The 136,800-nt window shown below is 45.5% G+C and overlaps 5 protein-coding genes across 25 annotated transcripts in view; 3 read left to right on the top strand and 2 right to left on the bottom strand.

The window, feature by feature from the left end:
* The first annotated feature begins 26,871 nt into the window (after positions 1-26,871).
* On the top strand, positions 26,872-89,324 carry LOC310692635 (uncharacterized protein). Its single transcript, XM_083473581.1, has 57 exons — positions 26,872-26,907; positions 29,055-29,149; positions 30,396-30,463; positions 32,243-32,270; positions 33,412-33,487; positions 33,902-34,054; positions 35,730-35,938; positions 36,996-37,087; positions 38,277-38,383; positions 38,931-39,295; positions 40,281-40,384; positions 40,610-40,728; positions 42,115-42,291; positions 43,132-43,340; positions 44,182-44,273; positions 45,342-45,442; positions 46,779-46,949; positions 47,772-47,834; positions 49,185-49,399; positions 51,407-51,510; positions 52,885-53,003; positions 53,384-53,551; positions 54,554-54,759; positions 56,057-56,151; positions 56,280-56,386; positions 57,637-57,816; positions 58,037-58,245; positions 58,892-58,995; positions 59,189-59,307; positions 59,613-59,780; positions 61,017-61,219; positions 61,811-61,914; positions 62,662-62,777; positions 63,213-63,371; positions 64,375-64,574; positions 65,255-65,355; positions 67,651-67,769; positions 69,355-69,522; positions 69,843-70,054; positions 71,448-71,551; positions 72,436-72,554; positions 73,151-73,318; positions 73,619-73,827; positions 74,422-74,525; positions 74,814-74,932; positions 75,356-75,514; positions 76,555-76,763; positions 78,058-78,161; positions 78,313-78,431; positions 78,820-78,993; positions 80,162-80,364; positions 81,374-81,477; positions 82,071-82,189; positions 86,144-86,314; positions 87,097-87,344; positions 87,834-87,940; positions 88,109-89,324. The coding sequence occupies exons 6-57, from the start codon at positions 33,992-33,994 to the stop codon at positions 89,062-89,064; spliced, it is 8,544 nt and encodes a 2,847-aa protein (XP_083329707.1). The 5' UTR covers positions 26,872-26,907; positions 29,055-29,149; positions 30,396-30,463; positions 32,243-32,270; positions 33,412-33,487; positions 33,902-33,991; the 3' UTR covers positions 89,065-89,324.
* A 7,555-nt stretch (positions 89,325-96,879) lies between these two features.
* On the top strand, positions 96,880-105,840 carry CIAO3 (cytosolic iron-sulfur assembly component 3). Its single transcript, XM_083476119.1, has 11 exons — positions 96,880-97,061; positions 98,059-98,154; positions 98,760-98,903; positions 99,487-99,619; positions 100,339-100,473; positions 101,020-101,138; positions 101,797-101,926; positions 102,380-102,452; positions 102,619-102,759; positions 103,153-103,310; positions 104,511-105,840. Exons 1-11 carry the CDS (start codon positions 96,987-96,989, stop codon positions 104,747-104,749), a joined length of 1,443 nt encoding a protein of 480 aa, XP_083332245.1. The 5' UTR covers positions 96,880-96,986; the 3' UTR covers positions 104,750-105,840.
* A 433-nt stretch (positions 105,841-106,273) lies between these two features.
* On the bottom strand, positions 106,274-131,264 carry LOC310692695 (hydroxyacylglutathione hydrolase, mitochondrial). Of its 7 annotated transcripts, none has more exons than XR_014518842.1 (10): positions 126,982-127,138; positions 119,838-120,019; positions 117,884-117,948; positions 116,278-116,395; positions 114,152-114,260; positions 112,574-112,677; positions 110,983-111,084; positions 109,893-109,972; positions 106,609-108,712; positions 106,274-106,548 (listed from the first exon to the last, which is right to left on the bottom strand). XR_014518842.1 is itself a non-coding variant. In XM_083473856.1 (9 exons), exons 2-9 carry the CDS (start codon positions 119,940-119,942, stop codon positions 108,613-108,615), a joined length of 783 nt encoding a protein of 260 aa, XP_083329982.1. In that variant the 5' UTR covers positions 119,943-120,019; positions 131,179-131,264; the 3' UTR covers positions 106,274-108,612. The 7 variants fall into 7 exon arrangements, 5 of the variants coding, with proteins under 5 accessions (XP_083329982.1, XP_083329979.1, XP_083329980.1 ...); XR_014518843.1 differs by lacking the exon at positions 126,982-127,138 and adding an exon at positions 122,755-122,898; XM_083473856.1 differs by lacking the exon at positions 126,982-127,138 and adding an exon at positions 131,179-131,264 and having other exon boundaries at positions 106,274-108,712.
* On the top strand, positions 127,201-133,486 carry FAHD1 (fumarylacetoacetate hydrolase domain containing 1). 2 transcript variants are annotated; one of them, XR_014518846.1, is made up of 3 exons: positions 127,201-127,308; positions 128,418-132,009; positions 132,339-133,486. XR_014518846.1 is itself a non-coding variant. In XM_083473894.1 (2 exons), exon 2 carries the CDS (start codon positions 128,532-128,534, stop codon positions 129,201-129,203), a length of 672 nt encoding a protein of 223 aa, XP_083330020.1. In that variant the 5' UTR covers positions 127,206-127,308; positions 128,418-128,531; the 3' UTR covers positions 129,204-130,083. The 2 variants fall into 2 exon arrangements, 1 of the variants encoding a protein (XP_083330020.1); XM_083473894.1 differs by lacking the exon at positions 132,339-133,486 and having other exon boundaries at positions 127,206-127,308; positions 128,418-130,083.
* MEIOB (meiosis specific with OB-fold) overlaps positions 130,184-136,800 on the bottom strand; it is a 235,691-nt gene continuing 229,074 nt past the window's right edge. For 13 of the 14 annotated variants that reach the window (XM_083473774.1, XM_083473769.1, XM_083473776.1 and 10 more), the window contains 7 exons: positions 135,214-135,266; positions 135,014-135,109; positions 133,327-133,428; positions 132,476-132,629; positions 131,573-131,762; positions 131,179-131,265; positions 130,184-130,659 (listed from right to left, as the gene is read on the bottom strand). In XM_083473774.1, coding sequence (XP_083329900.1) covers positions 130,519-130,659; positions 131,179-131,265; positions 131,573-131,762; positions 132,476-132,629; positions 133,327-133,428; positions 135,014-135,109; positions 135,214-135,266 — 823 coding nt within the window. In that variant the 3' untranslated portion in view covers positions 130,184-130,518. The remainder of the gene's footprint in view (positions 130,660-131,178; positions 131,266-131,572; positions 131,763-132,475; positions 132,630-133,326; positions 133,429-135,013; positions 135,110-135,213; positions 135,267-136,800) is intronic. The other variant, XM_083473775.1, reaches the window with a different exon arrangement.

Raw genomic sequence — 136,800 nt, 5'->3', positions numbered from 1 at the left:
TCATATCACCACCGATAAAGCAACTCAAGGTAGCTTAAAGCAAATGACGGTAAGCAGCAATTCTAAAATGGGAACTAACAAAGAAAAATATCAAAATGGAGGAAACATCAAGGCATCACAGAAAACAGCCAGTGGAGCTTCTGGAAAACCATCACCCATGAAAAGCTTTGAGCAGAAGGAAAACAGGGGCATCCCAAATAATAGGAGGAAAGGAGCTGAACTAACTCCTCATCTGGGCTTTCCCTCTGAAACCACATCTGCTCTCCCAGCAAGTACTTAAATGAGCACCTTCCCAAATGCCAAGCATACCAGACCCTACAATCAGCAGGTGAGACCTTGCTGGTGGTGCCACCACCAGGAGCAGCCTGTTTGGCTCTGACCCATGACAGGGCCTTTTCAGTGGTGGCTCCCCATTTGTGGAATGCCCTCCCTAGTGCAGCGTGTCTGTTGCCATCAGCGTTAAAATTCAGGAAAAATTTGAAAACATACCTGTTTACCCAAGCATTTGGTAGCTGAATAACACTGCTCCTGGTAACCTCATAACCACTGGATGGAAAAAATGTTTTTAATTGCAATTGTTTTTAGAACATTTGAACTGTTTCCAGAAAGTATTTGCTTTGTTTTGTTTTGAATTATGTATCTACTTGCCACCCTGGGAGCTTTGGGTAGAAAGGACAGGATATAAATGTTTACAGTATCTCTAGGTTTTGTCTTGCACATGGCACTTTAGTATGTTTGTTGTTTGAATGGTTACAAGTCTATCTCTATTCTAGCTATTATTCTAGTAAATTTGGTTTTATACTTATAAGCCAGTTTGTGGTGTTGTTGTTTTGTTGTATTATTATTACTGTCACCACATTTGATACTTTGTGTATATACTTTACAGATAAAAATAACAACAAAAAACCTCTAGAAACAGCAATTATTAAGAAACAATTTATAGACGGTTTGGAAGGTACCTCATGGATCATCTAGTCCAACCCCTTACCATGAAATATTATAAATAAATAAATAAAAAGTTTTCCTCCAGTAGTTATACTGCTACGGATGGCTTAGAACACAGGTGGGGGACCTTTGGTCCATGGGCCAAATATCCAGTTCTCCCAGTTTGGCTTGCCAGCTGAAATATACTCAGAGTCGCAAAGTGATTTCATGCTCTTTATTCAGCTCATAGTGGTGAGGAGGAATGAATGAAAGTCCCCTCACAGTATCTGCTTTATATACATTATTTACACAATGGGCTGCACATGATTGGCTAATTCCGGAATTCTACTGTAAGCCAATCAGGTTGTGGATTCACTTCTATCTGGAGCAGGATTGGGTGGTTCCTGCCAACCAATCATACTGCTGCATTGTTCTAGGACCAATCAGACTGCTGCATTCTGAATCCTATTGTTCTAGGACCAATCAGACTGCTGTATTTTGGATCCTATTGTTCTAGGACCAATCAGACTGCTGTATTTTGGATCCTATTGTTCTAGGACCAATCAGACTGCTGCAGTTTGAATCCTATTCAACTCAGTACATAACACCAGCCATTTTCCGCCAGCTATGCCCACCTGTCACTCACCTGATGTCATATGATGTGAGATGTGGATCAAGTAAAGTTGTGGCTGCGAAGGAGCAATGAAGAGTGCACTGCATAATAATTTTTTTAAGTGCACCATACGCCTTCAATTCAAGGAGGAGCCTTTAATGGGAGCAGGAATGGGTGACTTGTGGCTGTCCAGATGTTGCTGGACTACAAATCCCATCATCCACTGACCTTTGGCCATGCTGACTGGGGCTGATGGGAGCTGGAGTCTGATGGGATGTCTGGAGGGCTACTATTTCCCCCCATTATTGCCTTTGTGGGTGTGGATCCAGGAACAAGTCAATCAGTAGCTTTATTGTCTCTCTCAAAGGAGAACAAAACAGGAACAGGAAGCTCCCGACTCCCACCATGATATAGTGTGGGCTCACCGCCACCTAGTGACTAAACTATGTAACAACACAAGCCACCCAGCCACCAGGAAAAAACAGCTGGGCATTTTCAAAGGGATGTGTATGCCCAGGCACTGTGGCTGCTGGTATTAACTTCAGTTCGCTCACAGTGCATGTTTAATGGTAAAGGTAAAGGACCCCTGACAGTTAAGTCCAGTCACAGACGCCTCTGGGGTTGTGGCGCTCATATCGCTTTACAGGCCGAGGGAGCCGGTGTTTGTCTACAGACAGTTTTTCTGGGTCATGTGGCCAGCATGACTAAGCCGCTTCTGGCGCAATGGAACACTGAAACCAGAGCAGCGCATGGAAACGCCTTTTACCTTCCCTTACCTATTTATCTACTTGCACTTTTTGGCATACTTTTGAACAGCTAGGTTGGCAGGAGCTGGGACAGAGCAACGGGAGCATCACAGGGATTTGAACCGCCAACCTTCTGATCTGCAAGCCCAAGAGGCTCAGTGGTTTAGGCCACAGCGCCACCTGGGGACCTAGCCCTAAACTGAGGCACAGGAAGACGTGTGCTTCAGGTGGCATTTCACAAACAGCTGTGGATTTGTCCAGCACCTGCCTGCCTGCTTGCCATTGAACGCCATCACCGCTGCTGCAACCCCATCCCAGTGTGGAGCCAGTGTGGTGTAGTGGTTAAGAGCGGTAGTCTCGTAATCTGGGTAACCGGGTTCGCGTCTCCGCTCCTCCACATGCAGCTGCTGGGTGACCTTGGGCCAGTCACACTTCTTTGAAGTCTCTCAGCCCCACTCACCTCACAGAGTGTTTGTTGTGGGGGAGGAAGGGAAAGGAGATTGTTAGCCGCTTTGAGACTCCTGAAGGGGAGTGAAAGGTGGGATATCAAATCCAAACTCTTCTTCTTCTTCTTCTTCATCCCTCCTCACTCAGATGAAAGGGCCCTTCCGCAGAGTGAGGCACTGTGATAGAGAAGGCCACAGAGAGTGCCAGGATGCTGCTGCAGCTTTTCTGTAATAGCAACATACACGTTTGAAGGTTGAACATATTTTTCTAAACTTTATTGACATGTGTATGCAGTGTTTCCCCCCCAGGGGATATCCAAGGGTATGCAATACCGGCACTTCTTTTTTGTTGTTGTTGTTAAAAAGTGTGGCACTTACTGTAACAACTTCATGGTGAGTACTGCTCAGGACTGCCATACCTCAAGGGTGCTTTTCCCATATGAACCTACTCGGACCCTGAGATCATATTCCGAGGCCCTCCATCATGTGCCCCCTCCTTGAGAGGTCTGAAGGGTGGCAACATGAGAACTGGCCTTTTCTGCAGTGGCTCCCTGTCTGTGGAATGCTCTCTCCAGGGAAGTTTGTCTGTTGCCTTCATTGCATACCTTTAGGCGTCAGGCAAAAAACGTTCCTTTTTAACCAGGCCTTTGGTTGACCTGATGGACATCCTATACCCTTTTAAAATGTGGGCCTTTTTTGGGGTTGGTGGGTGTTATTGGGTTATTGTTCTTATTTTGGTTTTATATATTGTGATCTCTTCTGTGAACCGCCCTGAGACCTCTGGATATAGGGTGGTACATAAATTCTACACACACACACACACACACACACACACACACACACACACTGGCACCTATTTTCCCGGGAGGAAAGCACTGCGTGTATGCATGTATCTATACATATAATAAAAATATAAGCATGTCATTGCACTACTTGGCCACAGACAGGTGGCACTGCAAACCACAATCTGATGAGAGAAGAAATGTTGCTGTGTGTGTGTGTGTGTGTGTGTGTGTGTGTGTGTTTAGCTTTGAGAAAAGGTGAGTAAGAGTCATCATGATGGAAATTTATAAAATTATGCATGGCCTGGAGAAAGGGGATAGAGAAAAGTTTTTCTTCCTTGAAGGATTTGGGAGGGATAAAAGGAAGCCCTTCTTCACACAGCAGATTGCGAAACGATGGAAGTGGCTCCCAGAGGAGGCAGGGATGGCCACTGTCAGGGAACTGCCATCAGAACAGGGAAGGGAGGTAGAGGGGCCCTTGGGATACAGGGATCCTCCGAAAGTCTTGCGAAGCAGTTCCTCTTCCTGCGGTGGGGAAAGCCACGCCTCCAGTGGGGAAGAGGGAAAGGGATCAGGGGATGCTGCTGTGAGCCCCAGCACTGCTCCTGGTCAAGCTGGCCAGGAGGGAAGCACGCCTCTTCCGTTTACCCCTTGTGCAGAGGGGTAAAGCGCAAAGAAGGAAGGAAAAGGCTGGGGGTGACGAAGTTCTTATGTTGGGGACAAAACCGGAAAAAGCCACTCTCGGATTCTGCCAGCGATTGAGGCAGACATGAACTTTGGGGTTCTGCACTATAAATAGTTTTGCACCTAATAAAACCTGTAAAAGACAGGTCGGAGTCCTGCCTGGTTACTCGTGAGCAACCACCCTTGCCATCTGACAGCCACCAACTGGGATGGCTTTAAGAGATGATTGGACAAATTCATGGAGGAGAGGCTGTCACAGTGGCTCTGCCCTCCCTCTACACCTGGAAGCAGAAATACTTCCAAATGCCAGAAGCCACAGGAGGGGAGAGTGTTCTTATGCTCAAATCCTGCTTACTGGTTTTCCACAGATATCTGGTTGGCCACTGTCAGAGCAGGATACTGGACTAGATGGGTTCTTATGTTAGGGGGTAGATGGGTAGCAGCATGAGGTGGGGAAAAGTGGGATATAAATGCAATAAATAAATGTCATTGAAATGCTACTCAGTATTGATCCAGAGCAGATTCCATCATATAATTAGTAGAGTAAAAACTTAAACGTGTTGCAGGATTCCCAAAATTTGGACCAGAGGCAATTGTTTTTCATCCAGCAGAGCTTTACTGCTGCTACTGGAGGCAAATGAGCATAATGGTCACCAATCCAATACATTTGGGATTGGCCATAAGAAATGCAGTGCAGCAGACTTAAACTTACAATAACTTTTAGTACAGTGGTGCCCCGCAAGACGAATGCCTCGCAAGATGGAAAACTCGCTAGATGAAAGAGTTTTCCGTTTTGGAGGTGCTTCGCAAAACGAATTTCCTATGGGCTTGCTTCGCAAGACGACAATGTCTTGCGAGTTCCTGCTGGTTTTTTCCCCTCCCCCCCCTTTTCTAAGCCGCTAAGCCGCTTATCAGCTGATCCGATCAGCAGATAAGCCGCTAAAAGCCGCTAATAGTGCTAATCTGCTAATCCGTCAATGGGCTTGCTTCGCAAGACGAAAAAACCGCTAGACGAAGAGAATCACAGAACGGATTCTTTTCGTCTTGCGAGGCACCACTGTAAATCTAAACCTTAACACTATATACAGAACACCACATCAGAAGGAAGAGAGAGGGAAAGAGAAAGTGAACCCCAGGCTCCTTCTGGCCTTCCTTTTATAGCCAGCATGACCTTGACAGAAAGAGATAAGAGAGCCAGTTTAAGCCAACTGTACTCAGTTTCTCTGAAGGAAAAACCCAAACATCATGAACCTTCTGCTTGTTTCTTTCACACAGAGAAGCTTCCAGAACCCTCTTGAATTAAGTGGAATAGGAAAAATCTCTACACATCAGAGCAATACTTTCTGTACTAAGAAATGCAAACTGAAATAAATACAGTGGTATCTCCATTTACTAACTTAATTCGTTCCGGAGGTCCGTTCTTAACCTGAAACCGTTCTTAACCTGAGGCGCGCTTTTGCTACTGGGGCCTTCTGCGGCTGCCAGGCCACCGGTGCGTGACTGCCGCTCACATCCTGGGGCAAAATTCACTACACCTACTTCCAGGTTAGCGGAGCTCATAACCCGAAGCATTTGTAAGGACGACGGTACGTAACCCGAGGTTCCACAGTACATAACTGTGGTCTAAACCACTGAGCCTCCTGAGCCTGCCGATCAGAGATCCCGTTGCTCTGTCCCAGCTCCTGCCAACCTAGCAGTTCGAAAGCATGCCAATGCAAGTAGATAAATAGGTACTGCTTTGTCGGGAAGGTAAACAGTGTTCCCATGCACTCTTGTTTCTGTCATGGTGTCCCATTGTGCCAGAAGTGGTTTAGTCATGCTGGCCACATGACTTGGAAAGCTGTCTGTGGACAAACGCCTGCTCCCTGGGCCTAAAGCGAGATGAGTGCCACAACCCCATAGTCTTTGACTGGACTTAACCCCATAGCCTTTGACTGGACTTAACAGTTCAGGGATCCTTTACCTTTTCCACATAATTAATTTCTCAATAATTTAAATCTACAATTTATTTAGAGCATTTCTATGCCACTCTTCAGCCAGAAAGTCTCCCAGTGTGGCTTACATTCAATCAGTCCTTTGTTGATATTGTAGATCTTCAAAATAAAGAACTGACCATCCATTTACTTACAGCAACTAGAGCTAGGAAAGCCCAGTTCTAACCTCATATTGTTTCTGGTTTGATCGATTTCAAATCTGGATTTTTTTCTTTTCTAGCCCCTCCATGGTGAGAGGCTTTGCTTGATTTTCTGCACTGCACTGTGCCATACCAGTGTAATCATTTTCTTTTTGTCTTTTTGTTAAGATCAATACATTATTTTTTAAACAAAACAAAAACAAATGCAGTCCCTTCTTGCAAACTTCCAATCGAACACAACACGCGAGGGAAAAGGGAAAGGGAGGGAAGAGGAAAACATCAAATTCAGGTACAGTGGTACCTCGGGTTACAGATGCTTCAGGTTACATACGCTTCAGGTTACAGACTCCGCTAACCCAGAAAGTGGCTACTAACAAAGAAAACAGGAAATTTCTAATAATTTTGCTATAAGAAGCTTTCTTCTGATTCAACAAGGAAGATGTACCCTGTGCAGGAAATGGACTGATATTGGTATCAGGAAGACATTATAGAAGTGCTCAGCTACTGCAGACACGCCTTTTGACGAGCCCTGTCAGCTACACCCTGCTACCATTTCCCCACATTGGAGATTAAGCCTAAGAATTCACACCCAGCAATACCATCTCTGGTATGACGAAGTAACTTAGCTGCCACTGAGATATGTCCCCAGGTCACGCAAGAGGTGCAATCATTCATGGCTCAGTTGCAGAGCATCTGCCCGGCATGAAAATAGTCCCAGGTTCTATCTGCTGCCAGTCAGTGTATGCAGTATCAAGCTAGATGGACCAATGGCCTGACTCAGTGAAAGGCACCTTCCTTTAGGCAAAGGTCATGGCCCAGTGGTTAGAGCATCTGCTTCACATGCAGAAGGTCCCAAGTTCCCAAGATCTCCAACGTAGGGCTGAGATAGGCCTCAGTCTGAAACCCTCAGAGCCACTGCCAGTCAATTAGACAATACTGAACTATTGGGCATATCCTCCAACTGTCCCAATCTGAGCAGGACTTCCCAGAATTACAGAAACCATCCTGGCTTCTGATTGGACCCTGGAATGTCCTCTTTTTTCTTTTTGGTTCTGCGCTGTGGCACATCAGCTGGCTCCTGCAAGAGTTTGGGGACTCCCCCCCCAAAAAACCTGAATCTACAATTGGAAAAATGTATTGTTATAAAACCATACAGTGGTACCTCGGGTTAAGTACTTGATTCGTTCCGGAGGTCCATTCTTAACCTGAAACTGTTCTTAACCTGAAGCACCACTTTAGCTAATGGGGCCTCCTGCTGCCATCGCACTGCCGGAGCACGATTTCTGTTCTTATCCTGAAGCAAAGTTCTTAACCTGAAGCACTATTTCTGGGTTAGTGGAGTCTGTAACCTGAAGCATATGTAACCTGAAGCGTACGTAAACTGAAGTGTATGTAACCTGAAGCATATGTAACCCAAGGTACCAGGTTAAGAACAGTTTCAGGTTAACAATGGACCTCCGGAACGAATTAAGTACTTAACCTGAGGTACCACTGTATATGCAGAAAAATGCACACATTTAATAAAAACTACACAAAGCAACTCCCATAATTATAAACAAATGCTACTTAACGCTATTTAATAATACAAGCTTTACATTTTTACACTCCCATTGGAATTGGGTTGTCTTGTCACTTTGATTTCAGGCAGAGCTTCTGTGCCTAAAGCCATGTCATTAGGAGAGACAGAAGTTCAACAAGGAAAGCTTTTGCCTTCATGTACTGCTTTTCCTTTCTTGCCTGTGCTGTTAGAGGCATTAGAGCATTGGGGGAGGGGGTGAACTGGCCACGCTTTGCTGCAAGTAATATTACACAGCACAGATTAGGGAGAAACACATTTGTTGAATGCCAAGAAAATCTAATAACATTATGAAAGCTGCATTCAAAAGAGTGGAGAGGAGAATCAGCCTGAAGTAATGAAATTGCATGATTTCTGCAATGGGTGACCTTTGGGTTAGGTAAGAACGAGAGTCGACAAAAAGATTCTCAGAACACTTCTAGATCTGTAAGTGTGCAGAAAAGGGTGTGGTTCAAAGGGAGAAATTTTGCTCCAGGCCATCTAACCGTCCTGAAGAGAGCGAGAGAAATAAAGAGAGAAGGAGAGAGAAGAGTATGTACTTTGACAACAAGTGCCTTTGGCATGCTTCCAAATTCAGACAGTTGGAAAAATATTACATCCTAGAAAAAACAACAACTATGAAATTTGAGAAGTGGAGTTTGGAGATGGATTTAGATGGCAGTATGAGTGTTTTCAATGAGAGAGCTCCAGTTTCCTTCCCCCACTGCTGATTTTCTTAGCCACTCCCTCTTGCAACCTCCCTTGCTTTACCTTCCCCCATCCTCACACCCATGCTCTCAATATTTCCCTATTCACTGCCCAGTTTCCTTCCTCAGTAGCTAAAACATGTCAGTTGTTTTTCCCAGAGGAAAGCCTATCTGGGAGGAGGATTTGGACTGAGAAGTGGCACCTGGGAGGCAGGGGACGTTGTGTTTGGCCCTGTCCCTGCCTCCAAATCCTTTCCTGAAGGAGTTGTTCTTCAAGGAGGGGCAAGGCGTAGAACATACACCTTGCAGGTGGGACATCCTAGTTTCAGTTCTTAGCATCCTCAGTTCCAGTGGATGTGGTGACAGACTTCTTTACCTGAGACCCTGCAGGGTCTTTGCTTCTAAACAGAGGAGTCAACATTGACCAAGGTGGATAAAGAATTTGACATGGTATAAAGATGGTTTTGATGTTCTAAGCATACCCATTTTTTGTTACTTGCCCATCAGTGGACATTGTGGTTGGGCACCGGCTCTCACTTGACATCCAACCAGCAGAGATGTAGCAGTCCAGGGACACATGGGGGTGAAGACCCATTACAGTGGTACCCCGCAAGACGAATGCCTCGCAAGACGGAAAACCCGCAAGACGAAAGGGTTTTCTGTTTTGGAGGCTCTTCGCAAGACGAATTTCCCTATGGGCTTGCATCGCAAGACGAAAGTGTTAGGATATTTCCGTTCCACCTTAAAAGGGAGCAGGCTTTTGTAAGCAACAGAGTCTGCGCATGTCCTATTCACAGGATGTTTATGCTTGCTGTTTTTTCCTTTCGTTTTTGCAGTCGGCTCAGACACGCTGTTCTGTTAAACGCTAAATAAAGTCTGTAAATTATGCTCTTCTGCTCTTCTGTGATGCAAGCTTTCGGCTGCGTTTCTGCTGATAAAGAGGGTGCACCAGCCTAGGAATGATGCCAGGAATTTCCAAAGGCTTTGTGCCCCTAACTGTTGGATCTGCGTGAGTACGGGAGGCCAATGGACGTCCAGAACTCCGGCTTGGGGGCTCATGATGGACACTATCTCCCTGGCAGTTTCCCAACAACAAGGTTATGGGCCCAGATTCACGGCACCTACAGGAGAGTAAAGCTGCAACAGACTGCGTTTGAGGTATGAAGTGGGGAAAGCGAAAGGAAGGGACGCTTTTCTGTTTTTACCTCAGCAAGGAGTCTTTCATCTCCGGCATATTAATTGGCCTGGGAGCCGAGCCAGAAAGGCTTCGTGATTAATGAGCTGCCAAGATAAGGAGTCTTTCAAGTTAAAATAGACTCACGGCTACTGCCAAAAGCTGAAATGGAGTTTTTCCAAGCTTCTGGAGATGCTCAGTCCCTTAAGTTGGATGGGCAGAATTATGAACCCTGGGCAAAATGGTGTGAGAGTTTACTGCGTCAGTTTGGGGTGTGGCATGTTGTTTCTGAAACCCCCCCAGTTCCTCTGACAGAGAAATGGAGATCAGCTGATTCGAGAGCGATTGACATAATAGTCCTATCCGTATCTCTTGAGGAAATTAAGACGCTGGCTGGCAACACCACTGCACGTGCAATGTGGTATGCTTTGTTGAAAGCTCACAAACCAATAATCCCAGCCCAGAGTTTGACTGCATCGGAGGTCCTAGCTGTTTCCCAGAATGCGATTGAGTGCAGGGATGCTGAGGGCACCGGTTGCAAGCTGCAGGGGGAGCTGACCGTCACGTCATCCCAGGCAGCATTCCAGCCTCCAGGGGGAGCCAAGGAGTCGGCAGCTGAGAGCTCTGGTTCTCATGGGAACCAAGGCCATCGCCTTTGCAGAGGCCGGAAAGGCAAAGGTAAACAGAGCCACAGGCAGACACCTGCAGATGGCCAGGAGCAGAGGGAGGGTGAAGAGCCCGCGCAAGGGAAAAACAAAGCGTTGTTTACTGGCACAGCTTCACCAAAGGCTAAAGGCACGTCTGCAGATGGCCAGAAGCAGGGGGGCGAGCTGCAAAAGCCCACGTCAGTGGAAAGCAAGGTTTTGCTTGCTGGCACAGCTTCACCAAAGGCTAAAGGCAAGTCTGCTGGCCAGGAGCAGCAGGGGGGCAAGCTGCAAAAGCCCAAACCGCTGGAAAACAAGGGTTTGCTTGCTGTTAAGACTGCTCCAACAGCCAAAGGCAGGTTTATTGTGGACTCAGGTGCCAGCCGCCACGTTTCCAAGGACAGGCATCTCTTTATCTCCTTCAAGCCTCAGGAAGGTGAGATCCACCTGGCTGATGGAAGGACGTTGCAAATTGCAGGAGAAGGGACTGTGAAACTTGCAAGTTTGCACACAACCATCAGTGGTGTACTATATGTTCCAGGCGCTGCAAGCAACTTGTTGAGTGTCCCACAGCTTACTGGGCGTGGTTTTCAGATTTCCTTCAAGAGGAGCGTCTGTGTCATCAGTAAAGGCAAAGAGGACTATTTGCATGCAAAGTTTATGGATGGTTTGTTCCATATAACTTATGATGACACTGCTGTTGTATCTAATGCTGATTCTTGTTGTGTTGCACAAACTAACAAAGTTCTTCATGCAGGTTGCATTCATGATGCGCATCGCCGGTTTGGTCACCTCTCTTGGAAGGCACTGGCCAAGATGCCAGAAGTGGTTGAGGGTTTGAACATCAAACCCTGTAAATTTCACATGAAATGTGTATCTTGTGCAGAGAACAAGGTGAAGGTTGCTCCAAAGGGCAAGGAGTCTAGCAGGCAGGCTTCCAAGCCCTACCAGCTAGTGCATGCGGACCTGGTTGGTCCACTAGCGCCCTCTTTAGGAGGAGCAAGGTACTTCATGATTCTGATTGATTCTTTTTCCAGGTACATTCATGTGTATTTGCTCGAACAGAAATCGCAAGCGTTTCCGAAGTTTAAGGAATTCTGTGCTTGGTTGGAGAATGTGCACAGTAAACGTATTTCTTGTTTGTTTACTGATCGGGGCGGGGAGTTTACTTCTCAGCAGTTTGAAGCTTTCCTGACTGAGAAGGGAATTCAGCATGACATGTCAACGCCCAGATCGCCATGGATGAATGGGCTTGCGGAGAGAGCAAATCAAACATTGCTGCAAGGAATCAAAACCTTGTTGCATGATGCCAATCTCCCTGATAAGTTTTGGGGGGAAGCTTTGGGGAATTTGGTTTACAGTTATAATCGCAGATTGTCATCACCCATTGGTTGTACCCCCTATGAGAAGATGTTTGGCAAGAAACCCAACACCAAACACATGAGAATATTTGGTTCTGACATGTGGGTACGCACACAACAAACCAACAAGCTTGGGAAGCGTGGGGCACATGGTTTGTTCATGGGGTACGAAAAAGGTGCATACAGGGTATGGATGACTGACTCTAAGTCCATTAAGTTCACAAGGAGTGTTGAGTACAATCCTAAGTGGGGGGAAAATGTGGGAATTTTCCAGAGTTACCCAGAGGAGGAAGAAGGTGATGTCAGGCAAGCAGCTAAAGATGAGAAAGCTGCTGCTGATGAGGATGATGATGATGATGATCAGAGTTCCGATTCCAGTTCAGTGGGCGGCGCTGCTGCTGATGTCAGTGAAAGTGATGACACAGCAGACTACCAGAGCGCAAAGGCCTCAGTCAGACCATCTGATGCGTCTGACAATGAACTGGAGGAACCACTGTTCACCATTGGTCACTTTTCTCCTAAGAAAGAGGAGATGAGTCCAGAAGACTTGCGTCTAGTACGCAGATCTGAAAGGGCGACCAAAGGCAGACCTCCAAAGAGGTATGCTGATGAGTTTGCTAAGACAGCAACTGCTGTTCTTGGTAGCTCAGAGAAGGTATGGGAACCTTCAAGCTTCAAAGAGGTTCAGGAGTTGACCTCTAAAGATGCTGAGCCTTGGCTTAATGCCATGAAGGCTGAAGTTGATTCCTTGAACAGGAACCAAACTTGGGAGCTGGTACCGGTAGTCCCAGGAATGAGACTGGTTGGCAGCAAATGGGTCTTCAAGGCCAAGACAGACCAGAATGGCAAGGTAGTCAGACACAAAGCCAGATTGGTTGCCAGAGGTTTTTCACAGGTACCAGGACAGGATTACCACGAGACCTACTCTCCCACAGTCAAATATGAGAGCATTCGGCTGATGCTCAAGATCGCTGCGGAGGAGAAACTGCATGTTTCCCACCACGACATTAATACAGCTTTTTTGTACGGGATTTTGAATGAACAGCTGTTCATGCTTCCACCTGATGGGATGGAGATACAGAAGGGTATGGTCTGTAAACTGCGGAAATCCTTATATGGTCTCAAGCAGAGTGCCAGGTGTTGGAACACAAAACTCACTGAGACATTGCTTTCTCTAGGTTTTCACCAGGGCAAAGCTGATCCATGTGTGTTTGTCAAGGAGGAGGGGCAAAACAAACTGTATTGTTTATGTTTTGTTGATGATCTTCTGATGTTTTGGAAGAATCAGGCTTTTTACCAAAGCACCCTAGCTCAACTGAAGGAGCACTTTGACATGAAGGATCTTGGTGAGGTATCCAACTATCTTTCTCTGCAGGTGGAGAGGGACCAAGCAGGTAATTTTCTGGTACACCAAACACAGAAAATTGCTGATGTATTAACCAGGTTGAATTTGGTTGATGCAAACCCAGCAGACACACCGATGGTGACAGGTTACCAGGTAGACAGTACTGCTGAAGCGTTTTCTGACACAACGCTATACAGATGCATTCTAGGCAAGCTGAATTTCATTGCCAGATGTTCAAGACCTGACATAGCTGTAAGCTGTAATCTGCTTAGCAGACATGCCAACAATCCTACGGTTCAGGATTGGAAAGCTCTGAAGCGCATAGCCCGCTATTTGAAAGGGACTATGCACTACAGGCTGAGGTTCACCAGTCAGAAGACTGGAGGTCTTGAAATCTTTGCTGATGCAAGTTTTGGAAGTGACACCACGGATGGTACAAGCACTTCTGGAGTATGCTACATGTACAACCACTGCCTGTTTGACTGGTTGTGCAAGAAGCAGACAACAGTGAGCCTAAGTTCCTGTGAAGCAGAACTCAATGCTCTGTCATTTTCACTCATGGATTGTGAATGGTTGATGCAGCTGTTTAAGGACATCAGAGTGTCTGTGAAATGTCCTATACAAGTGTATCAAGACAATAGATCGTGTTTGGCCTTGCTGAACTCCGAGAGTTGCAAGCAGAGAACCAAGTACTTGCAGATTAAGTTACATCGTGCAAGAGAGTGTATCCAGAAAGGACTGATTCAGGTGTCCTACATGGCAGGAAATGAAATTCCTGCTGATCTGTTGTCTAAGGTTGTTAACAAAGAACAACTAAAGGTTTATGTACAAAAGTTGCAATTGGGTGAACCACAGGTACAACAGGTTACACGGAAAGGGGGAGGATGTTAGGATATTTCCGTTCCACCTTAAAAGGGAGCAGGCTTTTGTAAGCAACAGAGTCTGCGCATGTCCTATTCACAGGATGTTTATGCTTGCTGTTTTTTCCTTTCGTTTTTGCAGTCGGCTCAGACACGCTGACAGAATGGACGTGTTTTCTTTTGTTCTGTTAAACGCTAAATAAAGTCTGTAAATTATGCTCTTCTGCTCTTCTGTGATGCAAGCTTTCGGCTGCGTTTCTGCTGATAAAGAGGGTGCACCAGCCTAGGAATGATGCCAGGAATTTCCAAAGGCTTTGTGCCCCTAACTGTTGGATCTGCGTGAGTACGGGAGGCCAATGGACGTCCAGAACTCCGGCTTGGGGGCTCATGATGGACACTATCTCCCTGGCAGTTTCCCAACAGAAAGCCCATAGGGAAATGCTGGCGGTCGGGAGCAAAGACTTTCGCCCACAGCCGGCCTTCAGAAGAGGACCTCTTCTGAAGGCCGGCGGGGGGCAAAAGTCTTTGCTCCCCCCCCGCCGGCCTTCCCCCCCCCGCCTGCCCCGGGCGATCTTAAAATGCTGGCGGGCGGGAGCGAAGCGTTCGCTGCCGACCCCCAGCATTTTAAAATCTCCCCGGGACAGCAGGGGCTTTTAAAATGCTGGCGGTCGGCAGCAAAGCCCTCCTGTCCCCGGTGCTTGCGGGGCGGGAGGTGGGGAGAAGGGCTTTTCTTCCCACCGCCAGCCTTCAGAACAGCCTTCTGAAGGCTGGGGGTGGGAAGAAAAGCCCTTGTCCCCCCCCAGCCTTCAGAAGAGGTCGGGGGACAGACTGTCCCCGGACCTGGTCTGAAGGCGGTTTCCCTAGGAACGCATTAATTGATTTTCAATGCATTCCTATGGGAAACCGTGCTTCGCAAGACGAAAAACTCGCAAGAAGAAAAAACTTGCGGAACAAATTAATTTCATCTTGCGAGGCACCACTGTACTATTTTTTCAGCAGGTTTCCAATAGGATTGCTGACTCCAGCATCTTAGAGCTATGCTATGAAAAGAGAGTGTTTTAGCCATTGAGAAGAAGTCCTCTCTGTCAGTTTGCACTTCTTAGTACAGAAAGTATTGATCTGATGTGTAGAGATCTTTCCTATTCTACTTAAATCAAGAGGGTTCTGGAAGCGTCTCTGTGTGAAAGAAACAAGCAGAAGGTTCATGATGTTTGGGTTATTCCTTCAGAGAAGCTGAATACAGCTAGTTTAAACTGGTTTTGTTATCTCTTCCTGTCAAGATCATGCTGATTATAATGGTGAGGTCAGAAGGAGCCTGAGTTTCACTCTTTCTCTCTCTTTTTCCTTTTGGTCTTATTATAAGTTATTGTAAGTTTAAGTTAAGTCTGCTGCAACTGGATTTCTTATGGACAGTGATAATCCTGAATGTAAAAATGTGATGACAATGATGTATAGATGGTGTTATGTAGTGTAGTTTCACCCTGGGCCAACAGGGGGATACTGTATATAGTTTTCACTCAGGTCTGTAGATAGTTTTCACTCAGGTCCGCGGCAGTTATTTTAGGCGGGAACTCTGGGCTGTTGTGGTTACAATGTTGACAGCCGGCTGCCTATAAATACAGGCCGGCTGAGCTGTTCGCAGTTAAGTTCTATTCCAGCTTAATAAAGAGCTACTTGAAGAAATCGCTGTGCCGGCTGCTATGTCAACCCACGACTTAACACTGGCGACGAGGATGGGATAGATGGACAACAGAGCACAGCCAGATGCGGCCAGCCTCTGAACTGAGCTGAATCACTGAGCTGAATCACAGAGCGAAATCACTGAGCGAAATCACTGGGCAGAACCAATTCAGAGCTGACTGTTCTGGCTAGAGCACTGTGTTCCATCCATCGCCCTTCACGCCGGCATCGGAATCATGGCTTCACTTGTGCCTCTACCGCCGTTTGCGCCAGCCTCTGAATCATGGGACTCCTACCTCGCTCGGTTCGACTGCTACCTCCAAGCCAACGAACTGACAGCAGTATCAAAGGATCGGAAGCGGGGCCTATTCCTCAGCCTCTGTGGGCCTGAGGTGTTTGAGACGGCCCGAGCGTTGGTTGCGCCTGAAGCAGTCCAGGCAACACCATGGGACACGATCCAAGAGAAGCTCCGCAACCACTACGCACCAAAGCCGTCCAAGATTGCTGCCCGCCATGCGTTCTACCACCGGAACCAGGCAGAGGGGGAGTCAATCAACAACTACACCACCGCCCTGCGACAGGCTGCAATGCACTGTGAGTTCCGAGACTTAGACGATGCCCTGATGGATCGAATCGTCTGCGGGGTCCGGGACATCCATCTGCAACGGCGCCTCCTAGCCAAGCCAGACCTCACGCTACAGAAAGCCATTGAGGAGGCTGTGGCCTCAGAAGCTGCTGAACGCTCCGCCCAGGAGATCCGCAAGTCCAGCAGCCCGCGTCTTGCTAGGGAGCCAGTTCCGGTGCATCATGAAGAGGCCAGCAGTGAGGAGGCATCCTCCAGTGAAGACGATGACGTGCACCAGACAAAGCGGGAGCGCAGGAAGTTCCAACAGAAGTCCAAGGGCCAACCGGAATGTGCTGGCTGCGGAAGCAACCATTCCCGTGCCAAGTGTCGATTCAGAGACGCCATCTGTAGGAAGTGTTCCAGAAGGGGCCACATCGCTAAGGTCTGCCGATCGGCTCCGTCTGACACCCCCCCTTCATCGACTCACAAGTCCAAGTCTTCACTCCAGTCTGCCAAGGAAAGTTGTTTCGCTCTCACCAACTGCCGCTGCCCGTCTGGAACCACGATTGGCCAAACCGACTCGCCTACGCGACGCAAGCTGAACGTCACGGTGCTCATTGAAGGAGCTCCATGTGACATGGAGATCGACACCGGGTCTGCCCTGTCCATCGTGTCATGGAGCACCATCAAAAGACTGGTACCCAGAGTGTCCAAAAGGCAACTCGACTCTCACCGCGTACACCTGAGAGACTACCAGGGAAACGACATTCCCGTGGTAGGCGTTGGCCGGTTCCGGATCGCCTTCAAGGATTTTTCGGGCCTGCTCCGGTTGGTGGTGGTCGAAGGTCAGCGGCCAAGCCTCCTAGGGCTAGACTGGTTTGATGCCCTCGGCCTGGAAGTCACCGGCATCAACTGCATCTCTAACGCAGAGACTGAGGGTCTGGTCAAAGACTTTGCCGAGGTTTTTGACGGCACCTTGGGCCAATATACAGGTACGCCCATCTCCTTTAGCCTTGATCCACAAGTCACCCCCATCAAGCTAAAACCACGCCGGGTTCCCTTTGCTCTCAAGGCTAAGGTGGACGAACAACTGGACAAACTGATCGCCCAAGGAGTTTTGGAGCCGGTTGACCACGCAAAGTGGGAAACCCCCATCGTCAGGCCTGTCAAGCCAGATGGATCGGTGAGAATCTGCGCTGACTACAAGTGTACGATCAACAAGGCACTTCAGCAGCACGCTTATCCGGTTCCTGTTGTCCAACACCTGCTGCATTCCCTGGGTGAGGGTAAGGTCTTCGCTAAGCTGGACCTTGCCCAAGCCTATCAACAACTGCCAGTCGATGATGCCACTGCTGAAGCCCAGACGATCGTCACCCACCGGGGGGCATTCCGTTGCCGCCGGTTGCAGTTCGGGGTGAGTGTGGCTCCTGGCATCTTCCAAAGCCTTATGGAGCGTCTCCTGCAAGGGCTTCCGGGCGTGGTACCATATTTTGATGACGTCTTGGTGTCTGCAGACTCACACCAGCAGCTGTTCGAGCGCCTCCGTGCCGTGCTGACCAGGTTCCAGGAGGCCGGGCTCAAGATAAAGAGGGAGAAGTGCCAGATCGCTGTTCCACAGGTAGAGTTCCTGGGCTATCTTATCGATGCCTCCGGTCTTCATCCAACCACATCCAAGATCCGCGCTATCCAGCAGGCTCCCACCCCAAAGAACAAAACGGAGTTGCAGGCATTCCTGGGGCTGCTGAACTTTTATAACATGTTCCTGCCCCACAAAGCCACAGTGGCTGAGCCTCTTCACCGACTCCTTAGCACTAAGACGCCTTGGGCCTGGGGTCATCGGGAGACGGCGGCCTTCAACGCGGTCAAGGCTCTCCTTTCTTCAGACAGTGTGCTGGTACAGTACAGTGAATCCAGGCCGCTGGTCCTTGCCTGCGACGCCTCACCTTTTGGCATCGGTGCTGTCCTTAGTCACCGTTTTCCAGATGGAAGAGAAGCACCGCTCGCCTACTTTTCCAGGACACTATCTCCGACGGAACGGAATTACAGCCAGCTCGACAAGGAGGCATTGGCACTTGTGGCTGGAGTGAAGAGGTTCCATGAATACCTCTATGGCAGGACTTTTGACCTCATCACTGACCACAAGCCACTCCTGGGCCTCCTCGCCGGTGATCGTCCAACTCCACCGGTCCTCTCACCACGCATGCTGCGATGGACTGTTTTCCTGGCTGTCTACCACTACCGGCTCATCCATCGCCCGGGGAAATCGATGGGCCATGCCGACGCCCTCAGCCGTTGCCCTCTTCCAGCATTTGTGGAAGACCCGGCTCCAGCTTCATCGCTCCTTCTGATTGAGGATCTTCCGGCAGCGCCTGTATCGGCTGCCACTGTGGCCTCCGCATCTGCCCAGGATCGCACCATCAGCCGGGTGCTCAACTGGGTGTGGAGGGGGTGGCCACAAGGGCCTTTTGCATCGGAGTTCCAGCCCTTCGCAACCAGACAACATGAACTCTCAGCTCATCGCGGCTGCCTGCTGTGGGGAGACCGCGTCGTGATTCCCCAGGGACTCCGTCAGCGCGTCCTGGAGGCTCTGCACGTTGGCCACCCGGGAATTGTCAAAATGAAGGCGTTGGCTCGGTGTTACGTCTGGTGGCCTAATATGGACGATGCCATCACTGCCTGGGTGTCCGCCTGTCAAGCGTGCCAGGAGTCGAGGCCTGCACCACCGGCAGCTAAGGGACACACCTGGGAGACGCCAAAGACACCCTGGTCGAGGGTGCACATCGATCTGGCTGGCCCCTTTCACGGCCGGACCTTTATGGTAGTGGTGGACGCCTATTCCAAATGGCTGGAGGTCGCCCTGATGCCCTCCACCACTACCGAAGCTGTCATCCGGGTGCTGCGAGGCCTGTTTGCAACGCATGGGTGTCCTGATGTCCTTGTCTCTGACAACGGACCGCAGTTCACGTCAGGCACGTTTGAGCGGTATCTTTTGGGACTGGGCATCCGCCATGCCCTAACGGCACCCTTTCATCCATCCAGCAACGGGCAAGCGGAAAGAATGGTGCGCTCGACAAAAGAGGCACTGGCGCGCCTGGACCGGGGAGACTGGCATGAGCGGGTCGCCGAATACTTGTTCGTGCAACACATCACCCCTCATGCGGCCACAGGGAGGAGTCCTGCTGAACTGCTTATGGGCCGCCGCCTCAGGTCACCGCTCGACCGGCTACACCCAGACTTTGCCGTGGCTGAACCCCCAGGCTGTGCCAACGCACCACGGTCATTTGTCCCAGGAAACCAGGTCTTTGCCCGGAACTATGTGGGGGACATCCCTTGGGTGCCAGCCACAGTAGTGGGAGTCACTGGACCTCGCTCGTACCAGGTGGCACTCGAAGACGGACGCTTGTGGCGACGGCACATAGACCAGCTTAGGCGCAGGGTTGGGGACTTGGACACTACCGAGGTGCCCCCAACTGCGCTTGCGGCTCCAGAAGAGACACGTACAGATGGCGAGGCCCCACCTACACCTCCCTCGCAAACTGCCAGCGTGGAGCCGAACCAAGCCGTTTCAGAACAGACTCAGACCACTCCACTTGCAGAGGCTCCACCCACAGCAGCGGATCCAGGGGAGTTGGTTCCAACGCCACCTAGGGTCGCACCACAGCCTCAGCGAGAACTGTGTGGCCCTCCGGACTTGGCTACCAGTCCCCGGCGGTCTGGCAGAGTTTCCAAGCGCCCAACTCATTTAAAGGACTATGTTGTTGGACAGGTATCACTGTTGGTCTAAGTATGGGAAATGTAACCGATATGCTTTTGTGTCTAATTGAACCATTACGCGTAGTGCTGTATATAAGGAAACCATTACGATTGTAACTAACGCCTTATCTCGGTGGGGAGGGGTGTTATGTAGTGTAGTTTCACCCTGGGCCAACAGGGGGATACTGTATATAGTTTTCACTCAGGTCTGTAGATAGTTTTCACTCAGGTCCGCGGCAGTTATTTTAGGCGGGAACTCTGGGCTGTTGTGGTTACAATGTTGACAGCCGGCTGCCTATAAATACAGGCCGGCTGAGCTGTTCGCAGTTAAGTTCTATTCCAGCTTAATAAAGAGCTACTTGAAGAAATCGCTGTGCCGGCTGCTATGTCAACCCACGACTTAACAGATGGTATATAACACCAACTAAGTTATCTAAAATGTAAAAATGTAAAAATAAGGAATGCTGGAAATGAAAAGTCAAGGAAGGCAACTTTTTCCATATGTGGTGGACTTGTAATAAAGTCAAAATTTTGGGGTATATGATATATAATGAACTGAAGAAAATGTTAAAGGTTACATTTTTTAGGGAACCAAAAGCATTTTTATTAGGAATAATAGGTGAGGAAATACCCAAGAAAGACCAAAAACTGTTTAGGTATGCAACTGTTGCAGCAAGAGTTTTACTAGTACAGAGATGGAAACAACAAGACTTACCAACAATTCAGGACTGGCAGACAAAGATGGTGGAATATGCTGCGTTGGCGAAATTGACTGGGAAAATCTGAACCCTGTGGGACCAAACTTTTCATAAAGACTAGAATAAGTTTATAGAATATTTGAAAGATAATTGTAAACATTTAACAACACTGACGGGACTGATTTAAAGCTTGATAGTTTATAGAAAGCACCGATTTACAATAAACATAATTTTGTGATTATTAGAATTGAATAGAGTAAAGAGGAGAAAGATGAAATGCAATTTAAAAAGATATAATTTAAGGTAATCATGGGCTGGGAGGGAGGGGAGTCGAGTGCTTGCGAGAGTGGAATATAATGTGAAAAATTTGAATATGTTATATTTATATAAAATGGAAACTTAATAAAAATGATTTAAAAAATAAATAAATCCTGAATGTATTGGATTTGTGACCATTGTGCTCATTTGCCTTCAGTAGCAGTAAAGCTCTGCTGGATGAAATATTAATTGCCTCTGGTCTATTTTGGGGGGGAATCCTGCAATGTGTTTAAGTTGTTATTCTGCTAACTATACATTGGAATCTACTCTGGATCAATATTGAGTAGAATTTCAATGACACTCTCACCTTTTGGACTGATTGATTATATTTCTATATCACTTTTCATTCAAATGACTCCCAAAGCGGCTTACAAACAATAAATAACAATAACAAAGGAACATCACAAATACAGCATAAATCATATAGGATAATTAGCAAATCATTGGCGAAAGAGTTACAATCTATAAAACAAAGCAATAACAAAAACCCCCACAAAACTAAATATAACAATTAAAGCAAAAGTCATGTTATATGATTAACAAATTGGAGCCAACTAGAGTGGAAGGAAGTGCGTCAACCAATGGGGATTGGCTCCTAGGATCACTCTGGAGAAGGCACACAGGAAAAGTACCAAGGAGGAGCCACTCTGTATGCTCCAAAGTTGAGTATTTAGGAAGACTGACAACACAAGGGGTTCCGGTTTCAAGAGAACAGTGTACACTGGAACATTAAGGAACCTAAGTCACTCCAAAAGATGATTTTGAAGCACTCCAAATCATCTGCTTTCTTGTTCTTGTGTCATGAACTGTAGCCTGGTGTTGGGGAGCTTTGCCCAATCCAAGCAGCTGATATGCCCCCATCCTTGGCAGAAATCAATCTGAACAACACCAGGCTTGGAATGAGCAGTCTTAGGCTATAAAAAGCTCTTTCCTGGTTTGAAGTGACTGCTTAGTTCTTCAGTACACAGTGCCAGTTTGATGAATGACTGTCAAGAAAAGATGCACCATTTGGCCCTGGAGATGATCCAGCGATCCTCCCTGCGCTTCCCCTCACATCACCTCCAGAGCAGTCCCCCTTGATATCTTGTGAATGGCTCAGGAGGACAGATTAGGGCTTGCATGGTACGCTGGCACTGTCCAAACAGGAAGGGTGGTTGTTTGTGTAAAAAGCTGTTTACTCTACTCAGTGGGGCCTTGCTCTAAGCATGTATGGGATTTACTTGCGCCCATTGTTGAATGACAGCTCTTGTGTTTGAAATCAGAAGGAAATGCAAGGCAATGTGGGGCAGCTGGTTTCGGAAAACAGTAAACACAATGCAGCTGAGAACATGAGAAGAGCCCTGCTGGTCTTGAAACTGCTAATGATGGCACCAGGCATGTTTCACTGGACAAATTCATGAAGGAGAAGGCTAGCACTGACTATAAGTCATGATGGCTGAAAACCACAGGCAGTGGCAGACCTTGGAGTCTCAAATTTCAGAGGTGCCCCGTTGTCAGGCTTCAAGGAATCCTATCCCTCCCATGGTGGCAGCCAAGAAGCAGAGAAACAAAGGAGCTCTTACCAAGTAATTTATTCAATATTCACAGAGAGAGACAAAGGACAGCGGTCTCCCGAAGACAATGGCGTTGCTCCAAGTAAAGTCCCACCCCCTATGTCTCTCCTATTCTACGTCATCCCTGTGTTGGCTGATCTGTGCTTTCTGTCTTTGGGCTTTCTGTTCAACTACCCTCAAGGCATGCCTGGTTCTGGGAGGGGGGGACAGGAATGCTGTCAAGAGACACTGAGTCTGTCAGTTGTCTCTTCTCTGGTGCTTCCTCTTTCTGCTGCTTCCCCGGTATTTCCCAGCTTCTCCGCTCTGCAGCCTCTGAACTATGACCTTCTGCAGACCACTGTTCTAAATCTATACTGTCTTCCTGTTCTTGGGAAGGTTCAGGAGAAGGTGGGGTGACCCCCACCATTCCTCCTCAGTCCAGCCCCTGACACCCATGCAACACCAAAATCTGGCAACTCCTGCTTCTCGTCTTCCATTCTCCATCACAGTTGTGTTGCCTTCTCCATTGCCTCCCATGCCCAGTGCAACCAAACCTGTCACGCTCCCCAAAATCTGCCTAAGGAGGGGAGAGTGTTCTTGTGTTCTGATCCTGTATGTGGGTTTCCCATCAGGGCACCTGGTTGGCCACTGTGAGAAGAGGATGCCGGACTCGATGGGCCATTGGCCTGATCCAGCAGGCTCTTCTGATGTCCTTATGCTCTCAACTCATAAGGAAAACCAGCCACTTCAGAATGTCGAACAGTCAGAGACATAGAACCACTTCTTGACATGTTGCCAGGTTCTAAAACTCTCTGACCTGAGCACGCACATAGAGATTCAACAGAAGATTACCAGCTCAATAGTATCTTCTGAGTTTCTGATTGCCTCCCTAGGTCAACTGATCTCTCTCTCTCTCCCCCACTTTAAATCTTGATTGTCTACAATTTGAGCAGCACATCAAGAATGCTGATCTGGTTACACAGCCTTAAAATATGCAATGATTTCTGCCCTTCACTTGACGAAGGACAGGTTGTATAAGAATGAAGGGGGAGGATTAATCAAAGCTCAAGGGAACGTGAGATGTGTAAAGGCCAACAGGGAAGCAGCACCAATTTTTTTCCTTTCTTTTTTTTTTAAAAAAAACTACTGGCTGTTAGCAGGTTGGATTCTGAAAGTGTTAGGCAGATTTGAGAAAACTCTCAAGGTTTTGATGATTAAGAGGCATAGAAACTGTATTAAATAAGTAACACAAGGGCAACAGATTATTGGCTGTTGTTTCTGGCATGATGTGTGTTAATGGTCCTAATTAACCCTGGGTTATGGAATCATAGGATTATATAGTTGGAAGCAACCTCAGAGGTCATCTAGTTTGACCCCTACCCCGCTCAAAGCAGGATTATTATTTATTGAATTTATATACAGGAGCTAAAGTGCAGGATGCAGAGGCAGCAACCAGGACAGATGAATGCCCAGCCTCCGTTGAAATATCTCCATCGTACCTACGGGACCGCCTCTCCTGGTATGTCCCACGGAGGACCTTACGGTTTTCGAAAAAAACACCTTAGAGGTCCTGGGCCACAGAGAGGTTAGGCTGGCCTCAACCAGAGCCAGGGCTTTTTTGGCTGTGGCTCCGATCTGGTGGAACTCTCTGTCACAAGAGACTAGGGCCCTGCGGGACTTGACATCTTTCCGCAGAGCCAGCCAGCCAGAGCTGTTCCACCAGGCCTTTGGCCAAGGCACAGCCTGACCCCCTCCTTTGGTAATTCTTCACAGAACTCTATCCCAATGGTTGCCATTAATTTGATTTGAACTGATTTTATAATGAATTGATTTTAGAATGCTGTATTATTTTACTGTTGTTGGCTGCTCTGAACCCAGCTTTGGCTGGGGAGGGTGGGATATAAATTATTATTATTATTATTATTATTATTATTATTATTATTATTATTATCATTATTATTATTATCGAAGCAGATCCCACTGCATCTCAAGGAAATCTGTCCAACAGCTTCTATCATTAGGAAAGTTAGGTTCAGTGGCTTGTTAGGAGCTGTACTTACACATGCAACAGGGATATGGAGAACAGTTTTGTAGCTTAATGGGGGGAAATACTGCAGATGACAATTCCTGAATATATTTGGCATACCGTATTTACTTTACAAATGGGTTTGTGCTATCTCCCTGGGTAAGCATTTTAAAGCAATATTTTTTTAAAAATGGTACCCAACCCCTGATCTATTTAATCCAATTTTTAAGAACAGATTGATATATGTTGAAGATGTTCACATCCTATTGCTCGTTTTCTCCATGTTTGGTGGAATCGTCATGGGTAAAGTTTAATAGTTGGGTATGCAATAGATAATAATTGCTATAGGCTATTTTGCTATGCCTGTTGACTTTGCTGACAAACGTCCGTATAGTTAAAGCTATGGTTTTCCCAGTAGTGATGTATGGAAGTGAGAGCTGGACCATAAAGAAGGCTGATTGCTGAAGAATTGATGCTTTTGAATTATGGTGCTGGAGGATACTCTTGAGAGACCCATGGACTGCAAGAAGATCAAACCTCTCCATTCTTAAGGAAATCAGCCCTGAGTGCTCACTAGAAGGACAGATCGTGAAGCTGAGGCTCCAATACTTTGGCCACTTCATGAGAAGAGAAGACTCCCTGGAAAAGACCCTGATGTTGGGAAAGATGGAGGGCACAAGGAGAAGGGGACGACAGAGGACGAGATGGTTGGACAGTGTTCTTGAAGCTACGAACATGAGTTTGACCAAGCTGCGGGAGGCAGTGGAAGACAGGAGTGCCTAGCGTGCTCTGGTCCATGGGGTCACAAAGAGTCGGACACGACTAAACGACTAAACAACAACAACAACAACATTTTGCTATAATTTAGGTTGTTATTTAGATGCGTGTTTGCATCCATCTTTGATATATTTGGTTACCGTATTTTTCGCTCTGTAACACGCACCCAACCATAACACGCACGTAGTTTTTAGAGGAGGAAAATCTGTAGGCATGCCACCCGTAGGCATTTCCTCCATAACACGCACAGACATTTCCCCTTACTTTCTAGGAGGAAAAAAGTGAGTGTTATGGTGCAAAAAATACGGTATATCCTATGACAGTAGAACTAGCATGGGATTGATTCATGAATTGTTCCACTGATTGTCATGTAAACACCTTTTGTGAACATCCACAGTGAAAAGCAGTCTCTAAATAGTGGAAGTGCATTTATTTATTTAGCAAAATTGATACCACTTGTCTGTCCATTTGTTCTCTTTATGTTCAGATGCCTTTTGGGATTTCATTGCCAAACTTGTCATGAAGGTTCCTGAGGTGGGGTGGCAGACTCCATTACCATTTGGACACTAGACGCCATTTTGAATCAAGATGATGGACCGAAATGTCATTTTGGCACGTCTGTGCCCATTTTTTGACATTGCTTTGGCCACCTCTTGAGATATCATCACCAAACTCAGCATGAGGGTTCCTTGGAGGGGATTAGGGGCTCTACATTGATGCTTGAGTGCCAGGCACCATTTTGAATCAAGATGGTGGACACCAAAACATGACTTTGGATTGAGTCTACCCAATTCTTAGTGTGAGTGGTTCACAAATTGCAGTATCCATTTTAAAAACCACAATAATAAAAATACCCAGGCAGCCCCGGGAACTCCCAGCTAGTTAGCAATAAAACAAAGCAGATACTTGAAAACGTTCTAAAACGAATTACAATCAATACCAAGCTAGAGACAGATGAAAACATGTGTAACTTCTACACATCTGGATAGGTTTGTCTAAACAGAAATGTTTTAAACAGAAGCTGGAAACAGTACAGTGAAGACACCCGCCTGATGTCAATAGCCAGGGAGTTCCGAAGATCAGTTCCTTACAACTGCGGAACAAACATTATGCAGCACCTGTAAGAGTGCCAATTCTGCAGCTTGAAGCGGTCGAGTGAACATGCACAGTGTAAGGTGAGCCCAGAAGTAGACTAAACCAAGCAAACAAACAAGTAAAGAATGTTGGCTGCTTCTGAAAGAAAAACCTAGGCACCCAAGGGCGAACCACGTGATGAGCGGCACATGGCAACTGGTCCCCAGCCACTCCACTGGCTCCCACCGAGGTGAATTTCCTCTGCTATGGCGAGCCCAGCCTTCTGCAGGGGAGTGCAATGTGCCCCAAAGGCCAGGGTGCCCCAGGAGGAAGGGTGGGGCCCTTTTCTTTTGTTCTTTGCAGCTGCATCAAAGCAGCCACCTGTACGGCTTGACTGCATTCCATCCCAGTGGCTTGAGACCTGGGTATAAAAGGAGATGTCACGGGAGACTGTGACACTTACACTGGTCCACCTGCCAGCCTCCGGAACACATGACGGCGTTTTGACGGTAAGGTGGGTTTTGGAGGGGCAGGGGAAGAGAAGGTGGATGGGGATAACTTGTACACACTAGCTGTGATTCCTGCATTGCAGGTGATTGGACTAGAAGACCCTTGGGTCCTTTCTAACTTTACAGTTCTACGCTTCTGTGCCTTAATTTTTGGGGCAGTAGGAACAGCTGGATCCTGTCCTAAAACAGTAGAAATTAGAAATTCATTGGGAGGACCATTTGCCCACTCAGTATTGAGCTATAGGCCGCTTTGCTGCTACCAACACTTGGAATATTAATTCTGGTTTTTGATATTTAAAATATCCCCAAAATTATTAATCTAGATCAGCAGTCCTTAACCTGGTGCCCTCCATATGTTTTAGACTACAACTCCCAGCACAATGTCAGCCAGTGTAGCCATACAATTCTGGGGCTGATGGGAGATGTAGTACAAACCTGTGACCTTCAGATATAGGGCGGTATATAAATAATAATAATAATAATAATAATAATAATAATAATAATAATACCTGCCATGCCAGCTGTTTCTGATTTTTTAAATTATTATTATTTACAACCAAGCCCATTCTGTATTATAGATGGTTAGGTTAAAATTTCTTAAGCCTCATTCCCTTTTCCTCTTATATGACGGGTTGATGATCTGTGGTTTGGACATGTCAAGTGATGTGTTGAGCAGCTGAGCCAATCACCAGCCCTCTATACCTCCATGAACTTTCCCGGCAGTGAAATTTTAGCTGCAGATTTTATTCAGTTTTTTAAAATGGTGCTTTGTGGCCTAATTTTTTAATTCTAAAAAACTACACACAATTAAATGGATAAAAACAAACAAACAAACAAATAAATAAATACCCAGCTGTTTTCAATACGTATCCCTTCTATCCCTGTGTTTATATTTCTCTCTGTTCCCCCCCTCCACTTTTAAATATTGAAATCATTGTGAAACCGGTGTTAAAATTGGGGGCAGGGGAGTGTTTTAGCACTCCCTTAAAAAAATGATTAAAAATGGATCGAATTGGTTTGAAAATGGTGTGCTCAGGTGAGCTGCCCCTTCCTCATCTGCACTATGAGACGGTGAGGTGGTGAGAGTGTCATATTAGGACTTGGGAGACCAGGGTTCAAATCCTCATTCAGCCATGAAGCCAGCTGCCTCTCACCCTAACCTACCTCACAGGGCTATTGTGAGGATAAAACAGGGAGGGGGAGAACCATGTATACCACCTTGAGCTCCTTGGAGGAAAAGGTGGAATATAAATGCCATCAATCAATACTAAATTGCTATGTCATGCAATTTTCTCTGGAGGTTTCTAAGCAGAGGTTGGGTGGCCACCTGTCATGAATGATCTAGTTGAGATTCCTGCATTGTAGGAGGTTGAACTATATGACCCCTTGGGTCCCTTACGAGTCTACAGTTCTACGATTCTATGTCTTCTAGTGTTATTGGAACATAACCAGAGGAATGCACACAAAAAGGGTGATACTTCTCAAACTGTTGAAAGTTGTTTGCGATTCTGACTGTAGCTTAGAGCAGAAGAGCAACTATGAGGCCCAAAAGACGCCCCTCTGGAAGATCTAATGACTTGTTCCTTCATAACCCTCGTGACAAATCACTTCTGGAATTATGTGGAGTCTCAAAAGGATGCACATGGGTGCTTCAGGAAAGCAAGGAAGGTTGTCTTTGGAAGGAGGGCCTGAACTGGGTGATCCATGGGATTTGCTCCCACAAGATGTAGTGATGGCCACCAAGTCGGTTTGCATTAAAAAAGGATTAGATAAGACCAGTGCTTTTTTGGGGGGGTACGCACACCCCTAAACATTTTGTGAATCTTTGTACTTTTGTCCATTTACTGTATTTATTTCCCCCGATTTGAACTATAAAATGGTGATTTTCTTGAGTCAAAATGAGACAACTCCTAAACATTTTTAAAGGAAAAAAGCATTGGATAAGGCTATCAATGGTTACTAGCCACAATGACTGTGTTCTGTTTCCACTGTCGGAAGCACAACTCAGGAGAGTCTGTTGCGTTCAGGCCCTGTCTTTCAGGCTTCCCAGAGGCATCTCGTTGGCCACTGGGAGAACAGGAGACTGGACTGATCCACAAGCCAGGCCCTTCCTATGTTCTTATGAGCTCATATTTTATGCTTTATAGCACTGCAAGGAAGGCCTGTTTGGAAAACTGAGTTGCCATGAAGGAAAAAGAAGGCCTGCCCATTTACACGATCTTCACTTTGCTACTCATTTCAGGTAGGTTTTCCAGTTCTTTCCCCAATAATTAACATAATCAAATGCATCCAAGTAAATATTTACACAGTGAGCAAAACAGACATTTTTCTGGCAAGCTTTTGTGGGGCTAGAAGGTGAATCAGCTTCACAGTCATCACATTCTTTGAGAGCTAAAGCAGTGACTCATGGCTTTTCTATGCAACTGATTAATTGCCCAGCTTGTAATGTCCAGCTGATTAATCAGTTCAATCAAACGTTTTTAGCTGTTTAGAAAGTCCCTCCTAACAGAGGCAGCTGGTTCTGAAAAAGTGCCTCAAATTACTTTTAATGGAAGTAGCTAACAAAAAATGACTTTTGTGGCAAGCACCATATTGGAAGGAGCCTTCTATAAATTGGGAAATAGGGAACATCTTCTGAAAGAGAGTTCTGCTGTAACACTTACTTGAATAAGCTAAAATCAAAGCAGCTGTGCTTCTACTTCAGAGTGTTTTTTGTTTGTTTTCGCTTCTGTGCAAATTTATGCAGAATAGATTAATTGACTAAAATCAGTCTTCCCCGACCTTCTGGAGGTTTGGCCATGCCATGACTATCTCAGCTCCATTCATTTCAGTGGGTCTACTCTAAGTTAAACTTAGTTAGATACAACTCCATGTGATTAATCCACTAATATTTAATGAGGTGACAGCCTTAGATTGTAATTCTGTACACATGTATTTGAGAGGAAGCACCAACAAACACAATAGGAGCTATGTCTGTGTAAAGAGACCTAGGATTGCACTGTTCAGCTGCAATCCGATACTCACTCACTTGGGAACAAGGCCCAGTGAATGTATTTCTCAGTAGACATGAGCAGACTTGTGCTGTTAGCTAAATTCGTTGCAGTAACAGCAGACCATCCTGGAGATTCTCTTAACTTGTGAGTAAGAAACATTTCTCTCTCTTTCTCATAGCATTAAAATTCAGAGGGGCTGGTGGTTCTGGACTAACAAAAGAAAAGACTGCTATGTCACACCACTAATTAATCTGTGGGGCTCCCTGCCACAAGATGTGATGATGGCCTCTAACTCAGACTGCTTTGATTCAGTGGCAGCCAATGTGATGTCCTATAGATGTTGTGAACTAAAACCACCGTGATCCTTGACCGCTAGTCACAATGGGAATTGTAGTCATAACATCTGGAGGGCACCATGTTGGCTTTAATCCTTAAGCAAACTCTTGGAAGACTAGTCCTTTCACATGTTCTAACTATTTCAAATTGCATTTCAAGGGGGCTGGACAGAAGGCAGCTGGCATGGTTATCGCTCTCGCCGATCCTATCCTATCGCTTTGAATCCAGTAAGTATGGGGAGGGGGGATGAACAATGGCAACATGATCCATTTGCTGTTGGGGTTAATTTGCCAGTTTAGTGTCTGTCCTGAAAGTAGCACCATTTATTCAGAAGAAGATCTTGCCAGTTGCATCACAGGTGAACAATGACTGAACAATTCAAGAGCAATGTTTATTTGAACACTCTGATGCAACATTCTGCCCCCCCCGTGTGGGAGATTTTCTTTCCATCATTGTCATTTTGACCCCTCCACAGCACTAGCTTTTTAGAATAGATCCAGCTCTATATATGAGCAATATGCAATCCTGATTTTCTGACCACTTGTCTTTTTCTTCTATTTAATCAGTGTCCGGCCTTCCCAATCTGTAAGTAAGATCAGTTTTACTTTTATCTTATTGGCACAAAAATGAGGGTCAGGGGATTATAGCAGACTGGTAGTGGGTGGGAAGAAGATGATTATCCAGACCCATGACCAATATCACACACAAGTTAAGCTGAACTCAGAGCGCTGTTTCAGACTAAGGCATGAATGTAATGATCTATTTATGTGAAAGGCAGTTCCAGCATCCTGGTACTTTGTCACAGGGCTCGTCCACCCTTCCGCTTGTCTCATGCCTAGAAAGCATGGGTTTGAGTGATTTTCTCCTTGCCCCACTTCTTTCCAGTGGAAATGATCTACAGATGTAGGACAATGAGGTGGTAAAATCATAGACGTGGAAGGAACCCAAGGGGTCATCTCGCCCAACTCCTGCAATGTAGGAATCATAGCTAACCCTGAAGTGGTAGTGTGGATTGCACCACTTCAGGTTACAAAATGCACCTTTGAATGCTTTTAAAGAAAAACTTTCCTCCAAATAGAAACCTAACACATTGGGAAGAAATTCCTAGCATTGCTCCTTGCAAGTGCAAACTTTCTATCTGGAGGGTTCTCTCCCCCCCCTAAAATGCAAGAGAACATTCAAAAATGTCATCTCCCACCTGCATTCTAAAACAGTACAGTCCATTCTGCTAGCTGAGAACTCCACCAGCTCATCTGTCTAACAGGCATTGAAATTTGATGCCTGAAAGTTAATGGAACATTTCCCAAATTTCAACTATGCTTGTTCAGAGTATGCTAAATTGTACCCCACAAGAAGACAGTAAAGCTGAACTTTTGCTTGTCCTGCCACTTTCCCCCAGGGAAAACCTCTTCTTTACTACTGAATGGGAGCAAATGTCAATTGAGGTTACCACAAATTCAGTGGTGAAGAGTGGGTTTTCCTGGGGAAAGTGGTTGGGTAAATGGAAAACCACTTGGACACATGCCTAGAAAGTTTGGGAGAAGCAGAAGACCTCTCGGACCTGTACTTTCTAGGCATGGGACGAGCAAAATGTAGAGGAGCCCTAAGTGAGGCTTCACTACTGCCCTGGGAATAGGGCTGCTGTCCAGGGTGCTGAAACTGCTGTGGCTTGAGATGCCTCCTAACTGAAGCAAGGAGGGTTGATTCACCAGAGCCGTAATTCAACCCAGACTCGTTTGTGTTGCATCGATTGACTGAAGCACGTATAGCTGTGCACTGGGTTCTGACTCCTCTGTTGCATTGGATCCAGCAGCCCCATAAGATTTATTTATGTTTATAGATATACCACTTACTCAATAAATACTATGTTTTATTGCTCTGGTTACAAGCCAGGCTTCAAAGGTGGCAGGCAATGAAATGACCAGAATATAGATAAAAGCAACTGTTTTTAAAAACAAATATAAGAACACTGTGATTATTTACTTTTTGTCTGTTTGTTTTCACAGCATCAACCTACTGCTCCTCCATCAACAGGTACAGGCGAATGGGGTAGAATTCTAAGTGCTGGTGGTATAAGGTGGACCTTGGGCCAAAGTTTAGGGCCCCATAACTCAGGGGCCTCCCAGATGAGGGCCCAGAGAGCAGCAGTTGAGGAGGGTAGCAGCAAAGTGACTCCATGTTGAAGAGCCTACTGGAACAGGCCAGGGGCCCATCTAGTCAAGCACTGTTCTCACAGTGACCAACCAGATGCCTGTGGGAAATTCACATGAGGGACCCCAGCACAAAAGCCCTCCTCTCCCCTCCTGTTCTTTCCAGCAACTGCTATTCAGAAGCATGGCTGAGCCCTCTTCCTTCATGAATCTGTTCAGTCCCCTTTTAAAGCCACCCAAGTTGGGAGCACATTCCATAGTTTAACTGTGTGAAGAAATAGTTTCTAAATCTGTCCTGAATCTCTCAACATTCAGCTACAGAGGGCCCCTATAAGGCCATTCATTCTAGGGTCTAATTTTTCCCTAACCTATTTGTTACCAGGCCAAAGTCAAGGTTATTGTGTTAATTCACAAAACCCAAAGGACTTGGGCCCTAAGGATCATCTGATTACTACCTCAATCACTGAGCTCTTCTGATGGGACACTTTTGGTGGTTCCCCGTGTTCCTGAGTTTTGGTTAGCCTTTACTAGGGACCGAGCCTACCCTGTGGAACTCCCTGCCAATAGAAACTAGACAGGAATAATCCCTGCCTACTTTCAGGCATCTGTTGAAAACTGTATTATCCAGGCAAGCCTTTACAATATGATTTCCAACACCCCCCCCCAGCTTTAATGATGCTTTTATCAGAGTGATTGTCAATTTGTATGTGGTATACATGTCTTGCTGTATTTACATGATGGGCGCAATTGATAACTATTGATAACTATTTAAATAAACAAGAAAGTCTGTCTGAAATGAATAAGGAGCCCCACTCCATATGTTGTGCAGCTTTTAAAAAACAAAAAGCAGTAAGTTGGCAATACAATCGAATGTGAGTTTACTTGGAAGGAAGTGTCACTTTGTTCAATGGGGCTTACACCTATGTGAGAATTGTAGGCTGAATCATTTAATCATTTCAGTAGTCAAAAGTGAGATGAAATGCATTTGACTAATAATCTATAATCTTGTGTGTTTCTTTATACAGGGCAGAGCTAAACTCCACACTTGAAGAACCATGCCAATTTACACTGCCACAGTATGCTTGTGGCTCAGCAGACCAGGTATCTTTGCCAGCTTTAAATATCCAAAATAATGCAGATAAGGTCTTCCAAGTTTGCTTATTCAACAGCTCAGATTCTGCAAAGTTTATCTTAATCGATTTGCCATGGAGCCAATGTCATGCCAGTGCTTTGCTTCAGCTTAGGAAGCTCAATTCTTGGGAAACTTCCATTGAGTTATCAAATAATGTTATTTAGGAAACAAAATAAACCTGGAAATGAAAATGCCAAGCATAGAAAAAGAGGTGGGAGCAATTATTGTCAAGGGCAGAGAAGAGTTTAAGGGAAGGATTGGACCTATTAAAAGACATGTAGCTGTGAAGATGAGTGTTTGGGGCTTGAAAGAGTACCTTGTTTTGCTACTGCTAGTGCAAATAATTCACAGAAAATGACGCAAATACATCTTTTGCTCTACAGATCTCCAACCTGACGTCAAGTGAGCTGGCCTCCATCCTCAAGTGCTCCATCACAGACTCTGAGGCCCGGCTGGACCAAGGGGCTTTCTTGATGCTCTTTGAAAATGTTGACAAAGACACACTCCAGGCAGCTCTGAATGAGATAAATCTGCAGGTAAGTAGTACTCTCACAAATACCTTCTTTGGTTATGCAAAATGGTCCTAGTTTTTGTGTGCTGTTAGGACCTCTCTGGTGGACACTAGGATCTGTTGAAGACCAGTGTTGCATCTGGGCTTTGGTAGGTAGATAAGGTGTGTAGGATAAGGGCTGCTCCTTTGGAACTAGAATTTCTGACCCGTTGTGCTTGCTTCCCTTCTGCTCAACCTGTATGTTTGCGAATGGATAGCTCTGTTTAGAAAGTGACACCCCAGAGACGTTTTGCAGGGAAGATTTTGCAGTGAGACCTGGAGACCTGTACAGAATCATAGGGCTGCAAAGGAACAGAGGGTCACAAAGCCAAATTGCCCTGCAGCTCAGACCAGGATCTCCTGTGCATTTGCAACTCTCCCATCCCCAGGATTTTAACTTGTGTAACCCTACTGCAAGCAGAGAGCTTAAAGCTGAGCAACTGAGAATTATAAAACTAATGTTGTGTGCGTGTGTGCATGTGCATGCAGTACGCATCGTATATCAAGATCTGCATTGATTGATGCTGCTGCCTGTGCTATTTTGAATGGTGAATAAGCTGGGTGGTCCCAAGACGTTTTGTTGCCTGAGCTAAGGACTGGAGTGTGCCATCGCCCTGTTTCACAAACAGAAGCTGGTTGGAGTGGCAGGGGAATCTTACTTTAGGACTGTCAGTGTGATAGCATCCTCCCCCTGGCTTGAGGGCAGTGAGCTAGCTTAGGGGGCATTGAAGAGGCACAGCTCAGTTGACCAGGACAGAGAAAAGAAGAGCCTTCTTCATGCAGCACATAGTTAAACTATGGAACTCACTCCCACAGGAGGCAAAGATGTCCACCAACTTGGATGGTTTTAAACGAGAACAGGACAAATTCATGGAGGCAGTGTCTATCAATGGCTATTAGCCACAATGGCTATGCTCTGACTCCATGGTTGGATGATGATGATGATGATGATGATGATGATAATAATAATAATAATAATAATAATAATAATAATAATAATAATATATTCCCCGCCCATCTGGCTGGGTTTCCCCAGCCACACTGGGCAGCTTCCAACAGAACACTAAAATACAATAACCTATTAAACATTGAAAGCTTCCCTAAACAGGGCTGCCTTCAGATGTCTTCTAAAAGTTTGGTAGTTATTTTTCTCTTTGACATCTGGTGGGAGGGCGTTCCACAGGGCGGGTGCCACTACCGAGAAGGCCCTCTGCCTGGTTTCATGTAACTTGGCTTCTTGCAGCGAGGGAACTGCCAGAAGGCCCTCAGCGCTGGACCTCAGTGTCCAGGCAGAACGATGGGGGTGGAGACGCTCCTTCAGGTATACTGGACCGAGGCCGTTTAGGGCTTTAAAGGTCAGCACCAACAGTAATGTTTCTGAATAGCAGTTGCTGGAAAGCACAGGAGAGGAGAGTGCTGCTGTTCCACTCAGGCTCTGCTTGTAGGTTTCTCATGGGGATCTGGTTGAACCCTATGAGAACAGGATGCTGGACCAGATGGACCTCTGGTCTGATCCAGCAAGCTAGCCTTCTGTTTTTAAATAACAGCCATGTGATGTGTAGCAATAATTTGGATACGTGTTGCAAAAATAAAGTGCCAGGTTAATCCCACTTATCTCTCCTCCTTGAGCACCAAGTGTTCCACATTTCTGTTCTATTTAGGTCTCTGGGGACCAAATCTCACTGACAGCCAAAACCTTCTTGCTGAATGCAGCATGGGAAAAGATCAAGGCAGACCCCCGGGTCCAGAGCACAGGCTTCCTTGCCTCTTGGTTTCAAGACACGATGCACTCCTACCTGGCAGCGATAAACTCCAATGTCCTAGAGTGCATGACTCAGCTTCCCATCACTTGTGATGGCTTCGCTACCGTGTAAGTGACAACTATTAGTAAGAAATCAATCTTTGGAACTCCCTGCCTACTGACACCAGGCAACCCCATTCCCTGTTTGGGAAAACACATTTATGTTTAGGCAAGCCTGTCCAGATATGTACAATGTTGATCTGTGTTTTAAACTGGGTTTTAACTTCTTGATTTTAATATTTTTTTGAAGATTTTAAGTAGTTTTTCATTATTTTTCACTGATAATTTCATTGTTTTTTCTCCCTTGTTTGTAAACCACTCTGAGGTTTTTTGTTTTTTACAATCAAGAGGACAACATTTAGAGTTACCAGCTAAGTTAGCAGCTGGTTCCCTCTCAGTGAGATGAGAATTTAAAGACAGCTGTAGTTGCAGGATTCAAACAGATGTTTGGATCCTGAATACTGCAGTCTGAAAGGTCCTTTGCACAAGAGATATGTATGGGTCAAAATTCACAGGGATGACATGAGTTATACCCAGGGCTTCCCTTGAAGGCTGTTTGGAAATGCCAGCTGCTGCAGAATGCTGATGGGGATGAGACCTGTAGATTTCTCAGTCCAATTCAAGGTGCTGGCTTTAACCTGCAAAGCCTTAGTACCAGGATACCTGACTGGCCCCCTCTCCCAAAAAGAACATCATCTTAGGCCCTTCTCCTTGCACCCCACAAGAAACACCTGAGGGTGGCAACAGGGAGAGGACCTTTTTGGTTGTAACCCCCTTCCCAACACTTGTGGAATGCTCTCCCAGCTGAGGCCTGCCTAGCACCATCACTGACAACCTTTTGGTGTCATAGTAAGACTTTCCTCTGTCTGGGCATTTGATTGCATTTGAAAGGTTTTGAAGCCTGGCTGCACGAGTTGTCTCCAGCTAAGCTCTACTGAGAGTAGACTCAATGAAATAAATAAACAGGAGTTGGTTATCATGGCCCTTGTTTTTGGTGGGTCTTCTCTGAGTAGGACTAGCATCGGATGCAAGTCCTTGTCCCTCAGAGGCTGCCCTGTGTAAGGTATCAAACAGATAAAACCAACAATAAGATGCTTATTTCCCTTCTTGTGTCTCCCATCATTAGCGTCCAGGCTCTGGACAGTGCATATTCTGGGATGGACAGCAGCACAAAGCAACAGGTTGCCAACTGGATCGGGAGATTCCTTACAATACAAAGTAAGTTGGGAATGTGCCCCTTCTGGTGCTCCTTTCACAAGCGGTCAAGAGTCATAACTCCAGTAAAGCTCAATCCAATCTGAGCCAGCAGAACAGCTCAGAGTCACATGGCTCGTGGACCTGCAGCCGTTGAACAGCCCTGTATTGGACAGGACTCCCTCTCTTATTTAGGGATGGGCAAATGTTGGTTTCTCCTGTTTTCTTATTTTTCCAGCTTTATGTTGGAAAAGCTCACCTTATTCCTGCATCTAGTTGATAATTTTTCTCTTTTAAAGAAAGGTCCACATGGAACTTCATCTGCATTTTGTGCAAATTATTTTCTCCCAATATTTCTTGAGTGCAAATTTATACACGTTTTTGCAAGCAATTATTCTCCCCCTTATACGATTCAGTTGTTTCCACTCATATATTATTATATCCATTGTTGTGCAAACCTTTCAGTTGGAGGGGTGCAAAATTACAAAGGGTGACTGTGTTTTGGTTTTCTTTTGGTTCAGAAACTGCAGATTAGGAATTGGGGCTTGTGTAGGTGGAATCTTAAAGAGGAGGACCTCACACTCCTGCCAACCTCCTGTTGGATGCATTATTATTAATTTCATTTATGAATCACTTATAATGAGGCATCTCAAAGCAATTTACAATAAAAAACATATACAATATAAACAACCAGATGAAATACAATTGACAACAACATGATTTACATATGTAAAGTCAATTTCAACTCCAGTACAGATACTGAGTGGGATAATAGTCCTAGTTGCTTCATTAGAAATTGTTCCATTTGACCCTTTGAAAAATAAAGCGTCTTAAAAAAAATTAAATACATTTTTTCGTCTTCTTCATTTTATTATTATTCATTAAACTACCACAAGGGAGAAAAACGGCATTATAATACATTGATAAACAGAAAAGAGAGTGAGGGGGGAAATACATACATAATCTAGGTAAACAAATATTATTTCTAGTCTTTCATTTTGATACAATGCATTCCAGTATTCACAAAATAGTTCCATCTCTCCCCATACGCTCCATTTCATCTCATGCTTTCTCTTTTCTGGAATGTATCAGTCAGTTTCTCCATTGCTGCCAGCTCCACACATTTCATTAGCCTTCACCAAACAGGTGGCAGATTTTGGTCCTTCCATTTCCTTGCCCACACCACAAAGCTCCTTTTGATGTTGCTTTTCAGGCTGCCCACAGAGTTCACCCAAAGAATGGATTCAGAGCTACTGGAAGAGTTTCCTGAACAACGCCTCATACAATGACCTCCTGAAGACCTGGAGTGGATTCGATGGGGTAAGAAAATCAATTGCACTTGTGGCTCTGGAGAGTAACTCACTCCAACCACAAGCTGTGGGATGCAACTTGAAGGCTTCCTGTCGGGCTGGGGGTGAGGGAAGGCACTCTGCATGTGCTCTGAAGTACTCTGGCCTTTTTTAAAAAAGCATACAAATGCTGCTTCATAAAGAAAAGGCAGGTGCTCATTTTTATGCCCTCCTGACAAGTACATAGGCTCCCTGTGACAGGCTAGATTTTTATTGGGGGGGCGTTAGAACCATTATATATGGGGAGGGGGATAACCTTTAGGGACATAGGAATTGGCAGTGACTCTCCAGGGTTTCAGGTGAGGACATTCCCAGCCCTACCTGGAAATGCTCCTGGGGATTGAATTTGGGACGTTCTGCATGCCAAGCAGATGTTCTACCACTGAGCCCTTCCCCATATACTCCATGCATGCTCAGAGGGACATGGAGAAATGGTCAACACTAGTCCTTAGAAGAGCTATTGTTTTGTCCATTTAGGACTGCCTGCACCAAACTCATGATTTTCACCCATTTTCTAGTTTGCAGCTTTGGATGTCCTGACGGCCTCCCAGCTTGCCCAACTGACCGTTGCTCGTGGTGTCCTGGCCAATGAGAGCCTGGCAGAAGCTGTTGCCCAAACCCTCCGCAGCCAGAGCATCCGCTTCATGGAAGATTACTTGACTCAGTTATCACTGTTGCCCCTGGAGCCCTCACCTGAGCACGGAGCCAGCTATCTGTTGCTGGAGACCGTTCTGAGGAAGGTGAATGAGAGCTTCCCCGACCTCTGCTCACCCTCCTTGAAAGACCTGTTTCAGGTGAAACTGATGAGGTTCCTGCCTGTTGCTGATGCAAAGATCCTGGAGCTTTTCCCCACCAAAATTGGTTGCACAGACTTCCGTGATATGTGAGTAGGCTCAGGTTAAGGGTGGGTGGTCCATGGGTTGTGCTTGATGGAGGGAAGTCCTCTAATGGAAAAACTGTCAGAGGTAGAGATGTCAATCCTGCCCTGTGTTTGTCACAATGCAGCAACTGAAAAAAGATAATGCAATTCTAAGCAGCATCAACAGAAGTCTAGTGTCCAGATCAAGGGACGTAATAGGACCTGCCTTGATGTAGAAGCATCGGAAGTCCCAACAAAAAGTTTATAATTTAGGCAGAATATTTGGACTATTTGATATGTACTTGTATAATTTGGAACATTCAATGATTTGATTGGATTGTTAAAATGGGAAACTTAATAAAAATGAAAATGCCACCTGGAATACTGGGTCCAGTTCCGGGTATCACAGTTTAAGGAAGCATATTGACAAGCTAGAATGTATGCAGAGGAGGTAGACTGAGAAGATCAATGGTCTGGAGGACCAAGCCAAAAGGCTTGGAGGAACCATTGAGGGACGTGGGTATGTTTAGCCTAGATAACAGAAGACTGAGAGGTGATATGAGAGCCACCTTCAAATATCTGAAGGGCTGTCACATGAAAGATGGAGCAAGCTTGTTTTCTGCTGCTCTAGAAAGTACAGCCTGAACCCATGGATTCAAATGACAAGAAACAAGATTTCAACTAAACATCAGGAGTAATTTTTTGATGATAAGTGCTGTTCGACAGTGGGACAGGCTACCTCAGGGGTAGAGCATCTGCTTGGCATGCAGAAGGTCCAAGGTTCAACTGAGGCATCTCTGGATAGGGGTGAGAGAGACCCCTTTCTGAAACCCTGGAGAGCTGCTGCCAGTCAGTGTAAACAATGTTGAGCTAGACGGACCAATGGTCTTATTCAGTATAAGGCAGCTCCCTATTATAGGCCAGAGAAATATAATTATGTGTGCAAAGAACTGGATTTCCCTGTTGTGGAGAATGTACAAAAATGCATTCTGCTCTGCTTGCTTTGCAGCTACAAAGGGATTGATTCTGTCTATCATGAGCTAGACAACAGCACCCAAAAGGCTGTCTGCACAAAGCGTCTGGATTTTCTGAAAAGACAACTTACAAAAGAAGGTGATAGATGGTTATTTGGTGGTTTTTCTCCCTTGCTGGAAATCGTGATAAACTATTAAGATTTTAAGGCAAGGGACGGGGAGCTTTTTCAGCTGAAGGACCACATTATCTTGGGGGTAATCTTCTGGGATCCACCTGCTGGTGGTGAATGTGCCAGAGTCACAAGGGGGTGTGTGAACAGGGGCAAAAGTGGGCGGAGCAATTGCATCTCCATATTCCCTGCAGGAGCTGCTTGCACCATCATGACATCGAGCAGCAGAGACTGGCTGCAGGAAAACTTCGGACTCTCCAGCAGCTTTGCAGACTACAATGATTTTCTTCACCTGAACCCCTCTTTTAATGGTGTAAGTAGTGTTGTTCCCTGTGGGACGCGGGTGGCGCTGTGGGTTAAACCACAGAGCCTAGGGTTTGCCAATCAGAAGGTTGGCGGTTCGAATCCCCCCGATGGGGTGTGCTCCCGTTGCTCAGTCCTGCTCCTGCCAACCTAGCAGTTCGAAAGCACGTCAAAGTGCAAGTAGATAAATAGGTACGGCTCCAGCGGGAACATCAACGGCGTTTCCGTGCGCTGCTCTGGTTTGCCACATGACCCAGAAGCTGTACGCCGGCTCCCTCAGCCAATAAAGCGAGATGAGTGCCGCAACCCCAGAGTCGGCCACGACTGGACCTAATGGTCAGGGGTCCCTTTACCTTTACCTTTAGTGTTGTTCCCCACCACCACCAACACCCAGCCTCATTTGAAGCGGGGCAGGAAGGTGGGGGGGCAGGGAGTGTCCAGCTCCAGGCCCTTTTCTCTCTCCTCACCCCAGAGCAGGAGCATTGTCATTATCTGCCAGGGCATCAGAGCAATTGATCTGACAAGTGAACGAGGTGATAATGAGGCTTTCAAGTCCCCTTCCCCTGCTTGTGACAGATGAGCATTGAGGAAGTCAGGGAGTGAGGGCAATAATCATGTGAAGACCAGGTTCTTCTTCCCCTTTGACAGGGGTTCTTCCTTCATGCTAACAGTTTTGAGGGTGGTGATTCTTTGTGAGACTGCTGAACTTCAGGTGACGGAAGATCTTTCAGTGAAGTGCTCACTGTGAGATGTTTTTATTTATTTACTTATTAAATTTGTATCCCACCCTTCCTCCCAATGGACACACCATCATGTTAAGCCAATGGGGTATAGTAGCCAGTGTGGTGTAGTGATTAGAGTATCCGACTAGGACATGGGAGACCACTTGGACCAGTCACTCTTTCCCGTTTAACCTCTCCCCCCCCCCCCGCTTTAGCTTCTAGGAGGAAGAGGTGGGACGTACTTGTAATAAATAAATAAAACAGTAGACTTTAGGATAATAAAGAAAACATGCGGAACATTTTTCAAAGCCTCTAAAAACATGTAAATTAGAACATTGAAAATGTTTAGAAGCAATTGTATACCACCATGGTTATTGATGTTGTGGTTGCTGTGGTCAGTTATCTCTCAGCCGCCAAGCACCTGTGCAAACAGGAGTGTTCTTTAAATTTCTCCTGGAAATCATTCATGTGGGAGCTACCACCAAGGAGGCACTGCCACGGCCAAGGCCAACTGGGCAATGCTTTACCAACTGACCCTTGTTGATCAGAAGCATGTGTTAGATGGACCTACAGCCTGAACCACAAGGAGCTTCTTACACCTGCCGACCACACTCATATAGGGAATGAAGCGCTGGTGATGATGGTGTCCCTCCCCGCTGCCCCTTGTCTTTCAGTTTGAAGTGCTGGATTTGCTGACAACAACCCAGATGGGAACACTGCTTGTTATCTCTGGCACCTTAACAGACAGCGCCAGGGTCAGTGCTGAGACGGAGGCAACAAATGTGATGGCAACCCTTCAGAGCCGAAGCATATCTGAGCTCCAAAGCCTTCTTCTCAGCATCCAGGCACAGGTGAGCCACTTTGAATGGTGAATCTCCAGATGGTGTTGGATGCCAGCTTTGGACTGGGAGATTCATGGAGGAGGAGGAGGAGGCTAGCCTTGACTACTAGCCACAATGGGTATGCTCTGCCTCAAGGGGCAGAGGCAGTAATGCTTCTGAATACCAGTTGCTAGAAACGCAAAGTGGGGAGAGTGTGCTTGTAGCTGGTCCTGCTTTCAGGTTTCCCCTTGGGGCATCTGGTTGGCCACTGTGTGAACAGGATTCTGGATTAGACAAGCCATTGATCTCACCCAGTATGGCTCCAGTGTGGTGTAGTGGTTAAGAGCGGTAGTCTCGTAATCTGGGGAACCGGGTTCGCGTCTCCGCTCCTCCACATGCAGCTGCTGGGTGACCTTGGGCTAGTCACATTTCTTTGAAGTCTCTCAGCCCCACTCACCTCACAGAGTGTTTGTTGTGGGGGAGGAAGGGAAAGGAGAATGTTAGCCGCTTTGAGACTCCTTAAAGGGAGTGAAAGGCGGGATATCAAATCCAAACTCTTCCTCTTCTTCTTCTTCCTCTTAGGTCAGCCTTTCTCAACCTGTGGGTCCCCAGATATTGTTGAACTACAAGTCCCATCACCCCTACCTAGCAAGGCCAGAGCTCAGGGTTGATGGGAGTTGTAGTCCAACAACATCTGGGGACCCACAGGTTGAGAATCGCTGTCTTAGGTTCTTAGATCCATTGTTCTGTTCGAATGCAGAGCTTTCTAAGACCCCTGCCATTCACGCCAAGGATAAAGCAGATTTTCGAATCTGAAATAAAAGAAACGAGCCTCCATATATTTGATGGTTGTATGTTCTTTGTCTCCAGGGGAGCATCACAGAGATAACCAACGTGCGGGTTCGTGAGATCATGTTACGGGGGATTTTCCAACTCCTGAAGCCACACTTTGCCTCCATGCCAATGCCTGATTTACTGTCCTGGTTCAATGGGCTCCTGATAATTTATTTCCCATCCATCACAGTGGAGGAGCTGGGGGCCCTTCCTACTCTCCCCAACTGCACGCAGATACAACCCATGTAAGTAAAATTTTGATTAGTGCGGTTTCATGCGGGTTGCATATAATAACACCCAGGCGGAAGGAGGTGCATTGGCTGCTGTTTTGCTATGGAGACAGCTTTAAGGCCCTAAATAGCCCAAGATCAGGTGAGATGGAGCATGCAATATGGAGCAAGCTTGTTTTCTGCTGCTGTTGCTCCAGAGGGTAGGACCTGAACCAATGCATTCAAATAAGAAGAAAGGCGCTTTCAGCTAAACATTAGGGATAACTTTCTGGTGGTGAGAGCTGTTTGACAGTGGAATGGACTCCCTAGGAAGGTGGTGGACTCTCCTTCACTGGAGATTTGTAAACAGAGGTTGGGTTGCCAAAGACTAGATGACCCTTGAGGTCCCTTCCAACTCAACAGTTTTATAATGCTATTAGCTGAGAGATGGCATTCCTCTGTAGAGGCTGCCCCCGTCATTGTGATCTGCTAGGGAGGGGGCCTGAGGATTGTACACATTGGACAGAGGCAGATCTGGCCACAGTATGGAGGAGGGTCTTCTTAGGAGTGGCCTCAACCTATGGAATAAATGTCTTCATTCAGATTAGCGGGGTGGGGAATCTGTGGACAGCTTTTGCCAGGAGTTAAAAGCACATTTAACCACCCAAGTAATTTCTTGACTATTCTTGTGTCTCCTGGTGCTGATTTTTCAGTCGTTGACTTGGGTGTGTAAATCAGGGCGTGTAAGCTATGGGGGACTAATCTATAGAGGGCCACAATTCCTCAGGAGTAATCTGTCGGGGGCTGCATTGGTGGGCAGAACTAGAGACCAAAGTGTTCTGAATTAATGGTGTCCCTGCATTTGGATGCCTTGCAGTGTGAAAGGGCTGGATTCTGCCTTTGACCAGATGTCATTGGAGACCAAGACTGGTGTGGGCCAGTGGATCCTCCAGGCCCTTCGAAAAACAGGTGAGCCTTTTGTTTCCTGGCTTCCTAACTCATGCACAGATGGAGGAATCAGTCAGTTTTGGATCTCTTCACTTCTTTCTTCTGAAATCTTAACGTCTGCCCTCCACTCACAGGTTGTTTCTTTACTTATTAAACTGCTGTCCCATCTCTCCTCCTGAAGGAGCCCTGGGCAGAAAGATGATGGGGTCATTTGTGTGGATTAGTGTGCAAACAGAATGGAGTCACCATCACCATCATTTTTATTACTATTATTAATAAATTAATTTGTTAGCCATCTAACACAGGACTGTCTCTACATTCATGTTTAAACATATAAAAACTGATTAATATAAAAACTGTCAATATTCAAAGAAATAAAACCAGTACACAAAACATAAATTGCAAGCTTCCATCAGGGTGGAGCAACCCAGAACAGAACTTGAGAACTTGTCTACACTTTCGCTTGTCCCGCGGCTAGAAAGTGTGGACCAGAGTGGTTTTCTGCTCGTCCAGTGCTTTCTAGGCTCAGGTCAGAGTAGTTTTGCCATTGCCCACTGCTTTCCCCGAGAAAACCCTCTTGTTTGCTCTAAACAAGAGCAAATGTCAATCTAATTCAGCGCTAAACCGTGGGTTTTCCAGGGAGAAAGTGGTGGGGCGAATGGAAGTGTGGATGACTCCTAAGATAAAGTAATGGGATCAAATTCCAGGGAGAAGTTGGAAGTCTTCACCTGGCTGTGAAAAGAAGTTCATTGTTGGTGCCAGGCGGACCTTGTTCAGGGCAGCATTTCACAGGCAGTGGTGGAACATTTATGGAATGGCCTTAGGAATGAACGAATGCAAAAGTGAAGTTGACTAGAAATTAAATTATCCTTTCACCCCTGGCAAAATCCACTGGTTCTTACTTTACATTGCTGCATAAGCAACAGTGCAGCGACAACCCATCTTTTGGAACTTTGGTTAAATATTTGCAAGCATTTGTTTTGTTCATCTGGTGCTCCTAAATGGGTACCTACTTGCAGAATTGCAGAAACATTTATTATTATTATTATTATTATTATTATTATTATTATTATTATTATTTTATTTCAGACTGCCAGATGACCGGAAACTGGCTCTCCCTCAACTTCCAGAGATTCAAGTCCTTCATTAGCATCACAGATTTGATGTCTCTTGACCCAAGCTTCAATGGGGTAAGATCAGCTGTGATGCTCTTTCTATTAAGATCAACCAGGGTCTGGTCCATATTTTACCACAACAGCAGAGGAGCAATTCATCCTTTGGTCTTAAGCCCTTAGCTTCGTGGTAGAGCACCTGCTTTGCATGCAGAAGGCCCCAGGTTCAATCCATAATGGCATCTCCAGGTAGGGATGGGAGACACTCTTGCCTGAAACCCCAGAAAGCCGCTGCTAGTCAGTGTAGGCGGTAATGAGATAGATGGACCAGTGGCCTGACTTCCAGCCTTCACAATATGTGGATGATAACACTGGCCTACCTCATAGGGCTGTTGTATGAAATGCAATGAAATAAAGTGGGCAAAAAACTTGGATCATATACAAGCACCGTATACCGTCATACCTTGGGTTACAGATGCTTTGGGTTGCGCGTTTTCGGGTTGCGTACTGCGCCAAACCCAGAAGTACAAGAACAGGTTACTTCCAGCTTTTGGTGCTTGCGCATGCGCAGAAACTCTAAATCGCACTTTGCACACGCGCAGAAGCACTGACTTGCAACCCATGCATGCGCAGACGCGGTGCTGCAGGTTCCTGCACGGATCACATTCGCAACCCAAGCGTCCACTGAAAATGTTAACTGCTATAGTTTTATTATTATATTTATATTCCAACTTTCCTCCAAGACATGTAAGGTGTTGCATAAGGGATTATCACATTTCAGTCCTTGCAACAACCCCAAGCAGTAGACTGGTCTAAAGCCAATGAGTCAAGAACCACTAGTGAGTTGCGACCTGATCCAAGGCGGATTGCAACGGGAGCACCACCACCATGCAAATATGTGGGGAAAGATTAAGAAATGGGTTCCCAAATGCATGTTTGGGTTAAAGGTGGGTGTTAGGACTGAAACACTTGAAGATTACTAGGCTAGAGCACCCAGTGAGCTCCAGGACTGAGCAAGGATTTGAACTCAGATCTTCTCAGGCTAAGGTAACATGATGCCAACTACTCCCCAGGATGAAAAGCGGATGGACTATTTGAGAGACTACAGTAAACAGTTAGAAATCATTAGCAGGGATACAATGACACTTGTAAAGTAACATGAACTTTGGAAATTATGGATACTTAATGGATAGATTACAGGGGGAAAAACTGCAGAAATGAAAGTTTGAAATGGAACCCATGGAGGGATGTCCGAAGGTTTGGGGAACCTTTACTTTACTATTTTAATTAATGGCGATGTCTGTTTTGTATCATAAATGAAAAACCAAATAAATAAATTTATATATAAAAAAGAAAATAAAAGCGGGTGGATGGATGCAGCTATTCATTTCTGTGTGCCTTCTCTCTGTTTCAGACGGCTAACCTGGGGGAACTCTCAGCAGTACAACTTGCTCAGCTGACTGTGAATCCAGAGATGCTCTGCTGCGTAGATAAAGTGAAGATGGTCTTCACAAGGCTGGCTCAGCTGCCTGGCCTTGACCACCTGGCTGCTTTCTGGGATGCATTCAACATTGCCTACAAAAAGGTACAGAGCTCAGGGACCTGCCTTCCACCGCTGAGCAGGGCACCAGAAATGACTTTCTGGAATAACAGAAAGCATGGAGAAAGCAGATGTAGAGAAAAGCTTTCTTCCCTCTCTCACAGCACTGGAACTTAGGGCCATTCAGGACAGACTAAAGGAAGCCCTTCTTCACACAGCCCATTGTTAAAATGTGGCACTCATTCCCCCAGGAAGCACTGATGGCCACAACTCTGAATGGCTTTTAAAGAAGATTTGGCAAATGCATAGAGGAGGAGAAGGCTGTTTTACCTCTGCTGTTGGAGGCAGCATGCCTCTAAATAACTATTGCTTGGAATTGCCGGTGGGGAGAGGGCTCTTGCACTCAAGTCCTGTCTGGTTGGCCACTGTGGGAACAAGGTGCTGCACCAGACGGGCCATTGACAACTGTTAGAGCCATATGGGAAATAACATATTTGCCTCTTGCTATGGTCCTTTGGTGTCAACCGGCTCCTGATGCAGCCTTCAAGTATGAGTTATAGAATCATAGAATTGTAGAGTTGGAAGGGAACCCAAAGGTCATCCAGTCCAACCCCCTGCAATGCAGGAATCGCAGCTGAAGCATCCATGACAGTTGTTTGAATTAGCATGTCCTTCTTGACTTGATGGATTTCTTGGGAGGGAAGCCATATGACTGCTTCAGAGGATGGGCTGTATGGGGGTAGATGGATGGATGGACGGACAGGGAAATAAGCCATTTCTTAGACTTTAACAATATGTGCCAAAGCTATGTGAATGTCCCTGTCCGTTCACGCCCTCTCCAGTAAGTATAATAATAATTTTTATTAGGCTACCCGGAGATACCCAGAGTCTCAGAAACCGAGACTCAGAGTCAGCCGGTCTTTGTCTCAGGTAAGGTCTTTTGCATCATGGAGCAAACCCCATCTTAGGCAAGCAGATGGGATGGAATGGCATTTTAATTAATAGCTTCTAGAGCAACTGGGTTGTTGTTTTTTTGCAAGGTCTTCTAGCAAATGGAACCCTATTGACCTGGTGGCTGGTATCTTGGTGGCCAAGGGAGTAGTGGTCTGGTTTGCTATACTATCTGAAGTAGCTGATAGTGCCCCCATGAGCTACACCAGGGTAGGCCAATGTGATGCCCTCCAGATTTTGCTGGGTCACGACTTCTACCAGCCCAAGCTATCATAGCGAACAATGAGGAATCCTGGGAGTTCCTGGACACATCTGAGGGGCACCGTGTTGGCTACCCCTGTGCAACAGTTGCGCATGCTTTGGTGAGTGCCACACTGTAGAGCAGTGGTTCTCAACCTGTGGGTCCCTAGATGTTGTTGGACTACAACTCCCATCATCCCTGAGCTCTGGCCTTGCTAGCTAGGGGTGATGGGAGTTGTAGTTCAACAACATCTGGGGGCCCACAGGTTGAGAAAGGCTGCTGTAGAGGAACTCAAAACACCTCATGCAAATTGGTTTGGCTGTAATGGCTTTCTCCAAAGGTCCCCTGGGAATGATCAATGAGCCATTGACCTGATCCAACAGACTCATCTTATGTTCTTACAAGGGGCCGCACCCCTAGCTTTCACTTTTAACCCCATGCACCTCCTCTGGTGCAACTCTCTTGCACATAAACTACCCCACCATCGCCTGCTATTGCTTAAAACAGCCATTTCCCTCTGTGTCCCTCCCTGCTTTATTTAAACTTCTGCTGTTGTTTTAAACTGCCCCTTGTTGGTATTCCATCTCTTCTCATTCCTCTGCTGCGATCAGTGTTGTTGTGCAACCTGCCTTCACTTTTGCTCCCCTACCCCACCTAGAATTCATGCAAATTGTGATGTGGCACTGCAAATCCTCTAATTCGAGCTGCATGATGACAACCTTACACCTCTCTTTATATAGGGAGATCTCTAGGAAGGATGAGTGCTACTGGAATTCAGTGTAGACAAAACTGAGCCAGGTGGAACAGTGGTCTGGCTTGATAAAAGGCAGCTTCATAGGTTCACTTAAGGGAAGGGGTGGAGCATTGATCAAAAGTACCCACCTTGCATGCAAAAGATTGACTTCAAAGGCATGCTGGAAGAGAAAGGTCTTCAGTAAGTGCCGAAAAGACAGCAGGGAGGTGGCTGTCTGGTATTCAAGGAAGGACCCCCAAATTTAAAGCAGTAACAAGACCTTCCCTGATCTCCGGCCCTCTTCTCTCGAAATCTTCCTGCCAAAGTTTGTAATCATCTTTCACCCCCATTTTAGCCCAGTTCCGCCAGCGTGCTCAATATCTCAGTGGATGTGAAAATGGCCATGCTCACCTTGACGATGGAGCGCTTGAACGTGGCGTTTTCAACCTTCACCAATGCTGATTTTCGGGACTGGTTTGAGGAGAGACTGGTGGTCATCCTTTCCAGTGTGAATGCAGAGTTTCTTGGGCAAATCCCCAAAAGTATATCCTGCGAGGCTTACAAGTCTGTGTGAGTGTTGACCTGTTCTTTATTTTGGGGGAAGGTCCCCTCCGAACTTATTTATTTATCCATGTTTTATACTGCTGGCTGTACTATAATAAAACACCTCTGAGGGATTTACCGTATTTTTTGCCCTATAGGACGCACTTTTTCCCCTCCAAAAATGAAGGGGAAATGTGTGTGCGTCCTATGGGGCGAATGCAGGCTTTCGCTGAAGCCTGGAGAGCGAGAGGGGTCGGTGCGCACCGACCCCTCTTGCTCTCCAGGCTTCAGGAGAGCCCCGTCGCCAGCCCCACAAACTCGGGGACAGCGGGAGAGGCGCAGCGTGCCTTTCCCACTGTCCCCCGACTTGGCTAGAAGGCTGGCGGGGGGAGAAGCCTGCTCCTCCCCGTCGCCAGCCCCGCAAACTCGGGGGACAGCGGGAGAAGGCTGGCGGAGGGCTTTCCCCTCCTCCAGCCCCGCAAGCTCCCAGAGCGATGCCAAAGCTGCACGCAGCTTCCACATGGCTCTGGGTCCCGTTCTGGGGGCTGGGGAGGGGGAAGCTCCGCTTTCCCCTCCTCCAGCCCCGCAAGCTCCCAGAGCGATGCCAAAGCTGCCAAAGCCCGAGCTTCCCCAGCCCCGCTCCTGGGGGGGGGGATAATTTTTTTCCTTTATTCCCCCCCCCCAAAAAAAATCTAGGTGCGTGCTATGGGCCGGTGCGTCCTATAGGGCGAAAAATACGGTACATAAAATCTGAACAGAGACAGCCTAACCTCTGTCATCTATGTTCTGGTAATCGCTAGGTTAGATTACTGCAACGTGTTAAATGTAGGTCTGCCTTTGGAGATGGTTCAGAAACTTCAGCTGGTGCAGAATTCAGCGGCGAGCTTGTTACTGGGGCAAGACAGTTTGAGCATATAACACGAATCCTGGTCCAACTGCACTGGCTGCCAAGTACTTTTTGGGCATAATTCAAAGTGCTGGTTTTCATCTATAAAGCCTTAAACAACTTAGGACTGCAGTACCTCAAGGACTGCTTTGCCCCATATGAACCAACCTGGACCCTGTACATCATCATCTGAAGCCCTTCTTCATGTGCCTCCTCCACCACAGGTCTGGAGGGTGGCAACACGAGAAAGCCTCTCCTCCTCCAAGAGAGGAGGTGTTGTATGCGGGACGCGATTTCTGCGTCACACAGGGGGCGTTACGCCCCCTGCCCCACTCACCTGGCTGGTGCACCACGCCCACAGGTAAGCGCCCAACTGGGCGGCTTGGAGGGGGCGTGGTTTGCAGTTTAATTTACTGCTGCACCAGCCATTCCGCCTCATTTTCCGCCTTTTCTGCAGTGGCTGCTTGCTTCTGGAATGTTTTTTCCAGGGAGGCTCGCCTGGCACCTCAGTTACATATCTTGAGGCAGAAGCATTCCTCTTTTCCCAGGCCTTTTGCTAATTAAACAACCTATGCCCTTTTAAAATGTGTGGAGGGGTATTGTTTTTGTTTGTTATTATGATATGTATTTATGTGTTTTTATATTGTAAACTTCCCTGAGATCTTTGGATGAAGGTCAGAATAGAAATTTAAACAACAACAACAACACAGAAGCAGTCAATGTGATTTCCTAAAAAAACAGATTAAAATTTAGAGTTGTGTCAACATTAGGCCTACTCAGAGTATACTCACTGAAATTAATGCACGTTACTAACTTAGCAGCTAGGGTGGGGAACTTGGCTGCAAAGGCAATCCCTGCAGAAGGGTTCCCAGCATAGCTATCAACCTTTCCCTTTTTAAAAGGGAAATCCCCTTATTCCGAATAGGATTCCTCGCAAGAAAAGGGAAAAGTTGACAGCTATGTTTCCCAGTCACATTTGGTCCCACCAGGGTTGGGGCGATGGAGATCTAGCTTGTCCCTGGACTAGCCAATGGAGAACTCCCAACATGCTCATCACTCTTCCCAGAATGAACTGGGGCAATGAAACTGGTTTAAAAGTGTATAGTGTATATATATATTCTAACGTTGCCTTTTCCTTCTTATCCCAGGATTACTGGGATCAACAGAGGCTTCTCTGAAATTCCACAGGAAAGGAAGAAGGATTGTGTCAACTACATTGTTTCTTTCCTAACCCAGAAGTCTCAGACCACTGGTAAAGAACTGGGTTTTAGGGCAGATCTGTCAGGAGGAAAATAAGAGGAGTGAACAAACAGTGGTTCTCAGACTTTTTTATCTGGGCCACCCTTTCCAAATAAAAATTTGCTCGCGCCACACCAAAAATTGTTACTGATAAGAACTACATTGGAAAACAAAAAGAAACGACTCCTAGCAGTGCTTGATTTATAACCTAGAACACAACTGCTTTATAACATGATCATAGGACATTCAGAAAGTATAAAACAATGCAGCTACATAAGATGAATCATTCCCAAAGTATAATTTTAAATGAGCCTCTTACATGTGTACCTGAAGTATGTCTACAAACTCAGTGAGAGGTGTGAGCTTCCTTTTGCCAGGCAATTTATATTAGATCTAATCTGAGACAGACAAACTCTCTAGTCTCATCTCCTCATCAAGACAAAGAAGCCTTTTTCCCTTCTGATCTTTCGTATTTGTCAGAGTTGAAAATCCCTGTTCACAACATGGGGAACTGTAGACTAGCCAATGTTTGCACAGTGATTCTGGATGACAGCTAAGATTGTCCTCAATATCACTTGCTGCTCTTGCTCTCATTTTGAAAGGATATCTATCCATATTCTGCAAATAAAAACATTGTTTTTTTGATGCTGTACTACACTACACTACACTACACTACACTACACTACACTACACTACACTACACTGAAATGTTTAAATGTTTCCTGGATTGACTTTGAATCTTCATGCTGCTCTTCCGATCCTCTCGTGCCACACCAGTGTGCGCCACACTTTTTGAGAACCGCTGAGCTAAAACAAAGGTATTACAGTGGTACCTCGGGTTACAAACACCTCGAGTTACAAACACTTCGGGTTACAGACTAACCCGGAAGTAGTACCTCGGGTTAAGAATTTTACCTCAGGATGAGAACAGAAATCGCGCTGCGGCAGCAGCAGGAGGCCCCATTAGCTAAAGTGGTACCTCAGGTTAAGAATGATTTCAGGTTAAGAACAAACCTCTGTAACGAATTAATTACGTAACCAGAGGTACCACTGTATTTGGAATGCACAGGCCTTAGCTTTTCATTTATTCATTTCTATACTGCAAATGCATGTGGAAATATATTTACGCAGCATATAAAATCTAAAGTTAAAAATAATGATAATTCAATTAAAGTCAAATACATAAAATGTTCAGGCTAACTTGCCAGAATTTAGTCCTGGAACCTATTTTTGATGCCAGTTATGTGGGCCTTTCGAATCCTAAGTGTGTGTGTGTTGGAGAGGGGAATTACTGCTCTCTCACCATCAGCAAAATGTCTCGGGCTGGCCTGACATTCTCCCACTAGGCAGATAAGTCATGACTTTTGCTTCCGTCTCTTCCTTCCAGGTCCTGCCTGCTTTGGCCAAACCACACCCAGAAATTGGCTACTCACCTACTTTGGGCAATTCTATATGGAAGTACCATATGTTCAGCTGGTTTCATACTATCGCCAAACATTTGATGCTGTAAGTTAGTGCTTGCAAACCAGTAGGCACATTGGAAATTTTGAGAAAGTGATGTGGGCGCTAGTCACAAACTGGCTGCCAAGTGGCATTGTGTGATGGGTGCAACATCTAAAATCTGAAAATGCTTCCCCCCCTTTTGGTGGAGGTGGGGGAAGGCACCTTTGCCAACCGGAGCTGTGCTAGCATTCACAGAAAGAAGTGCTTTGAACCTCTCTACTTTGGGGAACAGATGGGGGGAGAATGTCCAATCCTGGCATTCAGGGGCATGGGAGCATGTTCAAGGGTTGTATTCACTGTGGGAGATGCTGAGCCAGTGCAAGCAGGAAGTGAGCAGAAAGAGCAAACAGTCCCTTCTAACATCCTGACATTCTTATTTCCAGTACGCAGTATTGGATCTTTTAACTCCGATCCAGATTGGAGACATGATTGTACATTCAAACACCCTGACCAGCATGGATTCGGCATTGCGCCTCGTCAACTTCTTCCAAGAAAGCAGCGTTGACTTTGTCCAGATGATTCTGAAGCAATTCACCAGGGCTGCAATTCAGGTATTTCCCTTGAAACTCTTGTAGAATAATTGGAAGGGGTCCAAGGCTCATCGAGTCCAACCCCTTGCAAAGCAGGGAATCACAGCTGAAGTTGTTAAGTTGTTGTGATTATTGTTAAATCTCTATCCCACCATTCCTTCCAAAGAATCCCAAGGCAGTAAACAACAATGCTGTGGAGGCATTTGCAAGTGGGTGAGTGAGGTGTAGAGGGAGGGGGAGTCAGGGGTGGCGGCCGGGCAAACAGGTAGCCAGTGTTGGCAAGGGGAATGAGCAGGAGCGATAGCCCCTAGTGCTATAAAATTGCCAAGTGATGCTGTTGCCTTGGGTTCTGACTGTTAACTCACCAACTCTAGCAAAACAACCCACTCTTAAAAACACATGGGAACATAGTTAAATGGTTAAGTTCAAATTAGGTATCCTGTCTACAATTAGGGACATTGGAAAAATATATACAGTGGTACCTTGGTTCTCAAACGCCTTGGTACTCAAACAACTTGGAACCCAAACACTGTAAACCCGGAAGTAAGTTTTCCAGTTTGCAAACTTTTTTTGGAAGCTGAACGTGCTCTGTTTTGAGTTGCACACTTTCGTTTTGAGTGTTGCGCTGAGGTCTGTCTGTTTTTGTTATTTATTTTGCGTTTTTGTGGCTCTTTTTTTTGTGACTGTGTGGAACCCATTTCAGCTACTGATTGATTGACTGATTGTGTGACTGCAGTACATTGTTCATGCCTTTCATTTTATGGATCAGTGGTCTCGTTAGATAGGAAAATTCATGTTAAAATTGCTGATTTAGGGACTGTTTTTAAAAGTCTGGAACGGATTAATCCATTTTGCATTACTTTCTATGGGAAAGCGTGTCTTGGTTTTGGAACGCTTTTGGTTTTGGAACGGACTTCCAGAACGGTTTAAGTTTGAGAACCAAGGTACCACTGTATAGAGGATTCTATGCTTTTCATTTAGAAACTGATTCCTTGGAGGTGTCTTTGTTTAATCCTTCTGCAGCACAAGATGACGGTTCTCCCAAACACCGAAGTTGCGCAGTTGCTCTTGACAAATTACCTGACGCTCGCCTCTTCTCAAATGGAAACCTACACAGCAGCAGACTGGAACGCCACTTTTCAGGGGGAACTGCGCTTCCTCTGCTCTGTGGTCAATGCAACAACCCTTGCTTACTTCGCCCCCCAAAACTACAACTCCTTTACTGCCATGTAAGTCTCGACATGAGTTCACTGGGCGCTAGAGGGTGAGGGGGGGATTTTGTTTGGTCCATTTCTCGCTGTGGGCAGAGCCATTTCCTTCTTTTTTTAATAACTTTTTTATTCAAAATTAAAACAAAACATATTATCCAGAAACATATCATCCTTATCCCCCCCATTTTTCCTCCCTCCCCCTCCCTCCCCCCACAACCCCCCCGACTTCCCTCAGTTCCAGTCTTTGATTTCTCTAAAAATGCTGTTTTCTGCATGTTACACAGTTGTATAGATCCTCAAACTATTTAGCTGATTATTATCAATAAAAAGTTTGTGAATGTTTATTCAGGGCTGAGCCATTTCCAATGCTCATAGAATCTCATAGAAGAATCTTATAGAATATCATAGAACTCTAGAGCTGGAATCCTGGCCACAGCCATCACGGGTTGTCATTTATTATTCCTATGATCCCTGTTTATAAAGCCCAATAAAAAGTTATTGAAATAAAAATAAATTTTAAAAGGAAGGAAAGGAAGGTATTGCAGATGTGCCAGTGTGGATAGATGTTTAAACCATAGTTTAATGTGATGAGCAAGTGATAGGTTTGTGCACTCAGCCCCCCTCTTCCCCACGTGGCTAAGAGGAGGTGTTGGGAAATTTTTATTTGCAGTTTTGTTTAGTACAGCTTGTTTCATCCGAACTGACTAACTGGTTCATAGCGATGGTTTATTTGAAGCAAGTTAACTTGAAGCCATGGTTGAAGTTCCCATTGACTCCAGCGGGAACTTTCCCCCTAATTCAAAGAGAAGATACAACCCGCAGATCAGAACCACAGCAGGAATTTTGTTGCATTAGATAGCTCCTATCTCCTGGACTTGTGCGCAGATTGGAACATGACTCCCAGTGAAAAAGATGCACTTCTCTGGATTTTGCAATGTGGGCAAAATTGTGCATGGAGAAGCATGTGTTTTATGTGAATGATAGGTACAAAATGTACATTTTACTGGTGAATGCTTTCAAAAGCATTGAAATGTGTGTATATTATGAAAATGGCACGCATAAAATGCATACAAAATGCATTTTAAATGAAATGGGAAGAAATGGCTTATAAGGGGACAGAACAGGATGACATCACACAGAAGGGGGATGGAATGAGACGGAACAGCTGGTCATACTCTTGAGGCATATACCATGTGCAAGCGGATAAGTGTGCCCCAGAATCCCTTGCAACATTCCACAGGATGGCAAGCTCTTAGCAATTGTATATGTGTGTCTGTGTGTCGTTTCATCATCTTTGCTATTTGCGTCATGACAGTGTTGCTGGGCTTAGTGGAGCACATTCCCAAATGGCAGAACCCTTCAGGAGAGCTGTCGTACTGTGGATCATCCAGAACCTCAAAGACCTAAAAGGTAACATGACCAAAGAAGCCATGGGAAACAGAGCCCCAGATACTTAAAATGTCCCCTGACAAATATCAGTGGCTTCTAGTATAATGAAAGGCTCAAATATTTCCTGTGTCCTCTTATTACCCATTCAGAAAAGCCCAGTGAACCATTTGCTGAGTGGATCAAGTTAGCCTGGGGCTCGTTCTTCAAGGACGCCACCTTGAGAGAAGTGGAATCCATCAAGGAAGACTTCGATCCTGTAGGTTTGCTTTCTTGATGACCAGCAAATTTTGAAAAATGAAGTTGTTGCCAAGAAGGCTCAGGGGCATGTGGCTTGTGGGCGCAGAGCAGAAAACTGAGCATTCAGACAGCGACGCCGGGGGCAAAGTTTCATGGAAGGGGCAGCCCCCTACTTGTAACAAAGCAATAAAACGTCTGTTCTTTGCAAGGAAGGGGGGAATGTGCTGGTGCATAAAAATTAACACTATGCTGCATAGTATTAATGATGAAGATGACAAATCTTCTTTTCTTGTATATGCTCCTTATTTTATATGCTGCTTATCTGAGAGGTTTACAAAATATAAAACAAATTTGTACCCCAAATTGTGTCCCAGTAGCCTGAGCTGTTCCCCCACCAAAAGATATTACAAAACTAATTAAATAAATATAAATTAACCCCTTCCCTTTTTGACCAGTATTTTAGGATTCAGATTATATTTCCCTTAAGCAAAATAAATTCTACAAACAGGATTAAAAATCTTAAGTTTATATTTGATCTATTTCCCCCCCTTCACAACGTTCATTGTTTTCATAGCCTATAATTAAAGCAAAAAAAACCCTCCGTCAATTAGTCCCACATTTAGTTTTTCTTAATTCATCTAACCCTTCTTCAATTGATCCTATTTTCCCTTGAAAAGACTGAACCATTTCATATGTCAAGTTATCTGTATGGAAAGCTGATTGTTTGCTCATCTCGCTCAGTATTGTCTACTCTGCTTGGCAGCAGCTCTCTAGGGTCTCAGATTGATGTCTTTCCCATCATTTCCGACTGAGTTTTTGTTTTGTTTTTTAATGGGGGGATGCTGAGGATTGAACCTGGGACCTTCTGCATTCAAAGACCTAAAGTGCACCCACTAATCATTACGTTTACCCAAAAATGGGCTGTCCCGTATTGGTAAGGTAAAGGGACCCCTGACCATTAGGTCCAGTCGTGGCTGACTCTGGGGTTGCAGCGCTCATCTCGCTTTATTAGCCGAGCTGGCGTACAGCTTCCAGGTCATGTGGCCAGCATGACTAAGCCGCTTCTGGTGAACCAGAACAGTGCACAGAAATGCCATTTACTTTCCCGCCAGAGTGGTACCTATTTATCTACTTGCACTTTGACATTCTTTCAAACTGCTAGATTGGCAGGAGTCCCTTATTGGTATAGCAACATAAATTGTATGTTATCCCTATCTATTTTTGTAATTAAGTGAAAAACTATGATTGAGTAGTGTCTATGTTTTCTAGTTTGCCGTCTTGAACACCCTGAGCACTGAACAGCTGGTAGACGTCATCACAACCTCGGACGCTCTGGTCAATGTGACAACCCTGAGACAGGTTCTGTTGAGCCTAGAGACTAGCCGCTCTGAAATCCCACTTGCAAAGATGGATGTGTTCTTGACAAGGCTCAATTTCATCCTTGAACAGGTAAGTTCCAAAGAAACCATCAACTTCCAGCCCCTCCAGTGCGAAGCAAACATCCAGGAAGCTTCAGTGGAAACAAGAAGAGTTTTGATCGAATCAGCAACATTTCTTGGGGTGGTGTTGGTAATATTTTTGCTCTGCAGATGCCCTCCCATCTGGTGTGTAGATTTGCAGCAGCCTAAATCATCCTTTTCCTTCAGAACCTTTCCTCCCCTTTTTGCAGAAGAACATCCCGGGTATCAGAAATGCCGAGGTGAGGTTGGAACTGCTCGGCACCATTTTCCGAAACCTGGCCCGCCATTTCCGCAAATTCACTGCTTTGGACTACCAGAACTGGTTCACCAAGAAGCTGAAACTCCTTTTGCCCAGCATCAATGTGAACCTGCTCCAGCTGATTCCTCTTGATGTCAGCTTTGCCTCCTTTCGCGCCATGTAGGTGTCACCTTTCATTACTTTCCATATCAATTGCAAGTGGCCCCTTTTGATCAATCAGCTTCAGATTTTGTTGGTCAATCTGCTTCTCATGTAACGTTAGAATTGGAGTAGAGTCGAATGGTAGAAACTGGATGTTGGACGATTCAGGACAGACTAAAGAAAACAATTCTTAACACAGTGCATACATAAACTATGGAACTCACTCCTGCAAGCAGGCCCAGATTAAGGTGGTTGCCAGAATAGGACCCCTCCCAATTCTTCCCCAAAAGAAATGCATTAAATAAAGTGCCAGAAAATACATCACAAAGTCTAACAAATTATTGCATAAGACTAAAATAAAATAAAAAAATACTCTGAACACATGCAATTTCACAACTGTCAGAAAAGCACAAACAAAAAAACATTTCACCAGACTTAATAAACACACAAAAAGCTTGTACATTTTCATATTTGAAACTCACTTCCCATTGCTTTTGCTCGCTTCCTAATGAGTCAGTTATCAACTCTTAGCCTAACTTACTTCACATGGTTGTTGGGAAGATATAGTGCCTTGTATTACCTATTTATGGCAGATAGCTTTATCTCTTTAAACTCCAGTTGTATGGTATTTACTTCTTTTCATTTCTCTCCTGTTCATTTGCAGATTTGGAGGTTTCGATCAGGTCTTCCCAGAGTTACCCGAGGAGGCATCCATCCAGATCTACAATTTAATGAAGAGAATAATGCAATTCCAAATCAATGCCTCAGGTACCTGCTTCATGGAATTTAGGGGTGGCAGTGCCTGCTGTGTCATGGCTGGCTTGGGATGGGGTGAAAGGTAAATTGTTCATGCATGTTGAAGGTGTTGCTCTGGCAGATGAGTGGTCTGCTAAGTGTGGCGAAGACTATCTGTATAAATGAATATTTCTGTGTTTTCATTTTGCAAATTTCTGGTTTTTAGGGACAGCATTCCCTGGTGCTTACAGCAACAGCCAGAGCTTCCTGCAACTCCTCTTTTACAGATTTGTGCGTTTTGTGCCTTACGCTGACTTAGCCATCTTATATCCGAATTTTAACGGGGTAAGTGAATATTCAGGATGAATTTACATATTCCCAGATGGTTAAATCAGATAGATAGGTTGTGTTCTAAAAACTCCATTTCCCTTCATTCTTAAAAATAGGTGTTTGTTTTTTTTAAAAAAAATGGTTGATTGGTTTCACTTGACTTTCTTGTAGTTCATGACAATAGCGTTCATGGCACTATGCTAGAATCAGGTTTCTTTATAAAAATGCTGGCTGAAGAATATGCCTGCCCTTGCTCAACCAAAGCTAAATTTCTTGGATGTCTGCTGAATCTGTTTCTCCATGAATTTTCTCCCTGCCAGTTTGAAGCCCTCTCTGCCCTGACTCCAAAGCAAATGGGTGCGATGATGGTTTTTACGAACGCATTCAGAAATGAGCGCCTTGCTGTCCAGATCTTGGCAGAATTAGAGAAGCGCCCCCCTGAGGAAATGAGGGACTTCACAGCTGAGTTCACTGCTGCGGTAAACCAGGTAATTGTGCTGCGCTTTCACCTGGACTGGAAAGTATCATTTTCTAACTTTCATCAAATCTTTTCTCCTCCCCCTCCCCCAATCATTTGGCACAGTCAACACTGAACAATTGCACTTTCCACAAAATTCATTCTCCCTGCACTCTTGGAACTTGAGGAAGGTTGCAGCTTTGTGGTAGAATATGTGTGCAGTGAGTCGTGGGGCCCTTCCCTGGCTGGGAACTGAAAAGATTGTGGGAGTATTGTGACAAAATTTGAGGCTGTATACCAGCATACAGTTCTTTGCTGCCGTTTTCATGGGGGAAAACATAGTGGTATAGCAGCGAAAAAGCCACACTGTTCCATAACACAACAGTCACTGCAGTGTGGAAGGAATGTTAGAAAGCAGGACAGAAGCAGTGACAGTGTAATCAAGAAAACTAGAATTTCCCCCATGTTTGAATGCACTCTCAGCATAGACAAGATGGCCTAATGGTCTGACTCAGTCTCCCTCCCTCCCTCTCTCTTTCTCTCTGTCTCATTAATTCAGTTTTACGTTGTACAGTTAAATTCAAACAACAGTCATAATCATCAACATTTAGGATTCATTGAATCCTTAGACCCCCTCCCTCTTCCATGGTTTCCATTGTCAAACTTCATCTACCGCATCATATAATTTCCCATATTTCTTAACTCAATCCATTTTTACCTTAGTTTTTAGTACATTACAAGTGTTGCTAAAATCCTGCCAAAGTTTTTAGTTGTTTTCAGTAAATTTATAAATTTCCCCCATTCCTTATTAAATTCTCCTTCTTCCTGGTTTCTGATCTTCCCGGTAATTTTCGCCATTTCAGCATAGTCTGCCATCTTTATCAACCATTCGTCTCTGGTCGGGACTTTATCTTCTTTCCAACTCTTGACTCAGTGTCAGACTGCTTCCTGCGTTCCTCTGAGCAGGGCCCACAGGAGGACTCCTACCAGATTAGTCTCCCCCAAGCTTGTGCCCTTCAAAAGGATGGTGAATTTCCTCAGTCTTGGCCATCATTGGAGGGACTGGTTTGGGGGAGATCGCAGTATGCTTAGAATTCATTCCATTGTATTTATACATGAGCTAGTTTTACAGGCGGACAGCCTCATGAAGAGCTCCACTGCAAACTCCCATTGAAAAGCTATAATCTCCTCACATCGAGATTTGGATTTTGCTGGACAAACCACCACCTGCTAATCTTGGAACTCTACCTGTCCATTTCCCTTGCAGAGGCAGCTGCTCGTCCTCCCAGACATCCGTATCCGTAACTTGATCTTTGAGATGGTCTTCAAGACACTCAAGTTCAGCACCTTTTCTGCAGAGCAATATTCATTCTGGTTTGGCACTCAGCTCCAATTCCTCCTGCCATCTCTCAAACCAAAGGACCTGCTGCTGATTCCCCTTGATATTGACTGCCAGTCTCACCAAAATTTGTAAGTCTGGGAAAACACCCATGTCTTTTTAGCCTTATCAGGGTAGGGACAGTGGAGAAATTGGATTCAGTTCTCATTTAAAGAAATTTTAAATTTTCACTTTCTGAAACAATGCAAAGCACAGCTGTCCTTTGAAATTTACACTTCTCTGAATTTTGTAGTGCCATTCTCTAGCTAGGTAAAGTGTACAAAGAATGCCTATACTAGGGTAAAGTGTGCATTTCAGAATGCATGTAGTAGTGAAGTCAGATGCAAAAATTCCTTTTATTTGACATAACTGTTTTGCAAAAAAATGTGTCTATTGGGCAAAACAGCATGCAGAAAATGTATGTTGGAGAAATTTGCACTGAAATGCTGATGATTTTCACGAGGGCCTCTTTAAAATTTTTTTGCAAATGATGTGGCAATGTGTAGAATGGAATTTAAGAATTGGAAAAATGAGGAGTCATCAATCCCTAGGTCCAGATGGTGCTTGATAGCTTGGTCCACCTTTATGTCCCATCCTGTTTGTCTTTCTAAAAGGGCATGAACTACGCTGGAGTTTTGGGACCCCATTTGATACAAGCTGTTCACTATCTTTGTCTTCCTCAGGGTGCAAGCGTTGGACAAGGTGTTCGATCGTTTCACGGAGGGGCAGAAGAAGGCCATTCATGCAAGGATATTCAGCTACCTGGAATCTTATCAGGCAGATCAAGGTATCAGAAGACAGGCTCTTTGTTTTTGGAACTTAAGAACATGACCCCAACCGAGCGGCCTACTGGATTAGACCAGTAGTTCCCAAACTTTTTTGGGCCACTACCTCCTTGGTTCCATAATCTCATCCTCAGTGCCTTCTACGCTACCCTATAAAAAGCATTATTCAGAGTAGTGGTTTGCGTGGCCCACCAAAGAAGATAATAACACAATGAAATTCAAAACACTAACAGTTAATTGCACACTTATTCAAATGAAACTATTTAATTTAATTCATTCAACAAAACAGATGAACTTGTGAACCCAGCTTTTCAAAGTCTGAAACCCATTTACATCTCCAGCACCCCCTGCTCTCCCCTTGCGTCTTAGCAACCCACTAGGTAACCCCACCACCCCACAAGGGGCGGTACCACCCACTTGGTTAAACGCTGGGTTAAACCAAAGGCTCATCTTGCTCTGTAGAATTCAATAAAATACAAGAAAGAAGAAATAAGAAGAAGCAATAAAAATATAATTAAAAACTGTACCGCATCTAGCACAGCGCATCGCAACTGATACTACAGGCAGAGAAATAAAGAAGCAATCCATGGCAGCAAAAGTTGGGAGCCGCTGTTCTAGCTGAAGAACTAAAATTCTTTGCAGGATGCTGGCCCCGCCTCCCCCAAACTGCATGCAGTTTCACTCAGAAGGTCCTTATTCCTCTGCTTTTCTAGGAGAATTCAGGACCAAAACTCTTTCCTCTCTTCCAGGGGTCACATGCTCTCCCAACACCAACAGCAGCCAATGGATCCTAAGCAACTATGGCCAATTCAGTGCCTTTGCCAGCATTGCAGAGTTTTTGGCAGTGAATGTGAACTTCAATGGGGTAAGGGAACCTTTGCCAGCAGGGGTTGTGCTGGGGGAAGAGGCAGATTGTAAGCCCTTGAAGTGGGGCAAATTGGAGGAACCAGTCCTTGGAGAGCGGCGCAACTTGCCCATAGCATGATGCCTAGGTTCTCAACTCCACTGTCAGAAGTAGCATGTCTCTGGGTACTAGTCACTGGGAATCCCAGGTGGGGAGAGTGCTCAGGTCCTTCTTCCCATTGGGATGTTTAGTTGGCCATAGAGGATGCTGGATTGGCAGGCCTTTAGTCTGATCCAGAAGGCTCTTCTTATATGCTTATGATGTTGGGCTAGAGACCCAGCCTGGAGAGCCACAGATTCCCGGCTACACAATATTCTGTTGCGTACCAAGTCATTTTTAAGCATGGGTACTATTGGTTGCAACTGTACATGAGCAGCAAAGTGTGCACCCTTTCAGATTTTGGCAATGGCAGAGCTATCTGCAAGCCAGCTGGCTGAGTTGGCGGTGGAATCGGGAGCGCTGGCTGATGGGAGTGGCATCATGGAGATCATGGGCAACCTGAAGACCGTGGAAGACCTTGCCATATTCTTGGGCAAGCTGAACACCATTGCCCCGGTATGTGACTGCTCTCTGGGAGTTGGGGGGGGGCTATTTATTTATTTCATAAAATTCATATACTGCTTGATTGTTGTTGTTGTTTTAAAAAATCCTAAATCAAAGTGTTTTACGGAAAGAATAATATAATAAAATTATCAGTTAAAAGCCATTAAGAACAGCCATTAGAAACCTTTGGAAAACAATTAAAATCAATGATAAGCTGCAAACCAGGTTAAAAATATATGTCAACATTCTGCATGTCTGGGTAGACTTGTCTAAACATTTTTTTTTTAAGCAGGCACTGAAAATAGTACTGTGAAGGTGCCTGCCATTTGTCAATAAGCAGAGAGTTTCCAAATGTAGATGCTGCCACACTAAAAAAATGATTTCTTACAAATGCAGAATGTGTTGTGTGACACTTGTCACAGTGTGAGTTCCACAGATTGGGCATATATGGGGTAAGGGGGTGTCAAAAATTATACACAGATTTGACTAGCTTATGACTGCACATAGCATGTTGCCTTGTGGTATATCGTAAGCCTGATTTCTTACTAGAGCAGCTTTCCTCGCTCTGGTGCCCTTTGTAGATGTTTTGGACTACAACTCCCATCAGCCCAAATCAGCGAGCATTGTGGTCGTGGCAGTCGTGAATAAGTAGTAGAAGCATACCTGGTACTTCACAGAATGACATAGCAACAGAAGACAGGTGCCTCCCTCAAGGAGATCACCATGTAGACCAAATTTCAGTGGCAAGCTAAGGGCAGGGGAGGGAAGAGACAAGCTAAGGGTTGCAACAGATCCATGTGAGTAAATGTTCCACAAATTTACGCTTCATTTCAGTTGGCAATATGGACTAGGAGATTAAACCAAAGGATCTGGAGGAAGAGTAGGTTGCAAGAAGGGCCTTGAAGGAAATGACATGGAGGCACCACCTCGCTTTGGGGGTGGGGAAGGGTTCCAGGAGCACCAGAACATGTGCAGAGTTGTTTAATGAATACTGGGTGGCAATTTCTGTTCACAGATGGAATTGCAAAGCAGTTCGTACGCCGGTTCCATCTTGAGCATTGCCTTCCAAAGGATAGCGATCAACTTCCCGAAGTTCAAAGCCAGTGATTTTGCCTACTGGTTCCAAGTTATCTTCCAGAACGTTCTGCATGAGTTCAACGAGACCCTTGTGGTGGACATTCCGCTCAAGATATCGTGTGACTCCTACCAGAAAATGTGAGTGTGTTGCGTGGCGTGGAAATGAATGCTCACCTCGACCTGTACCTGCCTATCAGGCAAACAAATGCAATAACAGACTGTTGGCACAAAAATCAATAAATTGCTAGCCAGTCACACCAAAAGAGAAATATTAGGGGTGATGGCGGGAAGGGAAGCCATCCCAACACTTCAGGAGGAAGTGAGCAAATGAGGATGACTCAGAAGGATGACCCAGATTAGTATTAGCAATTTTCTAGGGTCAGGTGACACTTAATTGTTGGTTCCCTTTGTGTCAAGCATAGAAGCCACCTGGGCTGAAAGCTACCTCCTGGCCAGCTGCAGTGCTGTTGTACAGTGAGGCGGCAGGGTGGCCCAGGAAACAAGGTGGCCAAGTCCTTTAGCTGGTGTCACTCCTACAAGTCCCCTCCAAAAAGATTGAGTGAGATGCTTACAGGGTACGATGAAATCTTATCTGTAAAGCACATCTTTCCATCTGTGAGTGCAAAGACAGCACCACTCTAAGGCCAAAATGGACAAGAAAAGAAAAGAAAAAAGCTTGTTCCATCGTGTGCACCCTGGGGTGAAGTTCTGTGCGGGTGAAAAGCTTGCCTAGTGGTTAGAGTATTGGCTGGGTTTGCCATTGAGAAGACATCTAGTTCTGGCTAACAGTGACATTGTCTGCCCGTTTTGCTTCCCAGATTGAAAGGTTTCAACAATGTTTTTGCCAACATCCTGCCTGGAAAGGCCCTCAGTGTATTTGGATTCAGCAAAGCTTTTTTGACTACAAAAATCAAATCAGGTAATACAAGCCCTTTTAAAAAAAATCTACCTACCTATCTGAATAAATCAGGGCTGTCGCTTCATGAAATAGATAACAATCATATTCAACTAACCATGGGATTTAATAGATCCATTCTTTAGTTAATCACATCTGAATGAATGTACATATTACTGGAGTCATAGGGGAAGCATTTCCCCCATTCTTTTGAGATGGTGGGTCCATGTGTGGAAACCAGATGTCATTGCAGAAGATGTTTTCTCCTTTGCAAGAGAGGTAGAGAAGGTTCTTGCCACTTGTGGGTTTGGAAGGTGAGAGCAAGAGAACGCCCATTGTGACTAGTAGCCATTGATAACCTTCTCCTCCGTCGAGTGTTTGCCCGATCCTCAATTAAAGCCACGCAAGTTGGTGGCCACCACTGTCTCCTGTGGGAGTGAGTTCCATAGTTTAACTGTGCACTCTGAGAAGCAGTTCTTTCTTTTGTCAGTCCTTAATCTTCCAGTCAGCTTCATTGACAAATACAGGTGAAGCTGGAGTGGTTAGGATTTTTATGAAAGCCTTTCTCTGTCACTGCACTCAGACTGCGGAACTCCCTTCCTTCATGAGGTCTGCATGGTCCTCTTCTGGGTCAGTCTTCTGCCACTGAGCTGAAACCTTTTAAGAATTTCTATTCTATTTAGATATTTGCCAATTTAGCATTCTTAATAGCTGATTCTACTGTTGTTGTTTTTACACTGTTGGGAAGATGCTGCCATGTATTGAGTCGGACCATTTGTCCATTTGTCTACACTGGCCGGCAGCTGCTTTCCGGGGTTTCAGGCAAGGGACTCTCTCCTTGCCCTACCTGGAGATGCCAGAGATTAAACCTGGGATCTTCTTCTTCTGCATACAAAGCAGATGTCCTGCCACTGAGCTGTGACACTTCCTAGTTCTCATTCCAATTATGTAATTTGCTTTATGATATATTGTTGTTTCAGAGTGTGAAAGGTGCCTTGCATGTGGTTTTCAGGGCAGGATGTAAATTTCCTAAAATCAAAAGACAAATAAATATGTGCTCTAATCATGATTGACAGGGTGCCATTGGTTTTTTGTTTTTTGTTTTTAAGTCTGCTGCACAAAAGCTCTTTAATCAATTAGTTCACTGGCCAAGCACTGTAGCTCTGAGAGTTGTTTATGTAAGGCTCTAGGTGAGGCTGGGAATGCAAAGAGCCTTTGTCTTTTTGCCATGCGTGGCTTAGCAGCGTAAAGTAAATCCAAGCCCTTGTTTTGTACACTTTTCTTTAGGGATGGGCCCTGAAGATGTCCTTGGACTCCAGCTCTCATCAGCCCCAGCCAGTGCGGCCAGTGGGTGACGGGCGATGGGAGTTGGAGTCCAGCAACATCTGGAGGGATGTTGGTTTCCCCTCTCAGCTTTTAATACAATTACATCTTGGGGCAGATTCACACTGAAGACGCATGACTTCCCCCAAGAAGCCTGGAAACTGTAGTTTATTAAGAATACTGGGAACTGTAGCTCTGTGCAGATGAAACTTGAGTCCCCAGGGTTCTTCGGGGCAAGCTATGTGCTTGGTTGTGCTTTAAAAGTGTGGTGTGGATCTGCCCCTGGTTGACTGGTTGGGAATGGGGGCTGAGTTTCCTTCTGTACTTGAGTTTTGCATCACTGTCATCATGCTCAATTGCAGCCTTAGCCTGGCACCCTCTGGGTGTTTTGGACTACAACTCCCATCAGCCCCAGCTGGCATGCTGTATGATGCTGGGGCTGATGGGAGATGTAGTTCATCTAGAGGTAGGAACTAGGGAAAAATAGGTTCTGTTCGCATTTTAATGAGAATCTGCCTACTTTACACTTACTAAACCAATAGTATTATTTATTAAATTTGTTACTCTATCTTGCCCAAGGGAACGCAAAGAGACTTACAATATGCCATTTGAAACACAGCTATTCTTAAAAATTAGCGCTTCTCCAGACTTTTGATGTAGTTCTCCAGCCAATAGTGTGTACAAAAATGCATCTATAACACATCCATAAAATGCATAGATTAGTGAAAATAACATTGCTTTAAATATGTGTATATTAGCCAAGACCACATACAAAAAAATGTGCCCATCAGGAGAAATTTGTACCAAAATGTTGATCGATTTTCATGAGAGGTTTTTTGTTTGTTTGTTTTAATCACAAACGTCTTGGGAAATATGTGGGACTGACTTTAAGATCTGATAAAGGAGAAATTTGTTCCTCCCTCACTGAGTGGCATCAGGTTTGTAAAGGCTGCTGCAAATGGTTCATGGGAATGAACAGCTTCTTGCTCCTTCCAGGCATTGCATGTGGAAGGCCCACTCAAAGCGTCCAGGAGTGGCTGGAAATCAATCTTGGGAACTTCAGCCGATACGCCCAGTACCAGGACCTGCTCAGCTGGAATTTGCATTTTGACGGCGTGAGTATTTTATATCCAGGATCTGTTGGCATGGGACCTATCAGGCTTTTTCACGGTAACATTTCTTGCAAACAAATGAAGTAATTTATGGCCAAAGCAACTTAGCAGGTGGTTAGAGATTAGCCAGTTTGGGATCCCCTGCTTAACCTTTTGTGGTTAGGAGAAAGAAGTTTCCAGCCATGCATGTAGATGTCTTCATGTGGTTGTTTCACTCGATAGAGAGGAAATCCCCTCAGAAATGTATTTGCTGTTTTAGCAAGTCCAATCGTTCCCAGTCAGTGATGGCTGAAGTGGCATTTTTTAACCTGAGGAAATTTTCGTGGTAAACCTTCTGAGGTCTGCATGCCACTGGTGGTCGGGGCCAGAGGCAAAAACCATGTGGACTGATGGACATGGCTCTTACTTCTGTGCAGCCAATCAAAAGCCAGAGAGTTCTATATCCCGCCTTTCCACCTTCCATCACGGCACGTGAGAGGCGGAATCACAATTCAAGGATACATTCCAGCCAAGCAAACGCCCTGGAGTGGGGCACAGAGCAGGGGCAATAGGGGGCATAGTCTAGGGAGGAAGTGTGGCTCAGCAAGAGTCCCGAGGGCCATACAGGGAAGCTTGAAGGGCCACATTTCCCCCTGTTGGGCCTTAAATTGCCCACCCAAGATCTAAATCAGGACTTTCTAAACTTGGGTCTTCAGCTGCTTTTGGACTATAATTCCTATCATCCCTGACCACTGGTCCTGCTAGCTAGGGATGATGGGAGTTGTAGTCCAACAATAGCTGGAGACCCAAGTTTGGGAAACCCTGATCTAAATAGTCTAGGCAGTCCATTGTATCAGAGATAGGGAGTGTGAGGCCTACTAGGGACTACAACTTCCATCACCCGTGACCATTGGCCATACTGACAGGGGTTGATGGGAGCTGGTGTCTGACAACATCTGTAGGGCAACAAATGTTCCCCATCCTTGCATTATATGGACTGACCTTTGGGCAAAAAGTGGTGCTTATTTATTTATTACCCGCCCTTCACCCTAAGGTCCCAGGGCAGGTGACAACATTAAAACACATTGTTAAAGAGCAGTTTAAAACAGCTTGCAGTCACACAAAATAAGGTGGATCCTAAAAATGTGTACCTTGAGTGTCAAATGGCAGGGTAAAAGCATCCCAAGGATCATATAGGGAAAGATTTCTTAATTTTCCTAAAGCTTCCCTGCAACAACACAGTATGCTAGTACCCAAATATGCTGATTCTCCAGAATAAATGGGCTGGTACAATCCCAATTAATTTCGTTTGGGCTCCTTGCTCCCTCAGTTCCCCAACCACACTCCCTGTCCATAACTCACACCTCTGCTCCTTGATGACACATGAGCAAAATCCTGACCTTCCCTAACAATGTTTATGCACATTCTATAGCTGACAATTTCCCACTTGAGCAGTATTTTTTCTGATGTTCTCTAGTCTCTCCTGCATTTTTTAAAAAATTGGGTGCCGACTCTAAACCAGAAACATAAGGAGTGCATATGTAGGCATCACAACTTATTACAGACGGCTTGAAAAATTCACCATCATTTGATTGATGCTCCCCTGCAGATGGCTGTTCTGCAATCTTTGTCTCCACTGCAACTTGCATCCCTCACTCTGAAGTCTGATGCCATCAATGAAGAGGAGAAGATGTGCCACATTCTTGCAAGACTGCAGAACAAACCACTGGAAGAGATCTACCAGTATTTGGACCAATTCAACACAGATGCCGATAAGGTATGGCCTTCAAATATTTATTAAAGAAAAGCAAAACTCCAAATCAAGTTAGGCCTTTTTGCCAGCCAAACTGACTTTTCCGTTCCCTCACAGAACCCACATTGCTTGTATGCATTCTATTGCTGACAGTTTTCACCGGATAAGTTAGAATGTTAATGAACCTTGCATGTATCCCTGCAGCTCAGCCGGGGGAAGATAAGCAGCAAATCACAGTCAATGGGACAGCCTCTCATTGCCTGTTATAGACAACAAAGTTAAGATAAATTCAAATAGTTAAGCGAAAGAGTTTGCTATTTTCCCCTTCTCTCTTTAAATTGCAGCTTGGAATAACGTCTCTCAAAGAGGAAGGCATAAGGCAAAGGGTGCTCTCTCATTTTGTGGAGGCGATTGGATCTGAACTCTCAACCTTCAGCCCTGCAAACTGGACTCATTTGCTGTCCACAAGGCTGCTGCTTTTCCTGCCGAGTTTCAGCGCAAAGGAATCCAAAGAGATGCTGTCTTATGTTTCCGGTTGTGATGCCTTCCAAGCTGTGTGAGTATAAACCGCCGTCGTTCTCACTGTTACAAGTATTCAGAGGAGTGTGCCAATGTGTAAGTAACCAAAATGGTGAATCCCATGTGCAAGAGGGGCGTATTGGCAAATTTGGGGGAAGCACAGGATTCGTGGAAGTACAACAACATACATACCTTGGGTTACAGACGCTTCAGGTTACAGACTCCACTAACCCAGAAATAGTACTTCAGGATGAGAACAGAAATCGTGCTCCGGTGGCACAGCGGCAGCAGGAGGCCCCATTAGCTAAAGTGGTACCTCAGGTTAAGAACAGTTTCAGGTTAAGAACGGACCTCCAGAACGAGTTACGTTTTTAACCTGAGGTACCACTCTATAGGTTGCGGAGGGCGGGGGGACTAAATGAGGAAAAACCCTAAAGCAGCCCAATGAAAAATCAGCAAGGTTGGTCCATGAGGATATGCAGAGTACCGCCTCACCAACCACAATCTGCCCCCAACCACCATCTTCTAACTTACAAGCAGTTAGGAGGGCAACACTGCCTATTAACTTCCTCCCCCTTAGTCTCAGTGTTGTCCTTGTAGAGAACTCAGTAGAGAAGAGGATGGGGACAGAACCAGAATGAGCTGTCTCTGCCTGTCCTTGGCTCTGTCGCCACCTACTGTTGGGCTCCCTGCCTTCCACCCCAGCAGTCCTCATCAGCACCAGCTACCACTGTTGAGCACGCTCAGTGGGATTCTGTCTGATTCTTGAGTGTGTGGTGGGGGAAACCCCTGCAAACCAGGGGGACTGGAATGGAGTATTGTGGAGGAGGGCTTGGCTGGCTTATTAAAGGAACAGTCCACACTGCCATATGGTCTCCTTTCTGGGGCACAGGCCAAATTCATTACTAGAAGCTTCTATCCAATGGAGTGTGAAACTGAATTAAAGGAGCAGGAAGGAGATTCATGTCTGGAAACCTGTCTGGAGAGAAAGAAGCAACCTATGGTTCAGCCTCCCCCAACCTGGTGCCCTTCAGATGGCTTGGACTACAACTCCTACCAGCCCGAATCAGCATAGCCAATGGTTGAGGATGACCATCATCCTTGACCACTGAGAACTAGTGATGCTGATGGGAGTTGTGCTTTCCAGATTCTTTGGACCACAAGGTTGGGGAAAGCTAGACCATAGTTTTTATGAGTGTTGAAGATGTGGTGATAGATACATTGTGGCTGGTGGTGGACATATTAACTATGAGCACTGCAGGAAGTCATCACTTGATGTTGCACTCCTTAGGTCAGGGGTAGGCAACCTAAGGCCCATGGGCCACAAGAGGCACACAGGAGTCGTTTAACCGGCCCCTGAGCCGCCCCCTGACTCTGGCCTGTTCTTCTGCTCTTCTGCAGACATTTCTGACACAACCTTTTTTCTTCAGGGTGTCCTCGCTGAGCCAAGTTTACTCTGCAATACTACCAACCAACCAACTAGGTGTCTACAGGACCTTGTTTTCCTACCTTGACAACCAGCACAAGACCACAGGTAATTCGGTGGCACCATTTTAAGTTTGCAGTTCAGGGCCATGGATTGGAAGCGGGGAGAAAGCTGATCCAGTTGATTTCCATTTCAAGGCATATCTTCCTAATTTGGTTCCTTCATTACATATCTTTCGGAACCAGACAAAAATGTTCCTCTTCAACAGGCCTTTGGGTAATTATATTGTAAACCACCTTGTGGTATTCAGATGAAGGGCGGTATAGAAATTTAATTATTATTTATAGTAATTCACACTTTCTGAAACAAAACGAGAATGAAAATACTTCTCTGAATTTTGCAATACAGTGCTCCAACCAAATCATGTAGAGAGAAAAAATGCAGATGCCGGAGTAAAGCATGTATAAAAATGCACGTATTCAAGGAAAATAGCAGGCAAAAATGCATTATATTTGGGGACATTTCTTTGCAAAAAAAAGTGTATATTAGGCAGAATTACATACAACATTGTATATAGGGAAAACTATTCTTCCATATATTGGATTTTTTTTTCTTAATTACAAACTGAAATGGGAATATGGAGAACTGAACTAAAGATTGGGAAAATGAAAAACTGAGGGAGACTGAAATCGGCAGATTCCTCCATCCCTAGCCATGGGCAACGTGTGACGCCAGGATGGTGGGGTCTAGGCACTTTAGAGAGCTGGTGGGGAACAGATGTAGAGGCACGAGCCCCTGGGCATGGGGCCTGAGAGGGATCCAGCAGGGAGGTGGGCACCTAGGGGAGAATTCATTCCTCTTGAGTAGGAATAGAGAGATCAAACCCACCCAGTTTTGAATTCTTGGCCGAATGAGTTGCCACCTGCAACTATGCCAATGAATCCCACATGGAGCTCTGTTCAGAAAGGCTTGTTTGTTTACCGACACTGCAGGATCGGCGTGTGCCTCCAACACCAGGGATTCCGAGGCATGGCTGCAAGATAACCTGGGGGCCTTCGCAGCCCAAGCTCCTTATGGCGATTTCACCACGCTGATGGCCACGTTCAATGGGGTACGTTGCAGAGGTTGCCTTGTGTTGATGCATAATGCCCACCCTGTGCTCCAGAACCCCACCCCCACCAAATGATTAGGAAGTCTATTTTGCATTAGGGGAAGAGGGCAGAGCAGTTGCTTTGCATGCAGAAAGTCCTTGGTTCAATCCCTAGCGCCTTCAAAGACTGGCAGGGTGAGACTCCTGCCAGAGAAACCCTGGAGTTCTGCTGCCAGTCAGTGTAGACAATCCTGAGTGAGCTGGGTCAGTGAGAGGTCAGTTCTGCGAGTTTTCCACATTCCATACTTGCAAAAAGAATAATTATTCATTTCAGGAGGGGTGGAAGTGAATATTCTGCACAACAGCCCAATTGAGGAGCTTCATCCCACACATGGGAGAAGGAAAGGGCTGCCTACCTTTCTCCCTCCCCAAATCTTCTAAAGCAGCCTTCCCCGATTGGGTACCCTCTAGGTGTCTTGGACTACAATTCCCATCAGCCTCAGCAAGCATGCTGGCTGGGGCTGATGGGAGTTGTAGTCCAAAACATCTGGCGGGCACCAGATTGGGGAAGGGTTGAAGAAGTCTCTAAGTATATCCTCGAATGTGTGTTTTTACAGTTTGATGTCCGGGGCAACCTCACTGCCACCCAACTGGCTCATGTCTTTTTTGCCTCTGGCGCCCTGGATGATCCTGATAAAGTCAGCGCCCTTCTGGAACCTTTGGAGAACAAGCCTGTTGATGACACCCTTGCTTTTATGACAGAGTTTGCAGCCTTGGCTGCTCAGGTGAGTTGTCTTTTGTTAGCTTTGGTTTCTATCCATTTGATAAGATCCTTTTAATTTCTGGAGCTCTCCTGATGCTGCATCCTTCGCTGCTTCTCTTTGGGGATATCTGAGGCCCAGTGTGGTGTGGTGGTAAGAGTGTCGGACTAGGACCTGGGAGACCGGGGTTCAAACCCCCGCTTGGCCACGAAGCTCTGTCTCTCTGCCATTCTTCTCTCCAGCACAATCACATTCCTCTGTGCTACTCTGGCCATTTTGAAGGCTGGGGCCATGACCTGTTCCTTCTGTGTTTCTGGTTGGCAGAGCGGCGTGACGTTCCTGGCAAACACAGAGGTGAGGGACAAGATATTTGATGTCATCTTCAGCGAATTACAGAGCCTGCTAACGACAGCCGGCACCTCCCAGTACGAAGACTGGTTCCAGAAAACATTGACCCTCGTGCTTCCCAGCATCAACGCCACAGCCCTGGCAGCCATTCCACAGAGCATCCCCTGCAGCACTTTCAAAGCCATGTGAGTCTTCAACTATCTGCAGGTTTGCCAGGAGGGGGCAAAGGAACCAGTTTCCAGGCCCAATTTAAAGTGCTGGTTTTGACTGATAATGCCTTGTGTGGTTCAGGATGCCAGCACGTCAAAGAAAGCCTCTCCCCATATGAACCCAGACCCTGTGATCGCCATCTGAAGCCCTTCTTCATGTGCCCCCTCCCAGAGAGGGGCAATTCGAGAACGGGCCTTCTCAGTGGTGGCTCCCTGCTTGCAGAAGGCTCTCCCCAGGAAGGCTCACCTGGCACCATCGTTACATATCTTTAGGCACCAGGCAAAAATATTTGTTTTCTGCCAGACCTTTGGCTTTTAATCATCTGTGGCCTTCTTGAGTGGGTGGGGCTGTTTTAATCCTGCCTTTAAAAAATAAGAATGAGTTTTAGATTTTTCTGTTTTGTTCAACACTGGTTTGAATGTACATGTTCTTATCGTAAGTTACTTTTGTAAGAAAAAAGAAATCTAGTAAGTTTAAATCACCACCACCATCATTATTAGCAAACAAGAGGTTAATTGTTATAAAGTCTTTAATACGTTTCCCCTCCTGTTCCTTCCTCTCCCACCCAGAATGGCTGGTTTGGATGGCAGCTTTCGATATATGTCATCAGACAGTCGCCAAGATGTCTACAACTTTGCCAAGGGCTACCTGATGACCAAGACGTCTCAAGGAGGTAGGTGTCAAAACCAGAAGGTGTTTGCTAGGTGGGTGGAATTGCTATGCTTGCTTCCCAGCTGGCAGGGGGCGCTGTTGTTACTGGAAGCAAAGGTGGACCATTGGTCCAGTTCCATATAAGGCTGTTTCCTCTGCTCCTTCGCCACTCATAGCAGCTGTACCATGCCCCCAGTGCAAATGGAACATAGTGTGATAGCATATTGCAAGGAGTCACTTTTTCAGGAAAAGGGGTCCTGGATGCATGAAATGATTCTTCAAGAGTGATTTTTCCTTTTTTCCATTCCAGGAGATCCCTGTACTGAGAATACTCGGGGCAGCTTGGGATGGTTAACAGCCAACTTTGGGTCCTTCAGCTCATTAGCCAGTTATAAAGACTTGGTTGCCATTAATGGAGATTTCCACCCGGTAAGTGACCTTGCTTGCCCTTTTCCAAAACAATACAAGAACCGAAACGTAGCCGCCCTTTGAAATTTGAACCCTTTGAATTTTGCAGCGCTCTCTTCCAACCAACCAGTGGTTCCGAAAACACTCTTCCAACCAACCAGCGTTTACCAGAATTCATATTTAAGGGGGAATTGTGCATTGAAATGAATATATTAGAGAAAATAACATACAAAAACACATCGTGTTAGGGGAAATTGCTTGGCAAACACACACATTCATCAAAACTGTTTGTTGGATGAAATCCGCACTAAGAATTTTTTAAAAATGCAGAGAACTGAAGATGGTAAAAATGAGGAACTGATGGAAACAAAATTGACAGACCCCCCCTGTCCCTGCTCCACTGACAGTTTCCTTTGCTAAGAACCAGCTTTGCTCATTCTTTAGATGGATGCAGTTGCGAGACTCACGCCATCTCAACTGGCTGAGTACACACTGGCGAGTGACGCCCTGCGCGACAGTGAGAAAGCCGGGAAGGTCTTTGGCTCCCTTGATTCACACAACATTGGAGAATTCATGGATGCTTTCAATGCGGCTGCCCAACAGGTTTGCAAGACTCCCCTCTTCCTCCCCTCTGCCTTGTTCAAAGTGCAGCAGTAGGGCTCATTCAGTTTGTTACTTAATTCTACTAGTGTTAACGTCAACCAGCCAACAGAGGTGTTACTTAGCAGCCAGGAAGAGTGGTATGATATTCAGTGAGACAGCATGTGATCTGATTGCCTGCATAGTTCTGGGGGAGTTTTCCCTTCTTTATGTTTGGTTGAATGTCTCCCTGGCCTGTACAAGGCCTCAACTGAAAGACAAACGCTCTCTGTCATTTCTTTTCAAATTATACATCGTTCTGGTTCACTTTGCTCAGTAAAGTGTTATCATGACTTTTATCTCTGGACTCTGTCGGCATTAATCGAGTGACTTTGCTAACATGTCTCCCTATTGAAGGTTGCTCCATTAGAGTGATGGGCTATTGCCCAACAGCCTTACTTCAACCTCCCCAACCTGCTGCCCTTCAGATGTTTCCGACATCAGCTCCCATCGACCCCAGCCAGCACTGGAGGGCATCAGCTTGCCAATGGCAGCCATAGATCATGCCAGCTGGGGCTGATAGGACTTGCAGTCCCAAACTTCTGGAGAGTTGGGAAAAACAGGCTAAGCAGGTTGCTACTAAACAGAGGGCCTTCTCTGCATTGGCACCTCAGCTCAAGAACTTCCTCCCCAAGCCCATTTGCTTGGTGCTGCCTTTGGTAAGCCTATCTTGTTGAATTAACCTCTTACAGCAATGACTATTGGCCTGCCTTTAGCTGTTGTCTACTGATTTATTTGCAGATTTGTTTTGTGCTGTGCCATTTCATTTGTGGGCCTTTTCCTTAACTGTGTTTATTGCTGGTCACCTACCCCAAGGGTATCTAATATGGTCTCCTCCAGATATTTTGGACTACAGCTCCCATTGACTGACGATGGGAGCTGAGGTCCACAACATCTAGAGGGCACCTGGTAAATTATACACTATGACATTAGGATGTTAGTTAGCTAGGCACACCTGTCCTCCTAACGCTGTACCTTCTGTGCCTTTTGCTTTCTTCTTAAAGCACCAGCTCACTCAGCTGCCCAACTTGGAGACCAAACGGTTCATCCTTGGCGAGATCTTCTGCCACTTGAGTGGCGTGCTGAAGCTCTTCACCGCAGAGGACTATGCTGCGTGGTTTGGGCAAAGGCTCCCTCTCTTCCTGAGCAGTCTTGATGCCCAGAACCTCGGCTTCCTGCCCAGTGACATGTCCTGTGATTCTCTGGCAGCCATGTAGGTACCAACTCTATGCCTATCCCAAGGTGGGGGTGATGGTGGAGTCATTTGGCATGGCGCAGCCAAGGGTGAGGAGAACAGTCACAGAAACTCAAAAACTGCATTGCTCCCAGTCAGGCGGTTGGGTCATCTAACTCAGTATTGTCTACACTGACTGGCAGCTGTTCCCCAGGGTTTCAGGTGGGAATCTCCCCTAGCCCTACCTGGAGATTGAACTTGGGACCTTCTGCATGCAAAGCAGATGTTCTGCCTACTGAATTCTGCCCATTATCCTAGGAAACTGCCTTAGACTGAGTCAGAGCATTGGTTCATCTGGCTCAGTATTGCCAACGAAGGCTGGCAGCAGCTCTCCAGTATTTCAGACAGAAAGTCTTTCCAAGCACTGTCTGCAGATGTTGCAGAGTGAAATTGGGACTTTCTGCATGCAGAGCAGATGCCCAGTCACTGGGCGATGGGCCTCCTCCCCAGTTGTCAGTGGAAGATGCTTTGCTGATCCAAAATGCCTCCCCCTAACTTCACTCCTCCCTTCTTTTGAATCTCCAAACTGAGTATTAGTACCTATGGGACTGCCTCTCCTGGTATATCCCACAGAGGAACTTACGGTCTTCAAACAAAAACATCTTGAAGGTCCCAGGCCACAGAGAGGTTAGGCTGGCCTCAACTAGAGCCAGGGCTTTTTCGGCTGTGGCTCCGATCTGGTGGAACGCTCTGTCACAAGAGACTAGGGTCCTGCGGGACTTGACATCTTTCCGCAGGGCCTGCAAGACAGAGCTGTTCCACCAGGCTTTTGGCCAGGGCACAGCCTGACTCCAGAGAAGCGGACACGGAGCAATGGATCCAAACTACAAGAAAGAAGATTCCACCTAAACATTAGGAAGAACTTCCTGACAGTAAGAGCTGTTCGACAGTGGAATTTGCTGCCAAGGAGTGTGGTGGAGTCTCCTACTTTGGAGGTCTTTAAGCAGAGGCTTGACAACCATATGTCAGGAGTGCTCTGATGGTGTTTCCTGCTTGGCAGGGGGTTGGACTCGATGGCCCTTGTGGTGTCTTCCAACTCTTCTATGATTCTATGATTCTATGACTCCCTCCTTTGGCAATCTTCACAGAACTCTAGCCCAATGGTTGCCATCAATTTGATTTGAATTAATTTTATAATGAAATGATTTTAGAATGTTGTATTATTTTATTGTTGTTAGCCACCCTGAGCCCGGCTTCAGCTGGGGAGGGCGGGATATAAAAAAAATTTATTATTATTATTACTTTGATTACAACCTCCTTCCTAATCTTGCAGAGTGGAGGGTTTAAATGATCACCATGCCAACAGCACATTTGAAAATCCAGATGATATATTCTCCTTCATAAAGAGGATTCTTGAATTCCAAGAACAAAATTCAGGTAAACAAAGGAAGCCCCTCTCCCCCCCCCCCCCGTGGCACACTTTACCTTCTACCCACCCCTGATGAAGACCCTCTCCAGAATGTTAAACCTCAGAAATGTGCATCTGCATTTCTAATTCTCTTTCTCCCTCTTTATGACTTTGCCACAGGTTCTGCCTGCACTCAGGGGGCCTCCACGGACCAAGAGTGGTTGAACAAATTCTTTGGACCCTTTTCTGCCTATGGCTCCTACTCAGATTTCACTGCATTGAAAAGCGACTTCCGTGGGGTGAGAGCGGCACAGACTTTGGAGTTTAACATTTGTGGTGTTCTTGACTCTGGGCTGGTTCGGGCATAACACTAACTCACAGGTCACCAATGTATTGCCCTTGAGGCCTTTCCTTGGTGCCCACAAAGCCTCTAAGGGCCCCTCCTTCATCATTGCTCTCCTTGGGCAGTTTAGCTTTAATAAGCTCACTCAAGGAAGAGTTTGGAAGCTTTCACTTCCTTTTTTTAAAACCACAGTTTCCAGTGTCACCCAAACCTTGGTAAACTGTGGTTTAATCTGCACCTTACTGGCTCAGTGATGACTGGAAGCTTGGGGTGTTTGAAGAGTTCTGGATTCTGAGCTTGAGCCTGGTTTCCATCCAACTCCAGCTCTGTGTTTCCAAATGCAGGTGGATTCCTTGGACCTCTTCTCCGCCAGTGCCTTGGCTCAGTTGTCCACTGAAGGCCACACCATTTACAGCAGCTCAGCCATGGGGCTCGTCTTCCAAGCCATCCAGAGAAAGAAGGAGCCAGAGCAATTCCTCAGCACGTACCTGGATGAATTCAACACCCTGGTGCTGAAGGTAAACAGAAGCTTGTTTACAGACTTTTCCTCCAGGGCTGGAGACAGACTGTGATTTTCTGCCGTGTAACTGGAGCACTGGTGGTCAACTCCAATGGGAATGCATGATCTGTGACCTTTGGGGTAGCTGGAAATTACTCCAGAGCAGTGGATTTCAAGCTATGTAGAACAACCTTCACTAGGATGGGGCCCCCCTAATGTTTGGGACTCGAGATCACTCTTTCCGATTTCCTACAAACTTTCGAAATTCATGTACAGTGGTACCTCAGGTTACACACGCTTCAGGGTACGTACGCTTCAGGTTACAGACTCCACTAACCCAGAAATGGTGCTTCAGGTTAAGAACTTTGCTTCAGGATGAGAACAGAAATTGTTCTCTGGCGGTGCGGCAGCAGCAGGAGGCCCCTTTAGCTAAAGTGGTGCTTCAGGTTAAGAACAGTTTCAGGTTAAGTATGGACCTCTGGAACGAATTAAGTACTTAACCCGAGGTAGCACTGTAATTGTCAAGGGTTCTCATTACTAGCCCATTGTTCTCCATTGTGTGAAACGTTGTCAGCTGATTTCGTTGATCCTTTTGGGTGTAGTTGCAAAATCAGAAGTGCAAGGTCCCTTCATGATACCCACAGTCACACCTCCTTCTAAGATTGTACAACAATCTTATACTATTAAATAATTAGAGTTGCATTATAACAATCAATGCAGATCTCCATGTGTTGCCCTTCTATTTTCTGTGCGCTTACTTGGGCAAATGGTTTGGAGTGCTCCAATATCTTCATGTGGAGTGACTTAGATTGTGTTTTCCTTGAAGTTCCATTGTATGTAACAGAACTTACACATCATTCTCTTGAAACTGGAGTGCCTAGTGTTGTCAGTGTTCCTAAATGCTGAGCTTTGGAGCATATGGAACAATTCATTGGTCTTCTTCCTGTGTGCCTTCTCCAGAGTGACCCTAGGAGCCAATCCTCTGTGGCTCACTCACCTCCTTTCATTCTGATTGTCTACAATCAGCACCAAGGGTGAGAAGATTTATTCTCAATGGCTTCAAAGCTCCCCTGCTTGGGTAGCTCTAGGATGCTGGAGACCCTGCTGCAGAAATAGTAACATGTCTTCAACACTTCTCCTTCCACCTAGAACTTATTCCTTGGTTTTTCTCTTGCTTCTTCCTCCAGAATCGTGGCTTGTTGAGCAATCCCAAAGTGCGGGACACTATGCTGATGCTATCGGCGGAGATCATTTTCCCACAGATTGCCACCAGTTCCCTGGAAGACACAAACACTTGGTTCCAGAAACTCAGCCTCCTTCTCCCGGGTGTCAATGGAACAATTCTTGAGCTGCTACCCCTGGGTATGCCTTGCCCGTATTACCAAACCATGTAAGTAGCTGGCATACATTTACCTCAGTAGTTTCGAGGTGCCTTCACATAGTTTGATAACAGACAGAGGTTACCTTTTGTACACATTGGTGGCTACCACACAATCTGCATCTTGAGCATCCATCCTGATTTGTTGTGGGGACACCAGATTCTGCTGCCTTGAGCAAGTGTTATTCCAACATTTTCCATTTTACTATAATTTGGGGAAGTGGGTTTATTGTGCAAGATCTTCCACTCAACTTCACTTGAGTAACCTTAATTTGAATACCAGTTGCTAGAAATCACAGGAGAGCAGAGTGCTCTTGTGGTCCGGTCCTGTTTGCAGGTTTCCCAAAGGCATCTGGGTGGCCATTTTGAGAACAGGCTGCTGGACTAGATGGGCCACTGGCCTGATCCAGCAGAGCTCTTCTTATGCTCTTATATTCTTAATCCCCACCCCCAAAATAACCACAGCCTGGAAGCAGCTACACCCAGTTGAGGACACAAAGGCTGGTTTCATCAAACCACCTAGTTCAGCACTCTGGGTTGCATCCAAGCTAGTCCTACTCAGAGGAGACCCATTGAAATTGATGGCCATGACTATCTGAGGCATAGCTGTCAACTTTTCCCTTTTCTTGCGAGGAATCCTATTTGGAATAAGGGAATTTCCCTTAAAAAAAGGGAAACGTTGGCAGCTATGATCTGAGGTTCATTCAACTCATTGGGTCTATTCTGAGTAAAACTTAGTGGAACACAACCCTCTATTTCCAAAAAGACTCCAGAGCCAGTTGCAAGCAGGATGAGAAAGCTATAGCCCTCCCAAACTATTGTTTGTTCTCTGCACCTTGTGCTCTGAGGTGCACTGCCTCTGAATATGGGTGCTCCATTTCATTTCCATGGTTGAAAGTCATGGATAAGGCCTATACTGGAGGAAGGGCAGGTTGGATGCTAGTAAATGAATACGGTGAATAGGTGGAAAAACAAGTGCGACTCAAGCCAATGTGTGGAATTGCTTGTGTTTCTTCCTCAGTGTGAAAGCGATGGATGGTCTCTACTCAACATTATCAGCCAGGAAGAGGCAAGATGTGTATGACTTCCAGAAGGCTTATTTAGCTTATCAGTTTGCTGATTCAGGTAAGGAGCCAAAGGGGCAGGTCTTAGGAATTTCACCCTGATACAGGAGTGGGGAATGGATCGAGCAGGCAGAACAAATCCTTATCTCCCCTGCCCCCTGTGGGCCAAGCTTGACAGGGGAGCATGGTGGTTCACCTGCTCATCATTTGATGCCACCGGTGACCCGTTTTTGTCACCATAGCTTGAAGTTCAGTCACATGGGCCAAAGTGCTGTGCTGTGAAAGCTGCAACAACCAGCTGATTGGCAGGACTTGCAAAACCCTTTTGACAACCAGCTGATATGTGATGTCAGGTGGTGGGCAGGTGGTGGTGGTGTCTTGACCAAAACAGTTTCACTGGCCAAATGGGAGGCCTGGTGGACCTAATTATACCACTAGTTCAGTTGCTGAGTGTTTATGAACAGTTTATCTGCTCAGAAGTTTACCTCTTCAGTGCTTGGGGCAAACTGTTCTGTTGGTTGGAAGAAGGGCAGGGAAGGAGGAGGAGGGTGTAATAGACTTCCAACATTATTTCTGCACAAATTCATCCTTTGTAAGGAACCCAGCTGTGGATTTTAGTCCGTCTTCGCTTGACACATTCTCTTGCCTCCACAGGGTCAGCGTGCGATGGTGGGACTACAGGAATCCGAGACTGGCTGACAAAGAATTTGGGGGAGTTTTGCACAGTGGCTAAGCTGAGTGAACTTCAAGCTTTTTACCCAGAACTTGATGGAGTAAGTTTTTCACGGCACTGTGCTCCAGTGGGGGCTGCCCCACCTCTTTCCTCTGCAGGGAACAGTAGCAGCCCTGTGCAACAATGAAAGTATCTTCATCCAGCCTAAAATGGACAAAAGGGGGCTGATATATCTTTAAGGGAAAGGATTGTTGTTCTCTACAGTCTCTTTATATTCCACTCTTTCTTCTCTTCTCGAGTTTTCAAACTACTGCTTGCTTTAGAAAGGAAATACTTCAGAAATCAACCTGATTGGCAACCAAATTATCTTTCTAAGGTCAGTGTTTAGTTTAATCAGTAGCAATCTGGGGAGCAAATTTCTCCCGTAATGGTTCAGTTTTCAATGCTTGAGTATCATCATTAAGCTGAGAAGCAGCAAAATGAAGCGCTGCGTTTTCTTCTAAAGCAAACACAGACTTTTAACACAGACAGTGTAATGTTTTCAAGGACAGTATGGACATGGAAAATCACCCATGAATTCTGTCAAAATTTATGCAAGAAGGGTTTTTTCTGGGTGGATATCTTCCTTACATATTTTAAAAAGAACACTGTATTTAACCATGTAACAACGGTTCTAAATCAAACGTGATTTTTCTGTGTTTTGGAAATGGTTGCTGATATCCAGAGCATTGTTTCTCTACCCGCTCTTTATTATGTGGTTCTGCTGATCTGCTCAATTAATAAAATAATAATAATGTTGAAAACAGCTGAATTGGTATGTTTCATGGTGGTGTTTTCTTTAAGAACAGACACGCGCACACACACACACATATTAGTAATGTGGTCCTTTTAACCCCACACCCATGCCCCTGAAAGGTGGGATCAGACATGGGATGGAGTAGAAATTCAGTCCAATTCACATTTCACTTGCAGTTTCTGCAACAATATATTAACAGAAACCCAGTGGTATCCTTTGAACTTTGCACCGCTCCAGATTTTGCAATCCAGTGCTCCACCCAAGCAATATATATGAAAAATGGGGCAACGCAGGCCTAAAAATGAATATAGGAGTAAAGGATAGCATGCAAAAATGCATTATGCTAGGGGGAATTGCTTTGCACAAATGTGCCCATCAAGGAAAACTGCATAAAAAACGTGTATGTTAGGAGAAATATACACTAAAATGTTTCTGAATTTTAATAAGGGCTTAACCAAAATTAAAACAAACAAACACAAAATGATTAGAAAAATGAGAAATGGGGAAGAACTGGAACTGATTAGGCCAGCCCTACATGGGATACTGAGCATTTCGACCAACTGATTGCTACTGATTGAACTAAACTTAAAAGCATCTTTTGCCAACCTGTGGCCCTCCAGACTCCTTTGGACTACAACCCCTATCAGCCACAGTCTTGTGTGGGGGAGAGTGGGGTAGGCAGTATCTACAGCAGGAATGAATAAATGGATTTATACTCCATAAATAGGTTTGTAAAAGTGAAGATTCTTTATTGGTTGCATTCAATTAAATTTTACTCTGATTAGACCCATTGGACCCATTGGATTCAGGCTCATCATCTCCATTAATTTCAATGTGTCTATTCTGACAGTAGATGAAGCCCCACATCTCTTAGGCTGCAACCTGGGAGTATGCTCCACTTAGTTTATTTCTGAGTAGACCTGCACAGAATTTGCTCTGTTAACAATATTAGGCTGAAATCCAAACATAGAGGTGTGGTGAAGTTCATTTATAGCTGTGCTAGTTGTGACCAATAGCACCTAGGGAAGCCACGCCTAATTGCAGACCTGGAGCAGTGGCCAAGGCTGGATGTGCAGACAGAATAGTGACCTGTTCTGGTCACATCCACACCACACTTTTAAAGCACTCTTACGCCACTTTAACAGTCATGGCTTCCTGCAAAGAATCCTGGGAACTATAGTTTCCCCAAGGTGCTGAGAATTGTATCTCTTTGAGGGGGGTCTCCTAACAACTCTCAAATCCAATCACAACTCAGTTGGAGGAAAAGTGTAGGCAAGCTTTGCTGCTTTCTCAGTCTCAATTGCCCATCTGTAAAATGGGACCAAGGTAGGAACAACCTCACAGGGTTAAGGGGAAAAGGAAGCAACGGTATTCATACAAAAACAACAGAGTCCAGGCTAATAATAATAATAATAATAATAATAATAATAATAGTAGTAGTAGTAGTAGTAGTAGTAGTAATTTATTTTTACCCTGCCCATCTGGCTGAGTTTCCCCAGCCACTCTGGGTGGCTCCCAATAGAATTAAAAGCACAATAAAACACCAAACATTAAAAACTTCCCTGAACAGGGCTGCCTTCAGATGTCTTCTAAAAGTCAGATAGTTGTTTATTTCCTTGACATCTGATGGGAGGGCGTTCCACAGGGCGGGCGCCACTACTGAGAAGGCCCTCTGCCTGGTTCCCTGTAGCTTCACTTCTCGCACGGAGGGAACTGCCAGAAGGCCCTCAGAGCTGGATGATGGGGGTGGAGACGTTCCTTCTGGTATACTGGGCCGAGGCTGTTTAGGGCTTTAAAGGTCAGCACCAACACTTTGAATTATGCTCGGAAACGTACTGACCTATCCGAAACAGTGCTTTGAAGCTGGCACCAGACTCTGGTAGCATGACCTTGAGTGAATTTGTAAACTGTCTATAAAGGCTCTCACTGATGGGATACCAAAAATGGTTAGGGTGCTTCCAGATTTTCCTTGACATCTGATCGTTTAGTCCAAGACCCCCTGATTTTTAGAATGTGGGGTGTTTTTACAGAACGGGGCCACTAGCTAAGAATCTGAATTTTTGTACACATTCAAGGGCAGCCTGATTACTAGGAAGAGGTCTAGTGTGTGCGGGTGACAGGAGTGAGCCAGCAATAAATCACACCGAGCAAGTTGGAGTAACTCTTTATTAGCAAAAACAGCATCTGCACAGGATTGTCAGGCCTAACGAGCACAGCAGCTCATCTTCAGTAGGTCTTGCTCCCATGAAGCAGTCACTGAGTCTGAAGGTCCCCACCTCCCCACAGCTGCTTAAGTCCCTTCCTCTCCAGGGTTTCCCCCAAGCAATTGGAGATTGCACCTGCATGAAGCTAACTTCTCATCATCCTTTTAATGCTTCTTCTTGTTCTGGGAGACCAAGGGGCAAGGGAACTCGTTGCAGCAGGAGGGGAAGACATACATGCCAGACTCTTCTCTGCCTCTTGGCCTCCCTCCTCTCCAGCCTCCAGTTCTGGACTCCTCTGCCACAGACTTACTAAGCCCTGTTACCTCTTCAGCTTTCAACACTTCCTCCTTCCAGTCTTCTTCTTCTCCTCCCTGTGTCCACTTATCGTCGTCTCACCAGCAATCCCTGGGTTCTGAGCCTCAGCTGGTTCCTCCCACCATTCCTCTGTGTCCAACCAGTCATGACACCAGGCAGTAGGGAAAGAAGCACACCTCAGTTGCAGAGCACCTGCTTTGCATGCCAAAGGGCCCAGGTTGGATCACCAGCATCTCCAGGTAGAGCTGAGAAAGACGCCTGTTTAAAATCCTGAGAGCCTCTGCCAGTCATTGTTGATTGTACTGAGCCAGATGGACCATTGCCCTGAGTTAATATAAGGCAGCTTTGTATGTAACCTGGAATTTGATACAGACACACACCCTCATTACTTATATAATAATTATCTTAAATGGCCCATACCCATCTCCCATGCCTGGTGTGTTCCAGGGCACCATCACCACTGGGAATAATGGAAGCCTTCAGGTAAGACAAAGCCTGGCACAAAATTTGATAAATGGCATTTGACCGGGTGAATAGACACAAGTGAAAACGGATTGCATAGGAAATGATGCAGACTAGGGGTGCACATCCACTTTGGATGAAGTCCAGATGAAGTATCAGAGGTAGCCAGACCTCCTCTGGAAATGAAATGGGTCTTGCCAGAAGTGGTCCCAAGCAAACCAGTCTATTTCCAAAGCTTCCAGTCTTCCTACAGTAATTCCTTATAATTAATCCACAGATGGAGAACCCTTCTGCCCTCAGCCCAGCCCAAGCAGCCGACTTAACTGTCATTGCCCAGATGTTGCACAACTCCACCCTGGCCAGCCTGGCTCTTGGGGTCGTGAAGAACTTTAAAAACTATGGCTCGCTCCATGAATATTTGTCCAGGCTCAAAGGCCCTCCCTGCAAGGTAAGGTTGGGGGCGGTGGCGGTTCCCATGCCATTTTGTGATGTGCTAAAATCTATTTCCTTGGCCACAGTCTCACTTGATCTACCTGTTCCAACTTTCTGATACCTCTCCTTGATAAGACAGTGTTCCGTTTTGTGCCTGTTTTGGATGACTTCTACACAATTTGCTGGTGCATGCCACTGAAGAGCATCTCATAGCCAAACACAGGACAGATCCACACCGTGCATTAAAACATCTTTAATGCATATTTAAAGCATGTGTCTTTCCCCAAAGAATCCTGGGAACTGTAGTTGATAGGGTGCTGGGAATTGTAGCTCTGTGAGGTGGGACTATAGTTCCCAGGATTCTTGTGGGGGGAAGGAGTGATGTACTTTAGATGTAGCCACAGGAGGGGACAGTGCTCTTGTGCTCAGATCCTGTTGCGGGTTTCCAACGGGCATCTGGTTTGTCACTGTGAGAACAGCATGCTAGACTAGATGGGCCATTGGCCTGATCCAGTAAGCTGTTCTTGAGTTCTTCAATGTATGTCCAATGTGCTTTAAATGTATGGTGTGGATCTGCCGATAGGCTCTATTTTGTGCTTTCCATTAACGTGTAATCTAGTGGAATGGGCTTGTGAAATCCAGCTCCCTCCCTGCAGTCATATCTCTTGATATGTTTTGTGAAGGAAGTCTGTTGAGCCTAAGAATACCACTGGCACACCCTACAGAAATCCTGAAAGCTCTTTCTTTCTCTGGACTGTTGTGAAGCCCACTTCTTTCATCCCTGTGTCTTCCACGCAGAGCTACAAGCCCGCAGAAATCTTGTCTATGTGTCAAGGACCTTCCCCACTGGCTGCTCTCAGCCCTGAAATCCAGCAAGAGCTTTTGGACAATGTATTTCTCTTCCTCAAGAAAGGAGGAGGTTCAATGGACTCCTCTCAGTGGAATGAAGTCTACCACCTTTTGCTCTCCAACTTCCTACCGACTCTGGGGACATCCCGCCACCCCCAGTCATCCTCCAAGGCAACATGTGAACTCTTCCATTCCACGTAAGTCAGAGGTGGCATAATATGGGTGGGGGGAAAGTGTGCAAAAAAAGAAAGAAAAGGCATCTATTACTGAAAATAACATTCAGAAATGCAGAAGAAAGGATGGCTTGTAAAAATGTGCATATGGGGCAAGACTGAGTACAAAAACTAGGAGTCATAAGCACTAAAACACTTATCAATTTTCATGAGGACTTTTAAAAACAAATATTGCAAACTGATGGGGTGGAACTTAAGACTGGAGAAAAAATGAGAAATTGAGAGAAACCAACATTGACAGATTCATCCACCCCTATATCATATCACCTTGAATGTTGTTGTAAATGATAGGACAGAGAGAAAGAGAGAGAGAGAGAATGAATGAATGAATGAATGAATGAACGAGGGGGGAATAGATAAATTTCTGAACAGAGCCTCCTAGAATGTTGCTCAAAAGGTCCCACTCTAAAAAAATACCTCACTGCTGCTTCAAAACTTATTTTTTAATCACAGAATGAAGGAGATCGTCGCACTTCACCCCAGCCTTACTAAACGGCAGGAAGAACTTGCAGAGGTCAAAAGCCTTTGCCTCCTGGGTGATCATCAACCCAAACCCACAGGTAACCTTTCATTACTAAGGGGGAGGGTCTTCCTTCAGTCTGAGGGTGGCATTCCCTTCTTAGCAACCAAAACAAAGAAGAAAAGTGAGCAGAACGTAGAAAGTCAGATTGTTGGTCCTCTTAGCTGACATGCTCCCAAACTGATACTTCCTCTCTTTCCATTTGCAGCAGCAACACAAATCCCTGAAAGAACGGCAAATCACCCCCCTGGAGGTGCCAAAACTCAGAACGTTGCAAATGTCACAGGTGATGCCCCTGGGCAATCTGCGTCTCGCAGTCCTGGAGATGCCACCATTCTTCCAACTGAGGTCCCTGCAGCTGCCACAGGGGCCATCCAGGGAGGTGCTTCAACCCTCTTCCCTGGGAGAGAGGCTGGAGGCATCTCTGGCAGTGCCCGAACTCTCCACCCAGGAGGCAACACAGGTTGGATGACTGGATGGTCTGCATCTTGCACTTCGAGACAGACTACCAGTCCCACCCTTGGAAGTGCCATAGGCAATACCCCTGACGTCACAAGAAGCACCACAAGCAGTGTCCCTGCTCCTCCTACAACACACAGCCCTGAGAGTGCTACGGGCCACATCCCTGGAAATTCCACAGGTACCATCCCTGGTGGTGGCACAACTCACATCCCTGGAGGCCCAACCAACAACGTTACTAGAGGAGCCTCAACTCAAGTCCCTGGTGGAGCAACAAGCAACATCCCTGGTGGTTCTGCAACCAACATCCGTGGTGGAGAAACAAGCAAACCTCCTCATGCTGCTGCAACTCACATCTCTGTAGGAGCAACAGGCAACACCACTGGTGGTGGTGCAATTGACCTCCCTAGTGGAGCAACAAGCAACATCCCTGGTGGTTCTGCAACTCACATACCGGGAGCTACTGAAACTTCAGTTCATGGAAGCTCAAACAGCAACATTCCTGGAAGAACTACAGCTCCCGTTCCTGGAAGGGATACAGCATACAGTCAGAGTATTCCGGGAGCAACTTCTGTCGCTGCTGGCAATACAACTCACAACCCTGGAAATGTCTCTGGAGGTGCCCCTGCATATGCATGGACTCACCCAGTCCTTTTTTTCACCTGCCTTCTCCTCCCTTGCTTTATTGTAACCATTTCCCCATAGTGCACCTCTGTTTCACAACCCACCTGCAAATTTGCCTAAATAACAGACACTCTTTGGAATCAGACTACAGTGTTGTGTATCAGTCAGTGTCTTTCCAGATAACTGATAGCAGTTTTCTAGCATCCTGCTACTCTGGAATCTTGAATTTGTTGTGTTTGATTACACAGAATATATTTATCATGCAATAAATCGTCCGTCCAGCCAATGGTGCACATCAAAGTATTCTGGTATCCTTCTAGCTTCACATTACCGAGAAATTTGTACAAAATGGGATTACCATATTTCAAACAGTGAAGATCTGGACAGAAAAGTTGTTGAGCTTTTTTTTTTTTTGTAAAATCTTATGGAAAATTGGCAAAAATGACACTGCCAACATGGGCTGCCATATATCTGGATTTTCCAGGACATTTCCACGATTTTCGTCCAGACATTGCTGTCAACTGCAATATTCCGTGCATGTCTGGGAAATTCTGGCCTTATGGCAACCCCAAATAAAGATGTAGGTTGTTATGTGAAAAGAGGACCATGTGTGGCTTCTGTAGAAAGCATTGCCCCTTCTTTTCTTCATAAATCTTATTTTCCTTAGTAGGAGTAGAAAGAAGGGTATGGTGGAAGCTCTATCATCTACTATTTAATATTTATTGCTGAACATTCCTTATTTCTGAACATCTCAGTGTGGAAAAGCAGCTGGACATTGCTGGGTGCCTCCTCCACCATTCTGTTCCTCTCCCCTGACCCCTAAAAGAGTTCAGCCCACATAGCGAGTTAATGTTAGGCAGTTCAGCAGGACTTATTAGGCATAGTGACACACATTTATACCAAGTCAGATCATTGGTCCATCTAACTCAGTATTGTCTCCAATGACTGGCAGAGGCTCTCCAGGGTTTCAGGCAGGGAGTCTCTCCCCACCCTACCTGGATGTGAAGCAGTGGCAGTGATGGGTGTGGCCTGAAGAGAGTGGGTGTGTCTGGGAAGAGGGTGTGATGTAGGAGAGCCCTGAGGGCCACATAAAGAGGTTTGGAGGGCCAGATGTTTACATTAGAGCAGGGAGGGAGGAGAGTTATGGACCTCTAGAAGGAAAAAATGAACCTAGATCAAAAGGAAGGGCCAAAGAAAGGTTGGGTTTCAGGGAAGACAGATAAAGAAGTGATGCAAGGTAGGTATGAAAAATAGAATGAAGTTCTTAAGAAGAAGAAAAGTGAGCAGAACATAGGAACACAGGAAGCAGCCTTGCACCAAGTTGGATTGTTGGTCCACTTGGCTCAGAAGTTTCCAAACTGATTATTTTCTCTCTTTTTTTCATTTTCGTTTTCAGCAATGCAGATCCCTGAACGAGCCCCAGATGACATCCCCGGAGGCACTCTAGGCAATATCCTTGGAGCTGCTGAAACTCAAAATGTTACAAGTGTTATAGCCAATTCCCCTGAAACAACTAAAGGGGGCACTTTTGAAGAAGCTGCAATTCATGGTCCTGGAGATGCAACCACTGTGGCAACTGATGCCTCTGCAGCTGCCACAGGGGACACCCAGAGCGCTGCGACCTTCATCCCTGGGAGGCAGAAAGGAGGCACCACTGGCAGTGCGGCAACTCTCCACCTTGCAGGAAGCACAGGAGGGATGCCAGGAGGGGCTGCATCCTACATCTCGAGACAGACCACCACTCTCATCCTTGGAAGTGGAGGCATCTCAAGAAACATCCTTGGTGGTGCTGCAACTCACATTCCTGGAGCAGCAACTGGCAACATTCCTGGGGATGCTGTAATTAATGTCCCAGGCAATGTTGTTGGTGGCACTGCAACTCACATTCCTGTTGGGGCAACAGGCAACATCTATGGTGGTACTGTAACTGACATTGCTGGAGGTGCCACAGGCAGGATCCTTGGTGATACAGAGCCTCCCATCCCTGGAGGTGCAACAGGCTACATTCCAGGTAGTGCTACAAGGCCCATCCCTGGAGAAACAGGAGGCAACCTCACTGGTGGTTTTGCAACTGACAACTCAGGTAAGGCAACAGGCAACATAACTTCAGGTTCCGCAACTAACATCCCTGGTGGAGCAACAGGCAACATCTTGGATGGTTCTGTGACTCAGATCCCTGGTGACACAACAAACAACATCACTGGTGGTTCTGCAACTCACATCTCTGTAGGCACAAGAGTCAATGCAGCTGATAGTTCTGCAACTCACATCACAGGTGATGCAACAGGCAACATTCCTGGTGGTCCTACAACGCACATCCCTGGCGAAACAGGAGGCAACTTGGCTGGTGGTTCTGAAACTGGCATCCCTGATGATGCAACAAGCAATTTCCCTGTAGGTTCTGTAACTCACAACTCTGTAGCCACTGCAGGAAACACTGATGGTGGTTCTGCAACTCAGATAACCCATGGTGCAACAGGCAACATTCCTGATGGTGCTGTAACTGACAAACCTGGAGGTGTAACAGGTGGCATAACTGGTGGTTTCCCTACTCAAATCTCTGTAGGTACAACTGGCAACATTCCTGGTGGTTTGACAGTACATATCCCTGGCCAAACAGGAGGCAATCCCTATAGTGGCTCTGCAACTGGCATCACTGGTGCAGCAACGGGCAACATCTCTGGTGGTTCTGCAACTGACACCCCTGATGGTGCAACAGGCAATGCTGCTGCAACTAACATTCCTGGTGGTACCATAAACAACATCATTGGTTCTGCAACTCATGTATCTATAGACACAAGGAGCAACACTGCTGGTGGTTCTGCAACTGACATCCCTGGTGAAATGGGAGGACACACTGCTGGTCATTCTGCAACTGGCATCCCTGGTGGTCCAACAGATGTCTCTGAAGGTTCTGCAACTCACAACTCTGTGAGCACAGCAGGCAACATTGATGGGGGTTCAGCAAATGACATTGCTAGCACAGCAACGGGCAACATTCCTGATGGTTCTACAACAGACATCTTTGGTGGAGCAACAGGGAACAGCTCTGATGGTTCTACAACTGACATCCTTGCAGAGGGAACAGACAGCATTGCTGGTGGTTCTGAAACTTACATCTCTGTAGGCAAAACAACAAGGAGCTACACTGTTGGTGGTTCTGCAATTGGCACTGCTGGTGGTGCAACAGGCAACATTCCTGGTGGTCCTACAACACACATCCCTGGAGAAATAGGAGGCAACGTCACTGGTGATTCTGCAACTGACATCCCCAGTGGTGCAACAGGCAATATCTCTGGAGGTTCTGCAAATCACAACTCTGTAGACATGGGAGGCAACACTGATGATGGTTTTGCAACAGAGATACCTCATGGCATAACAGGAAACACTGCTGGTGCTTCTGCACATGGCATCACTAGTGATGCAACAAGCAACATCCATGGTCCAGCAACAAGCAACATCCCTCATGGTGCTCCATCAATCTTTGGTGGAGCAACAGGCAACATCACTGGTGGTTCTGCAACCGACATAGCTGGTGGTGCCACAAGCAACATCCCTGGTAGTTCTGCAACTCAAATGCCTCATCACACAACAGGCACCATCAGTGGTGGTGATGCAACTCAGATCCCTGTTACAGCAACGGGCAACATGCGTGGTGCTGCTGCATCTGACATCCCTAGTGGCACTACAGGCAACATCCCCAATGGCTCTGCAATTGACCTCCCTAGTGGTGCAACTCCAGACATCAATGGTGGGGATGTCACCCAAATCCCTGGTAGCGCAACAGAGAATGTATCTGGTAGTGATTTGACTCATATTCCCGGGGATGCAGCAACTCAAATTTTTGGTAGTGCAACAGGCAAAATTCCTCCTGTCTCTGAATTTGATATTCCTGGTGGTGCAACAGGTAGTCTCACAGGTGGTTCTGTAACTCACACCCCAAGAGCAGCAACAGGCTACATTCCTGCTGGTTCTGCAACCGACATCCCTGGTGGCACAACAGGCAGTGGCAATGGTGGTTCTGCAATTCCCATTCCTACTGGTGCAACAGGTAACCACACTGGTGGTGCTGCAACTCACATCCTTGGAAACACCACAGGGGACATCTATGGAGGTGCCCCTTCATATGCATGGACCCATCCAATCCTGTTTTCCACCTCCCTTGTCCTCCCTTACTTTCTTACAACTGTTTTCCTATAATCCAACCTTGCTTTCCACAATGTTTTGCAAAATATTTAATATTTCTTAGTAAACATTCCTTATTTCTGTACACCTGAGTTTGGAAAAGCAGCTGGATGTTTCTTGGTGTCTCACCAACCATTGTGTTTTTCCACCCTCTAAACTCCGCCTCCACCCCTTAAAGAGTTCAGTCCACTCGCAAACTTTGTGCAGGTAATAAAAAGCTGGGTCCTTTGTGCTTTTGAGAACAATACATGGTGATTTAATGTGGATATTCAATGGCCAATTGCAGAACCTTATTAGGCATGTAGACACAATTGATGTGAAACATAGGAAGCTGCCTTATACTGAGCATTGGTGAACTTGTTTAGTACTGCCAGCACTGATTGGCAGCAGTTCTCCAGAGCTTCAGGCAGGGCGTATTTCTCACTCCTCCCAGGAAATGCCAGAGATTGAACTTGAGACCTTCTGCATGTAAAGTGAGCCATGTTCCTTCCACAAATTCCTTCCACAATTAGGTGGTTATCTAATGAAGGATTTTCAGCACTTTCACTTGCTGGTGTATTGGGGAATGCACTCACCTTTCATTCTCTAAATGATTCTTAGCTTGGACCCTTGGTATACTTGTGTGTGAATTTATCATACCCTCCAACATTTCTCTGATGAAAATAGGAACATCCTATTCCATCATCATCATCATGATAAAATGAAATTTATTATTTTTTTTAATTTATACCCTACCCCAGCTACTCTGGGAGGCTACCAACATATATAAAATCATAATAAAACATTAAACATTACAAAAACTTCCCTGTACAGGGCTGCTTTCAGGGGACTCGGGGATTGCATAACTCCATACCCTCCAACATTCCTCCAATGAAAATAGGGGTGTCCTAAGGAAAAGTGGGACATTCTAGGATCAGATCAGAAACCAGGATGGCTTCTGTAAATCTGGGACTGTCTCTGGAAAATAGGGACACTTGGAGGGTCTGATATATTCAATGTTCATGGATATTCAGAGGTCGTGTGCTAAGCAGGTTAATATGTGTATCTGAAGAAGTGTGCATGCACACGAAAGCTCATACCAAGAACTAACTTAGTTGGTCTTTAAGGTGCTACTGGAAGGAACTTTTTTATTTTGACTATAGCAGACCAACACAGCTACCTACCTGTAACAGGTTAATATCCTCACTCCAACCTCTGTTTCCCTTTCACCCAGTCAGGGCTCAGCCACACACACCTTTTGCCTTGCACTTTCCAGGCTCAGGCCTGCACTTTCCCAGTCCGTGCCCCAGAGCTCCCCCTGCCCCGCCACTTCACCCAGGAAAACCCACTCTTTAGCACTGAATCGGAACAAATGGCAATTTGGTTTTCCCCTGGATTGCCATTTCCTCCGATTCAGCGGTAAAGAGCATGTTTTCACAGAGAAATCAGTGAGAGGGAAAGAAAAGTGCTCAGACGTGGACCTAGAAATCCCAGACTGCACCTAGTAATAAGGAGCAAAGGAAAGCGTGGATGCGACCTCAAACTCCACAAGGAAAATAACATCTTATGCGGTGTAACACTTTTTAAAGGAAATAAAGCTTTTAACTTTTATTTTTGGTCTGGTTATTTGTTTACTCCCTTGCAAAGGAAGACCTCAGTTTATGGCCTGGTTGTTTATCCTGCTATTCCTATTGCAAAGAAAATACTTGGGGCTGGCTGTGTGTCTCGAGCCTGATCACTTTGACACACACAGCAAAGCTGTTGTTTAAAATTTGCAATCTAGTTCCGCCCCAAAACTGGATCATAATATGAGCAGCCAGCACAGCCGATGGCCAGGGATGATGGGAGTTGTAGTCCAACAACTTCTGGAGGGTCACAGATGATCCCCAACCTTGCTTTAGGCACTAACAGAAACCATTTGTGTTATGCTCAGGGAAAAGCGCTTTGAATATGCTCAGAAACATACTCGAGGGACAAGCCAGAGGTTTTGAAAACACAATGTGGCAGCTGTATGTCCTATTAGCTGCAGCCTCTTTAATAAAAAGGTTATTTTAGCTGGATTTGGCATCCTCCAGAGTAATTTTATTGCATTTTCTGCACTCTCCTTAAGCTTAGAGCTGCTATTACAGCTGCCCAAACACTGGGATTCTTTTTAGGCCCAAACATTCACTTTCTAAGATTCCAAGTCCTGTAGGCTTCGAGTGGGTATTATTATTATTCCAATTTATGAGTTATGACTTGAAGCAGTTTGTCCACATGCAAATATCTGTCCCCAAGGGACTCATAATCTAAGCCAGGAGTGAAGGTTCTCAAGGCCTGTTTGGAGCACCAGCTCCGAGATGCTCAGATGTCTCTGCAATATCTTGTGTGAAGAAGAAGAAGAAGAAGAAGAAGAGTTTGGATTTGATATCCTGCCTTTCACTCCCCTTCAGGAGTCTCAAAGCGGCTAACAATCTCCTTTCCCTTCCTCCCCCACAACAAACACTCTGTGAGGTGAGTGGGGCTGAGAGACTTCAGAGAAGTGTGACTAGCCCAAGGTCACCCAGCAGCTGCATGTGGAGGAGCGGAGACGCGAACCCGGTTCCCCAGATTACCAGACTACCGCTCTTAACCACTACACCACACTGGCTCTCAGTGAGGATCCCAGGGCTGGTTCGCAGGCAGCCCCCCCCCCAAACAACAACAACAACAACAACAAGAAGGCAGAGAGCTTATGAGCTTCTTATGCACTGGGTAACCAAAGCAGACATAACCCAGTTTTCGATGCACATGATTACAGATTTTTTTTAAAAAAAGCTCAGAGTTTTATCCCAAAAGTCAATAATGTGAGCCATGAAGCGAGGAGGAAAGGATAGGATGTATATATGTTAGTTATTTGTTTGTGACATCCAGAGCTTTATGCATCAAGTCAGTGGGGTCCATCTAGCCATCCAGATGCCCAGTGGGGAATTTGAAAGCAAGACCTGAGCTCAAGAGCACTCTCCCCTCCTGTGGTTTCCAGCAACCACCATCCAGAACTCAGAAGAATTATTATTTCATTTATATTCCACCTTTCCTCCAAGGAGCTCCAGATGGCATCCTATGAAGTTCTCCTCCTTATTTTATCCTCAGCACAACCCTGTGAGGTAGGTTAGGCTGAGATAGTGATTGACTGGACCAAGGTCACCCTCCTGAGCTTCATTGTGGCTGGGTAGGGATTTGAACCCTGGCCGTCCAGGCCCTTCACTCTAACTTCTGCACGACAGGCTCATCCCCTCATTGCAGGTTCTTCTTCGCGCCTAATTTGGTTTAAGCTTTCAAGTGGATTATTTCACTGGCTTTTTGCCCCGCACGTGGACGAGGCTGCCATCGGGAACCCGAAGTGATGGTTACTCTGACTATCTACCTTAACTCTTTGGAAGTTCTCTTTTCTTCCTTTATAGACTTAGTGTAGATTGACATATAGGGCTTAACTCCCGGGTTTCTCTCCACCTCCCTCCCCGAGTGAATAAGTATGAAATAGCCATAGAAATCAATAGGCAGGTTGCTGAAAACCACGTCTAGATTAAATCAGTTGGTTTCCCCGTCTATTTCTGCGGGCAAAAAAATCTAGAAAACACGGATGCCAAGGTAACATCGGGAGCCCTCATTAAGGAGGTGAGGGGGCTACTCTATATTATTTATCTACGCGTTCTTCTCTCTCTCTCTCTCTCTCTCTCTCTCTCTCTCTCTCTCTCTCTCTCTCTCGCCTTGGTCGTTTGCGACAGTGTGGCGGAAATCGCTTATCAGACAGTGTTGTACGCGCATATACTTCCTCGTCGGAGCTTTACGGCAGTGTGGCGGGGAAGGGATATGCGAAGATGGCTACGACTGTGTCGCCCTTCAGCGGAGTCCTGCAGTTGACGGACCTGGACGACTATATCGGGCCCTCGCAAGTGAGTGGGGCGGGGGAGGTGGAAGAGAGAAAGTGGAGGCAGGAGAATGAGAAGGATACAGACATTTGGGGCCGGTCCCGTGTCGTATTCTTTGCAAACCTTACACAGCCATGTGAGGTAGGCCAGCAGGAGCAGCACACGCATGCGCGCCCATTGCCGAGGCTCAGAGTGAGCGGCCCCAATATGCGGGGCCAGGGTGGTGTCATGATTAGAGGGTCAGGTTAGGGAAGGTAAAGGGACCCCTGACCATTAGGTCCAGTGGCGAACGACTCGGGTTGTGGCGCTCATCTCGCTTTACTGGGAGGGAGTTGGCGTACAGCTTCCAGGTCATGTGGCCAGCATGACTAAGCTGCTTCTGGCGAACCAGAGCAGCGCACGGAAACACCGTTTACCTTCCCGCCGGAGCGGTACCTATTTATCTACTTGCACTTTGACATGCTTTCAAACTACTAGGTTGGCAGGAGCAGGGACCGAGCAATGGGGGCTCACCCTGTTGTGGGGATTTGAACCGCCGACCTTCAGATCAGCAAGTCCTAGGCTCTGTGGTTTAACCCACAGCGCCACCCACATCCCTGGGTTCAAATCCCTTCTCAGCCATTGGAGACTCATTGGGTGGCCTTGGTCTGGTCAGGGTTGTCATGGGAAGGAAGGAAGGAAGGAATCAAAGGTTCTGCCCTCAGCAAATTGAAGACGGGACTGGTTTTAAATGTAATGAAAAATGTAAAGTGTCCAAAGTAAAGTGCATCCATTCTTTCTCCTGGCAAACCTCACAGCGATCCTGTAAGGGGTAAGTTGTTTTATCCTAACCATGGTGTGTGTGTGTGTGTGACGGGGTGGGGAATAAACTTGGCATTACCAGCCAGTTTATCAATGCCTGATGCAGGAATTTTTAAACTGTCTAGTGGGAGTCTAGGAGGAAACACTGCTTCTTCCTGAAGTACGGATTGTGGTGTGTGTGTTTTGGTGTTTTATTTTCAGTAGTTCGCTTTCCTTTCAGGATTGCATAAAACCCATCAAAGTTGAGAAGAAGCTTGGGAAAGCAGCAGCAAAAATCCTCATTGAAGATGATGGGACTTACATTCAAGTTGACAAGGTAAAGTTTCCCCTCCTCAGTTTGATCACATCATAAGATGGGGTGGGGAAGCTTTTTTTAAGCTGTGTGTTTTTGCATTCCACCATCAAGCTTCTGGGGGCCACGTGGCAGTGGTGGGCAGGGCCAGAGGTGAAAGCGGGTGATGCCATTGCTGTGCCTCTTATACAGTAAGCTGTATAACCTGTCATAAGAGATACAAAATAGGTTTGGGGATCAGCGGTTACAGCTCTGCAGCCCCAGCTAGGAGTTCAGAAGCCTCTTGGAAAGGGAGTTAGTTGCGGAGTTGGGTAGCAGCCCTCCAGGAAGGAGGACCTTTTCAGTTGTAGTCAAGAAAATTGTCCTGGTTAATGGATGTTCTCAAAAGAGCAATTACTCCCTTCTGCTCTTTGGACTGCGAATCTCTCATGTTTGGCCCTACAGTCCGGAGCCAAAACTTGTTACAGTCCTTGGGCCCCTCTGTGAAGCTTTTATTTATAAAATCTCCAACATCATCGTCAGATGGTGGGGAGGTAACCCCTGAATGACCGCTAGTGAAAGCTGGAAGTACTTTTCAGGAACGCTTGGAAGCTGATCTCCAATCCCCTTTGACCAACTCTCCCTTTCAGGACGGAGGGTCACAAAAGCTTGAGAAGGCCAAAATCACCCTCAATGACTGCTTGGCATGCAGCGGCTGCATCACGTCTGCGGAGAGTGTCTTAATCACACAGCAGAGCCACGAGGAACTCCTCAGGGTCTTAAATACCAATAAAGTAAGTTGTTGTTGATGCTGTCAGCATGTGAGTCATAGGGCCTGAGGACCTGGAAGATGAGCTCCTTCTTGTCCACTTGTGCAGGAGAAGGCAACTATAGGGGTCTGGTCTAGGGACATAAAGGTAGGAAGCTGCTTTATACAGAAAGCCAGACTATTGGTCCATCTACACTGACTGGCAGTGGCTCTCCAGTGTTTCCAGCAAGGGAATTTCTAAGCCTTACCTGGAGATGCTGCTTGGGACCTTCTGCATGCAAGGCAGTTGCTCTGCCCTTGAGTTACAGCCCTTTGCCACTGAGTAGGCTGGATTTTCTTCCACTGCCAGGAGCAACGTTAGCAAGCTGTTTGCATTCTGGTTGGCTTCAGAGCAAATTATCTAGACCTGTTATAAAGCTGCTGGTGGTTTTGTGTTTGTCTTCCACCTCTCATTGCATTAGGGACTAGATTCTCAACATATATATATATTTAAAAAGAATCCAGCCATTTCATGCTAGCTACAGAAAGGCTCAGGGCACCTCAATATAGAAAAGATAAATATTCCAGCAAATACAAATTTCATGTTGATGCTTGTTTGTTTTTTTAAGACGTCGGGTTCTGCTTCCCAGAAGCTGGTGGTGGTGTCCGTATCTCCCCAGTCCCGAGCTTCGCTGGCGGCAAAGTTTTCACTGACTCCTTTAGACACAGCCAAGAAACTGGTGTCTTTCTTTAAAAGTTTAGGTGAGCAGCAGTGTCTCTTCTGAAGTATGTAGCTTGATGATTTAGTAATTAAACACACTTGGGATCAAACGGATTCTTGTGTTCCTGAGCATCACATTTCTACCACGAGGCTGGAAGGATAAAACTACTCAAAGGCTGCAGATCTTGCTGCCTTTTCACCCTTTTAACAAATAGCTTTAAAATGTCATTCTCATTTAGATGTCTGTTTGAACGGACTGCCCATATTAATTAAGTTGGGACTTATTGTCAACTGATGACGTTTATTTCTTTCCCCTCTGTTACATTTACAAAAATTATATTTAAAAAAAAAATGCAGGGGGAAGATAAAAAAAACCCGACCAAACAGATGAAGTCATCTCTGCCTGTCACTTGGATGGTTTTGTTCACCCTTGTTGCAGAGGGTGTTGAGTTGACACAGCTTAGGAACAGCCCACCAATCCAGCTAGCTCAATATTGTCTACACTGACTGGCAGCAGCTCTTGAAGGTTTCAGACAAGGGTCTTTCTCAGCCCTACCTAGAGATGCTGAGGATTGAACCTGGGACCTTCTGCATGCAAAGCAGGCCCTCTACCATTGAGCTGTAGCCCTTTGCTTAAGACATTTGGAACAAAGGAAGCTGCCTTGCACAGTCGGATCATTGGTCCAATGACACCTGTATAGAAATCATTCCACAAATGTGGTTTCCTTAATACCTAACCTCTCTTCCTTCCCTGTCTCAGGGGTGCATTATGTCTTTGACACGACTTTCTCAAGGAACTTCAGCCTGCTGGAGAGCCAGCGAGAGTTTGTACAGCGCTTCCGGAGGCAAAAGGAAGACAAGAAGGCTTTGCCTATGTTGGCTGCTGCCTGCCCAGGTAAGGCTGTTGTGGGGGGAGAGAGTGGGGTGTGGGCCCTGCAACTGGTGTTACCCATCATCCAGGAACCTCAGATTGTAAGACAGTGGTGGGTGGGGCCAGAAGGAAAAGAGGGTGGAACAATGAATGTGAATTTTGCCTTTAAGCAGTAGGCTTCCTCCCCGCTCCCACTCACTTGCTTTTCAGCAAGCAAGAGTCACTGTCAGAGTACAAGGGCACATTCCAGCCAAGCAGAAACATTCAGAGAGGGTGCAAAGCTGAACTGGTGAAGCGGGTAGCCTGGGGAGAATCCCAAGGGCCAAATAGAGAGGTCTGGAGGGCCACATTTGGCTTCTGGGCCTGAGGTTCCCTGCTCCTGCTGTGGACTATAAATGGGACATTCCAATATTTTTTTACAGCTGGTTGTATGCTGTTGCCTTGGATGCTGTAGCAGCTACCTTCTTTCCAATAGGCCAGCTAGAGGAGAGTGGGATGGGGTGGATGCTGCCTTTGGAGCCTGGAGGTGGATTTGCGACTTAAGGATGTTGGTTCTTCTTCCTCTTTCAGGCTGGATCTGTTATGCCGAAAAAACCCACGGGAGTTTCATCATCCCTCACGTCAGCACAGCCAAGTCTCCCCAGCAAGTGATGGGCTCCCTCGTCAAGAGGCACTTTGCCAAACAGCAAGTGTGTGTTCCGTGGCAGGCACTTTTTGCAGGGGAACTGGTGTCCTAGAAAGTCTGGGAGCAGCAGCTGGGCTTCAGTTTGTGACCTCCCCATCAGATCACCTCTGCAGACAGCCAGAAAAGGGGTCACCCTCTCACCCAAACAATCCTCTGCAGAAAGGGGAGCTCAGACCCTTTCCTTTCCATGCTGGGGCAGTGCTGCTGCTGCTGTCTTCTTCTTAAGGGCAACCATCTCAAACCACCCAGTATTGTTATTACCCTATGGAATGACCTACTCTCACTTCTCTGGGTTTAGACCAGCCTTTGCCCAATCCTGGATCCCTCCAGATGTTTTGGACTACAACTCCCATCGTCCACTGCCAGTGCCATTGTGGCTGATGGGAGTTGTAGTCCTGAACATCTGGAGGGCACTAAATGGTTGGCAAAGGCTGGTTTGGACAAATTTGCAAAGGGTGCTACTAGTTAATGGTTGCTAGATGGAGGTTTTACACCTCTGAATGCACCTACCAGGGCCAAAAACCAAACAAACTGGAAGTGGTTATTGCCTTCATTCTTTGCTTGTGTGTCTTTTGCGGTGCCCTACTGGTGCCACTGTCAGAAACATGAAATCAAGACTAGTTTTTGCTGATCAGGTATCCCAATCTCTTCCCCATTTATAGCACTTGACACCTGACCAGATCTACCACGTGACAGTGATGCCTTGTTACGACAAGAAGTTAGAAGCTTCCAGACCTGACTTCTTTATCCAAGAGCACCAGACCCGTGAGGTTGACTGTGTGATTACTACAGGTAAAGCGGAGCCAGGAACTGTGATGTAGTCAGTGTTTGAGTTAGAAACACCCGGAAGATTCCTGGCTTGAGGTGCAACTGCCCATTCACTAGCCACTACTTCCACCCTGCCCCATTTGAGTTAATAGAGCCCAGCCCTCATCCTGCCAGAGGTTTCTACACATACAACCTCCCGCATCACTCCATCCTGGCGAGCCAGAGGGATTATGCCATTTCAAGGACATATTCCAGCCAAGCAAAAGTTCTTGAGTAGGGCAGCTGATTGGAGCTGGTTTGGGGAGTGTCCTGGGGACCGAATGGAGAAGCTTGGAGGGCCGCACTCAGTCCCTAAGCTTGAGGTTCCCCATCCCTGAACTGGAGAGAGGATTAATTCATTGCCTGGTAACTCCTCTCTGCTTCCTGCCTCCCTTCCATCCAGAATGCAAACTCCCTTGCATTTGTTCTGTCTTTCAGGAGAAGTTGTGAAGTTGCTGGACCAGGAGAAGGTAACCCTATCAGAAGTGAATCCTGCCCCTTTGGATAGCATGTAAGATCCGAAGTCGCTTAACTTTGCTACGCTTACATCCGACTTGCTTCTTTCACATGTGCTCAATTTGCAGAACTTTAATCAGGATTTGGCCTTTATCGGCATGCAGCCGGGCATTTCGAGTTTTGCATGGTGCCCGACGCTGTTTCTTTTCTCCCTTCCATAGGTTTAGTGGTGTGTCTGAAGAGGAGCAGTTGCTCGGGCACTCTGGAGGCGGTTCTGGGGGCTACCTGGAGCACATCTATAAGTATGCCGCAAGGGAGCTCTTCGGTATTCAAGTGGAAGAGGTTCGCTATAAGGCACTGAAGTAAGGATATTGCATTACCGCCTGGAGCGCTTACCAAGAATCCTATCCCAGCCCATTTCCCCCAGCCTGCACTCTCTTCCAGTAAGGAAGCATTGGGAGTGCTGCTGCTTTGCTGCTGCCTGTCCCTTGCTCCAGCCTCCCTCGCTGGCTAAAGAGCCAGCAGCCATTGCAGGCAGCCGTGGAAGGTGCAAGAGAGCCATGGCCTGGGAGGAAGCATTCGTTTTCCAACCAGGCTGACTTCCCCACCAAAGTTGTACTGTTCGTCCATGTTCCGTTGCTGCCAGTTTCCCCTCTGAGCAGCTGGGATAGTGGCTTGGGAGCGTGTCTGAAGAGACCATGTTTTGCAGTAGCAAATCTCTGGTTCCTCCCTGACCCCTTTTAAATCTTTCCCAGAAACAAGGACTTACAGGAAGTGACGCTGGAGAAGGATGGCAAAACCCTCTTGCATTTTGCCCTGGCATACGGATTTCGGAACATCCAAAACTTGGTGCAGAAACTGAAGCGGGGGAAGCTGCCGTATCACTACATCGAGGTGATGGCTTGTCCTTCAGGTGAGGCCACCTGCAGGTTGGAAACAGCAGGGGGGATAAGAAAAGGCTGCATATGTCGCTTGGAGCTCTCTGGCAACATCCTAAGAATTCTCTCTTTCACTCCTACCAGTTAATACTGTAATTATTATTATTATTATTATTATTATTATTATTATTATTTTATTATTATTATTATTATTTATACCCCACCCATCTGGCTGGGTTTCTCTAGCCACTCTGGGCGGCTTCCAACAAAATATTAAAAATACAATAAAACATCCAACATTAAAAACTTCCCTAAACAGGGCTGTCTTCAGATAGTTGTCTGATGGGACATCTGATGGGAGGGCATTTCACAGGGCGGGCGCCGCCACCGAGAAGGCCCTCTGCCTGGTTCTCTGTAACCTCACTTCTCGCAGTGAGGGAACCACCAGAAGGCCCTTGGAGCTAGACCTCGGTGTCTGGGCAGAATGATGGGGATGGAGATTCTCCTTCAATTAAAAAGAAGCAGGTTGCTGTTTTGTTTGTTACAAAGTTATGTATTTTTGTGTTTGTATATTGTAAACAGCCCTGTGATCCTTGGATAAAGGGTGGTATAGAAATATAATGCATAAATAAATAACAATCTGAAATGCCACCTCCTTCCTCACAGACCCTCTCAGGTGCTGATATCAACAGAGGGGGCCCTCATGGTTGCTCCATCTCCCTCAGACATTCGAGAGGGGAGTGACCTGTGAGAGGGCCTTCTCTGCGGCAGCCCCTAGGCTGTGGAATTCCCCTACCTGCAGAGGTGTGCCTGGCTTCTTCACTGGTTTCAGTTAATGCTGAAGACACACTTCTTTACCCCAACCTTTGACACTTGAGATGTGCGTTTCCAGGGACTACGCTGTTCTTCCTATGACTGTCATGTGTTTTAACTATTTTTAGTCTTTCATTGTTGTAGCCTGCCCTGGGTCTTGCTGGTGAAAGGCAAGCAGTACATTTGGTGATGATGATAATATTGAAGCTCTAGCTTAGCTAACTCAGGTACTTCCTTCAACCTGCTTCCCTCCAGATTTGAGCTCCTAGCAGGCACCAGCCTGCAGAAATCATTTTGAACTTGCGGCCTTGCATGCCTGGGGCTGATGGGAGTTCTAGTTCAAAGCATTTGGAGGGTGCCAGCTTGGGGAATGCAGGTTTAACTGGGATCCACTTTCTTCCCACCCCCTCATTTCTTTCCAGGCTGCTTAAATGGAGGGGGCCAAATTAAAGCCGAAGGGGAGCCCAGCAAGGATCTTCTCCAGAGGGTGGAGAGGCTGTATGAATCAGTCCAGCCTGAAAACCCGGAGCTGAATGGAGCCGTGCAGGCACTCTATGAGGAGTGGCTGGGTGGCCCTGATTCGGGACAGACTCGAGACATCCTGCACACAGGGTATCACGCAGTGGAGAAGTCAAGCGCCACCTTGAATATCAAGTGGTGAAGATGGCTGGGAGTGCTCTTGGCAGAGGAGGTGTCACAATCATGCCCTCTTGATTTCCTTTCCCTCTCCAAAGTGGTTGCTGGAAGGACAGAGACTGTTCATAGGTGGCAAAATATGTAGCAAATCCACCTTTAGTACCAAAGACTGGAATAAAAATGATTACGGACAGAGGGTTTGGCTTTAAGGAGAGCTGTGTTCATCCATATACCCTGCCTTCCCTCCAGCTTCTGACAGCCATGACTGTTGGCCGTCCTGGTAGCATCTGGAGTCCAATGATATCTGGGGGGCATGTAACATGTTGTTACCATAAACAATTGTCCTAGATCAAGATCTCTCCCCCCATACCCCACAATGCAAAGGAAAACACAATACTAACAGATGCTACTTGAGTGATTGTCACAGGGGCCAGTCAGCCTCTTGCAGAGTTTCAGTTGGAAACAGCCCGTTTTGTGGCTTGCTGCAGGTTGGGGGCTCTTGAATGTCTGCCCGAAAGGGGGCTGGAACACGTTCTTGGGGTTCAAAGTATGTACACCTGTCTTAGCTCAGAGTGTGTTTCCAGAGCTCTCTGTGCTTTTGTCTCATTCCTGCCACTTGCCTACAAGGAATTCCCTTAGTAACAAAAAACAACAGCTGTTATAAATATACAGGATAAAGAGTTAAGAACTTCAGAAAGAGCCTCCTGGATCAGGCCAGTGTCCATACATTCCTACACCATCTTCTCAAGAGTCCCAAATCAATCTGTGCCCTACCTTTTTCATGCAGAGATTGGAAGTTCATGCCCCATCCTGGACGGGAGCAAAATGTCACCTACAGCACTGAAGTGCGGCCTTTAAAAGAACTGTAGCCAGAAACTTGAAATGTTTCAGGCCTGCTTTATTACTTCCTTATTCTCTGCACCCACAAAGCCGAGAAGCTTTTTCTCCAGGAGCGATGGGATTACCTAAGGAGACTCTTTAAGAGGCAAGGGGGATCTGGAGGTATAAATGACTTTCAGACTTTGAAAAGCTGGTGTTACTCGATCAAGTTCACCAGTTTTGTTGAATTAATTAAATAGTTTTAATTGGATTTTGAATAAATGCAGTTAATTGTTACTGTTTTGAATTTTATTGTGTTACTATCTTCCTTGGTGGGTCATGTAAACTGCTAGTCTGAGTAACACTTTTTATAGGGTAGGGGGCACTGGGACCAATGGTGGAGATGGCCTGAAAAAATTTGGGAACCATTGAGATAGACTGTGAAGAAGCAGTTTAAGGGTGCAGCTAACTTGGAAGCAGAAACTCCGTGATTAGGCCCTCATGGGGTTTCTCATTTAAAACAAAAATCACAGGGATAAATTAACACTCATCCAGATCCAGTTCTGAAAGGTTCAGGACGCTGAACTTATTTCATTGTTTCATTTGATGTCCACAAGTTCTAGTGTTATGATAGAAGGAAAACTTGTGTTTGCTTCCCGACACTTGCAGTCAGCCTGTCTTTGCTCGTGGCGAAAGTCTCGGCTTCAAGAATTAGAGGCAGAACCACAGCTTAGCACAAGAGATGTTTATTGGCAGAGCAGGACACCATTGTCAATATTTGAAATAAAAGGCTCCCACACAACTTACACCTGAGGCAGCTGCACACCTCCACACCACTAGATGGCAGCATTCTTTTTAATGCTTCCTGGGCAAAGAAGAGCAACATGCCTACGTAGTTTCTCTTGCTGTGGCAGCGCCAATCAGCCACTCATGGCTGGTGGGCACACAGTTGCAGCAGTAGCTAAAGCAGACTGCTTGGTGCCTTCCAGATATTTTGGACCACAACTCCCATCAGTTGTCACCTGGGACCAATGGGAGTTGTGGTCCAAAACATATGGAGGGTACCAGATTGGGGAGCCACTATACAGTGGCTTGTAGAAATGGGCAGGCAAGACCCCTTCACCTCTAAATTATCCCCAGTTCCATAGTTCCTGGCGTGTGGGGGGAGTACACTCTTTTTTCAACTGTTTTTTACAACATTCCTGGCTTCTTGGAATCTCGATACTGCACTAAGGGAGCCCCACTGCTTTCATGAGACCCCAATTCCATGGGTTCTGGGAGGGGTCTCGGAAGCTGCAACAGCTTTAAAATGAGTTGGCCTGTTACTGGTGACACCTCTTAACTCTGATCCTAGTAGTTCATCTCTTTTATAGCAATATATTAGTTTTCTGTATATACACATATGTAGGTATGTACACATGAGTGAGCTGAATCAACAAGGAACACGGGGTGCGGTTTGAGGGGTGCTGGCAAGTGGGTTGTCCATCTAGAGGGGTTTCTTGGCCCCAGTGTGAGCCGTAAAAAGGTATAGTGCTGCCAAAGGCATTTTAACTGTCACTGGTTCCTCCTGCAATGAACTCTGGGTACACTGTGTAGAAGTGTCCCCTGCTTCCTCAAACTAACTTCCAGTTCCCACAGTTCCTTGGCTGGGAGACACAGCCATTAATAAGGTCTGGGGATTTTGTTTTGTTTAAAGTTTAAAGTGCAGGGTAGACACACTCAAAAGAAAACGATACCACTGTCAAAAAACACAGCTTGCTTTTAGAAAAGAGAGATGGGGGAGAGTGGGGGGGGGGTCAGACCTTCTCTTGATCTGTTGATCCTGCTTTTCATTAGAGTTGGATAGGGATGCCGGATCCAAAAGAACAATGCAGCCAAAAAAGATGTGTTCAGATTAGTTATTTGCCCCAATGGCAATTTTCCGCCATGCTCCATGCTGATGTTTTGCTGCTGCGCTGTCTGCACTGGTGGCTCAGCACACAGCTAATCTTCAGCGTGGACAACATGCACGGACCATGGCTCTTTCAAAAGCAGAGGCACAATCTTGCTGTACTCTCAGCTGGCAAGCTAGAGGCATGTCTGCACAGGAGTTTCTCCCTGGACACCCAGGTGTGCTCATTCAAGCATCCCTTCTCCCTCTCCTCGGCTCCAAGTGGCAGAACTGCGGTATTACAAGATGGAAGAGTCCACAAAACTACGGCCAACACTACATTCCTCTCCCCCGCCCAGATTTTTGGTTGTGCCCTAAGCTGTTCCCATGCTGACATGGCCTAGGTTGGGGAACCAGTGGCCCTCCAGATGTTACTGGACTCCAAGCAGGGCCAACGACTCAGGATGATGGGGGAAGGGAAATGGATACTGTTACGCTGCCTATGTGGAGATCCACACCACATTTTTAAACCATACCTTCTTCACTTTAACAGCCATGGCTTCCCCCAAATAATCTTGGGAACTATTGTTAGTTAAGGATGCTGTGAGGGGTCTCCTAATAACCCTGGGCAGCCCCTTAACCAACTACAGTTCCTAGAATTCTTTGAGGGAAGCCATGAAGGATAAGGGAACTTTAAATGGATGCTGTGAATGTGAGGGAAATCAAGAAGGTTGGATGCATGGAGATGCATGGAGAAAAATAAAAAAACACACCAATTAGAACAGATCCACTTTTCAATCTGAGGCAGAGGGTGCAAACATTTCCCCAGAAATCAAAACAAGTGAGGGCAAAAAGTTGATCTGAATTTTGTCCTGACAACCTATGAAACAACTAGGTCGCTCCTCTCCTAAGTTCCATGCACTCCTCAAAACAAACAAACAAACAAACAAACTTACTGTTACACAGTGGTTCAAATCCAGGAATACAAGAAAAAATAAAATTTAAACATCTTTTAAATAGCTTATAGGACATTTCCTATAAGAGCAAAGTGCTTTGTTTACACCTCCTTTTAAGACAAAAAAAAAGGTCCTTAGACATGAATTATTTTTAACATAACAGAGCAATGAGAAACTTCATCTTCCTTAACTAAATCAACTTTGGAAAAGGAAAAAAAAGGGGGCAGGAAAGCGGCTGGGATTTCACTCTTTTGGCACTTTGAAGTTGTCCTTCTCTTTCCGGATGGCACCCATTGTCCGGATGGGGTCTCCTTCCCTGGCATGTTGCTGCACTGTTGGCTCCCTGCCAAAAGAAGGAAAATGGCGCATGTAGGTGACAGGAGATTACAGGCTATTTGGTTTGTTGAAAATGGAATAACTACGGCACCATCTGCTCCATTCATTTAAAGAACTGTGATCCGCTTTAAGCAGTCATGGCTTCCCCTAAGGAATCCTGGGAATGGTAGTTTGTTCAGAGTGCTGGGAACTGCAGCTCTGTGAGGAGTTTCCTAACAACTTTCCAATCCAATCACAGCTCAGTTGGAGGAGAGGAGTGCTGGCTGACAGACAAGCCATGCTGCTCAACAAACAGCTGCTCCCAGGATTCTTTGGGGGAAGCCATGATTGTTTGAAGTGGCCCTTTAAATGTATGGTGTGAATATGGTCCAAGTTATTTTGTTCAGAGAATTCCACAAGCACCTCTACCTGGGAGTAAAAAATACAATGGGTATTACCCAGCCAAGTTGTACTTAGAAAGTTCTTCCACTGAAAGAAATGGACCTAAGTTAGCCATGTCCATTAATTTCAATGGTTCTACTCCGAATATCCACACAGTTTTGGAAAACTAATAGTACCTAGAGACTGTTGCATGTGATTATGAACACACCCAGTGTTGCATATGCATAAGACTGTTGAAAGCCACAACCAGACAACAAGTACAATGAAGGAAAATGGAGGGTCCAGGACACTTACTCTGACTTTATGGACGCAACTACCACCAGGTTGTGAAAAACTGCCTGTTTAGCTGGCTCATAAGAAGCAACTCAACACATGTATGTATGGCAAGCTTTTCTTTTGGCCTGGGGGCCGCATTGACCCTTGGCTAACCACCCAAGGGCCACATGCACACACACAGACCCTCTGCAACAGCTGGAGGAGCGTCTTGCCCTTCTGTGCTCCTCAAATGATCAAAGTAATGACTGGGATGGGGCTGTTTTGCATACTCAACAAAGCGCTGGGCTTCAACCATCCCAGCGCTGTGCCTGCTTAAAAATAGTGTATAATTTTCAAAAATAGACAAATATAGTACTTGGATGCAGGACATCAGCAAATTAAGATTCTCACTTTCAAAGAGACTGACCACTCCCATCTCACGAAACCAATTCCACTCAAGCCATGGACCCACAGCTGCAGTTCCTCAGAATGCAGAACACCCTTCCCCACACCTTCTCCTTCCCAAAGCGTCATCCTCAAACACAAATTACCTGACTCTCATGAACGGGTTGTAGGTGAATTCTTCGCCAATGGTCGACGGGATAGTCGGCTCCCCACCATCGTATTTTGCCTAGGGGAATCATAAATTGTAGAGTTGGAAGGGATCCAAAGGTTTATTGAGTCCAACCCCACTGCAAGGAGACTTCCAAAAGTGCTTTGGGATATGCCTACACCCCCTGATCCTGAATGCTCAGTTTTCATCTACTAGAAATTTTGGAAACTCCTCTGTCTGTTCAAGATGCATTTGGATATTTAAGGTATCCAACCAAATGTTGCATGATGGTGCCTGAGATCAAAGAGCAGGTGTTCATAGAATCATAGCTAAAGAATCCTTGACAGATGGCTAACTAAGCTCTTTTTAAAAACCTCCAGTAAAGGAGCATCCACCACCTTCCAATATTCCTCCAAGTTTGGATACAACTGAATGTCATTTTGAACCAAGATGACAGACTCGAACCTTTTAAAACTAGTTTTTACCTAAGTTTTTGATTATGATTCCTGAGATCAATGTGCAGGTTTTTGTCTAATTTGGATACAACTGGACGCTATTTTGAATCAAGATGGTGAAATGCATTTTTCAAAAGTGTTGTCTTTAACATAGTGATTTCATCAAAATGATCTTTTGGTTTCTTGGGATTCCCAAGCGAGGCTGGGTACAAGGCTGCTGGTGAAAAACAGCATTAAACCCCTGACCCTTTTTCTAAGAGAGGTGAAAGGAACGGAAAAACAGCTCCCGCCTTTCAGAGATCTAGCCAATGACAGCAAAGGCACTTAGGTGGCCGTCCCTTTTGGAAAAAGCAGTATTCCGTTTGACGAAGGCTCAGTTGACATTAGAACTTGCATTGTTTGCTCAGTGTTCAGTTACCTGCCACGCCCACCCACCTATAATGAGTCATTAGCCCTCACCCTCCCAACCCCCGCAAAACCCACCCCTGCCCATTTTGGCTACAGGCCTGGACTAGCACTGCCGGAGTAAAGGAATCAAACTGGCACTGCCTGTCCCAATGGCATGGGGTGCGGAAGGGAACAGAGGCTGCCCACTGACTGATCTCCTCTCCAGGAATGAGAAGCCCATCTTGCCTTTGCCCAGGAGAGTTTTCGCTGGATCGCGCTGTTGTTGGGCTCAACATGCCGGGCAAACTTTAAGTTGTTGATGGTGTATTCGTGACCACAGTAGACTTTCTGGAAAGGAAAGAAGAAGAGGAGGAGGGCAGTTAAAAGTCACTGAAGGCCTTGAGGAAGGGCAGTAGCTCAGTGGTAGAGCATCTGCTCTGCAGGCAGAAGGTCCCTAGTTCAATCCTCAATAGGACTGGGAAAGTAGGACTCAGCAGAATGCAGCTTCCTATTTAAACCAGCCATTTGTTCAGAGTCATGGGGGCTGGAACTTTTCTGTATTTTTAGGGAAAGGAACATAGCTCAGGGGTAGATCTTTGCATGCAGAAGGTCTCAGGCTCAAACCCCGACATCTCCAGGTAGGGTTGGGAATGTCCCCTGCCTGAAATCCTAGAGGGCTACTGCCAGTCAGTGTCAACAGTACTGAGCTGTATGGACCACTGGTTCTGTCTCAGTGTAAGGCAGCTTCCCACACCCCTAAGTTGCAAGACAATCGCTTTTTGTGCCTAATTCTGAGGTTTTCAGCAGACCGTCATGCTGAAGGAAGAAGATGATCCTGGTCAGGCACCTTGCTGCTTTGCTTGATGCTCACATAACTTTACTCTCAACTCTGTCCCTTTGCCAGCCAGTTGATGGAGGGGCGCCCAGCCATTTTTCCTCTGGTGCCAAGCCACTTCCTTTGTTCCCTTAATGGTCTATTACCTAGGCTATCAGGAAGTTAGCCTGGCTATTCCAGGAATTAGAGGGGTCTTGGCATGCAGCCCACTCCCCCCCCCCATCTCACAACAATATATACCTGATGGCTCTGAGGTGAGTAGCGGGATTAAAACCTCTCAGGCCAGCCCAGTGCCCCAATGGGGAGGCAATTCATACTTTTCCATTGCTTTGCCTAACATGAGGGCCAGGTCTGTCTTTTAACTGTTCCCCGGGAAAAGGTTATTTTGCTTCCTGGTTGGACAATGCAAGAGCTGGGTGGGGCTACTGGATGCTCTGTTTTTTTATATCTATTTCATTTGGATATAACTAACCCTTCTTTTGGCCTCAGGGCTGCATTCATGCTTGGCTAACCCTTGGGGTGGGGTGGCACATGCCAGTGGTGGGTGTGATCACCTCACACACTCTCTTGCACAATCTCTCTCTCACACACACCAGCTGACCTGCACAGATCAGCTGAGAAACGGGATATCACCTCTGCCCCTGTGAATCAAATCATCAATCTGATGACCAGGGAGGGAAGGGGCATCATCTGTATTCCCCATCAGGGTGCTAGGCTCCCAACCTCAGCTCTGTGCCTTCTTTTTGCCAACACCACCAGAATCTGTGGGATATTTTTTGGAGGGGAATGGGAAAATGTGCTTGTTGCCGGGTAGGTCAAACCACCAAATGGGGGCTTAGCCACCCCTGGCTTATCTGTTGTTGCTTCCCACAAAATGTTTTGGGAGCTGTAGATTGGCCTGGTTGACAAGAGTCCTCCAAGAGCGAACACAGTTACCAAAGTTAATTGTCTTTAGTAGGGAACAAACACACCCGACCCAAACAGGGAGCCTTTGCGTGGTACCGTTTCTGGAGGGAGTCGCCCCAAGATCTCAATAAGGGCTCTGTACATTTCCTCGGGCGTTCCTTCAAAGAATTTCCCACAGCCTGCAACAAACAGTGTGTCACCTAGAGAAGGGAGAGAGAGAGGAGAATGAACACACTTTAACGATCTCACTAAAGAACCAGGAATTGGGAGCACCATGGTGGAAAAGGGTAAACCAGGAAGGAGATTCTGCTGAGGCAGAGGTGAGAAACTTCAACAGTAGGGACTAGAAGCTTGCAGTGAGTGACAAAGAATCAGCATAATGATTTGAGCCACAGCTGAGTGACCAGCAGACCCAGAACTGTGTGTGGTCTCTAAATGCTATTGAATGTGGTCCTCCATTGCTTCCTGAGGTTGCTCTCCGTTCTTCCATCCTGCAAATGTTCATCCCCTCCCTGTTCAATTTCCTCCTAAGTTTTCATGGCATATTACTGGATTAAAATAAAATGGATTTTTTTTTACGGTGCTCCTGTAAGTTAATTAGATTTCCAAATGTGCCCCAAAATATGAGGACCCATGAGACCAATCTTCCTGGAGAATGGGATCTTAAACTCTAAAGGTGGGGTGGGGGTAGCAAAGTGATGGAGCACTCACTGTAGAGCACCCACATTTAGAAGGTCGGGAGGACGAACAGATCTGTTCAGGGTGACACTTGCACACTGGAAAAAGGGCTATGAAGTGAGAAAATGTGTCAAGATGCAGAAGGCAGTTCTTGGATTCAAGAAGCAAAGTGGCAGATCACATGCTTTGACCAACACCTAACCAGCTGAACGTGTTTGGTTACACCCAGATGAAGGCTGTGGGGTGGCCAACACCCAACCAGACAAACACATTGGGTGAAGCCAGATTAAGACATCAGGAGGGCAGAGGGAACATCTTCACGTAAGAGAATGGGAAGAGTCAACTCGATCAGAACAGCGGCCCATCGACTCTAGCATCTTGTTCTCACACAGTGGCCAGCCAGATACCTGTGGGAAACCTGCAAGCAGGATCAATGTCCACCTGCAATTCACAGCAGATGGTATTCAGGGACATACTGCCTGCAGGCATGGAGGCAGAGCACAGCCATTGTGGAAAGGAACCATTAATAGCTCCATCCTTCATGAATTTGCCCAATCCTCTTTCCAAGCCATCCAAGTTGGATGCTACTGCTGCCTCCGGTGGGAGCAAGCTCCACAGCTTAACTCTGTGCTGTGTGAAGGATTTTTCTTTCATTTGTCCTGAATCTTCCAACATTCAGCTTCATCACAAGTCCACAAATTCAAGTGTTATGACAGAAGGGGAAAAGCTTTTCTCTATCCATTTCTTCTATGCCATACAAAAGGTGAGTGAGGAGGGACATGAATTTTTAAAAGCCCCAAATGCTGCAACCATCCCTCGTGATCATTTTGACTGCACTTATCTGAATATTTTCCAATTCTACATTATCATTTTAATAATATTTTCACAAAGGCAATCCCTGCACTCTCTTTGGGGGGTGGGTTAGGTTGCCATCCCCCCCCCCATGTTGCTCAAGCTCCTGAGGTCAAGGCAAAAGAAGTGCCCCCAAACCCTCACCTGTGAACACAGCAGGCGGCTCGGAGCTGTTTGGCTTGGTCACAAAATAGCAAATGTGTCCAGAAGTGTGGCAGGGAGTCGAGAGGCATTTCACGTTAAGAGATCCAACCTAAAAAAAGGTGGAAAAGCTCAAGTCATTGAGGGGGAAAGCAAAGGGGCAGATAAACCACAATTGCCCACCAAGGGCACGACCGCTCCGCACCAACATGGTGAATCTCAGATTGGTAACACCCACAGGGGTGAAGAGAAGCAGAGGGGTGGGGATGAGGAGGAAAGGAACCCTAAAAACTGATGCAAGCCAATGACTATGGTCTAGTATTCTGTGTTTTGAGTAGTCATGACTTGCGCCCACTTCTTGGTTGCACAGAACTCTTTGTCAGGCAAGATTGGAAGCTTGACTAATTCTCAGCTGTAAGAAGCACCCATGAAAGCTGTGCGGCCTTGGTCATTCCAGCAGGAGAAAGGGTCTGACATTTTCAGCAACTCACCATGAACAGCGACTGGGGAAATCAGGCTTGCTTTGTCCACAGGGAGCAATGAACGCCTGTGTGGGAGGGCTATGAAATCACCCATTAAAGGCTGCATTAGATGTGATGTTAATCACACGAGTGGTCCTCCGCAAAGGTTTGCTTTTTCTTTAGTATTTAGCAGTTGCACCCCTTATGTCCCCCCCACCCCCGTAAATCACAGTACAGTGGAGGAAGGTCTTGCCCTTGGACCTCCACTGCAGTTCCGATCCACCTCCTTCCACAGCTACTTAGTAAATTTAAAAAAGAAAGCAAGTAGGCAAGGATCAATCAGCTGGTTAACATCACATCTAGTTTGACCTTCAGGATTGCCTTTAGCTGAGCTTTACTCAGACTAGACCCAATGAGATTAAAAGAGCCCATGCTCATTAACTTCAATGGGTCTACTCAGAGCAGGGCTAGCATCAGATACAACCCTAAGCCCCCAGCTACCAAAAACACTTGCGCAAGTAACCAGTATTTGGAGCCAGCAAGATGCGTCCATTTCCCCCGCTGGAGAGGTCTGTGATACTCCACAAAGCCTGCATCTGGGCTGGGGAACATGACATTGGACCCCAACTACCAGCAGCCCACATGGCTGAAAGTGGTGAGTGATGGGCGTTGGAGTCCAGCAAGGATTGGAGGGAAGCAGATTTCCCATCCCTGACCTACATCATTGCAAAAGTAGATCTAGTTCAAGTTATCACTCTATCTACCCTGTAAAGCACGGGAGGCTAACCTGTGTCCCTCTAGATATTGTTGTTGGACTCCAGCTCTAACCAGCCCCAGCTAGCATGGCCAATGGTCAGGGACGATGAAGAGTCCAGCAACCTCTGGAAGACCATGGGTTAGCCACCCCTGTGATGAAGGCCACCTCTGGCCTAGTTGACATGGCAGCTTCTTAAGGAGGACAGGACCTCCTCGTTGCTTCTCCCAGATGCCCTAAACGGTCAACCACTGCTTGAGAACACCTCCTGGGCAAAAGCTGCTGGGAGGCTGTGCTGTGCATGGTTGCTGTGACATTAGCGCTTAGAGAAGGCCTTTGTTCACACGAAGTCTTTGTCAAGAGGCTGATATGGCAACAGACTGTGTGTCTTCTCATTTGCACTGTGCACATCTGCTTGTTTTATGGACAAAACAGGGCCAAAAACAGAGGGGTGGAAACTCTGTGGCACTTCTGGTGCATCACACAACTCCCATGGGAGGCACCTGGTGCCACAGGGTGTTTGCCCCCCCGTCTTCAAACAGGCCAAATGGCCAGGGAGTCACCCTGCTTAAGGAGGAAGCTTCCCCCCCAAACCTCTCCTTCGTTGTGATAGCTCCATGCTTGTGGCAGGCGAAAAGGGCCATTCTGAGCCAGCACTGCAACTGGGCATTATGTGTTCCTGTGCTTAAGCAAAATAGACAAACTAAACAAAAAACAGGAATTTCAGGTCAGGAAGTCCATCTTCCACAAGCAGAGAGCTGCCACGTGCAAAGGACATTTGTGTGGGGAGGAAACGGTGACAAGAACGCAATTGCCATGCTCCAGGGCCTTCGTGCGCCTCAGTGCTCAAACGGAACACATGATTTCAGAGGGTGTTTTGGGCAAACGTATTTCCCCCGTTTCTTTCTTTTTACCTGAAATGACATAAGATGAGAGACTTTCTGGGTCAAGGCTCCAACCCTGCTATCTCCCCCGTACACTTGTAACCCCGGCTCCATCTTTACAAGTTTCTCATTGCCACCAGCGTGGTCCCTAGAAGGTCAAAATGGTCAGACTTTGGAGCAAAACACACAAGAGGCAGTCTCTTACAATGTGCATCAAGCAAACAGCCTGAATCCTGCTTTTCTTTAAAGTTAAGCCATTGGTCCTTTTCTTGTTTTTTTTTTTTAAAATAGAACTAATGGCCTCATCCTGTAGTCCAGGGGTGGCTATGGGGGTGGGGCAATGGTCCAAGGGCCTGTATCCACCCATGGACAACCCTCTTGGGGGGCTGCATGTAGGTGTGGCAAAAATAGGTGTGGGTACCACACTGGCGCACAGGACACAAACACTGTAATGTGTGTAGGGGCTGGCTCTATCACTGGGCTGAGTGTGGCAGCCAATTTGAGGTATCATGAAAGGACAGCAAATTCTTACTTTTTAATTTATCATTAGGTTGAAATTAATCAACATAACTAATATAGGTCCATTAATTGCAATGGGGCTATTATTAGTAGAACTTACTTAGACAACAGCCACTGTATTTTTTATTCCCAGGTAAAGGTGCTTGTGGAATTTTCTGGACAAAATAACTAGGGCCGCATTCACTCTGTACATTTAAAGGACTATGACACCACTTTAAAAAGCCATGGCTTCGCCCAATGAATTTTTAAGGGTGCTGAGAGTTGTTAGGGGGCCCCTATTCCCCTCACCAGGCTACCATTTCCAGAGTGGCTTAGCAATTTCCCATAGCAAACTACCACTCCCATAATTCTTTGGGGGAAGCCATGGCTGTTCAAAGTGGCATCATAAGTGCTTTAAATGTATGTTATAAATGTGGCATTGGTCAGACTAGGGTATTCTACACCTTAATTTGGAAGCAGGTTGTTGGGTGTTGCTGTTTCATCTCAGGCAGCAAAATGCCTTGGCCTGGCCTGGATAGCAAGCACCACAGTGGCTTTACAGCAAGGAGCTCATCCTGTTTCACACTAGAGAAAGTTGTGAGGAACACAAAGAAAGGAGGCTCAGGGGAAGAGATAAAGGGAGATGCATCAAGGCAATTCGATTGAGAGGAGGAAGTCCTTCTTGACTTCAAAATACAATTATTAAGGCCAATGTGGTGTTAAAATTAAATGATGCCCCCTCATAGACCTTAAATTTGATTTCCAAACAAAACTGAAGCTGGTTGAAATGTTGCGTGTTGAGAGGCAATTGGGTCGCAGGGTTTTGCTGAATTAATTAAACTAAATAGTTCTAACTAGATTCTGAATGAATGTGCAATTAATGGATACTATTTTGAATTTCATTGTGTTACCATCTTCTTTAGTGTGCAGTACAAACCACTATTCTGAATAATGCTTTTTATAGGGTAGGGAGCACTGGGGATGTGTTTATGGAACCAACGGGGCCATGGCCCAAAAAGGTTTCGGAACCACTAACGTATACCATGGCAGCCTCCTACAGCATGAAGCTGAACAGCACATACATCACCGAAGCACAAGACCTTTCCTTTATTTAAATCATATAACACAAAAGGGTTACCAGTGGTGATGCGTAGTAAGGACAGTGGTCAGTTTCACTCCATGCTTTCTGACTGCATCCACAACCTACAGACACAGGAGGAAAAGGAAGGATATTTACCTTTTCACAAAATCTATTTGAGTCACAACCAGCTTTGTGGTTTAAGTGGATTCTCTGAGTCCTTAAGAGACATGTACTGCAAGGCTGGAAGGACAAATGCCCCCATACCCATCCCTTGCTGAATGGCCTGAAGATTTCACAATGCTTTTTTTTAAAAAAAAAATATTAAACACTTTCAACTTACCAAATCATCAGTCCAAATAACCAATTACATTATCCCCCCCCCACCAAGGATTTCCCTCAGCTCCCCTCTCTGATTTCTTTGCACATCCTGTTCTCTACATGTTATAAAATTGTACATATCCTTGCCTAATCTGTCATATGTTCTACTAATAAATTTATGGATGTTCAAAACCTGCCAAGGAGTCCAAATCATTTTGTTGTCTTTTTAGATAATTTGTAAAAAGTTCCCATTCATCCTTGAAGTCGCAATTTTCCTTGTCACGCAATTTATATGTCAATTTTGCCAGTTCCGCATAGCTCATCAGTTTTTCTTGCCACTATTGATTTCACAACACTTTCTATGGCTACATTCATGCCATCCATTAAAAGCACTGTTTACAGTCATGTCTTCCCCCAAATAATCCTGGGAGATGTAGTTTATTAAGGGTGCCAAGAATTGCTAGGAAATCTCTTCGAAGAGCAAACAATTCACAGAATGGTTGAACGATCAACTTCCCAGGGAAATATGGGAATTGCAGCTGTGGGAGGGCGAGAGGAGAATCCTATTAGAACCCTTAGCAAATGACAAGTCCCACAATTCTTTCAAATGACTGTTGAAAGTGGTATCATGGTGCTTTAAATGGATGGTGCAAATGTGGCCTATCTTCAAAACCACGGCTTATTATGGTCAATCTCATTTAGATGCCTATTTGGACATAAGGAGTCCCTGTAAAAGGAAATACTAGGAACACCAGCAGTTTCCTTATACGGGTAGGAGAAAAGCAAATACATTTCCTTCTTTTGAGTCTGTAGTTAATGCATGTGATATTTTAAACTTGATGGTAGAAAAAAACCTCTCAAAGCCATTTACAAAAAAAGACAAAACAATAAAATTATTACTAAAAATTTATAGCAATAATTGAAAACATACCAAAAAAACCAATAGACTGAAACAAATGAAAACTCACATCAACTTTCTAAACATATGGGTAGGCTTGTTTAAACAATGTTTTCAGCAGCTGCTAAAAAGAATACAGTGAAGGAGCCTGCTTGTTACCAATAGGCAGGGAGTTCCAAGGTATAGGTGCTGCCACACTAAACAACTGAGTTCTTACAAATGTGAAACAGTTATTATGCGGTCCTTGCAAGAGTGCCAATTCTGCCATCTGAAGTAGTCAAGTGGGCACATATTGGATAAAGTGATCTCATAGGTAAACTGGTCCCAAGTTATTAAGGGATTTATAGCCTAATAGAAAAACCTTCTATTTGTCTCGGTAACAAATCGGCAACCAGTGCAGATCTCTGAGCACAGGTGTTATACGCTGACAAGGCCTCACTCCTGTCAGCAATCATGCTGCAGCAGTCTGCACTAACTGCAGCTTCCAGATCAAGCACGAGGGGAGCCCCACCTAGACCCCCACACTGACTAGCAGCAGCTTTCCAGGGTTTCCGGCAGGGGACATTCCTAACCTTCCCTGGAGGTAACAAGGACCTTCTGCATACAAAGCAGGTGCTCTTAAGCAATGAGCTACGGCCCTGCCCTTTAGGAACATAAGTAGCTGCTTCATACAGAGTTAAGAGGATTGGATCCATTTAGCTCGGCACTGTGTACACTGACCAACTCCACAAGTGTGGATCTGATCGACTAAACTGTGTTCTCCAAAGCTTCTAAACCCAGAAAGAGCAGAGGTACCTTCTGGGGCTGCACAGGGTCAACTATCGCAGCCTCCTTGGTGTCCTCGTCGATGAGCAGGTACATGTAATTGTCTGTGAGGGCTGGGAGCAGCTCCACCTTCATGCTGGCTTGTGAGATGACCTTGGACGCTCTGCTTTCAAACTCGGTGTGGAGGAAGCTGGTGCGAAATTGCGGCAAACCTTCAGGAGATTAAGAAGAAGGACAAATTTTAGGAGAGGCAGTGGGTCCAGCAGTGAAGGCTAATGTGTGTGTTGGGGGGCAGGTGGCGCCCATGATGCTCTGGGTGGAGACTGGTGAAATATTCTGATGCACCAATGAAGGAGCAGTTTAGCTAGTGGGGGAGAGAATTTTGGGGAAGGTGACTGTTAAACCGTCAACAGAGAGGCAGGAAGGGCCTTAAGAAGCTGCTTTGCACCAAGTCTGGCCATTGGTCCATCTGGTCTTGGGGGTGGGATTACCTAGGGTGGTGCTAAGAGAAAAGGAGGCAGCAGGGGGTCCCTCCAAGCACCTTGATCACTTACCGTACTTTTCTGTCTATAGGATGCTTCCATGTATAATACTACCCCTATTTTGGGGGTCTCAAATTTAAGAAAACAGGGGGAGATTGGCAAAAGAGTTGTTGAGCTTTTTTTGCGGAGGATTGCCCAGAGTTGCTGAGCTGTTTAAAGGGGGGATTGCCAAAAATTGCTCACCCGCACACATCGCTGGCAGAAGCTGCAAATCAACCACCCAACTGCCGGATCGTCGGCCAATCAACAACACCCACTGATGCACCAACCAATAACACATACAATAGCTGCTGACAGCCACAGCAGCAACCAAATAAATGTCCACCCTATGCACTACTCGTGTATAAGACGCCCCACACTTTTTTGAATGATTTTGAAAGAAAAAAACACAGTCTTATTCACGGAAAAGTATGGTACTTACAAATGACCAGGCTGGACCCCAGAGTGAAACACTTTCCTCGCTTCATATTAGAAGTTTTACTGCTCTTATCGCTTTCAAAGCTATTTCCTTTGGTCACAATTGTTTGTATTTATGATTCTGAGATTCACAAGTCACAAGATAGCCAATTATTGGTAACAGCTATTGATTTTGTTATAATTTAGTTGCCACACCTCTGTGGTAGGTGAAGGTCTATGCATGTGTGGTAAGTGGCTAAATTTATGCTATAAACTTCCTTCAGCCTTACACTTTCATTAGTAAATATTCTTTACTGAATATTCTTTTTTTTAGGCTACAAGATTAGGTCAGAGCATATATTTATTTTTGCATATATGTATTTTTTGAATAAATATGCAGTTAATTGTTACTGTTTCATATTTTAATGTGTCGTTGTCTTCCTTAATGAGCTGTACAAATGGCTATTTTGAATAATGCTTTTTATAGGGTAGGGGGCACTGGAGGTGAACTAATGGGACCAAGGGGGCAATGGTCTCCAAAAGTTTGGGAACCGCTGCTTGAACCTGTCAGCTAAGGCCATTTCCTACATTCTGTCATACTAATGCTTCAAACTTAATGGACAATCACTTCTCCACAAAAATGCAATCTACATTAGAGCAGCCACCAAGAGGCGCAGCATCAATAGTTTAAAGTAGAAATAAATAAATGAAGCGACCTCATTTCCCAAAGTCATCCAGGTACATGCTATGCTGAGTCATCTCCAAGTCCCTTCAAAAGTGTACAGCAGTGCCTCTGAGCAAGCGGAAGAACCAGTTTGTCTCCCCACAAAGAGACTTGCTTCTCCGGTTGTAATTTTTTTAATTCACGAGAGAAACTGCCTTGCCCAATGGAAAAAAGTAATTAAATTAAACAGAGAACAAACAGAGAAGCTTTTCAAAAGGCTACACGCACATTATTAATATCCTTACAATAACCCTGTATGGTAGGGCAACAGCATTATTCCCATTTGGCAGATGGGAAGGAAGCAGGGCCCAGACAGAAGAGAAGGGTGGTCCACTCCAAGCGAGGGTGGGGGAACTTGTGGACTTCTCCAGATGTCACTAGACTCCCAGTAGGCTGAGTAGGCAGCAATGCCAAACAAGGCTGATGGGAGTTGTAGTCCAATAACCACCCTGCTTCCTTTCTCTCCCCCACCTCATAGCTGTCAACCTTCTCTTTTTTTGCGGGAAATTCCCTTATTCCAGCACCGTTTCCCACTGCTTCCTGCTGCTACCCCGGATTGTTAGATATCCTGCAGACTGTCTCCGGGACTGGTGAGGCTGCTGATCCCGTTTTTTTGAGGCTGCTGATCCCTTATTTTTAAATCTGAAGGTTGACAGCTATGCTCATCTGCTGCAGCCTGGTGGAATGGCTGCTGCCATCTGGCAGTCCATGGAGGGAGGAATCCTGTCTTTCCAAACCTTACCTGGAATCGCCAGGGATTGAACCTGGGACCTTCTGCATGCAAAGCAAGTGACTTACCTACTGAGCCACAGACCTCCAGATAAATGCACGTTGTTCCCTGATTCTGCCATACATTTCCCTGATTCTAGAGGGGTACCTCAAACCTCACTATTCAGGGGTCCTCAAAGCAGCATTTAAGTTAGCAAGAGTAACTGGTCCACACAAATCTCTACAGGACTCAGTCATCAGTGACCCAGATTGCAGGTTTTTCCCTGCCTGGAAGTTTATTTATTTTATTTATGTAAGGCATTTTTACACCCTGCCCTTCTGGGCCAAAAAAAGGGCTCCCAAATCAGCATAGAAAAATCAGTACTACAACGACCCCTGATATCAGACTGAGAATATGAAAAGATATGACACACGAGGAAGAAAAGAAGAGGAAGAAGGTGGAAAGAGCAAGCTCAAGTGCAGCTCCTTAAAATTACAGCTCCTATAACACAGTTATATTATTTGGAGACAATTCTACCACAGGCTCCCATAAAACAAGGATTATTTACAAACTTGCCTTAAAGCACACAAGCAGTGCAGTGCAATGATGAACGATCTTTCCTTTCTTCCTGTGACCTGCAGGACTCTGAGTCTTCAAGCCATCACAGAGCTAGCCAAGCTCTGTCTAGAGTCTAGGAAGGCTGTTTCAACACCTACAATCTTCACAATCCAGCTGCGCAGATGGCTCAGCTAGACTGAGCTCCACCCAACCAGCATTGCTGTCAGCGATTATCACTGTTTGTGTTGTCAGCAAGACTGGCTTACCACAAAGATGTACCAAGGGGTAGGGGTTGGGGGGGGCTATTTCCCTGGGGTATCTCCCACACTCCTAGTTATCTGTTCTAGAGAAGCTGAGTGGGGTGGTTAAGCCTTTATGAAAGTCTCAGGGAGATGGTCAATCACGCGGTTGGCAAACAAGAGCAGAAACTCATGGGGCCTGGCCAGCAAATGTGAAAGTGAAAGACGCCATGGAAAAAGAAATGAAAGTGATTATTAAAAAACAAAGCATTGGGAGGGTGCATAACCAGGAGTGCGAAATGAGCTAGGATTTTTAAAGCCGTGGTTCCTTTTTTTTACAGTGGCAAGTTGAAGGGAGCTTAATAGCAACTCAGAATTTCCCTATTCACCTTGCACATTCTTTTAGCACTGGGAATGCACTGACTGGGAATACACTGGGGTTAAAGGGGAAGCAGCCTCATCCAAAGAATGGGGGCAAATGTGTGGGGTACTAATCTAATACTGATACTATACTACTACTACTTTATTAATTATAATGATTTGGTGGTGTCATCATCACTGGAGCCTTTTCAGCGGTGGTTCCCTGGTTGTGGAATGCCCTTCCTAGTAAGGTGTGCCCATCTCCATCATTACTAACTTTCAGGAGGGATTTGAAAACATTCCCATTTACCCAGGAACTTGGCAGCTGGAGAATGCAAGTTTCTGGCAACCTTGAGATCACCGGTTGGAAGATTGTTTTTAACTGCTTTAGATGTTTTTTAACTGTAACTTATTTTAGATGTTTTAATTGTAATACCCTGCCAGTAGTTAGGATATTGATGGCTTCTGGAGTATCAAATGCATCGATTAAGTCTGATGTAAGTCAGATAGCTCGTAGCTTTGGCTGCTTCTGTGTACAACTCCACAAACTGGCTGGGGGAGTTCAATTCACATTTCAAGTTGGATTGACCCTGTCAGCATCACCACCTCAAAATACCCCACCAACTTGTACTCAGACTGGTGGAAAAAAACCAGATCCTTCCCTTCTAGTTTCCTAATACCAGACTACAGGATTGTGATAATTTTCACTCTCAAAGGGAAAACTACCACAAACAGCTTGATGATGTTAAGCTGAAACTAACATGAACGTCATTTGAACTCAATATTCATGGGAACTTGATTTTTTAGTGTGGCAGCACCTACACTTTGGACCTCCCTGCCTAAAGATATCAAGCTGGCACCTTCACTGTATTCTTTTTGGCCCCTGCCAAAAACATTATTGTTTAGACATGCTTACCCAGACGTTTAGAAAATTGATGCAAGTTTTTATTTGTATTTAGTCTACTGTTATTTTAACTTTCTGGAAGTTTCAAATGGTTATTGTTAATTTTACATGTAGATAATTTTCTTGTGTTTTTTTTTTGTAAATTACTTTGAAGGGTTCTTTTTACAATCAAGTGGGTTTTAAAAACATTATTTAATAAATAATAAATATATTTTTAAAGACTTTTTGAACACAGAGACTTTGCCTCATTTTAACCAAGTCTGTCTCTTCTCTAGCGCAATTTTGCTACTGGAAGCTCACATGAACTCCTTGTTGTATCATGTATTATGTGGTCTGTGTTACAGTAAAAGAGCACACCTGCAAACACTGGCCTGCAAGCACTACAATTGGAGAATAGCCTCTACCAAAGACATCAAAGACTTTGAAGAAGCACAAACTCAGGACGAAAGGAAGAAAGGAGCTAAGAGGAAGGCATGTTTGGAAAATCCTCACTGTGATCAACTCCCATCGGGAAACCTAAGTCCCCACTGTGGAAAGGATATGTGGATCCAGAATTGGCCTCCACAGTCACTTATGGACACACTGTTAAGACAATCTTAGTCATGGAAGACAATCTTAGTCAGCTAGGAGTGATTGCCAAAGAAGAAGAACAGAGCACACGGTGTGCTCCATATTCCCAGATTCAATAAAAAGGAAAATATTAGAGCTACCTTTCCATCTTACAATGGACAGCAGATTTTGTTTATCAAACTGTAAGATGATAAACGATTCCTTCCTTCAGGATACAGGCATGTGCCCCCACCCTGAGAAATAGCTCCACTATTCTACAAAGCACTTTGTAAGCATCCACTTGTCTCCTTAAACCTACTTTGCTCTTCTCCTCCATATTTAATATCTTCCAGAAGTAGAACTGAAATTAGTTTCTTTTTCAAAATACTCTTTTACGAAATTTGCTCTTGAATATTATCCAGATATTAAGTACCTCCATGGTACTTGACAACATTTAGAGGCTAACATGCAATAGACACTGTCCAATTGCAAACATGCAATAGTATGTAGAGGCCAGGAATATTTGATAGCTGGCATGTGATCATAGCATTTGAGAGATGTGAAATGGCATTTAATACTTCACAGATGACAGCTTGATGAGATGTCATGCATGCCCATACAATCAAGAAACACCAGACTAAGTTTTGTTTAATGTCAAAACACGATTTCAGACTTTTTGGGAGGCAAGACAGGAAAGCCCATTCAATTTCATTGCAGCTCATTTTCCCTCAGGCTTGGCAATGCCTTGTTGCAGTTTTACCCAAATCTGCTGCCCTTCAGCTGTTTTACACTACAACTCCCATCAGCCCCAGCCAAGCATGGCTGTGTTCCCATCAGCCATGGTATCCTAGTGCTTGCTGTATGGGGCTGATGGGAGTTGTAGTCCAAAACAACTGGAGGACACCTGGTTGAGAAATAAAGGTAAAGGTAAAGGGACCCCTGACCATTAGGTCCAGTCGTGGCTGGGTCTGGGGTTGCGGCGCTCATCTCGCTTTATTGACCGAGGGAGCCGGCGTACAGCTTCTGGGTCATGTGGCCAGCATGACAAAGCCGCTTCTGGCAAACCAGAGCAGTGCACGGAAACGCTGTTTACCTTCCCGCTGGAGCGGTACCTATTTATCTACTTGCACTCTGACGTGCTTTTGAACTGCTAGGTTGGCAGGAGCAGGGACTGAGAATGGGAGCTCACCCCGTTGCAGGGATTCAAACCGCCGACCTTCTGATCAGCAAGTCCTAGGCTCTGTGGTTTAACCCACAGCGCCACCCAGTTGAGAAATAAGGCTGAGCTAATTCCTGTTCAACAACTCGCCTCCACCCTGTGTCTATTGAGGCTGGTAACTTAAGCCCTTGCGAGTTTGGAGGGGGGATATGGCTTCAGGGGCCTTCAGCTGCTGACTGCCCCCCACCGCCAACACATTTAGCAAATTGTGGGTCAGTCTCACTCAAATGTCATTGCACCAGCGACACCACTTTTGCTACGTATAATAAAATGAAAGAGAAGGTGGAAGGAGAGAGAATGCGTGTGTGTCTACACTGTATGCCAGGCACCCCCAAACTCGGCCCAGTGGTCAGGGATGATAGGAATTGTAGTCCCAAAACATCTGGAGGGCAGAGTTTGGGGATGCCTGCTGTATGCTATACACGTTCTATATCCGTCGAAGTTTTATAGATACTCCCCAAGGGGGGTTCTACTTCATCCAGGTCCCCCAGATTCTTAGTTAGAGATCTGCAGCCTCCGCACCCACAAAACAATTCCCAGCGAAAAGGAATAGCTATAAATAGATACCAGTATGCGCGCACTGTAAATATGTCCTGAGAAAGTGTGTCTATATTCCAGACTGGGTTTAGGGGGGGGGGGGTCTGAAGAGGTTTGAGGGTCTCCTGCCTTACAGTGAAGATTAACTTATTTTTTAACTCATCATTTAAAAGCCGAGTGTCATGCAAGAGATTTCATGCGGTTTGCAATTCGTGCTCTGCGGGCGACCAGAAGGAAAACGAGCGGCTTGGCGAGCTAGGGGTGTCCGCAGAGCGGAAGATTCCCCCTCCAATAAAGGACACGTCCAAGAGCAGCTGCAAGAGGATCCTCACCGAAAAAGGCGCTTTTTCAATAATAACTTTTAACAAGATAACGGCGCTCCAAACCCTGCAATGTTAAGGGGAGGCGACGCTTCCTTCTGCTGCGGCTCCACTTACCCGATCGGAGCCCCAAGAACAACACAGCGGCTGCGGCGCCGATCCTCCCTCCGCCCCCGCAGACCATGGTCCAAGGCGGAGGCTGCAACCAGGCACCCTCCGCGCCCCCTTACACAAGCAGCGGCCGGGCGATCTGTTTGGTGCAGATGCCTTCCAGCCCCTTTCCCTTTGGCCCCTGACCCGTCTCAGCCAGCCAATCGCTTCCCCGGACTCTGAGCCGGGCGGGGCGTTTATACATTTGGAGGACAGGCTTACGTCCTTGCAAAAAAGGCGAGACTGGAGCAGTAGAGTGGCGGCTCTTTTCCTTTAGGGATGTGTGACTGAAAGGTAAGCAGGATTGCAGCGGGCGCCTCTCAGAAAATGAGACCGCCCTTGCAGAAGTATCTGACGGCGGACGCGGCAAAGGGTAAACGGCCTTGCTAGGGTATAACAACAGAAACTAGGCGTCTTTGAGCGCACGCAGAGTGCCCCTGTTTAGGGAAGTATATCTCTTAGGTGATGAAACAAGGCTTGCCCAAACACCCAGAGTATTTCAGGGCCTGGAGTCAGCCTGGCACATTTAAAATAATTAGAAAGTGCATTTGAGAAGGGGCAGAATGCACAGAATCTTAGCCAACTGTGTGGGCATGGGGACTCGAGGGACAGAATTTTTTTTTCTTATTGTGACTATTATACATGGGTGTAGTGAAGTGGGGACAATAAAATCAATAAAAATACATAGCAAACTGCGGTCCTGCCCCCCAACAAAAGGCCTGCCCCCCCCGTCCCCCCAAAATAATGGCTGTTATATTTGGAGATGTTCTAGTTCTGACTACTTGCCTTGTTTAGGATCTGTGACTGACAAACTGATGCCAGGTGACAGGAATCTGAGCTGCACAGCCATAAAACAGGGAGTCCCAAGCTTTCATCCATGTTCCTGCACTTACAATCTACTAGTGATTATTACAGTCTGGTTTGCTAAGCTATGATGTGAATAAGCAAGTGTGCTGGTGCAGTGAGAAAATTGTGCCTGCCTTGCGCCTCCTGTTCTTTTCGTGCCATGGCTTTGTGTAACGTTTGAACCTGGGATGATGATTTGTCTCACTTCAAGCAAACCATGAACTGTAACCAATGTGTTTTTGCCAACTGCTCATGGATTGTTTGAGGGAAACACCACAAGCCTGGGTTCGGATGTCATGCTAAGCCACACCATGTCTTAGGTAGTATGTTGGGGAAGTAGCTAAGTGGCCAGGATTTTCTCACTGTGGACTGCATCCTTGCTAGTTCATACTAAACTATAGCTTGGCTTAGTATTATGTGTGAATGAGGCTAATGCATTGTGAAAGTACAAAGAATGGGCTTGACAGCTGTATTGAGAATTTCTGGTAGCAAAAGAAGCTGAATGGGAAGGAAATGTATGAGTTTTACCCACACTTTGTTTTATTTTTCTCCCCAAGCTGAGAAGCAAGCAACCAGATTGAAGTGAAGAAATTGCGTCTGTTGCAGCAAAGGTCTAGCTGCGCTACTCAGAGCTCATTGTCCTGCGGAAGTATAATTGTTGAGAGGGGGAAATGACTTCTTCAAAGCCTTTGGCCAGGTTCTGGGAGTGGGGCAAGAACATAATCTGTGTGGGGAGGAATTATTCAGAGCATGCCAAAGAGCTGAAGAACACCCTCCCAACTGAGCCGCTCTTCTTTCTCAAGCCATCATCCGCCTATGTCAGGGAAGGCTCTCCCATCATCCAGCCCTATTACTGTAATAAGCTGCACCATGAAGTGGAACTTGGGGTGGTGATCGGGAAGAGAGCCCAGGCAGTTTCCCAGAAAACAGCAATGGACCATGTGGCAGGCTATGCCCTCTGCTTGGATATGACAGCCAGGGATACCCAAGAAGAATGCAAGAAGAAAGGGCTTCCTTGGACAATGGCCAAAGGGTTCAATACCTCCTGTCCAGTCAGTGACTTTGTGCCCAAAGAGAAAGTCCCAGATCCACACCAGTTGAAGATCTGGCTAAAGGTAAATGGGGAGATGCGGCAAGAAGGAGATACATCAGACATGATCTTCTCTATCCCCTACATCATCAGCTACATCAGTGGAATTGTCACGCTGGAAGAAGGGGATGTCATCCTAACAGGAACCCCAAAAGGGGTTTCTGCTTTGCAAGAGAATGATGAAATAGAAGCTGGGATCCAGGGGGTGCTGAGCATGCGGTTTCAAGTAGTTCGGCAGAAATGCCAGCCTTGATAGGGGATGTTTCCTTTTACCTTAAGAACAGATTCAAACTGTAGAGCACAGGGACACTAAACCATTCCTTTCCTGTGGGACAGGATAGACTGGGAGTTTATATTCTTATATAGCCACCAAGTAAAATTGGCTTTCCCCTCATTCAGGTTCTAGCTTCTTCCACATTGACAGAGTGAGAGAAGGGCTGGAAGCCCATCTTGTTGGGCATTTAATATATTCACAGTGTTCAGGCATCACACTAAGCCTCAGGCTTGTACACTCTTTGCTCTCCTCTTTGGGTCTGGCGCAGCAGCAAGTAGTTCACTTTCAGTTTAGATTAACTGCAGCTTGCTGTCATCCAGATCCCCCAAAACTGGTTAATCTTAACTATGGTTTGTTGAACAAAGCAAACATTAGACCATAGGTTATGAAGCTGTTTTTTTTAAACAAACAATAGTAAACATTAACATGTGGTTAAGACAACACACTAAACTATGGTTTGAAAGTGAAAGCTTCCAAATTATTGATGGACGTGCCATAGGAAGAGGGGGGAACGTGCAAGCTTATACTCACTATGGCTTATACTTGTCATCATAAACGATTGTGTGGCCTTCTTATAAACTAAGTGTGGCCTTTCTGAAGAGCACAGTCAAAGAATGTAAGAATTATTCTTTTCTACCAGACTAGACTGCTTATATAGAGTTCAACAGGGGAAATTATATTAAAATATACACATACAAAATGGAAATATGGTGAAATTTAGAATATATTTTGTAATGAAGTCTGATGCAACTGTATACTAAGGTGTAAATAAAACTTCTATCTACTTGCCTCAATAAATTTCAGACACACTGTATCATGTGGCTGTTGTCTGAAATAAAAAAAACTTGGCATTTATAGTGTTCAATGTACTTAAATCTTTTTTGTCTGAAATCCCACAGAACACAGTTCCCTCTTTTCATATAATATAAAATTTAAAGAAATGGGCTTGCAGAAAAAAATTCAATTTCATAAGTATATTTTTCCTCAAATATGTTATACATGGAATGAAAACTTTGTTTTAAAGGGAATGTAGAAAGTATACCTAGGTATCTTAAGTCAGACTAAGGCTGCCTTTGCCAGCCTTATAAACCCACCATGTTTTGGACTAGATCTCTCATCAGTTTCAACTGATAGGAGCTGGACACCAATTTGGTGAAGGATGGACTAAGGTAAACTTCCTTAAATGATAGTACACAGTTTTAAAACATGAATGATAAAGCACACTTTCTAGCATCTTTGCAATGAGAATGCAACGCCCCCCCAAAAAGATGTAAATTCACCATATTACAACAACTTAGACTCCTTCCAGCTGTTCTGAAGCTGGGCAAGGTAGGTCTTTTCCAGGCAGGTTTTGACTGGCCTCCACAGGATCTGCTAGTTTGCAAGAAAGCAAACTAACTCTCAGTCCGGTTCGTGAACTGGGCGAAATAATAACCTATAGAAGTAAATTAGTTAGTTTTTTTTAAAAAAAATACTTCTCCAAAAATACAGTTTGCAAGAAGATAATGCAACTTGATATAAAGTTAGAACTACATATTATGGTGTCCAGTGGCAGTTTGAAGGAGAAGGTGGGCAGGAGAGGGCTATTAGTCCTTCTGACCTTGTTTTCTCACAGAAAATCTTCGCGCGTGCACACACACACACCAGCTACTTTTAACTTCATCCGCTTGGATGAGCAGTTACATGCAGAAATCTGTTATCGACGGGAAAATGTACAAGCTGACAATTCCCCCACCTGCCCCTCCAAAGTTGGTTGGTGTTGCCTCCTGAAGAACTTGCTGGATAAACTGATCTATATTATTGGCAATCATAGAAAACGCCTTTTTCAAATCTCAGTTCTTGATTCACTAAAAGAAACTTTGATAATGGATTCCTCAGAATATGTTAATAGGGTGAGGGTTGTCATGGAGAATGGTTCTCATTTAAGTTTGTATTTTCTTATTTCTATACTTACTTTAAAATAAATTTTGCTTCGTTCTAGAAGAAGGTGCCATTTTAGGGCTGTTTTTTGAGCCTCTGTCAGAGTCTGGAACTCCTGGACCTAATGGAGTGACCACAACTTAATTGGTATGCAGTGCACACAAGCATGAAGTGAAGCATGAGTCAAAAGGAAGATGAGTGTTTTCAGAAGTGCATACATACAGTAGGTTCACAGCAAAACCAAGCAGGCCTTGAAGTGCCTTGAAAGATCAGTAAATTTATTGCAGCATAACTTTTTTTGGGCTAGAGTATATTTCATCAGATGCAGCACTGGTGCAATGCATTAAACCTCAGGCTCTTGATACGTTCTAAACACAACCTGAACCATAAACCTGAATAGAAGAGATCTATTTCTAATACATTCTTACCGTGCAGCCTAAAGCTTCTTCAGCCACTGTGTCTGAGAGATTGCAAGAATGGAGAGTGCCTGTGTGGTCTGTCAGATCAACTAGTACATCAAAGCTGGCAAAGAGTAGTGAGGCATCTGAGGAGGAGACAAAGCTGCTACAGAAGGAGCATGAGTTTGTTCCTTCATTGACCACATAGTGGCACTTGCTACTGCAAAAAAGAAAAGAGGGCAAGATTTTAAATGAATGAACGTGTGTTATTACGCATCTAACATACCTATTCATTATATCTGATGAAATTGTCACATTGTTTTTATATGCTTCTTGTTTAATTATGAGTGTACAATAATAGAATGTATAATATAGAATAGACATGCTATCTTGGCTCAAAGGCAAGAAAGAAGGATGGCTGAAGAGCAAAGAATCTTTGGACATGCGAGTTAGATAAGGTTACAGTGGTGCCCCACAAGACGAATGCCTCGCAAGACGAAAAACCCGCTAGACGAAAGGGTTTTCCATTTTTCGATGCGCTTCGCTAGACGAATTTCCCTATGGGCTTGCTTCGCAAAACGAAAAAGTCTTGCGAGTCTTGCGGTTTTTTTCGCTCCCCCCCCTTTTTCTAAGCCGCTAAGCCGCTAATAGCCTTTTAGCCGCTAAGCCTTTAATAGCCGCTAAACCGCTAATAGCGCTAATCCGCTAATAGGGTTGCTTCGCAAGACGAAAAAACCGCTAGACGAAGAGACTTGTGGAACGGATTAATTTCGTCTTGCAAGGCACCACTGTACAGTACTTCAGAAAAGGCTTTGAAGCTGAGTTAGGAGGAAAAAGTGGTATGAGGAATAGAGAGATGGAAGTTTTTCAAGCTGATTTGGAATGGGAGTGAGGAGCAGGATAAATGTCCAGGACACTTAATGAGGTGCTTACCATCTGTTTCGTATTATTTTAGTTGTCTCATTATCAATATTCAGCGTAGAAATGTAGGCAAAAATAATGCCATAGAAAGGTTCTGATTTTCCCTCATTTTGCAAAGCTTTCATCTTTAATTGCTCCACTGTATAAACATCAACTATTGCCTGTACTAAAGATAACAGGAAAAAGAAGTAAGACTGTCTTTTTAAAAAGGGACTTGATCTGAAGTTTAAAGACAGAAAAAAACTTCCCACTGACTAGTGGACTTTGGACTTCAATAAAATATAGTTTACCATAAGAAAAATACATTTAAAATCATAATATGCCATTGGACAGAAAAGACTCTGTTATTCATTTGTATTATAACCAGAACAGTTAAACTTTAATTAATTTTTATGATTTCCCAGACTGAAGTCCACTCTTTATTCTCTGAGCCATGATAGCTGAACACTTCCCTGTTTATAGCATACTTCCCAGTTAATAGTTCTCAGAATGGCACGCAGCATCAAATGGATTGTACATGAGAACTTTTAACATACATTTGCCTCTGAAGTATGTGGCAATAACTTTGAATACATGCTGTCCTTAAAAAAAACAACAGTAAGTAAAAAAGTTAGCCTGTGTTCTGAGAACTGTTTGCATTTAGAAGGGTAAATCTAAGCAATATATAGCAGTCTAGATTCAGATACCTGAATCTAGAACCATGGAAGGCACCACATTGAGCTGCATGAAATGGAAGTCCATCAACCTCAGAAAAGCTCATACCAAGAACAAACTTAGTTGGTCTCTAAGGTGCTACTGGACAATTTTTTAATTTTTAAAAATATATTTCTATCAGATTAAAGGACTACTTGGTAAACACTCACCATTTATGGAATCTCTGAAATGATCTCCCATTTCATCATCCAAATCTAACATTTCTGCACTTTCTCTTATAAAGTTGTGTAGATTGATTGCTTCTGGTGTATCTTGAAAAAATATTTTTCAAAGCAGTATTAATAAAGGTAAAGTTGCATAATGCCAAAATAGTTTGTGGGAGATTTTTTAGCTAAATGGTTAGCTCCATGTATTTGGTTGATGTCTGCTACAGAAAAGACATTGCTGTAATTCTTTACACACAAGGCATTCGGTCCATTGATGTCAACAGGATTTACGTCTGAATTAACACATATAGGATTGTGTTGATAGAAATGAAACCTATAAGACCACCTTATAGTAAAGCAGGTGGATGATCCATTAATGTATTTTCTTACACATGTATTCCACCTTTCTTCTGTCATGGACTCCAGGGTCAGACCCAGACCTGCTTAGCTTCAGCAAGGTGGTGGTCTCATGTGCCTTAAGATCATACATTGAGATACCATCTATCCCAGAATTGTCTAATCTTTCTGGAAGTAGCCCTCCATTGTTATAGGCAGAGGTCTTTCCCAGTCATAATATATTATATCCTTTTTAATAAGGACATGTGGGACTGAAATTTATTTATTTATTTATTAAGTAAGTAAGTTACTTAATAAATAAAGTTTATTTATTTAGTAAGCAAGTTAAGTATACTGCCCTTCATTTGAGGATCACAGTGCAGTTCACAAATATACATAATAACAAAGGAGAAATACCCCGTCCTAGTTTAAAAGGCCATAGATTGTTTACCGTAATTAGGCAAAGGCCTGGGAAAAGCAAAATGTTTTTGCCTGGGACCTAAAGATATGTAATGAAGGCACGTATTTTCTATACAAATATTTATATATACAGAGAGCATCATCAATGTGTATGGTGCCTTACAGAGGACAAGAGGACAGGGTACTGCTCAGAATACTTGCAATCTACAATTCATCACAGGGAGAGACAAACGGGAGAAGAAGGAAATGGAGGCAGGGGTAAACAGGAACAGAAAATGTTTCTATTAAGTACTTAGTTTACAGCACGGCATTGGGACTAGGAGTTCTACCAAAAGCTTTATAAAAGATGGGTTTTGAAGGAAGAGGGGGAAGTGGCATCTCATTTTTTTAGGAGGTAGTTCCAAGAGTGAGTGAATGAATGAAGGAGCAAATCTCCAGATGGCTGAGTAGTGTGAGGATGATAATGACATAGAATGGACTAAATATGGGGAATAAAGGAAAATTAAAGAAAGCCAAGGCTTTGTGTCTGTTCAGCAGGATGGATTGTAGCATTGTCAATAGATAAGGATCGTAGACTGAACACAGGTGAGGGTTTAGGAGGAAATAGAAGTACAGATGGAACTTTTGAAATGTACAAAGAAAAAAGAAAGTACTAATAGATATAGAGCTGGGCACTTAGTAAAATAGGTAGTATTAAACTATTGCCATAAAGAAACTCAATGTTGCGAATGGGCAGGGAATTATTCTGTAGGTTTTAAACAAGTAAAACTGCGTTTAAAGTCCTAAGCGATCATATTTTAATGTTCTAAGCTGCCCTGAATACCAACTTGAGAGAATAAATATATTAAATAAATAGATAAATTTTCAGTAAAAGCATTAGGATAATATAAGGCATTCTATGACAATTTAACAAGGTTTTAGAATTGTGTCTTACCAGGATTAGTGGTAATGATGGATTTTGAGAGTACAGTTGCAACCATGCAATTTCTAAATTTGTCAAAATTTATTCTTACATCTGATGCAAATATTACTGGGAAGAAAAATATTATTTATTATTATTTTGTTATTACAGGCAAAGCTTTACACTAGTGATAACCTCAGCAAAAATACTATATATAAAAAACTGAAAAGTACCTGTTTCCCGTGGCATCCAGCTCTGTGCAAGCTGGATAGATTCATTGTCCCAGCTAGAAAAATAGTAGCATTCAATTAATACAAATGTTTATTTGTTTAAAATGTTAATATTTTCTATTTGTGTTGATAGAATATATTGACACTCTTGTATCAGGGCAACTTCCAAATATTAAAATGATACAACAATATAAAAAGTAACAAATGTCAAAGAATCATAGAATTGTAGAGTTGGAAAGTACCCCAAGGATCATCTAGTCCAACGCCCTGCAATGCTGGAATCTCAACTAAAACATACGTGGCAGATGACCATCCAACCTCTGCTTAAAACCCTCCTAGGAAAGAGATTCCACCCCCTCTTGTGGAAGTTTATTCCACCGTCAAACAGCTCTTTCAGAAAGTTCTTCCTGAATTTAATCAGGATCTTCTTTCTTGTAACTTGGAACCATTGGTTCAGGTCCTAGCTGCATTCTGTATTAGTTGTAGTTTCTGAGTCACCTTCAAAGGTAGCCCCATGTAGAGCACATTGCAGTAGCTCATCAGGCCCTGGAGATATGAATTCATTTAAAGTAGCTCAGTGTTTCCTTACCACCACCTTTTCCCCATCTTAGGTTGCAGTCCCCTACTTGCATTGTTCATTCTGTAATCACCAGGTTGGGCACTGCTTTTCCTTTGGTTTAAGGCAGAATAGGTGCTGAGCAAATTGCTAAACAGATATATCTTACTCTGCCTCTGAAAACAAGCAGTCACAAGCGCTCAGGAAGAGAACTGCAGAGCAAGTGTGGAGGTCCTATTTGTAAGAGGTTGACACCTGGAGCAGGGAATCCCTTATTTATGAGGCATATGCTGAACACAGACTGTATAAGCATAACAAGCACAGGTCAAAACTATACAAAAAGCATCATGGCTGTGACCAAGTGGCTGAGTGACTAAGGGAAAGTGAGCAAAATTATAATACTTGTGGATTCAGATGTCAGTCTTGCACGCAGCAGGATGTCTCATGCATAGCAGCAGTTGCTCTGCACCTAACCAATTTACATTCTTAACTTACATTTCAGTTCTTGAAATGTTAACCTATATTTATGTGTTGAGTGTGTGCAACCAGAATAAAGCTTGTTTCAAAATTCAAATTCAAATCCCCACACATGCAGAAGCTTTCCATTCTCGTCTATGAAAATGTATGTTCCCAGAATGTTCACTGGCTGATAAAGATGAGAGCACCTTCTATGCTCATTGAGCTTTATCCGCATATTGGAACAGGAGGAGCACTTGCACATCACAACTACTAAATTGTGCCTTGTGGCTTCAGAACATGGAAATGCCACTTGGCCCAGACACAAGAAGGACTGAAAAATTAAAAGCTCTTTTTCTATCCAGATTCTTCCCTCTCTGTCTAGGTAATCTGGTTTTTCTAAAAGAGCAGCGGTGTTTATTTAGTTTTCTCTTGAAAGAGAAATCTTAACCAGGGCTCCTCTTACATTCTTAATACAGTATTTGCTACATGTTCTCTAAGAAATTTTTTGAAGCATGTTTAATGTATAAAAGTTTTGATGATAAGCATTTACGCAAAGGTTAATCTATAGTTGCTAC

Source organism: Podarcis liolepis (genome assembly GCF_965112155.1).
Source record: "Podarcis liolepis genome assembly, chromosome: 14".
NCBI lineage: Eukaryota > Metazoa > Chordata > Lepidosauria > Squamata > Lacertidae > Podarcis > Podarcis liolepis.
This window is presented reverse-complemented; position numbering and strand designations above follow the sequence as displayed.

Coding starts and splice junctions, on each gene's coding strand:
- LOC310692635 (XM_083473581.1), top strand. CDS start 33,992: ATGCTCTTTGAAAATGTTGACAAAGACACACTCCAGGCAGCTCTGAAT. Junction 43,341..44,181: donor TGCACGCAGATACAACCCAT/GTAAGTAAAATT, acceptor GATGCCTTGCAG/TGTGAAAGGGCTGGATTCTG. Junction 73,319..73,618: donor TTGCAGCCTTGGCTGCTCAG/GTGAGTTGTCTT, acceptor TCTGGTTGGCAG/AGCGGCGTGACGTTCCTGGC.
- CIAO3 (XM_083476119.1), top strand. CDS start 96,987: ATGGCTACGACTGTGTCGCCCTTCAGCGGAGTCCTGCAGTTGACGGAC. Junction 99,620..100,338: donor GTCTTTCTTTAAAAGTTTAG/GTGAGCAGCAGT, acceptor TCCCTGTCTCAG/GGGTGCATTATGTCTTTGAC. Junction 102,760..103,152: donor GTTCGCTATAAGGCACTGAA/GTAAGGATATTG, acceptor AATCTTTCCCAG/AAACAAGGACTTACAGGAAG.
- LOC310692695 (XM_083473853.1), bottom strand. CDS start 127,048: ATGGTCTGCGGGGGCGGAGGGAGGATCGGCGCCGCAGCCGCTGTGTTG. Junction 116,396..117,883: donor CTTACTACGCATCACCACTG/GTAACCCTTTTG, acceptor TTGACCTTCTAG/GGACCACGCTGGTGGCAATG. Junction 111,085..112,573: donor GGCGACTCCCTCCAGAAACG/GTACCACGCAAA, acceptor TTTCCTTTCCAG/AAAGTCTACTGTGGTCACGA.
- FAHD1 (XM_083473894.1), top strand. CDS start 128,532: ATGACTTCTTCAAAGCCTTTGGCCAGGTTCTGGGAGTGGGGCAAGAAC.